This window comes from Thamnophis elegans, chromosome 10, assembly GCF_009769535.1.
Source record: "Thamnophis elegans isolate rThaEle1 chromosome 10, rThaEle1.pri, whole genome shotgun sequence".
Classification (NCBI taxonomy): Eukaryota; Metazoa; Chordata; class Lepidosauria; order Squamata; family Colubridae; genus Thamnophis; species Thamnophis elegans.
Genome location: NC_045550.1, coordinates 37,860,806 through 37,996,564, shown reverse-complemented (window position 1 = coordinate 37,996,564; position 135,759 = coordinate 37,860,806). Strand labels below are relative to the sequence as shown.

At 38.2% G+C, this 135,759-nt stretch overlaps 2 protein-coding genes across 2 annotated transcripts; one reads left to right on the top strand and one right to left on the bottom strand.

Annotated features, from left to right (window-relative positions):
* Positions 1 to 43,369: 43,369 nt before the first annotated feature.
* Positions 43,370 to 80,370, top strand: FARSB (phenylalanyl-tRNA synthetase subunit beta). Its single transcript, XM_032225086.1, has 17 exons — positions 43,370 to 43,475; positions 44,020 to 44,075; positions 45,863 to 46,017; positions 47,445 to 47,517; positions 47,842 to 47,957; positions 48,276 to 48,426; positions 49,687 to 49,795; positions 52,857 to 52,927; positions 53,439 to 53,500; positions 53,587 to 53,638; positions 55,185 to 55,246; positions 60,011 to 60,218; positions 60,612 to 60,692; positions 62,019 to 62,111; positions 62,980 to 63,097; positions 65,842 to 65,994; positions 79,090 to 80,370. Exons 1-17 carry the CDS (start codon positions 43,418 to 43,420, stop codon positions 79,239 to 79,241), a joined length of 1,770 nt encoding a protein of 589 aa, XP_032080977.1. The 5' UTR covers positions 43,370 to 43,417; the 3' UTR covers positions 79,242 to 80,370.
* A 1,606-nt stretch (positions 80,371 to 81,976) lies between these two features.
* Positions 81,977 to 103,348, bottom strand: SGPP2 (sphingosine-1-phosphate phosphatase 2). The gene is made up of 4 exons (XM_032225558.1): positions 103,196 to 103,348; positions 89,707 to 89,886; positions 88,975 to 89,064; positions 81,977 to 82,544 (listed from the first exon to the last, which is right to left on the bottom strand). Exons 1-4 carry the CDS (start codon positions 103,286 to 103,288, stop codon positions 82,002 to 82,004), a joined length of 906 nt encoding a protein of 301 aa, XP_032081449.1. The 5' UTR covers positions 103,289 to 103,348; the 3' UTR covers positions 81,977 to 82,001.
* Positions 103,349 to 135,759: the final 32,411 nt, after the last annotated feature.

The following is a 135,759-nucleotide window of genomic DNA, read 5'->3' as shown; positions in this document are numbered from 1 at the left end:
TCTATTACCTTTGTGTGAACTTTCAAATCCAGATTGCAGCTTTTTAAAGCTACCAAATTCAGAAAAACACTTTTTAAAGGAAAATATATTTTAAAGGAATTGTATTCAGACAACATATTAAGCTAATGTGTTGCTACTCTTGAGTAATCTCTTTTACTTCAACCAGCAAAACCTAAAGAGAAATCCAGTAGCATCTGAAGCACTGATGCCAGAATTCAGAAGTTATTCTGTTATCTAATCAAATAAAAATTCACTGTAAACTAGGTTAACAATGTTAACTGAAGCCCAGAGCAGAATCACTGCTCTGAGCAAATAAAATATATTTTCAGATAAGCTGTGAACTTTTCTTGCAAACAGTGTGCTCAATAGTGCACAACAAACCTTATAAAGCCTACTTTCCTGCAGGCCTGCTTAGCAACCATAATTTATTTAACATTCCCCATTCTTTTAGGTTCTTGTGATATGCTAAACAACCATTAACTAGCCATGCTAGGTAGATCTGCATATGTGCAATGAAGCTTCAAACTATCCAAACTCATTTTAACCTTTCATATCTGGCACATCCAATTAGTGGGTTCTTGTGTTTGCCAGGAGTACCGACAAGGGTAGGTTCAAGACTCAAGAAGGAATATGCAGCCACAGGATGAAATCATTTTGACTAACTTGTGAAGATGCCTGGTTGCTTATCTTCAGTGTGTGTATCAGTCCTTTTATGAGGAAATAGTAGAGAAGCTGCATCAGAGTCTGTCCAGGGGTAAGAAATTCAGGTAATGACAGAATATAGGAAGCAGCTTTTTGCCAATAGATATCCTCCAGATATGTTAGAATCAAGACATTAGAAGAGCTCTGGTATCAATATTGTACATCAGTCTGGAAAATAATATTGCAAAAGCTACCATAGAATGCAAGAGGGTTTAGCTGGTAAGATCATCTGGAAGGTAATACTGATGCATTAGAAAGCCTGATGTTCTGAAAGACATACCCAAGAATAGATCAGAATAATCCACAGCCTTGAGAACAATTCACAGGCACCTTTTTGTTTTCTTTTTGTTGATGAGATCTGAAAGGACATTGAGACTCCTCCTGGATCATACATATTAATTCTTCAGAACAGCTTCCAGATTTTTTGCTTCCTTTGTTTCCATACACAAAACTCTGTGTTTTTAAGCTTGGCATCTTTAAGAGGTGTGGACCAACTCCCAGAATTCCATAGCTAGCTTGGGGCATGCTCTGTCTGCACCCCTTGAAAGTTACCTTTTTTTTTTAAACCCAGTGTTTTAGTTCTTCACCCTGCCAGGTTTCAACACAAAAAGTACAATAATAATTTATTACCAAAATGGATGGAACATAAACCCCAGACACAGTTCTCTGGTTGGAGCATAATCTGTTTTTCCAGGTGCGTTTTCAAATTCTGAATATCAAAAATAAGCCAGGAGCAAGCAAGGGAAAAAAAGATGAAAGCTTTAAATGATTTATAAACTTAATTTCCTTTCCTTCTCTAGGTTTTTAGACTTACAGGCAGACTGCAGATGTTGGATTACACTTAGACAAAAGTAATTTTCCACAAGTCTCATTTGTCAGGCAATGGCTAATTTTAAGAACTGATGGGAAATTATTGTTTCAGAAAGACAAAACTATACTTTTATTACTGACATCCCCTTCATATTTTTCCAATGTCAGTTTACAATAAAGTGTCAAAGTAATAATTACAATGTCAAAATAAACTATGTGAAAATGAATTAGATATCTGCACCTACATATCAAACATAAAAATCAAAACAGTTTACTTACATAGACTAAAAAAAGTCTCATTCCTCAAATCCTAGTACCCTAGTTTACAGAAATATTTTATAATCAACTTGTGTACTAGTTGTATCCCCAAGCCTGTTCAGACTTTCCATTATTGCTATATTAGATCAAAAAATAAGAATCAATGAATAGGTAAAAAACAAATTTAAAAAATCATTTGAATAAGATGAGCCAAATTTGTTTAAGTTTATTAAGTAAAATATTTTATACATGTCTCATTGTGTTGTTTGGGACAAGAATAATTTTTTGCTGTTTTTTCCCCCCATATAGTCTGAAAAATAGGTATTTATAGAGATATTATTTGATTTATATACCATTCTCCTTTATGAGGTCAGGACTTTTTCCCCACATCAACGCTGCTGTGAAGTATGCTGAGGGGGAGAATGAGTACTCAAAGTCATTCCCTGAGCTTCTTTGGCAAAAAGTGAAGTTGAACCTGTCCGGCAAGTTGCTGATCCAATATCTTAATTGCTGTACTTTACTGGCTCCCTCTGTCTCCCTCTTTTAAGAAATATATGAAATCTACTTTCATTTATATTCTCAAAGAGGCCAAAGATGTTCAAAGCATTTTTTCCCAGGCAGTAACTAGAGTCATACTCAGTTTGTATGTCATGCTAAACATCAAACCATAATGTAGTTGATTTCTGGTTTACAATAAGGCACAAACCCAAGTATTATAAAACAGACTAATAATATGACTTCCAAAACAATTCACAAACAGTGCTGCTTTGGTATTATGCATGAGCTCTTAAAGATTAATCGTACCAAGATCATTGTAGCAGATTATCTTAAGACTCAGGGTAGAAGAAAAGTGCAAAAGTAGTTCCATAAAAGGAATATAGAATTAAAATAATTGAAGGTTAGGTTAGGTTAGGCTTATTGGTTTTGTATGCCGCCCACTCCCAAAGGACTCCGGGCGGCTCACAATAAACAGGGGAGGGAATAAATAAGGCAATACAAACAATTTTAAAATCCACAGCAGTCACAGTTAAAACGGGGCTGGGTGCTTTAACAGCCCCCAGCCTGCCGGAGCAGCCAGGACTTAGTAGCTTTACGGAAGGCCGGGAGGATAGTAAGGGTCCAGATCTCCACGGGGAGCTTGTTCCAGAGGGCCAGAGCAGCAACAGAGAAGGCTCTCCCCCAGGGGGTTGCCAGCCGGCATTGGCTGGCAGATGGAACCCGGAGAAGGCCAAGCCTGTGCGATCGAATTGGTCTTTGTAGATGGATGGATGGATGGATGGATGGATGGATGGATGGATGGATGGATAATTGATTCATTAGTCTTATGACCCTATCAAATCAAGGTAAAATGCAACGTCTATGCAATACATCACCGTTAGACAATATCCTGCTCTAATTAATATAGTCAATATATATGTTATCAGTGTGGTGGCTTTTTAAGTCAATTCTTTCACTCTTTTCCTGCCACAAATATATGTATTGATCCATTACTTCAGAGTAAAATATTCAAACTGCTCAGAATACTACCAATGGCTGCGCATTCTATGTTTATTACTGAGAAATCAAGTCTCAACATAAGCGTGCATAGGGTTGAAACTTTCATATAAAGCCTCTGCTCAATTTTATTTAAATCCCAAGCATTATTACTCAAAAGTAAATTACTCTTAAGTACTATAGGCATTAATTGCAATGGAAGAATGTTAGATTAAAAAAAATTGGATTTACACCAGCATAATATAGGCTACAACATATTCTTGGCAGATGATAAAATAATTTTTAACTAGCAAAAGTGAAGAAATATTACTCTCTGCTAACCTGGCAATTATTTTAATAATTCAGTTCCCTGCAGAAGCCAGCAAACTGATTATTAAAAAAATGTGATTAGTTGTTCAGTTTTGTTTAAAATTAGCTTGAGGTTTATTTTGAAGAGCCAATTCCCATGTAATAGAACTTCTCTCTTTTTTTTTGTCCACCTGTTTGACAAGCTAAACTGCCATGCCTACCACAATATAGTTATTGATAGGTCTCTTGCAGAGGGATTTTGTATATACCTTCCTCCCTCAAGAGTGAATGATAACTATTCACTTATACAGGAGAAAACAAGCATGGTGACACATGGTAATATGATTTTGACATGTTAAATAAAATGTCAATACCAAATCAAAACCAGTACATTATGCTCTAACACAAGTTTTTAAGAAGGGACTGGACAACCACTTGTCTAAAATATCATAGGGTTTCCTGACTGAGCAGGTTGGACTAGAAGACCTCCAAGTTCCCTTCCAACTTTATTATTCTCTATATTCTATATGTGTGAGCACTATATGTGATCCAGTCTTTTTTTGAAAAGAATGCTGAACTGAGAAAAAAAAATCATTACTCCAAAGCCTGTTTGCTGGTCTATGATCAAATAAAAATTGATTAATGATTCCAAAGTCTACAATATGAAAAATATGAAACATTTATGTAATCATATATTGCCAGGTTTCTGCTATTGTACATTGTACATTGTAGATAAATAACTGCTGATATACTTAAGTCTTAACAGTGAGGAGGGAGGGAGGGAAGGAAGGAAATAATACTCAAAATAGAACAATAATCAAAATAGCAATATCAATAATGTAATTAAGCAGAATTATTTATTAAAATGCTTATTTTTTTACATAGAGATAAGAAATAAATTTAAAATTATCAAAATTCTCTTTCAGAAAAATGAAAAGACATCAATTAAAACAGTTGCGCCTTTCTCTAATTACTTTCTGATGTTGAAAGAAATGTCCTTCTGGGTTCAGCTCCAAGTGGGGAAGAAGACACTGGAGACGTGGAGGCTGCTTGGAAAGATGGTTTATTGTTGGACAGGGCCTCATGGCTTGAGCCCTGTACAGATGCTTCAATGTTGGTGAAGAAGAAGAGAAAAGGGCTGAGGAAGGGGCTTGCTAGGCTTTTTATACCCTGTTTAGTCCCACCTCTCTTTTTCCTGTTCCTGTGTAAGAAATGTATTCTGATTGGTTGTCAATCTCCCATGGTGCCATGCAGGGGGCTACTCTCTAGGCTGTTTTGAATCCAGGTATAGATGAGTTCTCAGGTGCCATGTGGAGAGTTGAGTAATATCCCTTCCCCCTGCATCTGCAGTGGAGAAGTCTTTATTATGTAAAGTGGGCTAGCCTGGCCATCTCAATAGCCTATTGACAAAGTGTGGATGGGCAGGAAGCTACAGGTTTCTGTCTTTTAAAGCATGTTTCTTTCTTTTTACATCCAGAGAAATATTCTGCCTTTTCAATATTTCCTAGGATATTTCATTTTTTCTGGGAGGGGGCTGGATGATAACTTCCCACACTGATGATCCACATTCCCCTAATATTTTTTTAGGGAAACTTTTTTTGTTACAATTAATATTAAATTTGGGCTAAGTTCAATGTTCTTTTAGATCAGAGTAACATGGCAAATAGATGATAAATTCCAAGCAACTCAATTTAGTGATACGTATTATTTGAAAATATTATTGTGAGCCATTATATATATTCATTTACAATCTCTAATTTTATAAGTTTTTGAAATGAGAACTAATAATCATTAATAGCCTTAATGTCAAATTCAGTTAAATTTAGTATAGTGTAGTACAATTTGCACAATTAAAATTAACCTCCAATTTTTAACCTACATAAAAATCACAATTTAATAATTACAATCCTATTTCAGAAACAATAGCTAAATTTTAAGAACAGAAAGTGAATTAGAATAAGAAAATCATTAATGAGGCCAATAATCTCAGTTCTGTTTTTATCCTTAAAATGCATTGTCAGCACAAGTGCTGCGTAAAGACAGATTTTAATTTGGTGCAAGAAGAATAAGGGAGGAATTCAATGTAAGTATAAAAATTATGCATGGGTGGGGTTTTTTTTTCTCCCTATCTCATAGTACTAGAATCCATGGTTATCCATTGAAGTGACACAATGTGATTTAGAACAGCTACAAATAAACTTAACTTTACATCATACACATTTAAATTACAAAATTTAGTTATATAAACAATTGAAGACAGATTTCAAAAGGGATTTGACCAATGTGAGCATAAGGCCATCAGTATATCTGATATATACAGTATCTCCCCCTAATGGCTATATATTTTAATCTGTTATTAGAAATAGTATGCTTTTAATAGCAGTTTCTGCAAAATGCAAATAGACAATGCCATTGCAATCATGTCCTAGTTGTGGAGTTTTATATAATCCAGATGACCAATAAGAGACCAAGATGGTATCTTTTCACTTGGCTTCATACATTATATTAACAGGTTTCTGAGAAATAAATGAACATTCAAAGTAAATCTGTGATGGACCAGCTGCATGTCTGTTTTCTTTTTTTTTCTTTAGCTATGCTAAGGATCTTACTTTTTACCTGTTAATAGCAGTAGACTTATATACCGCTTCATAGGGCTTTCAGCCCTCTCTAAGCGGTTTACAGAGAGTCAGCATATTGCCCCCAACAATCCGGGTCCTCATTTTACCCACCTCGGATCTTTGGTAGAAAAAAGTATCAAGGATATAAGCATGGGAAAGCCACTTTGATGTAGTGGTTAAAGCATCAGTCTGAATACCAGGAAAACTGGGCTTTCCAGTTATGCCTGAGGTATGAAGCCAGTTGAATGCCCATGGGCCAGTGTCTGTCTGTCTGTCTGTCTCTCTCCCTCTCTCTCTCTGTCCCCCCCCCACTCTCTCTCTCTCTCACACACACACAGAATCCACTTCCAAAAAACAAAAGCACATACACATGCTGAGAATTATTGCCTGCAAGTTAATTTATCAGTGAGATATGAAAGAAAAAGTCATACTGGTCAATCTTTCTCTGAGATATTTGAGCATATTAGTTTGAGCTTTGAATCATAGTCACGCTAACTCACAGAATCCAAAATGTTGTAGACCCCCACTCCCAGAATAAAATATTCTTTTTTTCTTAATATTAAAGAGGCAGAATAGAATATTTCCCTTAAAGGAGAATAAGACATCTTAAAGACAGAAAGCAGTCCCAGGATTCCTGCTATAGGAAAACAGCCTCAAGCAGAAGCAAGAGGAGGCTAGTCTTTAGGAATGGAGATTTTGTATCCATTCAAAAAGCTGGGCTACTCTATTCATAAATAAAAAGCAGCCAGCAACTCAGAATAAGTAACACAATAGGTAAAGAGCGTAAACAAGAAGATTAGCTTCGAGACCGCCTACTGCCACATACCTCCCAGCGGCCAGTAAGATCCCACAGATTGGGCCTCCTTCAGATGCCGTCAGCCAGACAGTGTTGGCTGGCGGGCCCCCAGAGGAGAGCCTTCTCTGTGACTGCTCCGACTCTTTGGAATCAGCTACCCCCAGAGATCCGGACCATACCCACTCTCATGGCCTTCAGGAAAGCTGTAAAAACCTGGCTGTTCCGGCAGGCCTGGGGCTGTTGACCTCATTGTTGAGGTCCAGCCCCAATTAGAATGAATGCATGTGGTTTTGTGATTTTAAACTGTCTTTTTTTCTTGTTTTTTCTTTCTCTTTTTTTTTCTTCTTTTTTGTAAGCCGCCCGGAGTCCTTCGGGATTGGGCGGCATATAAATTTTGATAATAAATAAATAATAAATAAATAGCTCAGACAAACAAAACACCCAGGATTTGCATTTTCCCTTTTGCCAGTAGAATCAACCATGACCCCTATATGACTCCATAGGAATCTGGCAAGAGGCATTAAAATATTAAAGGACATATTCTTGCACAGGAACAGGCATCTCAATCACAAAGCCCCAAAGAATGTATAAAAGCCCACCTATTCTCAACCCCATTTTGTCAGCCACTCCAGAAACATGTTGTGGTCACTGAAGTTTCTGGCTACCAAATAAATGGAGACCTTTTTTCTGCAGCCTGGCTCCATTTTATTTCAGCATCATTCTCCCGGCTTGGAACCTGATTTTTCTTCCAACAATATTATTTAAAACAAATGCCTATCTTATGTAGACACTAGTTTCAAGAAGATTTGCAATCTTTAAGCAGGTGGAAATGAGACTGAATTAAGATCAAGATTAGAAGTCATTACTTTCACACACAGGCACAGACATACACACCTTCTTTTCCTAAAATAAAACTCGCGGAGTCTTCTCCAAAAGATTAGTAACAGCTGTCATGCTTTATATGCAAGCATCAGCTGCCTGATTCTTTCCCCAGACTGTCAGCCCAGTGAATCTTTTAATGTTATGGATTCATAACATTCGGGACATAATTTTCATTCTGTTCAGCCTTGTGAATCAATGTCAAGAATTCTGCCCTCTGAATAATGCATGAGCAATTGCATCACAAGACATCAGAGCAGAATATGTATAGGAAATGATTGTTATTTGGACAGAAATAGGTTATGTTTCTTGCCATAATTTTTAAATATTCTTATGGCATTTTAACCTTTATTATCAGTTTATCGAGAATTAACACATCAGCAATGTCCCATACGATGCTTTTTTATCTCCTCCTATTATCTGTTATCAGTCACTCTTTTCAGAAACAGAAAATTAAGAAGTCATGAAGAAACAAAAGCAAACTAATAAACATAGGTTCAATATGTGATAGCAAGAACCTCTCATGTGTACTATAGACTGTGGCAATCTTCTGTTTAAAAGATTATAAAAATCGTTAGTCAAAGTCCACACAAATTGCGTAGCAGAAAAAAAAGTACTCAGTTGAAATCTTAGCCTTAGTTCAGTGGGTGAAAGTTCACTTGATAAGATGGTGCAAGACAGGCAAAGTGATTCTACTAGGTGTATATATGTACATGTGCACATTAAGATATCATGAACTGCTTTCAAAGCAAGGAGTCCTGAGTCAGAATATGAATTAAATTCTATATGTGGAATTCTGCTTAGAATATCCATCAATGATCTTTTTAGGAAAATCAAGTTGGCAAGTAATTTGTCTTCAGCATTTATGTCAAAGTTGAAGAACTTGTGATCCTTTACATTTTGTTGGACTCCAGTTCTTATCAATCCTACTCAGTATAGACAATCATCAAGAATGATGGAGGTGCAGAGATGTTCTACACAATGTAGAAGATGCTGTTCATCTTTAAGATCTGTACCAGGTAAAGCAATGAGTTTGGCTGCAGCATGTGGTGTTTTTTTATTTCACATTTTACATTATTTAACATGCTGAAACTTTGTGAAGTAGCTTTCAATACAAATAATAGAATACAGTACATTGAAGAATTATGCAAGTGGGAGAAAAAGATCTAACATTCATACTGAATAAGCAGGTACATTTGACATTTTTTTTGACATTTTATTAAGATTTATAGGCCGCCCTTCTCCCTGAGGGGACTCAGGGCGGCTTACAATCACAGGGAAAGGGGTGCAATACCAAAAGACAAACAGTGAGTGAACAAAATAAAATAATAAAACACAACTTGTATTCAACAGTCAACACTCGGGCGGGTAAATTAAGAACCTATCCCCAGGCCTGCTGGGAGAGCCAGATCTTAAGGGCCGTGCGGAAGGTCTGGATGGTGGTGAGGGTACGAATCTCGACGGGGAGATCGTTCCACAGGGTCGGAGCTGCAACAGAAAAGGCTCTCCTCCGTGTAGTCGCCAGTCGACATTGACTGGCAGATGGGATCCGGAGGAGGCCCAGTCTGTGCGATCTAATCAGTCGGAGGGAGGTAATCGGCAGAAGGCGGTCTCTCAAGTACCCAGATCCACTACCATGGAGTGCTTTAAAGGTGGTCATCAATATCCTGAAGCGCACCCGGAGATCGACAGGTAGCCAGTGCAGCTCGCGGAGGATAGGTGTAATGTGGGCGAACCGCGGTGCGCCCACTATCACTCGCGCGGCTGCATTCTGGACTAACTGCAGTCGCCGGATGCACTTCAAGGGCAACCCCATGTAGAGCCCATTGCAGTATTCCAGCCTAGAGATCACAAGGGCTCGAGTGACTGTTGCGAGAGCCTCCCGGTTCAGGTAGGGCCGTAACTGACGGACCAGGCGAACCTGGGCAAATGCCCCCCTGGTCACAGCCGACAACTGATGGTCAAAAGTCAGCTGTGGATCCAGGAGGACTCCTAGGTTACGGACCCTATCTGAGGGGTATAAAATTTGACCCCCCAGCCTGAGTGTTGGAATATCGGCCAAATTTTTGGGAGGGAAACACAACAGCCACTCGGTCTTGTCCGGGTTGAGCACCAGTTTGTTAGCGCTCATCCAGTTCTTAACGGCCTCAAGACCCTGGTTCATCACGTCCACCGCTTCATTGAGTTGGCACGGGGCGGACAGATACAGTTGCGTATCATCCGCGTATTGATGGTATTTTAAAAATTTTCAAAATGAATGTAAAATGTTAAATGATGTGCATTTTCCAGAGAACATTCCAGAGTGTGAGCACTTAGGTAGACAAGACCCATCTGTAAGCAGCTATGGCATATACCAGTCGTATCTGAATAAAATAACTGTTTGCTTAGTTCTTTATATATGAAGTGGGAATTTCCCAATTATTTGGTTGTAAGCAGCCTAAGTCACCTCTAATAAATAAATAAATGTTTTAATGACTACCCGTCATTAATAAATAAATGTTTTAATGACTACCCAAGTCTTTAATGGTAAAGGAGGTTTTATTCGAGTCCCAAGTTGTTTAGATCTTGTATATCTTATCCTACCCCCTTAACTCACAGGTGTTAAACTTGATCGTATTACGTGACATCATGTGACATAGCAAAACATTTTTTGCATTTGCGGAGCCAGGATGGGCATGACCTGCGCATGATGCATCCAGTTTGTGGGCTACCAGTTTGACACACCTGCCTTAGTCTTCTTGGAGGAGGATAAATTCCTGGCTCTTCACCCAAGTACTCAGCTGGAATGGAAGTGAACCCAACTGGTTAGAATTGATTGGAAGTTGTGGCACTATGGTGGGATTAAATAGACCAACACTTTAACTTTAGCAGCCAACTGTCAGTTATATGTGGCTGCTTCAAAAAAACCACTTACTACTTACTGCTTACTACTCTGTTAAAAGACACTTTGAAGTTTCTTTTCTTGTCTCATTTTCACTTCCCTAACTCAATGTGTGCTCACTACAGTATTATTTTTAAGATTCATTACATCATAATTAAAGTATCTATGGAAGTTCCATACATGGCTAAGGAGCTTTATGTAAGTTAAGTATTGATCCTAGTTAGTTCTAGATAATGAAGAGTGATCTACACATATTATCAGATAGTAGAGAGACAATTTGATGTAATGGTTAAAGTACTGGTGGGAAACTAGGACTGTGAAAGCCAGTAGGTTGACTTTGGGCGAGTAACTCTAAGATACCCCAAACCACCTCGCACAACTGTTGTTATGAGGAAAATTGGAGTCAGGTGTAGTGTACACTGTCTTGAGTTTATCATAATAATGCTCCATTCAATGAGTTATAAATCAGTCTTAAAATTAAGGCTGTCAGAACAATAACTGACAGCCTAATGAGGCTGAAAATGAAACTATCTACAACAGTTGATGATGAACTATAACTAAAATTGGCAAATTCATGCAAGAGCATGTATATAAGGAAAATACAAAATACAGAAAGGCAGACAGAAGATGTCTAGCAGCTCTAGAAGTAAAACATGTTGCCAGCAATTGTATATTATGCTGAGCCATAATGTGATTTCTGTAGTACAGTATGTGAACCCCTTATCAAGCAGTACAGTTGGAGCATATGATTCCATTTATTATGGAAGACTCTTCTAAATAATGGTTCCAAATTGAAACTATGTCAGAGCCAAATAAGTTTATAAATCAGTGTTTTTTTCATCCAAAATGTTTTTCTAGAATAGAACAAATTGAAAATGTTTTACTGAAACAATTGTAGATTTCTTTTGTAATTTCTCTTGTATTAATTTTGATATTAATGCAGCTACCTGATATAATGAAAAATATTTAAGAAAAACTAATAATAATAACATAGGGTTATATACTATTTCTTCCACTCCCTCTTAATTTGCATGTGAGCCTTCTTTATGCTGTCTACTATGCTATGGTATACATGTTCTAACCTGAACCTCATGGCTGTTATATAAAGATTCCAGAAGAAAGTGCTATATCTCATCTTTGGTACTTTAATAAACACTGAGGAAGGTTATGTTTAGAACAGGTTCCTTTTGAAACTGATTAGGCCACTAATCAGGAATTAGGAACTTTCTCCTTAGTTGGATCTCTCTTTAATGAGCTTACACCCATTGATTCTTCTCCTATCCCCAGGAGCTTTGGAGAATAAGTTGATGCCCACCTCTGTGTGGTAACCCCTCATGTATTGGAAAACAGCTATCATTCACCTAATTCTTCTCTTCATTAAGAAGACTAGACAAACCTAGTTTCCTTGACCATTCCCATCATCTTTAGGCTATCCATCTGTTAATGCAATCTAGGACTACATTGGCTTTTTTGGCAGCACACTGTTGGCTCACATTTGTGGTGGTCCATTAGAACACCTAAGTCCTAATTTCAGAATCAATGGGTTAAAACTACAAGGAAGAATATTCCATATAACATGAGTGATCTGGCATGGAACTCACAATGTGGCAGACTCTCTTGCCAGAGATCTTAGGGATTTGATAGTTTTTGTCAGACATTCTAAGTGGAGGGATTGGAGTTTATGATCTCTCCTAATTTTGTAATTCTATTATTTTTCTGTCGTGCATTTCCATGAATCATTTCTTTGAATTGCATTTTGCAGTGAATACTGCCCTTTCCCCACCTTAAATTCACAATTTCTGAAGTTAATGCAGTAACTTTGAAAGACTTCATGGAATTCTTTTTTTTTTATTCCCCACCTATTCTTCTAGTCATTCCCATTTTATATTACTAGAAGCATTATCTTTTGAATCCAATTAAGGGCAAGGCAATCAGATACTTAAATTTAAAACTTGGCCTTCAATCTGCAGTTGAAAGATAGCTATTCTGTATCAAGAATTTTAGGAAATTATTCTTTAGTTGAGCAGTGATCAAATGCAGAGTGGAGAGATTTCCGAGTAAGCCTAGCTGTCTTTAGTAAATTTCTGCTGCTTGCAACATAAGATAGAAATCAGGAATATGTTGTACCTAGAGAGTTCTTAATGATAAAAATAAGCCAAAAGGAGAGATAAAGGATTTTCTCTCCCCCCTCACCCCCAAAATGGTTGCAGTGTTGCAATGGGCTTGTGCAATTATGTATGTTTAAGATGGCTGGAATTTAATAATACTGCCACCCAGGAATAAGTTTTCTTTAACAAATTTTGTCTCAAACCTGAATTTTAGCATTGTAGTGTACAGGTAGCAATTTATCCAAATATTCTATACAAAAAGTTTTTCAGTATATGTTTTTTTATTGATTAGAAAAAAGGGTGGCATAACTTGTGGCAAATATATTGTTTAACTCTATGTGAGATAGTTGTAATCCAATACAGACGTATGTCAGAAAAAGGCCTAGCAAATCTAAGGTGACTCATGTTTATGGAGAGAAACAACTTTTTCAATCTGAAAATTTCAGTTTCTAGGTAGATATGCATATCTAGGTAGATATGCAGAGTGACAAATACTGTACTACATTAAGGTGACCAGACGTCCCGCTTTTGGCGGGACACACACGCTTTCCAATGCATTTTCCCGCGTCCCGCCCGCCTTTTTAAAAGGCACGCTTTTTTTGGCGCTCGCAGCTCCCGCCCATCAGCTGCTAGCTTGCTGGGCTGGCTCATCGTTCTGTTCTCTATCCTACCAGATGAGCCAGCCCAGCAAGCTAGCAGCTGATGGGCGGGAGCTGCGAGCGCCAAAAAAAGCGTGCTTTTAGCCTTTTACCTACTACCTACAAATTTAAGCCAGCCCAGCCTGCCGCTCACTGATTGGATTGGCCTGGACTCCAGCCAATCAGTGAGCTGGCTGGGATGGGAAATTTTCAGCACGCTTGCGCGTCTCCATTTCCTTTCGACAAAAGACGAAAGAGGTTGCAGCTGCGCTGACTGGTGAGTAATCTAATTCTAATCGAATTTTCCGCTCGCCACGGCAGGAGGAGAGGGTGGGGGCAGCTGCAGCCGCCCGCGGCAGAGAAGTTCCACGCGGTTCAGGGGCTCCCGCCGCCCGGCAGAAGCCCCTGAACCGCGTGCGGGCGGCTGCCCCCTCCTCCTCCCTGTCCTCCTGCGGCCGCGAGGAGTAGTCCGTTCATGCAGAAATTGCCCGCCCCGGCTGAATGAATTGGGATCGCCTGCGGCCGTGAGGAGTCCTCGCGGCCGCAGGCGATCCCAATTGAATTCACTCAGCCGGGCGGGCAATTTCTGCACGAACGGACTATTCCTCGTGGCCGCAGGCGATCCCAATTCACTCAGCCGGGGCGGGCAATTCGTGCAGAAATTGCCCGCCCTGGCTGAGTGAATTGGGATCGCCTGCGGCCGGGAGGAATACTCTGTTTGTGTAGGAGTCCTCGCGGCCGCAGGCGATCCCAATTGAATTCACTCTGTGCGGGCGACTCGGCTGCCCCCTCCTCCTCCCTCTCCTGCGGCCGCGAGGAGTAGTCCGTTCGTGCAGGAGTCCTCGCAGCCGCAGGCGATCCCAATTGAATTCACTCTGTGCGGGCGGCTCGGCTGCCCCCTCCTCCTCCCTCTCCTGCGGCCGCGAGGAGTAGTCCGTTCGTGCAGGAGTCCTCGCGGCCGCAGGCGATCCCAATTGAATTCACTCTGTGCGGGCGGCTCGGCTGCCCCCTCCTCCTCCCTCTCCTCCTGCGGCCGCGAGGAGTAGTCCGTTCGTGCAGAAATTGCCCGCCCCGGCTGAGTGAATTGGGATCGCCTGCGGCCGCGAGGAATCCATTTGTGCAGGTGTCCTCGCGGCCGCAGGCGATCCCAATTGAATTCACTCAGCCGGGGCGGGCAATTCGTGCAGAAATTGCCCGCCCTGGCTGAGTGAATTGGGATCGCCTGCGGCCGCGAGGAATACTCCGTTTGTGCAGGAGTCCTCGCGGCCGCAGGCGATCCCAATTGAATTCACTCTGTGCGGGCGGCAGCCGCTGCGCCCACGAAGAGCTGCCTCTTCGTGAATGGGATCGCCGTCTCCGAGAGCATGGGCGCAGCGGCTGCCGCCCGCACAGAACATCCTCTCGCTTCCGGGGGTCCCGCCGCCCGGAAAGTTATGGAAAGTTATCTGCGGGCGGCGTCCGTTTGTGATTGGGATCGATCGCCGGGGCAGCCTCTCGCTTCCGGAACTTCCTCTCTCACTTCCGGGGGTCCCGCCGCCCGGCAGAAGCCCCTGAACCGCCGCGGAATCCGTTTGTGAATCAAAATGGATCCGCCCGGCAGGAGGAGAGGTTGGGGCGCTGCCAGCCGCTCGCAGACAATTTCCTCTCGCTTTCGGGGGTCCCGCCACCTGGCAAAAGCCCCTAAATCGCGTGGAAGTTATCTGCTGGCGGCGTCCATTCGTGATTGGGATCCATCGCCGCCTCCGAGAGGGTATACAGAACACTATTTACCTAAATGTGCATATATACAGTTTAGTATTTTAGCATTTATTTTTGAAAAAAATCAAACTCCTAAATCATGGTGTATAGCTTATTGCTCCTATCTTGGACATATTTTTTCTGATCAAACATTTGTGTTTACTGGGGTGGTGCATAAAGCTGAAAAGAGTTATTGTTTGTAATTTTTCTACATTATTTTGCTGTTAAAGAAGAGTTTTCTTCTTGGGGATAGATATTGATGGAGATTTCTTGTGCCATTAGGAATTGTTGCAAAGAAAAGATAAAGAATCTTATGGTGTGATATTGGTGATTTTTTTAAAAAAATAGTCTGTGTTGTCTTTCTGTCCCAAATAGTTAAATATAATTTCATTATGAACATCTGCAGGGTTTATGGGATTCCCATAATATGGGAGATTCATGCCTTTGTAGGTCATATTTGCCCATTTGTGGTTTTCTGTCTCATCTGTGAAATTCACAACCTTTTATTTGTTATGTTCTGAATTTTTCTCTTTTTAGAAAGTGATAAGAAATCTACCTGCAATTTAATCTTGACCAGGCATCCTGACTTTTAAGAAGTCACTGACATGCCAGTTTTAAAATTGTTTTTTTTCTTGATAGTTAAGGTCAAAAATTTAAACTTGCTGTCACAACTTTGAGCAGGGTGTGAGATTGTTGATGTCCATTTTACTGTCTTTCAATAACTGTATAATGTTCCAATCAAGCCTCAAATTAAGATGTTACCAACTAGTATGTGAACTACTGGAAAGATTGTGTGCCTATAGAGTTAAGAGTAAGAGTTTCATTTCATGCATCAGAAGGCTGTATAGTGTAGAGAGAAAAATATGTTCAAAACATTACAGTTGTATGTGTTAGCCGCCTGAATCTATATTACTGTCTTTGTTTTAAAAATTTTCTCTCAGGATCCCAAAATGGTATTTGTTTGTATGGGTTATATTTATCAATATGTATTGCATTAAATATTGAAATCTAAGTATTCACTGCTACTGTGGATTCTCACAATTGTTTGATGGGATTTCAACATAGGCTGGCAAATTTGAATTTTGAGTACCCTTGATTGGGTCTGACCCTCTGGACTCCAAGGAGAGATTTTAAGAAACACTGATTTCTTTTGCCAGGTAATATGTAATAGGTTGCCACTGCAAGTGTATTTGAAAAAGATAGCTTACTCTATGGTGTTGTTTTTTTATTTTTATACTGGAATTCTTCATGAAAAAATCCAAAAGGATTTACAAAAGAATAATAAAATATCTCTTCAAGAAAACAATAAAACTAACAGTGTCAGTGAAGATAATATAGAAAAGCAAGGCATAATTCATTTTTAAAAAGCAGTCTAAGAGGGAGGTTGTCCTGAAGCACATGTTACTCTAGAATTGCCTTGGGTGAACAGGCTTGATTTCAGCTGTTCAAACAAACCAATGTGTAGAAAACAGCTACACATTTCCTAATTTATTATTAAATAATTTGTATTCTATCAGGGGCTTTCAGCAGTTTACAGCAACAAAAATGCCAAATAAAATTATATTATTATAAAATCATTGTAACAATTCCACAAAAACAATAAAAAGAAAATCCAGTGATAAAACCATATTAAATCCCAATGGCTCTAGATTCTAGAAGACAGAATAATTTGTACAGCCTTCCTGAATGGACAGCAGGTTAGGGCTCCCTGCTCTGGAGGAGGTTTCCAAAGGATGGGCACCAGCTGAGACCTTCCTCCTGAGAAAGCCCTACCTTTGTCATGAATGGGATTACTAGCAGGGCCTCCCCAGAAGATATTTAAAGCTCTGGTAAGATAGCTTTGAGGGGGGTGGTCTTTAAATATTTGGACTTAAGCTGATTTTGGAAAATCTGTAAATTTTAAAGCACAAAACTGCTATTGGCTTGTTTCCAGATGAGTCATTTACTGTAAGGAGTATAGGCTCAATGTATTTTAAAATAATATTTTATTTATTGTGCATATGATTTTTTAAAATAGTGGTATTCTGTGTTGATTCTTTTTTTAAATTGTCTTAGACTATTTAAAAAAAGATTCTATCCAAAATAAATTGAAACAAGCCATTTTAAAAATTTCTATGCACAATACTTTGAAATGGACTCAGGAGTCATGATTGACACTGAGTGAATTTGCACTTTTAATAATCAGGAAGATACAATGGCATTGAAAAAAGTGACTGATGACCATTTTTCACACTTAGCGACCATTTTCACACTTAGCGACCGTTGTGGCATCCTCATGGTTACGCGATCAAAATGTTGATGTTTGGCAACAGATTCGTATTTCTGATGGTCGCTAAGTGAGGAGTCTCGAGGAGGGGGAAAACATTTAGTGACCAAAGTTACAATGGCATTGAAAAAAGTGACTGATGACCATTTTTCACACTTAGCGACCGTTGCGACCATTTTTCACACTTAGCGACCGTTGCAGCATCCTCATGGTCACGTGATCAAAATTTTGTTTGGCAACAGATTCGTATTTATGCTGGTTTCAGTGTCCTGGGGTGACCTTTTGACAAAAAAATTTTTTTTAATCAAGCCCCCCCCCCCCCCCCCCCCCCCCCGGTCAAGGGTGTCCCTCTTTTCCAATCTGAAAATCTGGTCACCTTATACTACATGCAATTTTTTACTTTATGTTAGTAAACTTTGTGATTGTACATCTACTTTATCTTTGGCTGTAATAAATGAAATATGAAGGTTTTCTTGGAATTGTGATGAAAAACCTTCTCTATCCTTGGGGTAAAAATGAAATAAATGTAAACCTGATCTACCCTATTCCATCCACACACTTGATTGGTTGGAATATCATTTAGAGCTCCAGAAAGAGAAGAGTACCAGAGAAGCAGAGAGGACAAGACTGAAAATAATGCTGTGCGTTGGTGCTATGCGCAAGACACATTGAAATAAACTTGTCCCTCTTTCTGATTCTAAAATGTTGACAGGCATAGCATGTTGTGAGAAACCATATTAATTTTTCCATGACCCATCACTGTTCAGCAGCTACATCTCATTTGTCTACTTCCTCCCTTCTTGCTTACTTAGAAAGTGTTTTAACATTTCAGGCTAATAAATATTTATCCAAAATAAGATTTACCTAGTGCAATAAATTTTACTCTTAGAGGAGCACAGGGTTACAATTTTAGGCTTGTTTCTCACATTCCAAAACTGGATACTTCTCTCCATTAACTTATCTTACAATAGGTCAGGGGTGAGCAGTGGCTTCTAGCACCCTTAGATCATGCCAACTAAATTTGGTGATCAATGGCTAATTTTCAGTGGCACTATTTGGAGAGCCTCCTAATAAACAAGTAGCATCCATTTTGGTCATTTCTCTCCATCTTCCTTCTGCTAATAGTCCAAAGTCATGCCACTGAAATCTGATTATCTTGCAGCTGACTTCTGGTAGCATGATTCAGGTCTTTTTACAGAAAAGGGGAAGTCAAGGGCTTTAAAAGATAGAAATGGGATTGTTTTTCCTTCCTGAGGCTTTCTACTCCAATTTCCACTTTAAACAAAACTCTCTTCTAAACAATTGGCCCAGTCCCTTCTTATAGCATTACAAACATCTGATGATGCCACTTGCAGAGATGAAGAATTCTGGCGAACAAAAAGAAAATAAAAAGGAAAGGTGACATCTAGTGGATTAAAATAAACAGTCAGCAGGTGTGCTTTTTATCCAATGTAATTATAGAACAATAATGTTTCCAGTATTGTTAAACATAGCAAAGTGCACCTGGTCCATGGAACAAGGAAGCTATAGCTCAGTTGTAGAGTACAGATGGTTCTAGGATCAATCACCAGTGCCTTCAATAGGACTGGAAAAAATATTCCTGCCTGATACTCTGCAGATATTCAGACAATTAACAATCAGTGTTGCTATACTCATCTAGCCATAGTTTATCCAGAAGCCATGATGGTGTGGTGGTTAGAATGCAGTATTGCAGGCTAACTCTGCCCACAGCCTGGAGTTGGATCCTGAGAAGCTCAAGGTTGACTCAGCCTTCTATCCCTCCAAGGTTGGTAAATGAAAGTCCAGATTGTTGGGGGCAATATGCTGGCATTGTAAGCAATTCAGAGAGTGCTGTAAAACACTATAGGGCGTTATGTTAGTCTAAACACTGTTGTGTTTATGTAGTCAGGAGGTAGTTTCCCAGGAGGGAGGGGTACATTTCAGAGAACTGACAAATGAGTTCAGATATTATCTATAACAGAGGATAAAGACAGCTCCTCCATATTAGTTCACATAGATCATTACAGCTGCAGATAGTAGAGTCTGCCAAGATTTTGTCTATATGTAGATGTCAAAATCAGCTTGGAAGAATAACCACATGTCATTCTTGGTTTTGGGCGTAACTGGCTGGTATTGCCAATGCTAAGTTATGTCAAGTATAGACAGCTTCTTATGTACCACATACAGAGACCTACATTTTCTTCACCTAATCAGACATCTGTTACCGCCTTCAATTGTTGGTGCTCTATTTCCACATAAATACCGGTATATTTATTATTAATATCTGCTGCAGTCAATGTTTATAGATTAAAAATAAGAAATGTCTGCTAAGTACAGTACATAGTTAAGTGAAACAAGCAAAGTCTCTTTCAAGACTAGTGATTCATGGACCTATCTATTGGGATCAGTCCATGGAATTGGTTTGCAATTACCTTACTCTGTGATTTTCAACATGCTAGTCTAATAAAGGAAGTTGAAGATCGCCTTTCTTCTAAGAGTAACCTACGAATTGCCTTTCTCTGATCAATATTTAAAATGCAATAGGATATGATAATTTATGAGAGCCAGTTTGAACTAGTGATTAAGGCACCAAGACTGTGAGTTCAAGTCCCACTTTAGCCATGAAACCAGCTAGGTGACTTTGGGCCAGTCACTCTCTCTCAGCTCAATCCACCTCACAGGATTGTTATTATGGGGAAAATATGAGTAGGAGATCAATTGGATATGTTCACTGAGGGACATATTACTAAAACAGAATACCAGCAAATAGCCCAAATCGGGAAAGATGAAGTCAAGAAAGCTAATGCTCAAAATGATTAAGCCTTGCAATAAATGCCAATAATAATAATAAAATGTTTCTTTCAACATGTGAAAAACAAGAAAAACATCAAGAAAACGATCAGTCCACTAATGGGAGAAGATGGCAAAGAGGAGACAGGTATGGGGAGAAACTGGAACTGATTCATTCATTCATTCATTCATTCATTCATTCATTCATTCTGTCTTTACGCAAAAGGGAAATAAAAAATAAAAAAAACTACTGTAGAAGGCAGAATAGGAATACAAGTCAAAATTGGCAAGAAAATGATAAGAGAACATCTATCTACTCTAGACAAGTTCAAATCACCAGGACCATATGGATTACTTCCCATTGCTTCTACATTCTGAAGGACCTAGCAGATGTGATCTCAGAACCATTGAACAAAATCTTTCAAAGTTCCTGGAGCCTTGGGGAAATTCCAGATGACTGGAAAAGTGCTGGTGTGGCTTGAATCTTCAAAAAGGGGGAAATGAACCTAGGAAATTACAGATCAATCAGCTTGATATAATACCTGGGGAAATTCTGCAAAAGATAATATAGCAATGGATTTTTAAGTACCTAGAATTTAGCAAAGCTATTATAAAAATCAATATGGTTTTGTTAAAAACAGATCACAACAGACAAACCTTATTTTATTGCCTTCTTTGATAAAGTGACTAAATTAGTGGATCAGGGAAATACTGTGGGTATAATTTACTTAGACTTCAGGAAGGCATTTCAAAAACAATAGCCTACTTCTTGGTAAAATAGAACAATGTGGGATAGATAGCATCACCACCAGATGGTTTCACAAGTGGCTGACCAAATTCAATGGAACTTCATCTAAATGGAGAGGGATGCTTCAAAGTTCCGTCTTAGGCCCAGTACTTTTCATCAGCTTCATAAAAGATTTATATGAGGGGATAGAAGGGAAACTCATCAAATTTGCAGACAACACCAAGCTGGGGATGGGGGGAGGGAATAGCCAACATTTTGAAAGGTAAACTCAAGATTCAGAAGGATTTTGAATTACACAAAATAGGTTGAGATTGTAGAAAGAGTGCAGAGAGTAGCACCAAAGATAATAAGGAGTCTGGAAGCTGAATGGGTATGGGAATTAGTTATGTCTAATATAACAAAGAGAAGGGGGTGTGGTGATTTGATAGCTGTCTTCCAATATTTAAGGAACTGCACAGAGAAGATGGGGTGGACCTATTTTTCAAAGCACCTGAGGGGAGGAAAACAATTAAAGGATCTGAGATAATTTAAGAAAAATCCAACCTAGAACTTTAGAGACGTTTCCTGGCCATGAGATCAAGCAATCAATCAATCAATCAATTAATTAATTGAATGGCTTGCCTCCAGAAGTTGTGGATACTTTATTACTGGAGGTTTTCATGAAGAGATTGGACAACCATTTGTCCAGAATGGTATAGGGCAGGGGTGTCAAACTCATGTCATCACGACGGTGTCATGTGACATATCAGGACTCTTCTCCTTTGCTAAACCGGGTGTGAGCATGACCAGCAGGTGATGCATCTGGCCCACAGGCTATGAGTTTGACAGCCTTGGTATAGATTCTCCTGTTTGAGCAGGGGATTGGACTAGAAGAAGTACCTTCCAACTCTGTTATTCTATGTTCTATGTGCATATTATTCCCCTCTTATTTCCCCCCCCCACAAAAAACACCTATGAGTAGTTGGACTGAGTGTGTGTCTCTGGAACAAAGTCATCTGTAAGTTTTTATGATAATGGGTAACTAGCACCTGCCTCCTCTTGTATTCAGGGTATCATATTTCTATAGTAGTTGGGCTCATACAAATGTTGAGCTAAAGGTCTCACCTTTTTAAATCACTGGTTATGCTGGCTGCAATTGGTGGGATTTAAAATGCAACAAAATGTCATTTTTGCTTTATTTTCTTATAGCTGAAATGAATAATGGTATAAATATTAAGAATTATTTTCTTATACTGGATCAAATCTATAATATTAGATCCATTTCATTTTTATTAACTATCTTAGTGAATGAAGTGGTCAGTAGGCTTTAGTTAACTTGCATTCATCTCAGGAAAACAATCTGCTTTAATACGACAATCTTATGTTCAGTAGCTAAGTTCCTTTGAAAAATACACAATGTCCATAACAATGTTCATCACCTCATTTTCCAAATGACAATTCACTCCCTCTGTTTCCATAGTAACAAACTACAATGTTGACCTTTCTTTATTAAATCTGATAATGCCATATCATGAACAGCTGCTACTTCCATTCATACTAAGTATAATGAGATAATACTTCACTAAGATATTTAATCAAGCCTTATTCCTGTCTTTATATTATATTGCAATATGCTGCTTTATTTTCCTAGTGAAATGACAAGTACCGAACATCTCTTATCTGGGACTGAACTGAATACTATATTTTTAATTAGTTCATGGCTGCTAGTATAAACATCATTTCACATGGAAATGTTATATACATTTTTCTTCCAACTTAGTTTATTGCTTCTTGTCTTCCATTTATCAAAAATATAAATTTAATTATTATAATAATTACTTTAATTAGTATTGTATTATCTATAACTGTTAAAGCCAGAAATATTGCCACTAATCATAGCAAATCATAGGAATTTTGAAATAATTTCAAGTACTGTATGTTTAATAGTTACAATGATCCCTGGTGGATTATACTAATCATTCCTATAAATACAGTTTGGGAAGCATTATTCTCACTGTGAATGACCTTCATTCAGGTAGTCCTCAAATTAAATTCATTCATTCAGCAACTGTCCCAATAGATGGTTGTATTGCTTGGTGATGTAAATCCTGATCTCAATTGCCATTATAACCAGAGGATTACCAGTATGTATCTCTATACTACTACCAAGGTAGCAGCAGTTCTTCAGGGTTTTGTACATAATTCTTTCTCAGCCCATCTAGAGATGACAAGGATAGGGTGATCAGACGTCCCGCATCTGGCGGGACAGGCATGCCTTCTCATAATTTTTCCCGCGTCCCGGGCCATTCTCAAAAACCCCCGCTTTATTTTGGTGCTCGCAGCTCGCTCGCTCCCCCGCCCATCAGCTGCTAGCTCGCTCGTTCTGTTCTACACTAAAAATCTAAGCCAGCCCAGCCTGCCGCTCACTGATTGCCCTGGACTCCAGCCAATCAGTGAGCTGGCTGGGATGGAAAACTTTAAGCACCCGGCGTGCTTAAAATTTTCATCCCAGCCAGCTCACTGATTGGCTGGAGTCCGCTTAGCTTAGCACGCTCCATTTCATTTCGTCTTTTGCTTGCTGCTTAACTGGTGAGTAACGTTACCAGTGGGAATCGGGAGGCGCTGGAGGGAGGAGACGGACCTCTTCTCCTTCTCCCCCTTTGCGGAGTTTCCCTGTGTCTTCCAGGTCGTGCCCAGCCATCACCTCTCAAAAGGATTCGTCCCGCTTCCTTCTCTTCTTCTTCCTCCACCTCCTCCTCCTCCCCGTCCATGGTGGCAGTCACAGGATGGGGTGGCGGCGAGAGAGAGAGAGAGAGACAGGTTTCTGTCCCGCGAGGAGACGCCCACTGAGCTGCAGGTCCCCCCGCCGCCTTCTTTCCCTCGTGGTTGCTTCCCACCGCTGGCGGCGCCTCACTTCCCGCCATCGCCCAGCCGCCGCTGCCGCCTCCCCTTCCTCCCTCCCTCCCCCTCGGACTCCTCTTCCCACCCCCGCCACCTCGGCTTGGAAGGGCCGGGAGAGCGAGAGAAAGAGAGAACGGGGGAATCTCTCGGGGCTCGCCGGAGCGCTGCTCCTTTCCCAGAGAGAGGGCGGTGCGAGGAAGACGATCCACTGGAGGAACCTTCCAAAGTGGAGGCGGCAGCGGCGGCTGGACACGCGCTGCTCTTTCCCTCTGCGCCCGGGTCGTCTCCGTTCCCAAGCAGCCCTGTCCTCTCCTCCTCCCTCGGTCCTTCCTGCGGCCGCCTCACCAAAACCTCGCTCTCCGTCCCTCCGCTTCGGCCGCCGCTGGCCATCGCTCAGCCGCCGTCGCAGCCTCTCCTTCCTCCCTCCCTCCCCCTTGGACTCCTCTTCCCACCCCCGCCGCCTCGGCTTGGAAGGGCCGGGAGAGAGAGAGAGAGAGAGAGAGAATGGGGGAATCTCTCGGGGCTCGCCGGAGCGCTGCTCCTTTCCCAGAACGAGGGTGGTGCGGGGAAGACAATCTGCCGGAGGAACCTTCCAAAGTGGAGGCGGCGGCGGCGGCTGGGCGTGCGCTGCTCTTTCCCTCCACGCCCGGGTCCTCTCCGTTCCCAAGCAGCCCCGTCCTCTCCTCCTCCCTCGGTCCTTCCCGCGGCGGCCTCGTCAAAACCTCGCTCTCCCTCCCCCGCTTCGGCCGCTGCTGGCCATCGCTCAGCCGCCGCCGCAGCCTCCCCTTCCTCCCTCCCTCCCCCACGGTGGCTCTTGGCAGGGCGCGGCGCTGCTCTGGCCAGGAGAGAGGCAGGAGACTGCGTGAAGGGAGGGAGGAGCAGGAGCAGCCGCCGCTGGGAAGAGCAGGCTGGATGGCCGCCTTCCCACCATTCGCGTCGCCCCGCTGGCACCGGCAGCTGCTCCGGCCCTTCTCCGGCCGCGCATCCAGTCCGGCCGCCAGCCGACCTCCCTGCAGACTCCTCGCCCGGCAAGGGGGAATGTTTGGAGCATGAAGCTGACCGACGGTGGCTCTTGGCAGGGCGCGGCGCTGCTCTGGCCAGGAGAGAGGCAGGAGGCTGCGTGAAGGGAGGGAGGAGCAGGAGCAGCCGCCGCTGGGAAGAGCAGACTGGACAGCTGCCTTCCCACCACGCGTGTTGCCCCGCTGGCACCGGCGGCTGCTCCGGCCCTTCTCCGGCCGCTAGGTGACCTCCCTGCAGCCTCCTTGCCCAGCAAGGGGGAAGGTTTGGGGTGAGGGGTCCTCCGCTTCCCCCGTCCCAGCAGTGGAGCGCGGGCGCCTGGTTGCAAATCCATCTCTCTCGCCTGTGCTTGAGACCCACAGCCAAGGCAGCGCCGACGTCAGAGGAGGGGAGGGAGCCAGCTGAGGAAAAAAGACCCCCACCCTCTTCCCCTTCAGGGGGGTCTCCCCACTTACCCTCGGAACAGAGGGGCAGGGAGAGATCAGATCCAGCCCCCTCCCCTGCCTGGGCAGGCGGGAGGCGCGGAGGAAGGCGAGCAAGAGGAGGCTCCCAGGTTGCTGCGCCTGTCGCCACCCCGCGGCCGTCTCGGTGCCCGCCTGTCAAAGCGGTGACGCAGAGCAGCCAAGCGCCGATTGGGGGGGACGCTGGGCAAGGGAAGGCGGGGGTGGAGGAGCCGTCTCTAGCTCCACTGGTGCCAACCCGGCCCTCCCCACTTCAGAGAGAGAGAGGGACACCCACTGCCCAGTGCCCATCCCGGTGGAGAAGGCACGTGGGGCTTTGGGCTGGCGGGCACCATGCAACAAAACCTCCCCCCTCCCCCATCAGGTGGCAGGTTTTGTTGATTGCGGGTCAGTTTTGCCAAGGTGGTTGTGAGAACGGCATTCATAGGGAAAGCTGGCTTCACCTGTTACAGCAGTGATGGGGAAATCTTTTGGGCTCAAACATTCAGAAAATGTTTAATTTCACTCTCCTGGTGCATGTGTGTCTGTGTGTGTGTGTGTGTGTTTGTGTGTGTGTGTATGTGTTGCACACATACAGACATCCTTGACCAAAGAGAAACATTTATTTTTCAAATTCATTCATTAAAAAAGAATACACTTCAATCATACGTGGTGTTAAGTGTTGCACAAAGAAACAACACAGGAAAGGAAAGAAGGGAGGGAGGGAGGAAAGAGGAAGACAGGGAAAGAGCAGAAAGACAGAGAAGGTGAAGGTAGATAGGCAGAAGGAAGGAAGAAGGAAGAAATAGGAAGGAGGGAAGGTGAAAGGATGGAAGGAGGAAGGAACAGAAGCGAAGAGGAAGAGAGAAATGGAAAGAGCAGAAAGACAGAGAAGGTAGATAGGCAAAAGAAATGAAGCTGAAAGAATGGAAGGAGGAAGGAAGAGAAAAGGAGGAAGGGAGTGAGTGAGGAAAGAAGAGAGGATGGAAGGAGAAAGGAAGGAAGAGAGGGAAAGAGCAGAAGACGGATAAGGTGAAGGTAGATAAGCAAGAGGAATGAAGGAAGAAGTGAGGTGTCTCGAGGAGGGGGAAAACATTTAGTGACCAAAGTTACAACGGCATTCAAAAAAGTGACTGATGACCATTTTTCACACTTAGCGACCGTTGCAGCATCCTCATGGTCACGTGATCAAAATTTTGTTTGGCAACAGATTCGTATTTATGCTGGTTTCAGTGTCCTGGGGTGACCTTTTGACAAAATATAAAATTTTTAATCAACCCCCCCCCCCTTCCTGGTCAATGGTGTCCCTCTTTACCAATCTGAAAATCTGGTCACCTTAGACAAGGACTATGTTTGTGACCTGCTGTTTTGCAAAGCATGTGAGCTATTATTGACTCACATTCTTTCCTCTATTTGCCCTTAACAGTTATTGACTGTCTGCTGTAATAACATCACATTCAGTACATGCAGTCTATAATCCATACTTGGCTAGAATAATTTATGCAGGAATAGGAGAAAGAAAAATGTCTGCCAAAACAACTATATGGATAGGAAATTTTCCAAGAATTAAACTAGGGTAAAGTTGAAAGTGAAACTAAAGAATACTCAGTTCAGCTATAATGGAACTGGGTAAAAGGCAACAGCAATTGCTCAAATTTGCAACCATAAGGATGCCAATGAATGCATTATGTGTGTCTAAAATTCACATTTATTCTTTAATATGCAGTTTGGCTTTTTAAAAATTACATGTGGATGGATTCATTGTTATAAAGCTAATAAAGGATAAAGCTAAATCATAATAAAATAGCAGCTGTTTAGATGGCATTTTTACATCATTTATAATTTTGATTTGTTTACATGGATGAAATCATGACTTCTCCCACAAGTCCTGATAGTCTACCTCATCAGTAGAGTGTGCTGGGGAGCAATGAGGGGAAAATGCTTGGACTGGATCCCAAGAGTATATAATTCCAATGGGGTCACCCAAAACGTGAAGGACATCCCAGCTGCCCATGTAAAATAAACAGGGACCAGTGATTCAGAAATATACAAGTGGCAGATGAACACTTTAGACATATATTTTAGTTTTAAATGACATGCATATATGCCCATAATGTCATGACCAGTTCTAAATATTAATATTATATGTTATCCAAACATATTGTTCTCCATCATCAGACAACAATCATGTGCTATAAACCTTAACTGAATGCCAAATTAAATCAAAATATTGATTGTTTGTTAATTATTTGTTGTGTTTGTATCTTATATCTTGTAAGTGTTGGTTTTCTAAAACATAATTTACTGAATGATCACATCTAATCGAATTCATTCAATTGATGGTTTCTCATTTGAATAAATTCCATCAGATGTGATTATTCAGTAAATTATGTTTTAGAAAACCATTGCTAAATGAGGTTCATTTGCTACAAGATTGGCAGCAAATAAATTAAATAAATAAATAAAAGCATCTGTATTAATTTATCAGCTTGGGTTCATGATAGAATCTTCAGTTAATTTATTTCACAAAATTATTCAGTTATATATATTTATACATTCTCAGAGCATTTAAAAGATGCAGACAAAGAGAGGGCTGTTGTGAAAAAATCAGATAGAATTTTGTAGTTGGTTGCCTCTTTACCCACCTTTTTTGAAATAGAAAGTTACATTAAACAATGCAATACATTTGGAAATTGAAAGCAATGCCCATGAGATGTGAAAAGTCTACAGGGCTGCAATTTGCCAATAGCATATTTAGAAATAATCATAAACATTCTTCCCAATATAGGAAATTACTACATTTGTGATTTCTAAACTATGTACCATCAGGAAAGAGTGTATACAGTCCAACATCTGTGTAAGGTTGCAAACCAGAGCTATCTTACCCAGGAATAAATCTGGCTATATTCAGTGGAGTTGTATAAGCTTATAGTCATACATAATCTTGCTTACTCTGATTCCAGAAGATTCTAGGTTAAGCATATTCTATAACGTAGAAGTAGACAAGAAGTAGATCAGGATATCAAGATAAATCTGGGGATGATCAATAATATGCATTTGTTTTCACAATATGTACTTAAAACAGGGACATGCAGTCGGGAGGCATGGGAGGCAGAGCCTCACCACTGTCATCATGAAAAGAAAAAAAATGTAAACGGAAAAAGGCAAGAGCTGAGGTCAGGTTGAGCTAGTTGCTGCCAGAGTCACTATGGATGACTCTGCTTAATGCTTAACTGTTTAAAAAAGCTTCTAAAAAAGCACCCTCTTCAGGAGGCGGCAGGAAAACGATGTGCCTCATCTAGTCTGACTTTTTATGATCACTCGAGCAGAGTTAAGCAAGGGTTAAAAGCCAAAACATTCCTGACATAGATGAGGCACGTTGTTCTCCTGCCTCTTTCAGTAGAGGGTGCTTTTTAGAGGCTTTTTTAAACAGTTAAGCAGAGTCATCCACAGTGACTCTGTCAGCAACTAGCTCAGCTTGACCTCAGCTCTTGCCTTTTTCCTTTTACATTTTTTTTTCTTTTCATGATGACAGGCAAGAGCAGAGTTGAAATCCTCTCTGAAACAGCTGGAAGAAGTATGTGTGGGTCGGAGGGAGGGGGAGGAATTCAAATTTCATCCTCCTGGTACAACTTTGTGTGTGTGTGTGTGTGTGTGTGTGTGTTTGAGAGAGGGGAAGGAGGGAGGGAGGAGGGGAAGGGAGAAGTAAAAGAAAAAGAAAGAAGGAAATTTATTTGCAAAGGAGAAAACAAATGCTGTCGCTTTCAATCGGAACTGAGCATGCCCGGCTGTGGAATTCTGGGAGTTGAAGTCCACAAGTCTAAAAAAAATGTTGCCTCACCAGCCATAAACCCCACCGCCAGTCACTGACTTAAAACATCTTATAGAATAGAGATAGACAGAGAGAATAGTTTCTACCTAATAGTAGCAATAGATGACAAGGCATACTTTCACCCCAAATTAGACTTTACTTATGATGAAAAATGATTAGGGGAAACTAGTTATAATTCTCATAATTCTCCTTCCTTCACCAGCACGCTTGGGCATCCCCGGCTGCTCCTCCTCCTCCTCAGCCGGGAAACACTGCTGTTGCCATTGCCGCCGAGGCTGGGCCCGCCCTGCGGAAGGAGGCGGACCTGGCGGCGAGCATCTCCATGGTCAAATAATTTGGAGTTTGGAGAGGAGTCTGAGGAAGAGAAGGAGCAGATTTTTGAGGCTGTGAGATATACTTCAGAATTACATGGCATAGTGGTTTTGAGAGCTTCGTGATAATCTCTACTACTCCAAATGATGATCAGCTACTCAGATTTCCACAAAAGATTTTGAATAAATCACCGACTGATCAACAGATTAGCAAACTTGCTCTGAGACTTGGACCTGAATGGGAGTGCATTGTATTGTCTCTTGGCTTGAGCCAAAATGATATCTACTGTTGTAAAGTCAACCACCCATACAGTATCAGATCACAGATTGAGCCCCTCAATCCAGGAAGGAATGGAAGCGGCGATAGACAAGCCAAATGGAGGCGAATGGCAGCAGGAGCAGCAGCGACTTGGCGCCCGATTGCTGGGACCAGGTGGACCTCGAGCCCGGGATTGCCGCCTTAGCCGCCGCCGGGGACGAGGAAGCCACGGGGCGCCCGGCTCAGCCCCGCTGGAGTCGGAGGAGTCGGAGGAGAAGCAGCTGCTGGGCACGGCCTTCAGCCGGCACCTCAACATCAACGCCAAGCCCTTCGTGCCCAACATCCACGCCGCCGAGTTCGTGCCGGCTTTCCTGAGGGGAGGCCCAGGACAGCTCGCCACGCCAACGGCCCCATCACCCCCACCGGGCTTGCCCACGCTGACGGCCCCATCGTTGACACATGGCCTCCGCAGAGAGGGAGGACGAGGACAACGAGGAGCCTGCCCCCCCAACTATCGCCAGCTGCCCCAGCTGCCTCAGACTTCCTGTGCCGCTTCCAGGCCCCCGAAGGACAGCTTAGACAGTCCATCCTTAACCCTGGGGGGTGAAAATTTATGCCCCTCAGAGATGGTCCGCAATTTTGGGGTCCTCCTGGATTCGCAGCTGAAACTGGAACATCATCTATCGGCTGTGACCATGGGGGCCTTTGCCCAGGTTCGTCTGGTGCACCAATTGCGGCCCTATTTGGATCAGGAGGCACTTCAAATGGTTACTCACGCCCTTGTCACCTCGAGGCTGGATTATTGCAAAGCGCTCTACATGGGGCTACCCTTGAAAAGCGTTCGGAGACTGCAGTTAGTCCAGAATGCGGCCGCACGAGTGATATTGGGTGCACCGAGGTACATCCACGTTACACCTGTCCTCCATGAGCTGCACTGGCTACCAATTGGTCTCCGGACGCAATTCAAGGTGTTGGTTATTACCTTTAAAGCCCTACATGACTTAGGGCCAGCGTACCTTCGAGACCGCCTACTGCCACATACCTCTCAGCAGCCAGTAAGATCCCACAGATTGGGCCTCCTTCAGATGCTGTCAGTCAGACAGTGTCGGCTGGCGGGGCCCTGGAGGAGAGCCTTCTCTGTGGCTGCTCCGACTCTTTGGAATCAGCTACCCCCAGAGATCCAGACCATACCCACTCTCATGGCCTTCAGGAAAGCTGTAAAAACTTAGCTGTTCTGGCAGGCCTGGGGCTGTTGACCTCATTGTTGAGGTCCAGCCCCGATTAGAATGAATGTATGAGGTGTTGCTATTTTAAACCGATTTTTTTCCGTTATGTGTTCGTTATGTGTCTTTTTTTCTCTCTCTCTCTTTTTTGTAAGGCGCCTGGAGTCCTCCGGGATTGGGCGGCATATAAATAAATAAATAAATAAATAAATAAATAAATAAATAAATAAATAAATAAATAAATAAATAAATAAATAAATAAATAAATAAATAAAGCAATGTATGAAATAATCTGGATCCCCGAGAAGCAAGTACAGTTTGCAAAGCTGGAATTGTATGGAGAAGAGCAGCAAATGATATCGGCATAAACACAGTTTAATTTACTTTGTTTTGCTTTCCATTTGATCACACACTCTGTTACATTAAAAGAATCTAACAATTATGTTTAAATTATCTTCCAAAAGGCCAGAATGAAATATATAATGTGATGGGATGCATCCTGCCTTGATTGATGATTCAATACAGTGGTTTGGCACAATGGCTTGGCTAGGCTTGCTACAACTGCCTTCCTTTCACCTAAAAAAAAAGGATTTCATGTTGCTTAACATGAAGATTATCTAAAATATGAAAAACATATTAAGTATGAGCTAACTATGTCAATTGAGGCACTTCAGAAAACTCCTGTCATTACTGCAACTGTGAAGCTAATCCGTTCAAAACTTTTAAGCCTCAAGCAAATTCATAATCATCTCTAATTTTCATGTGTTCTTTTTAATGAGCTATTACACAAAATTATTACACAAACTCATGATTCAGAGTTCAATTGAAGACATTTCTTAAAAGGATTAGTTAAACCTAAACTAATAAACCAACTGATAACAAACTTAGGTACAGCAGATTTTTTAAATCCTGCTTTTATTACTCTATAATTAACTCAAGGTTGTGAACATACCTAATTCTCCTTCCTCCTCCTATTTTCCCCACAACAACAACCCCGTGAGGTAAGGTGAGCTGAGAGAGGATGACTGGCCCAAAGTAACGCATCCAGTTTTTCATGCCTAAGGTGGTACTAGAATTCCAAGTCTTCTGGTTTCTAATGTGGAGCCTTAACCAATAGACCAAACTGGTTTATGAGAAAAATGATTGGCAGTAGCATTGTCTCTATGTTAGAGAAAGCAGAAAGAAGTCAAATGAATAAGTAATAAATCGTCTGTATCTGGCAGCCCAGAAGTCCAGAGTATGTCTAGGCAAGCCTTCTGAACCTCGTGTTTTCCACCTGGGTTGAATTACAGTGACTGGGAGTGACTATTGTTTGGAGTTATAGTCAACCACATACATTAATTAGGGAAAAATAATCTCAAATATCTTTTTTGTTATATTTCAGTTTTGCCTCTGACTAACAAAAACAAAAGTTTTCTGTCTTCTACAAATATTAGTCCTTTCCAATAATTCAGGAATGGCTTTTCCTAGCCTTGGTTCGAATATTACACTTACCAATCATTGGGATAACCATCATGAATAGCACATTGAACTATAAACCTGTGTGTTGATTGGGTTCATACATTGTACTAATCTAATCCAATCTACAGTACTCCATTGGACTAGCTGTCTTTCATTTGAAGGATACAATTAAAGGAATGAATTGTTTTCTTCTGTCCCACATTGAGAAAGACTTACTACTTTTCTGCAAAGATCAAAGACCTTTTTTTCCCCTGGAAATGAATGTTTCTTGAGCTATGTAAAAAAAAAAAGCCTGCTTACTGTTTGCTACCAATTTTGGCTGCGTTACTCTTATTTATACATAGGATAGCCTTTATCCCCAAAAGGGGATAAGGCATTTTAATCCAATCAACAAGAAAGGTAGTAGGAATGATCCATCAAATGATAGGCTTCTTAACTTATTCAGTAGTATAAAAATAAAGTATGCTACACACCTAGGCCTTAAGACATAAGGAAGAGATTATCCAAGAGTAAAAAATTATCCAGGAAGAAATAATTATTCAAGAGCAAAGAGCAACTTTTAGACACACAAAAATAATTTAATATTAGCTTTTGAAAATCTTCAAATGTTTTTCAAAGGAACGTTAATCCTTTCTCTTTATACACTGATTCAATCATTTGGCATTTATAAAGACATACAGCATATTAACTGCTTTCAACTGTATATTTACAGGGCAGATATACTCAAATTCCTGCAGTGCATTTCTTGTGCCACATGGCACAGAGGAGGTTTTATCTGGATTTGCAGCACAAGCTAATTTTCTCTTTTTTCAGCTGGAATTCTGATTAGACTTAAGATTTTGATGAAGGTTTTGGTTAATAAGGATTGCTATTTTATATACAATGGTGCCAAAGTTGTTACTTTAGCCTTCAGCTATCAACAAATTATGAGTTCTATAGCATAAAAGTAAGAATCTTAAATAGTATTCATAGTCATTGATTGTATATCTTAATTTTTAGACACATAGGTTCAGATGTTTTGTTTTTAAAGAATAGTTTTAAGTGTACAGACGTCAGGCCATAATTAATAACATTCAGTTTTATTTGATTCCCCCCCCCTTCCTTTTTAGAAAGGTATATATTTTGGGATAGCTTCTGTAATAAATTCCCGGCAAATTTTTGAATTTTGCAAAGATTTCTTTGAAAATCCTTCCACAAGAAATATTTCAGAAATGGACTAGTGCTCACCTAAGTGCAAGTATAATTGAATCTTTTATTCTTGTTGTTGCCAACTAGTCAGTGTTTTACTCTGGCAACTGCCTGGACAAGTCCTTGCAGCTTTCTTGGCAAGGTTTTTCAGAAGTTGTTTGCAGTTACCTCTTTCCCAGGGTTAACAGAGAATGGCCAGCCCAAGGTTACCCAGCTGGCTTTGTGACTAAAAAAGGATTAGAACTCCCAGTCTCCCAGTTTATAACCTGACTCCTTGATCATTATTCCACACTGACTCACCATAGAAACTATTGTACAGTAGTTGCCTACACATAGATTATGATTCTGTATATGCATCAATCAATTAATCAACTGTTTTTTAATAATAAAATCCATGGTAAAATTACTACTGCATCTTTTTTGCATCATCAAAAATTTAATGCTTTTTATTTCTTGATAACAGTATATAAAGTCACATATTATTTTTCAAAGTTTTAAAATAAATTATTTTGATTTGTTTTAGTTGTTTTTCAGAATGAATGCAGACATGTACTGTATGTTTTATGCTTTCAACACACTGTATGTAAGAGCAGTTTAGAAGGAAATGGGTATTAATCAGTACTCTTATTTTCATCCATGTAGTATTTCAAACAGCAGGATGTGCATTAAGTATCAACTGGTTGTACTTTCTGGAAGCCAGACTGCAGGCTGTGATCTTTTATCTGAGCAAATCTAATACCTAAATACTGTAGCTCAAATATTAAGCTATATTCTGGCAGATATTATATGAATAAATAGGCTATCCTCCACTTAAAATTATTTCATCAAAGCAAGTTAGCCACTTTTGATACAATTTACATGACTGTTTGTATGTACTAACTTTTTTTTTACACTAAATAGATTATACTGGGAACATTTCTCAGTTGCTGTGGCTTTAGCGTCTTATAGTTTACTGAATAGTACAAGACATTGTTCTCCAATCTGGTGTTTTAGCTGGGAATTTGAAGAATCAAAGTTCAACAACACTGGAGAGTATTGGTTTGGTGAAACTTGGTGCAACAGGTCACAAAATCCCTCTTCACTAATTCTTCACAACACTTCATTCTTTATTTTGCTGTATTAGCTGCATTAATCTTAGAAACGCCATTCAGCAAGGTGGTATCTATATTCAGAAACCTTTGCTTTACTAAATCTGAAAAACAGTAATAGGGGACCTTATTCTGTCACCTGTTTTCCTGGGCCTTGGGTTAACATTCCTTAAAGTTCCACTCTTCTTTATGTGTAACACTATGCCCTTGATCTGTACAGATGATTAATATGGGAACAACTGTTTATAGTTGTCTGGTGTTCTTTTTTGAATGATGACCTGTAGCATAAAAACAAAGACAAATGAACTGCAAGACAGACGCTTAAGGAACAGTGGTCTGGTAAATTGAGACAAAGGGCTCTGAGTTGGTATTAATCCCGAAGAAGCAAAAATATTGCTTAACCATTATGCAAGATATGCTTATGACCCCTATTAATGCCCATAATGGGGGGAAAGGGGAAAAGGAGATTCTTCTTACATTTTCATTTATATGAAGCCTTTGTTCATTTACCCAATGGCTGGAATCACACACTGTACTAAGATGTTAGTGCCTCAGTCCGTCCCTGGAGGAAACGGCTTCTCCAGGGCGGCACCTGGGCACAACAATATCACGTGGGGTCACCCACGAAGCTAATCCTAGAAAGAACTTGAGGGCACGATCTCTCTGGGTGAATGACAACTTTATTATGTAGCAAAGCTGAATATATAAACTTTCATACGCAAATTAGGTTTTCAAACATTGCAAATGTCATTGGTTACAAATTATGCATCTGGACCAATAATAGAATTGATAACTGCGTGCTTCCTAAGTTTCATGTGTGTGCCCTAGTTTAGCTGTTTTCAAGCAAGTACAAAACAAGCAAATTCTACAGGTGTCAAGAACAATTTGTGGTCGGCTATATCCGTCCTGTGTAAACCATTTCCTATAGAAGAAGGCATGCAAAGCATTAGGACAAATTACAGTGCTTACTCTTATCAGACTATGGTGATTCTTAGAAATAAATGCCACTAAATTAAATGGATGACCAAGTAAATGTTATTAGTAACTCTTAAATATTTGGGCCACTTACTAATCTTTTCCAAAGAAAGACATTCTCAGAGAAATAGGATAGCAACATCTCCTCCTTTTCTTTTTATTATCTTTTTGTCAAAGAGACTCTTCCTCTTCATCTACCAGGGCTAATCACAGCATTCTACACATAAACCAATAAAAAATCACATCATGGCAAAGGGGGAATAGACAGTTACAGCACAGCATAGGGGAGAGAAGGGCATGTGTGGGAGTTGCTGGCTCATATAATTCATGTTACATGAGGCTGCATAATGAGTCCTGGCCGTTTAGGCTGGAAGGATGTTTCTGGTGCGATGTTTTTGCATCCCTGTGTATGTGTGTTTCAGACAGCAAAAACTGCCCTGCACACACACACCCGGAATGAATTCCAACACTGTTTTTGTTAAAAGGCAGCGTCTCCCTCTTCATCTCTGGGCATGCGGAAGGGATCTTTCCCCATGAAGGGGTTGACTGTTCATGTAACTCCATGTGGTTGACAGTGTGAATGTTCTTCTGTGGAGCCAAGCTAGAGAGTATTCTTACACATAGTGAATAAAGAGGGTGCACATTGAATACAGCAACACAACAGTATCAGCAAAGCAACAAGGGTTATAACGGTCTTGGCAGTATTTCCCAACCAGCTAAAATTAGGTAACCAAGAGGTCATCCAATCCCACCAGGAGTCCAAGGCTTTGTATGTTTGTCCAACTGTTTGAACGGTATCATGTAATTTTTCCACACTGGTTTCAATTTGTCCGGACTGGTTCAAATAATGACAACAGGTAGCATTCAACCAAACACATAGCAGGGGGATCTGCGGCGAAAGACAGGACAGCCGGTCGGGGGAGTGGAGGGTGCTCTGCTCTGTGTTCCAGGTCAGAGACAGAGACAGCCTCAAGCTGTGGTTCCTGTTGGTTGGTCATGGTCAGGCTGCTTCTGTGTTTGTGTAGGTGGTTGTATAGGTGGTTTTGGCAAATATGGTCTTACGTGCCATCCTGGGATCCAAAGAACTTTGTCTTTTAATTGGATTGCAGCGTAGTTCCTTTCCCATGTCAGCAGGTCAGCAGGTCCTCGCCACGTCAAGTCAGGCAAGCAGCGATAGTAGACAGGTGGATGGGAGGTGTCTGCAGTAGGTGGAGCTGCAAAATGACGAGTCGCTGCCGAGGATGGTGGACTGCCGGTGTGTTGCACTGCTGGGAGGCCAGGGGGCATTTTCCCCTATTGCCAATATATCTGTCCAGGGCATGTTTTAATGTCTGGTTGGCGCGCTCAGCCAACGCCTGACCCTGGCTGTTATAAGGAATGCCAAATTTCTCTTTTGGGCGTCCCAGCGATGCAAAGGTCCGAATCGAATGATTAATAACATGTTTGGTGGCTTCACCCCTTTGGGGGGATGCCATAATGTAGCCTGAACATGTATAACATGCATTTGCCAAATTTGGCAACACTCTGTCCCTCAGGGATTAACTCCCATAGGGAGAGGGTTTGCCTGCTGGCTACAGGTGGGGCATAGTTGAATAATTGCTGATGCCTCATTTGCAGTAATGCCAAATGGTTTTATGAGCGCTTTTTTATTCTGGTGAAAGTAAGAGTGGCTATCCCAAGGTGTGATAGCAGAACAAACATTGACATGGGGTGGGGGGGCTGATGCCGCAGCGTCAGCAACATCATTGCCCTCCTGGAGAGGCCCAGGGAAAGGCTGATGACTTCAGATATGGGAGACATGGAAAAAATAACAGCGAGAGGAGACAAGACCTTGTAAAGTGAGAAACAGAGACAAAAGTTGTGAATCAACAGAAGAAGAGAGATAAGACTCACACAAAGAAGTTATAATCTGAGTCACATAAAGACTAGCAAGAATTAAGTTAAATGGTTGTTTGTCAAATAACTGAAAGGCCAAGAAGGAAGCGGCCAATTCATCTCTTTGAGCAGATTTTTGTGGCTCTGTGAGCTGGGTGTGCCATGTACCATCCTCCTGCCAGGCACATGCTCCCATCGGCAAAGACAGTAATAGCGTCTTTGATAGAAAAAAGCTGTTGAAGGAGGCTTCCACTGGAGTGGAAGGGCTTTTGTAATTAGGGCTGCAAAAAGGGTGGGTATCTGAGAAATAGTGGACAAGTGTCTGAGATTTTTCAGCACTCTAAAAGGGAGGGCTTCATAGACGGGAGCAGCGCCCGTTATGTCAACGGGAAAAGCAGAAAGAAGTTCCAGATCATCTGGGGTAAGAGAAGGATCGGCTCGGGCAGAAGCCAAACCACGAGCCACAGCACTGCCAGCTATGGTAGGGAGAGAGAGAGAGGAAGCAAAATAAACGCTGGCAGGACCAGAAGAAGGAGGGGGAGGTGATGTGAGTGAAATGTCAGAAACAGAAGGAGAGGGAGGGGGGGAAACAGAGGGAGAGGAGACAGACGGGGCAAAACTTGAAGGGCGATCTAAATAAGGAGGTGGGGGAGTAAGATCAGGGGGTTCTATGGGAAAAACAGGAGAAGGATCAGAATAATGGAGTCTAAGAGCAGCAAGTGTGACTTTCCAAGTCAGGAGCATCGGAGTAGGAGCACGAGGTTCCTGATGGAGATAGGTGCCTATTTTCACCCATGGTCCAGGTTTAAGGGAGCCATGGTGAGGATAGGAGGGGCAGTTTTGCCAAATGTGCATTAACAGTTGGCGTAATTCAGATTTGGTAGGAAAGACAAATTTCTTTGTTAATTGACTTTTAGAAGCTCTGAGAATCTGGCCAAGTTCTGAGTTCCCTGCTCCTTGGACAGATCCGCCCCCATACTTACGAAAGATCAGTCGTTTCCACGAACGACGACGAGTGCGCGGGTAAGCGATGGGGTCTCAGGCACGCAGCGGCAAGGCTGCGTCGGTCCGGCGGAAAAAATCACGTCGGGGTCACCACTTGTTAGTGCCTCAGTCCGTCCCTGGAGGAAACGGCTTCTCCAGGGCGGCACCTGGGCACAACAATATCACGTGGGGTCACCCACGAAGCTAATCCTAGAAAGAACTTGAGGGCACGATCTCTCTGGGTGAATGACAACTTTATTATGTAGCAAAGCTGAATATATAAACTTTCATACGCAAATTAGGTTTTCAAACATTGCAAATGTCATTGGTTACAAATTATGCATCTGGACCAATAATAGAATTGATAACTGCGTGCTTCCTAAGTTTCATGTGTGTGCCCTAGTTTAGCTGTTTTCAAGCAAGTACAAAACAAGCAAATTCTACAGGTGTCAAGAACAATTTGTGGTCGGCTATATCCGTCCTGTGTAAACCATTTCCTATAGAAGAAGGCATGCAAAGCATTAGGACAAATTACAGTGCTTACTCTTATCAGACTATGGTGATTCTTAGAAATAAATGCCACTAAATTAAATGGATGACCAAGTAAATGTTATTAGTAACTCTTAAATATTTGGGCCACTTACTAATCTTTTCCAAAGAAAGACATTCTCAGAGAAATAGGATAGCAACACTAAGATATAAAGCAATTTGTTTACTTTTGTTTAAGAAAGATTCATAATTTGTGGCTCCTGAAATTGATTCCATTGATAGAATTGATGGAATCTATCTGAAGCCCTACTATCTAGACCAGTGTTCCTTAAAGTCTGGTCCTGGGGGTCTTGTATAGCCTCTCTTCTTATAACAAATAGCAATAGCAATAGCAATAGCAGTTAGACTTATATACCGCTTAATAGGGCTTTTAGCCCTCTCTAAGCAGTTTACAGAGTCAGCAATCCGGGTCCTCATTTTACCCACCTTGGAAGGATGGAAGGCTGAGTCAACCTTGAACCGGTGAGATTTGAACAGAACTGCAGTCAGCTGAAGTAGCCTGCAGTGCTGCACTGTAACCACTGCGCCACCTTGACTCCCAATCCAAAATTAAATCAACATAAAAATCATATTGAAACTACAAAACTAAACATATTGAACACAAAAACCTGGTACCAAATCAAGATTCCTATATGCAGTCATCTCATCCTATTGCAGCACTTGGGCGGGGGGGGGGGGAGCCAACTTGTCTTCAGTGTTTTACAGAAGGCTAGGAGGGTTAGAGACTTTGCAGAACTTCAGGGGGAAAAGTGTTCCATAGGACAAGGGTTGCCATGGAAAATGTACACTTCTTAGATCCCATAAGATGGCAATGCTTAAGTGAAGGGACTAGCAGAAGGTTAAGAAACCTTCTCTGAATCCAGCTATTCTTAATAACTATCGTCCAGTCTCCAACCTACCCTTTGTTGGGAAGGTTGTTGAGAAGGTGGTGGCCTTTCAACTCCGACGGTCCTTGGATGAAGCTGAATATCTTGATCCCTTCCAGTCGGGTTTCAGGCCTGGTCACTCTACCAAAAGTGCTTTGGTCGCGCTGACCGATGATCTCTGGCGGGCCAGGGATAGAGGATTTTCCTCTATCCTGGTGCTTCTTGATCTCTCAGCGGCCTTCAATACCATCAACCATGGTAACCTTCTGCGAAGACTGGGGAAGGTGGGAGTGGGAGGCACCGTTTTACGGTGGTTCTCCTCTTATCTCTCTGACAAGTCGCAGTCGGTGTTGGTTGGACGACAGAGGTCGACCCCTAAGCCCCTCAAATATGGGGTGCTGCAGGGTTCGGTCCTGTCCCCCCTCCTATTTAACATCTACATGAAGCTGCTGGGTGAGATCATTCGCCAGCACGGGATCAAGTACCACCAATATGCGGACGATACTCAACTGTATCTGTCCGCCCCGTGCCAACTCAGCGAAGCAGTGGAAGTGATGTGCCAGTGCCTGGAGGCTGTTAGGGTCTGGATGGGAGTAAACAAGTTGGCACTCAATCCAGACCAGACCGAGTGGCTTTTGATGTTTCCTCCCAAGGATAGTCTGGATTTTCCATCTATTAGCCTGGGGGGTGAAAGCTTACACCCCTCAGAGAGGGCCCGCAACTTGGGTGTCCTCCTGGATCCGCAGCTGACTTTAGAACATCATTTGTCGGCTGTGACCAGGGGCGCTTTTGCCCAGGTTCGCCTGGTGCACCAGTTGCGACCCTATCTGGACCGGGAGGCACTTCAAATGGTCACTCATGCCCTCATCACCTCAAGGCTCGATTACTGCAACACACTCTACATGGGGCTGCCCTTGAAGAGTGTTCGGAGACTGTAGTTGGTCCAGAATGCAGCCGCGCGAGCGATATCGGGTGTACCTCAGTACACCCATGTTACACCTATCCTCCGCGAGCTGCACTGGATCCCTATTAGTCTCCGGATGCACTACAAAGTGCTGGTGGTTGCCTTTAAATCCCTACATGGCATTGGACCTGGATATCTGAGAGACTGTCTCCTGCTACACACCTCCCAACGTCCAATAAGAACCCGCAGGCTAGGCCTCCTTCGGGTGCCGTCGACCGGACAATGCCGACTGGCGACCACTTGGGGGAGACCCTTTTCTGTAGCTGCTCCGGCTCTGTGGAACGAACTACCAGCAGAGATCCGGACCTTTCCCACCCTCGTGGCCTTCCAAAAAGCCACCAAAACCTGGCTGTTCCGGCAGGCCTGGAGTTGCTGATTTTCAAATCAGGTTCAACCCCCAGTTAAACCAAATGTATGTTGTATTTTTTAAATTGTTTGTATTGTTTGTATTCTCCCCCTGTGTGTTATTTTATTTCATTTCATAACTGTAAGCCGCCCGGAGTCCCCCGGGATTGCGTGGCATATAAACTCATTAAATTGCGAATTGCGAATTCCATCTTATTATAAACTGGTAGGGTAGATGTTTTTAGGAAAAAATAATATATATAAATATTAAATAATATATAAAAATAATGAAGGGTTTCCCATGAAAAAAATGTAATTATGCCAATATCTAATGAGCTTAATACTATATTATTGTTACATGATTCAATAAATAAATATTATATAAGCCCTACAAATCTTGGTTCCAAAGTATATTCAAGACTTCTTCAACTGGTCTAGAATCAAATAGCTGTCCTGGCAGAATCTATTTTCTTGTCTCCCATTTTCATGAAGAAGACTTACATACTACTACTCTGCTACTGTGCTGTACAGCGGGCTACCCTTTCCCTTGAAGTATGAGGGAAATTTATTAGCACTTTTTAATACTCATGGACAAATTATTTAGGAAAAAAACACTTGAAATGTGATTGCTGCATATATTTATTTATTTGTTTTTTTTAATCTTTGGGTAATCATTTATGTGCTTTTATATGTATATTTTCAAATTTTAGTCATATGCCAAATCAGGACCAACTCTTAGCAAGCAGGTGGATAGATTTTCTCCAGGATATTATTCATATTATACCTTGAACATGTTAATGAATTGAATTATCTGAGAAATGTTTAATCTCTCTAATAAAGGTAATAAATCTATCAACTAAAGTCGCAAGGCAAATTGTTTCATTGTTGAACAGTCCACACTGTTAAGAAATTTTCCCTATGTCCAACTATTTTACTTCTTCTTAATTTTATTTAATTGTTATTTGTCCTGCTTTTGGAATAACTTTGAATAAATGTATCCATTTTTCTGTATGACAGTTTTTAGATCTATTATGCCTCCCCTTATTGCAAAAAAATCCACTATTGGGCTTTGTAAAGCAAAGCTTCTCCGCCCAAAACATCCTGTACATTTTTTATCTGCCCTCTCTCTATATATACTATGAGATTTCTCAATAATTGAAATAGAAGAGGGGCTAGAGAGATTTACATCCAAGCGTTGTAAGTCCTTTCGAGACTGCAATGCCTGAATGTATCCAAATAAGACTTACTTAACAAACCGTGGCTAACAATATCATGAGTTTATGTAATGTGCAAACCCGAGCATTAATACATGTGAATCAATAAGCGTACCTAGGTTCTAAGGCAGCAATTCTATTTCTCTGGAAGCCAAATTTACTGAACAACGGTGTGTGTGTGTGTGTGTTTGAAGATACACATTTTTAAGATTTTTAAGATGTGTGAACTTCAATTCTCGAAATTCTGCTGAGTGGGAATTCTACAATTGAAGTCCACACGTTTCAAAATTGTCAGTTTGAAAAACTGCTATAAAATTATCATGTACGATTTTACTGTATGCTGAAAGCAAATAGGAGTATAATTTAAATAAACACAATCCCATTCATAAACTCATTTGAAATTGCGGAGAAAAAAAACGTTCTATTTAAATTGATTTACACATCTGTACCTACCTATCTCAGAGCCAGTATTCAATTTAATGCCAATATGTTAGATTGCACTAACTTACACGCAAGGAACTTATACGTTGTTTCTTGTTACCAAGTTGACACACGGTGCTAGGGCGAAGCCCGTTCTACACCATTTAGCGTTCGTAAATCTATAAACCAAAACGTCTCCCTTTTTCCCCGACTGATAGAGTGGAACTGTTAGCTGTCCGCGACAAGCCTGATCAATGCAAAACAAACTTTATACGAGCTTCTCTCTGCCGGGTTATTCACCACTTTAAGAACACAGGATTTGGATGGACTTTATAATGTTTTGATTGTTCTGAACGAAGAGGTAGCCAAAAAAGCAGCATTTGGATCAGGCAGAAACTTAGGCACCAGTCCTTAACGTCAGGGAGTTGAAGTCCTGGGGCCTTCCTTAGTGACAATGAACCTAGCGCATGCGCCGCGAAGGGAAGTAATTGGCAGGAATTGCTATAGTGAGCCATGCCGACTGTCGGCGTGAAGCGAGATCTGCTTTTTCAAGCCTTGGGAAGGAGTTACAGTAAGGAAAAGCTTGGGGGCTTGTAGTGAGCGTGTCTTTTGGTCAGAAAGTATCATTGCGATGATACTTTGCACTAGATGTGGGGTAGTTCGGTTAAGAGTAAGAAAGGGGCACCTTAGTAGATTCGGAGCATAATGGAGCTTTCATAAAATTCTTGGAGCTCGGGCGAAAAAGCACATTATCCTGCCCTGATTTGGTGCTTAAGTTGGGACTGCAGCCTCCGCTGCTTTCGACCAAGTCCCAGCCAGGTTGGAGATAGATTAAGTAACAAAGTGTAAAGGGGAGGAAGGGGCTTTTATTTTCCAGCGGGAAGCCAGACAAAAACAACCTTACTTATTGATTAATACAGATTATTAGCCCACGATAGCTATGAAAATGGAAGGATATTACATTGGTTGCTTATCAAAATTGCATCATTTCCTGTTGCTTTGTGGCCACCTCTGAAATCCTTCTGGATGATATTTAACTAAATATTAAGATGACATCAGTTACCTTTTTCCAAAAGTTGCATTTATTCCATTTTAAAAACAATATTTTTTTGCAGCTGATGAAGAATTTGATGAACTGTGTTTTGAATTTGGTTTGGAACTTGATGAAATTGTAAGTATTTTTACTGTTATATTTATTGCAGACTCACTGCAGATGGGATAGGTGTGGTGTAATGCAAGAGTCATATAAAGCATTGTCCCCTAATTCTTCTGGATTCTGTTTTGTAAAAAAAAAACCTTACTTAACAATGAAAACAGAGTGGTTCTAATTATGCTATTACTTCCTTCTTTTTCAATAATATGTTGAGTATCTAGAAATGAATAACATGATTACTGGAAGCTGGCATGGGATTATTAAAAATAGATTATGCCAGGCAAACTTTATTGTCTTCTTTTATAAAGTGATTAAATTAGTGGATCAGGGAAATGCTGTGGATTAGCTGCATTTCTGTGTAGCCCTCAATGGAGCTACATCTACGCGGAGGGAAGCAAGGAGTGCTCAAAGTTCTGTCTTGGGCCTGGGGCTTTTCAACATCTTCATAAATGATCTAGATGAGGAGATAATTTGAAACAACACCAGACTGGGAGAAATTGCCAACACTTTGGAAGATAGACTCAAGATTCAGAAGGATTTTGACAGATTTGAGCATTGGGCTCTATCTAACAAGATGCACTTCTGTGATGTGAAAAATAAGGTCCTGCACTTAGCCAGGAAATGATAATGCCATAGGTATAAAATAGGAAGTACCTAGCTCAGCAGTAGTATCTGTGACAGCATCTAGGTATTTTATTGGATTACTGCTTAAATAAGGGTCAGCAATGTGCTGCACCTGCCAAAAAAGACAAATTAGTTGTAGGTTGCATCAACAGAGGGATAGAATCTAGAACAGAGAAGTGACCATTATATTGCATTGATGAGGCCATACTTGGAATATGACACTGGGCAGTGTATAATTAAAAATGATTATTATAGATTTTTATTCTGCTTTTATTATTTTATAGTAATTCAAGGCAGTAAACATACATAATACTCTTTCTTCCTATTATCTTCAAAAGAACAACCCTGTGAGGTGGGTTTCTATTGTATTTTTGTGATACTGTAAAGGTTTTTTTTAAAGAAGGCTCCCATTTTTTTAAGGGGTTTCATTTGTTTGCGGGGTTTATGAAGTCTCCCTAAAATTGTGGTCCCTACAGGTTCATGAGAATAATATCTGTTTTGTCAGGAGGCTAGCCCTGATCCTTTATCAGGTTAGGTGCCTCTCTCAGAAGCTGGAAAAATCAGAAAAGTAAATTGGATGTTGCTAGGCTCTGGAATAGGCTGAATATTGCAAGTCCTTGGAAGAGAAGAAAGCTGGATGCTTGCAGGCTTTGGCTGGCCTGATCTCCCCTTTCTTGCTGGATAGGAAGGAAATTAGAGGCTTGCATATTCCAGCTGATTTGCTCCCACCTGATCTCCTTTAGTGGATGAGTGGCTGCAGAGATTCAGTGATGTATTGAGCACATCACTGGGCATTTGGATAGTAGTTTGTCATAAGGAGTAATGACTGCAGGGGTGCTGCCACTGCCCTAACTTTGAAACCAGGTCATAAATAGTTTTCGGAGAATCTGTCATAACGTTGAATGGTTGCTGAGTGACCAGTCATAAATTGAGAACTACATGTATTCTGTTTTTACTGCCTTCACGACTTCAAACAAGAAATTTAGGTTTCTTTTTTCTCTCTTCAAGCTTCCATGAACCTCACATCGTCTCAAAAGGATTTCGAAGCTTTCAAAAGCAACATTGGTAGACCTATATAGGAGGAGTTAAAAGATATATTGCAAAAGACTTGTGCTGCTTGACATTGATGTCTGCCCATAAGTTTTTATTTGTATGCTTTATACATGTTTTTTTAATTTTAGACTTCCGAGAAGGACATAATAAGCAAAGAAAAAGGTGATGGAAAAGCAGAGGGTGCATCAGAAACTATTCTGTATAAAATTGATGTTCCTGCTAATCGATATGATCTCCTTTGTTTGGAAGGCCTAGTCAGAGGTCTTCAGATTTTTAAAGAGAGGTAATACTCTATGACATTTGGGACTAATATTGTTAAATGCTGTATTAGGCTTATAAGTAAGCAGTCAGATGAAACATCTCAACTCCTGAATAGTTTTTATGTGTTTGTGTTTCAGCAATAAATCCTACCTAATAATTCAAACTTTACACTTCATAGATAGTCTTCACTTTATCAACCACTTAGTTCAGCAACCGTTTGAAGTTGCGATGGTACTGAACAAGTGGTACTTACAATTGATGATTGATATTTCGGCTGGCACAGTGCCCCCAGTCACATGATCATGATTTGGTTGCTTGGAATCTGGCTTGTACTTACAATGGTTGTGATATTCCAAGTCACATAATTGCCATTTGCAACCTTCCCTTTTGACTTCGCACAAGCAAAGTCAATGGGAAGCTTGTAGAAAAGGTTACAACTCACACAGATAAATCTCTCTGGCTTTCTTGTATTTGTGCAATGCAATGTCATGCCATCAACCTCCAGCCTTCCCGTGCTTTTGCCTGTCACTCCATCCTCTCCACTAGCCTTTCTACAGTCATATTACATACACTGTGCCATTCATCCCTAGGCTTTCCTTCACTTACATGTGGCCTACAGCAGGTCTTCCAAGCCTTATCCCATCTCATATGCAGCCTGCACTGGTGATCCCTGGGCCTCCTTTTCTGTGCCACACCAATCTTCTTACCTTGGACTGCTGTTACTTCCTGACCAATAATCTGGGATTTTTATCACTAAGTGATGTGATCATGTTGAAATCACACTCTAAAATCATATTGCTTAATCATGGCAATCCTTATCCCAGTTGCTGTTGTAACTCAAGGTCTATCTGTATCCTTTCCAGATCGGTAAAATGAGGACCCAGAATGGTGAGGGCAATATGCTGACAGTAAAGCTTTAGGGCTATAAAGCATTGTGAAGTGGTATATGTCTAAGTGCTAGCAAAGGATAGATTCAGAAATAATTGAACTCCAGGTTGCTTGAACTGATTTGGGCCCATGTAATTTATGTTTGCCTACTGTTTAAGCAATATTTTATATTACATTGAATTATAAACATTTCATGTTTATGAAACAAATTGAAACAAATTTCATTCAAAACTCATTGAAACAAATTGAATGATTTGAACAGAATGATTTAATGGCAAATTATTTCCATTTTGTTGCTATTTAATAGCATTTAAAATATTTAAAACACAATTCTTTATATATGATTAAGAATCTGATAATAATCACAGAATTATCTGCTAGTGATAGGCACAATATTTCAATTTTGTTTAACTCAAAACAGCTTTTTGAATCATGCTGGATGTATTTGTATGTTGCTGTGTGCTAGCTGAGTATTGGTTGGATGGGGAAGAAGCATTAATATGGAGACTATTTTTTATGCCTCTAAAACTGATCTTTAATATTAAAATCTTATTATTTTAGAATAAGGGCTCCACGGTATAAAAAAATTACCCCACCCAATGGTGAAATTCAGAAACTTACCATTAATGAGGAGGTAAGTAAAGTTGAATCCTCATCTTGATGCCTAAATTGTAAATACATGTTTTTCAAATTTAAGTCAATTTTTGTAGAGGTTAGCTAAGAGTCAACAAGCATAAATTTTTTGTTATATTGATCAACTGTACTGCTGTTCTTTTCCTTTGAATACAGACATTTAGAGAATACAATTAATGCTAATTTTTAAAGTCTATAGAATTAGTTATTTTAAATGTTTTGGTTTAAGATGAAGGCTTTTATTAAATAATGCATTGCTTTATGGCATTCATAATATTTTCACCAAAATTGTCTGTTACTAATAATTATATCTATTTTATGGCAGACAGCCCAAGTCCGTCCTTATGCAGTGGCTGCAGTACTTCGTAATATAACTTTTGTCAAAGACCGCTATGATAGTTTCATTGACCTACAGGAAAAATTACATCAAAATATATGCAGGTTAGTTGTATTCTGAAAAAGAATTATTTTTAGTGAAATATTAAAAGTATTGAATTAGAATGTGTTTAAGTTTAAAAGAAAATGCTAAAGAACACTGTTTTATGTGGTATTTTAAAAATCAGATGTAAATAAAAAGGGAAGGAAACTTGTACATATAATGTGTGTATTCATTTTTCAGGTGCAAGTTACAGTGTAATAGTCAAAGTTTATTATATAAGAATATAACAACTGTCACTTTATCCCTATCTGTATTGGTACCCTGTTTAATTGGAATTTAGTATGTAGTAGAGATGTTAATTCATTTTGTTTTCTTTTTAGGAAGAGATCATTAGTTGCAATTGGTACCCATGATCTAGATACAATCTCTGGCCCATTTATATATACAGCTAAACCACCACCTGAAATTAAATTCAAACCATTGAATCAGGATAAAGAATACAGTGCTCCTGAAATCATGGAAATGTACAGGGTAGGTTGCTTTAAAACAACTGGATATTTTTCCATTTATTTGTGATTTGATACAATTTATATGGCTACTTATCTCAATATAGTGACTTTGATTAATACAATTATAAATACATGCAAACAGCATCACATGAAAGTATAGACAAGAACTTGAATGTCTATAACCTGGAAAAAAATAAACACACATAAACAATTCACTGTAACTAAGACTCCTAGTGAACTCATGGATTTGGAAAAACTGTAAGCAGAATTATACACTGGACTGAGCTTTTATATCCAGCTTTTATAGCTAGGAATGTTCCAAAACACTTGGCCAATAATAGTAGAAAAACTTAGCTAATCCAGTAAACTTTTGGGCATTGCTAAAATAGGTTTTATCTTTTTTGTAAATTCATTTCTGACCTCATAGTACTGTTGCTCCTTGAAACAGAGTGCTTGCCCTAACTATGATTTGTTTATTTAGATGTCATAGCATAGAACTGAGCTTGCAGGCCCACTTTGTGACTTAGTAGACATTAGATAATAGTTCTATCTGAAAGCCTTTAATGTAGCAATCTTGCTAAAGCTAAGTAGTGTTGCTTATATTGCTGTTTGGATTAGAACCCGTTGATTGCTCTTCATGTATCTTCTTATGCTTCATAGAATCAGAGCTGGAAAGAATCTTGGAGGTCTTCTTTTCCAACTTCCTGCCCAAATAAATAATCCTTCATGTATTTCTCTATACTTTCCCTGCCAAATTTACTTTACTGGTTCCATTTCCCCAAAAATTTTGGGTCATTGGCCTGAAAGCTAATGTCCAGTAAGACAAAATCTGCTTTTAATGTTTTTCTCCCATAATGGATAACATTAGAAATTTCTCTTATGATGACACTGTAAAATTATTGAACTATGGTCACAGTGTAGTGTGTATTATATTCTGTTATGAATTTGTCAACATCCAAACTCCTTGATAGTTTGCTTGTTTTATACAGATTAGTTATAAATTGAAAGCCAGTTAAGTTTTTACAGATAGTTCTATTTCTAATTTCATATCTGCTCATAGACTTTTGAATAAAGAATGTGCCATAAGGAATAAACTGAGAAATAAGTGAATTGCCGATCACCTTTATAGTATATAGTGACTTTTTCCAATGAAAAAAATCATTCATATATAACATCTACACATCTGTTCTAGAGCTTAATGTATATTATAGAGATATTATAAGATAATACTGTGTAGTGGTTTCTGAAAAAAGATATAAACATTAACTTTTGTTTGTTTTAGATGGATAGCCATCTTAGACACTATCTACATATTATTGAAAATGAATCACTTTATCCAGTTATCTATGATAGCAATGGTGTTGTTCTCTCAATGCCACCAATAATTAATGGTAAGACATTTTTTAGCAACATTCGTTTTAACCTCAGTTAAATGAGAGAAATAGGGAATGCCACACTGTTATAGTCTGATTTGTTGTATTTATTTCAGGACATGCTCCTCAATATAAGATTTTTTTTCTGTTTCTAAGAACCTTTTAATGCTTTTCAAATATATTCTCAAGATATGATTGTTTCAACTCTTTATCAGAAATGGAATACAAACTTTTGTTAAAATTCTAAATTGGCTGAAGTTCTCATATGTACTAACAAAGGAGAATGTTTGTAGCTCAGGGTTGTCACGAGGGATCCTTGGTGTTCTCTGAGCTTGCTTGTTTTCTTGCACATGTTTCATTACTCAAACTAGCACTGAGGATGTTAGCTAGCTTGGATAATGAAACGTTTGCAAGAAAACAAGCAAGCTCAGAAAGCACCAAGGTTTCATATGTGCATTTAGGTATAATCTAGTCAGCAAATTGGATTCCTCTTCTCTCTACATCCTTCCCATATACCAGCGGTTCACAACCTGTGGGTCGCGACCCCTTTGGGGTTCGAAGACCTTTTCACAGGGATCGCTAAGACCATTGGAACTCTAAACTTTAAACTCCACCTCATGTTACTCGAACCCCCCCCCCCCCGCAGATGGGCTCCGGAGTCATTGCCAGCCACGCAGAGCATAGGTGTGCGCGCACACCCCATACAATTACAGCCTCGGAGACTTCGTAATGCCGGGAAAGTGTTCTCACTCTGACAAAGCACTGCCTTGTCTTTCACAGCCCCCTCATTTCCAATTTGCGGGAGGGAGGAAGAAATCCTCTGCATTGATCCCCCCAATTGGAAATGAAGTGGCTGTGAAAGATGTGTGGGGTCCAGAGCCCATCCGTGCTGCCAAGGACGGGCACCAGACGGAATGCTGGCAGTGCTGGGAGCCGGGATACGTGCAGAGGAGCCAGCGGTCTGGGCGCCTTGAAGCAGCGCCAGCCAGCATGTCCCTCAAGAAGAGCCCGAGAGGCAAGGGCGGCAGCGCCATGCCCTGCTCCGCCCTGCCTATCGCCCAGCAACACGCTGACACTGCCGCTTTGTCAGGCGGGCAGGGGGGGGTGCGGCCTCATTTCCAATTGGGGGGGGGGGAAATCACAGCTTTCACGGCTGTGAAAGATGTGTGGGGTCCAGAGGCCATCCGCGGGGAGAGGTCCCCTCACATTCCTCGTCTTCCCGGATGGGCTCCGGAATCATCGCCAGCTACGTAGAACCTTGCCATGGCTCCACGCCATTGAAAACATAGGCGCGAGGCGTGCGCACACCCCATAAATTACAGCCTCAGAGACTTTCCCCCAGGGAAAAACGCTGCTGCCAGGTACTTTTAACCTGTGATTAAAAGTGACCACAGTATGTGTGTCTGTGTGCGAGAGACAGACACACACACACAGAGTGACAGAGATGGGGAAGGGAGGGGAGAGACAGAGAGAGGCAGAGAGAGAGAGAGAGAGACAGGCAGACAGACACACAGACACAGAGTGACAGAACGGGGAGGGAGGAAGGGAGGGAGAAACAGACAGACACAGAGAGAGAGAGAGAGAGAACTGGAACCGGTTCTAAACGGCATGGTAGATTTGTGGAACCTCCTCTATAGAAGAGGTTAGAACTGGCAGGGACCCACCCCTGGTTGGGGATCACCACAATATGAGGAACTGTATTAAAGGGTTGCGGCATTAGGAAGAACCATTGCCATATACTGTACATCTGGAACATATTTGGGAAAAGTTCCCAAGATAAGAAAATAGGGAAAACATCATAGATAACTAGAAGCTCACTTTTGATGTTGGATATGACTTACTGTTATGAAATGCATTTCTATATATCATTTAAAAAAGCTCTAAGGTTACAGATTTGTCAAGAATTTAATTTTAGAATGAGACTGAGTATCTTTCTGTAAAGTAAGGAATAAGAACACAAAAATCCATTATGGGAACAGATTGAGGCTCCTAGTGAACCCTCTTGGGAAGTTCATTTGTACTTCATAGGAAACCAGAATTTCAGAATGTTTGCTTACAGATGGGGAAGTGAAACTGCTACGACATACTGCCCAGATTATTGACATTCATTCCTATTATGAAGCAACATAATAGCTGAAAGAGCCGAGGTGGCACAGTGGTTAAATGCAGCACTGCAGGTGACTTCAGCTGACTGCAGGTCTGCAGTTCGGCTGTTCAAATCTCACTGGCTTAGGGTTGACTCAGCCTTCCATCCTTCTGAGATGGGTAAAATGAGGACCCGGATTGTTGGGGGCAATATGCTGACTCTGTAAACCGCTTAGAGAGGGCTGAAAGCCCTATGAAGCGGTATATAAGTCTAACTGCTATTGCTATTGCTAACATAGTTAAGGAATTCTGGATAGCAGTAAGTAGCAGTTTGTTTCTCGTGACATAGGAACTGGGGATTCTGGTCTGCGAAAACATATAACTGACTGGGATTACACTTAATATATACCTCCCTGTTCTTTCAATAAAAACTGCAACATGTTTCAAAGAAATATAAATAATCTATCCATAGATGCACCATGTTGTCTTTAGTTGTAGGCGGTATTGCTTCATTTTTCAAAGAATAGCCTTTGCAATTTATTGCACTTCAAATGACATTACTTTCTTAGGAAAGCCGTGATACTGTAATCACAATTATCACCATAATATTAGTATAAAATTATGGCAAATGTAGAACTGACTAAATTGTACCCTTCACTAGTCATTTCAGCTCCAGGGTCTCTGTCCCCAAAATAATGTAGGTGTAATCATGTCTATACATCTGGATTTCAAAGTCTTCTCAAATATCCTGGTACAAAGCTATGAACAGCTATAAACAAGGAGAAACAAGAACCTTCAGCACCTGCAAGCTCTTGTTCATTTAAAGAAAGATCACTTGGATCTCAGCATGCATATTTATTCTGCTGGTTGTTAGGTTTTCTAGTACTATAGTTCTAATGCCAGTATTCAATAGAAAGATCTGTAAACCTCAGTCTTTTAAATTCAAGAACACAAACAATTGCATCTTCAATTCCAGTGTATTTCTGTTTTTTAGGAGAACATTCAAAAATTAGCCTCAACACTAGAAATGTGTTCATTGAGTGTACAGCCACAGATCTTACCAAGGTAAATACCCTTGACCAGCAAACTGTGGAGCAAAATTAATCTTGATCTACAAAATAAAAGAAGAATAATGTCCCTTTGAAATTGACTTTAAGTGCTGACCAATGTTTGTTTTTAGAAATGATACCTTCTTCACAGTTAATATAAGGAAGACATTTGATGCTTTATAAAATAATTTTAAAATGTTAGATCATAGCAATCAATTGTTGGCTTTATTTTTACTTCTCTAGAAATTAAAAGGGATATAAATGTATATAATGTAATCCAATACTCAAGAGTTTGGATCTTTTGTCAGCTTCATAGACATGCAGGCACTTCATTTGTTAATTGGTTTAGTTAATAATTTAGTTGCTTGGTTTTTCATGACGTTTTTGGAAAACTAATAAAGTTTTTATGAACTGATATTGTAATTTTGTATTTAAAACATTGATTAATTTAATACAGTTACTTACATTATAGTATTTAATAATTAAAATCTTTAATGTAAGAAATAGGTCTGCTTTTTGTCTTTCAGGCAAAAACTGTACTCGATATCCTGGTTACAATGTTTAGTGAATATTGCAATAAACCATTCACGTGAGTTAGTCTGACTTTTCCTTTTATAACAGTATGCATGTTTGTTGTAACCTCTGCTTTAGTTCTGTGTGTTTGCTCTCTTTAAGGGTTGAAGCAGTAGAAGTAACTTATCCTAATGGAAAAAGCTACATCTTTCCAGTAAGTATTACAAAAGCTAACGCTAAAAAGCTAGAGTTTGTATATATTTAAGAATCAGAACACTTTTGGAAAGGAAAGCCAGTATATGTAATTTTTTCCAGATATTTTGTCTTCTGAAAGTAATTCTGGACATTTGTCTTTATTACTCCTTCCATAGATCTTCCTTACTGAATGGTATTATTATTACTATTTCGCACACTGCTCTATTTAATATAGTAAAATATACTGATTGCCCAAGGTATATTTTAAAGTGTTGCTGTACCAAATGGGTAGCACTTTCCACTGCAGTGCATTTTCAAACTTCATATTCTATCTGAACGAAATTGCTTCACTCATGATTTACCAAAGCATGGGCATTGTCCTCAGGATGTTGAACCTATAGAATATAATTAAGTTGGGTTTTTTTAATCAGAAGTAAATGATAGTGGTAAAGATAATCCCGGTGAAATAAAAAGTTATGTGGAAAGAAACTCAGTTTGTCTTCTGGTAAATGAATGTTCTGTTTGGATTTCAAATTTGAATAATTTTTAATTTTGAATGTTCCATGTATTGACGTGTAAATCAGTTGTGAGTGTTGCAAGCTAGGCTACATTTTGAAAATGTTTTGAACTAAAAAAATGAAGTGTTCAAGAGAGCAGTTTTACCTTTAAAAATGCTGTTTGGCACGCCAAACAGTTTATTTCAAATTCCAAATAGTTTTAATTCAAAAAAATTTCTTTGATACCTATTGTTTTGTGATCTTCTCCATCCACTGGAAGTCATTTAATAAAGAACTAAGTTCCCTATTGCATGCTATTATAGTGGTAATATTTATATTTTCCCAGGTTCAAAATATTTGTTTATGTCTAACCCATGTATAAATTCAGTAAGAGTTTTTTTGTCTATATGTTAAAATATATGATTACAATGCAAATCATAGTTGAAATCTCAGATTTCTTAAATTTTAACTATATAAGGAAGCAGACATTTTTCCTTCTCAGAGAGCTTCTAATAGAGATACTCTTCTGATCTTTTGGAGAAGATCTTCCTGCAAAAAAAGAGCGGAAAAACAGAACACTATGGATCTTGCATATATTGAAAAATAACACAATTCTTAGCCAATGCAAAATATATAACATATAATATACTAACAAAGTAGAGGTCGCACATATATTTAGTAACAGCAGGTCCCACAACATAATGACTGAGTACTGCTCCAAATATCAGAAGATGATTCACTTGTCTATAACAAGTAGTTAGTTATATGGAGGAAGATGTTGCTAAGTTCTTGACATTTCTCTGCCTGATAATGCAACCTGGAGAAGCTTTTTAAAACCTGGGATAGTTCATATTTATGTATAGCTTTTGTTTTATACACATCTGATGCCAATGTTGTGTTAAATCGTTGTTCATATGATGGATGGTTATGAAAAGTACTGCTATCATATGTTCAATCAGGAAGATTGATTACATTGTTTAATAATGATTACTAATAATATTTTAAAATAGTAAAACTCTGACTAGCAATATTTATAAGAACAATGATTCTTGTGTCATCATTTTCTAGGAGCTGCCCTATCGTCGTGAAAAGATAAAGCCTGAAATAATTAATAAGAAGATAGGAATTAGGTATGTTCTTTTTCTTCAGAAAATGCATATAGAATGCTATTTACTGCATCTTTGATAAGATTTCAGTGTGATTGGTTTAAGCCAATGGTAATTTTTATAAAAGTAGGCAGGACTGATCATAATTCATTAGAAGTATATTATTTAACCAGACTTCTTGGTTTGTTCTACAAACTGTAATGCTATTAAATCACAACTTAGTAAATGGGATAGCTTGCAAAGTAGTCTCTAGATTTGAGATCCTAGCTTGAATAGGATACTGTGAGCATGCTCAGAGTAAAACTGGTGGCAACTCTAACGACGTTCTAAGATGGCTCCAAGGTTGATACTGTTACTTGGAACTCTGACAACTGGCTTTGGTTGTGCATGTGGCATACTGAGCAAAATGAAGTTCTCACTATGAGCAGAGAATGCTGCTTGTGGTATAAGTACAATTTAGGTTTGTGACACCTAATCTATAATTTATCTACTTTAAAAAAATCCATGACAAATCCAGATTGCCAAAAGCATGATGGATAGCAAAGGCCCATCTAAGAGGCCCATCCGGCAATGATCTCGGTGTATAGAAGATTGCAGCTAGGACTATAAGGCAGGTAAATGATAAACAGCATGAATGAAATGAAAAAAGATTGATACATTGTGTATCTGCAACTGTGAGCAAAACAAAAAAAATGTGAATTTGGAAACTGATTTATTAATGATAGTTGTATGTTATATACTCCACTAAATGGTGACAAGAATGGAATCAGGTTTTTGAGGAAAAAAATGCACAATATTCTGAAAGAATATAATCCTGGGAACAAAGTGATTAAATTAGATGACATGAATATGTGACTGAAACAAGAGACCTAAATAAATGTTGGGATACTTGGTGAATGTTTATTTAGAAAAGATCAATTTTGAATACATGATTTAAGCATCGTTTTATTCATTTGTACACATGGCAAAGGAAAGAAACTAAATCTAACCCTAACCCTAAATTTAAATGTATGATTGGTTTGTTTCTAATAAAATATGCAAAGAATTAGTGAGAGATAAAAGGTGCACATAAGATCTAACATAGGAAAAACTAATCCTGAAGGGGGAAAGAATGGACGTTTTCTGGAAGAAAAGGAAGAAAATGTGAAACTTGTGAAAGTAAAAATAGAACAGTTACTGAAGAGAAAATGTGAAAGACAAAGAGAAGGTAAGAATTCTCTGTCAAAATAAATGAGAATATAGATTAACCAGAATATAAAAATGGCAGAATATAAAAATGTATAAATGTAAATATAAGAATTCTAGCAGACCACAAGATGTCACAAATCTCCTGCTGGTAAAGGCTAACGGGATTTTAAGGCTTAGCCCAGGATCTTTGAAAGTTTGGTTCAAATTGACAAGAATGTCAAGGCCCTTAAATTGTGCAGAGATATAAAAATGATAGCACACAAACAAAAATTAAACCTGGTGTGTGGTTCCAATGAGATAATTGTCTAGTCTTTGCCAAATAACAGTCTTTAATCAGATTTTCCTTCTGATTTCAATTTTCCTAGAATGTGCTTTTTTGTTTTTATGGAAGTTTCAAACTTTAATTTCGGACTGAGAGAGAATGATCTCAGCTTTCTCCTTCTCTCCTTCCTGGCACACAGCTGCTTGATCTTCTCCCATCCTTTGGAGATCTGCTTGTTGTCTTGCACAAGCACAAAGACTCTCCCTTTTAAAGAGGGAGGGGTGTGAGTTTTTGCTTTCTATGTGATAAAGACCATGCCTCATTCTTAGTCTATTGGAACTAGTTGCTGCTAGTGAATGTGGACAAGATTTTCCAACATGTCCATTCATTAATATGATAAAATGAATAGGCCTGAATTGTCTGAACACAGATTTCAGTACAGTTTTTCAGGCACTCTGTTATCAGATCTAATCTGGTAAACCTATTCTTTATCTTCATCACATATTTATTTACTGATCGATTGAATAGTCAGAGACCAAAAGAAAACATAAACAAAAGATAAACCATCATTGAAGTTTAAGCATTAAAACCCAGCATTTTCTAGCAGCGATCATAATTGAGCATATTCTGGAAACTTTCACAGGAGTTTTGGTAGATTGATTTGCTGCTAAAAAGTGTTTAACCTATATTTAAGGCCAATCTATATATTAAATGAAGTAGAGGAAAATATTAACTCAGGGCCAAATGTGAGACAATGGAAAACTTTGCAAGATTGAAAAACTGTCACAATGGTTTCATTTAACCATGGACAGAGAGACTGAGTATGGGATGTTACTGAATTTCAATACCTCTGAGAATTAGATGTTAAATTCATTAATATAAATTCTCTTGTGTGTAAAATGGAAAGAAAGTATACCATTAATGGATCCTTAACAGTAGCTAAAGCTTTATTCTGTAGTCCAAGTCCAATTTCTCAGTGAAGATAACCTGGACCAAGCATTCATCCCCCAAGTAGTTTTAGTACTATTTCAAGCAACTAATTATCATATGGACCTTACCGAAACATATCTTCATTAATGAAATCCACGTGGCATAGTTCTTACAAATTTCAACCGAATTGTTTATAAAATCAGGGTTTCTTTGTAGATGAAAAGTTGAGCACTATATAGCAAAAGCTTTAGCATCTTGAAATGAAACAATTTAATGGCGGCAGTATCAGAATTATCATTAAAAAATAATGAATTTCAGTATACATTGGAGGCCTTTTGGACAAGTATTTTAATTACTCATACCTGCTCTCCTTAATGTGCATTCAAAGAGCTATTAAAAGACAGTTCTTTAAGAGAGCATTTGGACAAAATTTAATTGATTGTCGTCCTGTTCCAAACATAACTCTTGTTGTTATTTAGGTATGTTAAGTTGTTGTGAGGATTGGTAATTGTTTTCCTTTCTCCTGACTTTAATCTTATACCTTGGTTTATTGTGAGATGCTTGGATCCTTTGGGAATTGAATGGAATAGAAATTAAAGTAAATAAATAAAGCATTATAAATATTTAATAAATCATAAATCACAGCCAGAATAAATGGTGATCTATACCTGTGGTTGCCAGTTTCTTCCATAAACTCTCTTTAGAAATGGAATGAACAATTACCTAAAGAATAATTCTTTGGCAGCTGAACTATTTTCCTGCCAGAAGATTTAAAATGATACATTGCTTAAAAGTTGATTGATCTGGTTTAAAGCTATTTTACTTCTTAGCCAGCAACTTCACTTGGATCATTTCTTCAACACATTTATTATAACGGGATTTGGCAGAGAGGATTTATTGTTAATATTTAATAAGCTAATTGGTTGTAAATTAACCAGCTTGGTCTTCCCTCTCTTTGGTAAATATTAAAATAGTTATAGATTGACTTCATTGAGAATTCATTGCCAGAATTTTTGTCAACTTTTACATCATCTAAATTCCTAAAGGGGTGTACTATATAGTAAAAAAAACAAATTTTATCAAGAAGATTTTAAGGACTAAAACAACCAGTTGTTTCACTTGATATGTTTTTTTTTAAAAAAAAAACTTTTTTTTTGCAGTAAGTTTTTTTATTTTATTCACTGTTAAAATATAAAGTCTAAAAAAGAAAAAAAATACAAGAACAAAGCAAAACTAAGACATAAAAAAGAATGTAGGAAAAAGTAACGGGGGGGGGGGGGATAGATAAATTGTTCCTCCTAGTTGAATACCGATAAATATATTTCAACAATAATAGTTTCTTCCCTTGCGACCCAACCAATTTGACCAGACATCTGTCTAATATACTGTATATAAACTTCAAAGCTCTCTGTTAACAACAAAAGTTCAAGTCCCTGTCCAGCACCCATATGTCCATCACATGATCCAATCAGGCACCATCCAAAATTGGAGATGCTTCCCAGTCACACCATTGCAGCTGCAGGGCAAGATGTCCTTGACTTTCTGAAAAAGGAATGTTATTTTGAGTATATATCACCTATACTCCATATAATCCCCCCTCCCATTTTCCCACAGCAGATAATGTGGCAGGCCTGAAGGCCCAATGCAAAAGATGGTTTCTAGGTCTGACAGCTAGCTTGTTTGACCAAAGTTAAAATAAGACATGCTTCTATGAAACTGGGAATCCTGTATATACATTTTGTTAGCAGTAAGACTACAATATTCATGATTTATTGATTTGCATATGAAGAAGGATGAGTTGTGAAAGGAAGAGATTCGTACATGTAACTTTATATACAGTGAAAAGTCACTACGTTTGTACTTGTTAGGATAAAGACTGGAAATCACTTTAAATTTTTTCTTTCTCTTATTTTTTCTCTTCTTTTCATTCTTACACTTTCTATTCTCTCTTTTTCTTTCTGGGTTGAATTTGTAATTGTATTATCTTCTATCTTCTTTTTAAAAAACAATTATTTAAAAAAAACAATTTCTAGAACATATTATATAGTTTGGATTCATAGGGAAAAAACCAAACCATTTATGCATCTATTGGTGATTTTCTATTAGCTGTATATTAAGGTATAAATGGTAACTTGATTGGGAAGTGGAAAGCACTTTGTATATACTGAAAATGCCAGCGTTCGAAAGTGACAGGGCAGTATATTTGCTATTAAAAAGTCTAATGAACTTATACCTTCTCAGCTTTATCAGGATTAGTATTATACCTCTGAAAATAATTTTTTCATGTCCAGGCTTGATTTATGCGGGTATCTAGCTATTTTGAACTACAATGCTTCAAAGTTACTGATGAAAGTACGTAATTTTTTTTCAAAACATTCCTTAAAAATTACTTTTGTGTTTTGTTTTAGTGAGACACCATCAAGCCTTGCAAAGCTGCTGACTAGAATGTGTTTGAAGTCACACGTCATAGGAAATGGGAACAATATAGAGGTTGAAATCCCACCTACAAGAGCTGATATTATCCATGCATGTGATATCATAGAAGATGCAGCAATAGCGTATGGCTATAATAACATTCAGATGACGATTCCAAAAACGTACACCATAGCTAATCAAGTAAGATTGCACCCTTAAAGTAAACAGTCTGTATTGTCAATTAAAAGGCTAGAAGTTTGCCAGAAGAGTTTGTAGAAGGAAACTGTGTCTAAGAATTAAAACATTTTCTGTCCTGTCTTGTAGCAAGGGGAGTTTACCATAGCAAGGATACAAAACAGATGCCTAACTGATCTGAGAAATTCAAAAGATCTGCAATGGATGGGCTTCCAGCAAGGCAAGGTTTAAACCTGGAGGCCGTGTATTCAATCTCTAATTGGGAAATGCATTTCCTCTGCAGAGACCAGATGTAACTGTTTGGTGTTATTTCATTCTTTTTTTAAGGGTAAACTAACAATGATTTCCATAAATATGTGATCTTCATTGAGCAGAAAGAACTTTTATTTTCTCTTCTAGTTTCCTCTCAATAAACTCACAGAACTTCTGAGGCAAGATTTGGCCGCAGCAGGATTTACCGAAGCCCTCACTTTTGCTCTGGTATGTGTGTAATAGATTCTGTTTCTTGAAAATAAGATTTCATTAGAGGGTACTGCATCCTAAAAAGAGACAGACTGCAGAAGCATTCCCCAATTGTGAAGCCTTGTTTTCTTAACATCTCCAGTACATATTTCATATATGATGCTATATTAATAGTAAAATGTGATTGTTGCAGTGATTTATTTTGTCTTCTCTAATTAGAGCACAAGATGGAATCATAATAATATTCTGATGCTGTTGATAAAGTTGCAAACTAGCTTCAGCATACTCAAAGAATGAGAGTTAGTTTTCTTGCACTATTTTCAAATCTGAAAATTTAAACTACGGTGACTGTTCATTTGTCACCTTTATAGAAAAAAAAAGAGGTTTCAAACCACATTCAGTGTCTTTATTTGTAATGCAAATACTAATATTTATGTCAGCAGACATCAGTAGATTAAAGCAGGGATCCCCTATGTTGGCAACTTTAAGACTTGTGGATTTCAAGTTCCAGAATTCCCCAGCCAGCCATGCTGGCTGGAGAATTCTGGGAGTTGAAGTTCAAGTTGCCAAGGTTGGAGACCGTTGGATTAAATGATTCACTTGCTGAGTATTCAGAATGATGAAATCCTCTTTGCAAGAGCTAGCAACCTCACCTGCTTTGAATAAAGCATGTGGCTTTTTTGAAGAAACGTCAAGAAGACTATAGTAATAAACTACTCAGTTTAAATTAAGTTTCAGCACTGAAATAGCTACAGTTGTCCGATAGACTTCTCTGTGCTTATTGACAGTAACACATTTCCAGATAATTCATCTAGGGATAAGAAATGGAAGATAAAGTTTTACAACTCCTTTCAGATAGGTATTTTGCAGCATGTGATGTGCGCATAATATAGCTCTCTTCAACTTATTAAAGCCTATCATTTTACATGACTGCTAAGTTGTTTTATAAGCTGATTCTGGTAGTCTCTGCATGCATGTACATGCACAATCCTAATGGAGGTTTGAGGTTCCAATTTTTAGTGGCTTTGCTCTTACTTGAATGGTGCTGAAAGCGTTTTGTAATAGCCCAGCGGCACTGGTAATGTGGGTCCCCAATCTTTTCAGCAAGGTTTCAGATTAAGGTTTTTTTTTTTAATCTAAGTGTTATAAAAACTGATATTCCTTAATGATAATTAAAATCCTCAAGGGCATCATTATAACAATAAAATATTACTAAATTAGGTGTTACCGTAACATGAAAATTAACTCATTGTTGGGAATTGGGCCTTCTTTCTTTTCTTCTTCTTGCAGTTAAGTTGTAATTTAACATGATTAAATACATTGACTTCCTATATCTATATACAGTGTTCCCAAGAAGACATCGCTAGTAAGTTGGGGATTGATATTTCTGCAACAAAAGCTGCACATATAGCCAATCCCAAAACAGCTGAATTTCAGGTGAGGACTACAAGAGTTTCAGTATGAATCTGAAAAAAAATGTTGCAAGCCTATCCATAAAATAGCTTGCTGGATTTAGACCTCCAAGGAGTCATACCTGTCTGGGAGAGTACATCTGTTACATTACTGCAGCTTTTTTCTCCTTTTGTGAAGTTCCAAAGTTAGGAAATTACTATCAGCAATGTTTGTGTCAGCAATTGTAGATTCTCAAAATGGGACTATTTTGAGGAAAGTTCCAGTTTTAGAACCAAAATTCCTCTAAATCTCAGGAACATTTAGCTTTATCAGGATGGGTCTTTCCTAAAGCCAGCATAGCAAAAGCCATCTTGAAAAGCCATCAAATTATATTAGCCTGCTAATCGTATGCCTGGCCAGCAGGCAAGGTTGTGAATGACACAACACATTCACCTTCATATTTTTCCCAACCTTACGTATTGATTTTCTAAAGTAGAAGCTAATTAACATGCTTACTTTTGTTCAGTACTTTTATAGATCTCACTTTTGAAGGCAAAAATATTTTATAATATTTAATTTTATCCATTTTCCACATTATTTAATATGTATTAATATGCAAATTAATATTTTTCCACGAGCCAATGTTGTTAATACTGAGCTTTGTTGACAGATAATAAAAGAATGAGAATTACTGCTGAATCAGGGAGAAATATGGATTAAGCATTTATGGTCAATTATGTAGATATTTGTTTATTAAATTATTAGTCTGCTTTTAACTTAACCATAATACTGAAAAGCAGCTTATTTACTTGATACTCTTTCCTAATAACAACCATGTGAAAACCCATTTTATGCTAGCGGCTTTTCGTTTCAGGGAAGTATAATTTATCAAGCACCTTATGTGTCCTCATAGGTAGCACGGACTACATTGTTGCCTGGACTCTTGAAAACTATTGCAGCTAATAAAAAGATGCCTTTACCTCTGAAACTCTTTGAAATTTCTGATATTATAGTGAAAGATTCCACCATGGGTAAGAAAATGCTCATTCATTTAGTGTAAATGTCCTGGATGTAAGTCAGTTCACCATAACTGTAGCATCCATAATAGAAGATTATGGTATCCTTATTAGACCTGTTCCTTCTTTTTCTATGCTCACATATGATTATGTTCAGTTTTTATGTGCAATCTCCCAGCAAGAGGAATGCATAATTTTGGCATGTTTGCCATGGTCTCAACCTGCACTACTTGTTGTAATCCCTGTATTTTCCTAAATCTCTACATATGCTTAGCCTTCCTAAAGAAATGTAGCTTTTTTTAAGCAACTGATGCAAAGTGAATAGCCCTGGTGGATCTTAAAACATCCTTGCCAGTTTTGGATCCAAAAACTATACCTCTAATTTCTGTTAAAATATATTCCTTTAAACATTTTATCTTTTTTCCCATTTCAAGAAACTCAGACCATGTAGGATTTTTAGCCTGGATTATGTTATGCTAAATAGCAATAGCACTTAGACTTATATACCGCTTCACGGTGCTTTAAAGCCTTCTCTAAGCCATTTACAGTGGCATGCTTTACTGAACAAACCTCAGCTGTCTGGATTCACGCAAACTAAGCTGGGTTACTAAAATATTAATTTGTGGAAATATGTTAAAGAGCCAAGAATGCAGTACTGCAAGCTACTTCTGCTGACTGCCGGCTGCAACGGTTTCAGCAGTGAATCTCACTAGGCTCAAGGTTGGCTAAGCCTTCCATCCTTCCGACATGGGTAAAATGACGACAAGATGCTGACTCTGTAAACCACTTAGAGAGGGCTGTAAAGCACTGTGAAGCTGTATATAAATCTAAGTGCTATTGTTATTGTATTAATTGATTGCTTTGAGATCCTTTGTTACAAAACTGTATTATGAAAAAGCTTGTTTTTAAATGTATGTTCTAAAATCCTCTAAAGCCATTGCTTCTGCTTTTGAAAATGATAAAGCTAAGACATTTGTTAGCCATCACAGTTTTATTAATTAGCATACTTAATAGAATCCAAACTATGTTGCCAAATGTTTTCACCAATGCTTACTGTTGGTTAAATTGATTTATTGGCTATTGTATTTGGTCAATACTGTTTAACATTGTGTAAACATTTGTCAGTTAGAGTATAAATATTTTCCATTAATAGATAAGTTCTAAACACACTGCAGTAATATGCGTAATTCAGGTGTGTGTCCATTGCATAGTAACAATGGAGTAGAATGTTCAGCTTGAATTACAGTACAATACATGAATATATGATAGTGAACCATCTCCTGATGATATCACTATTGAAATGGACATTTTGGAAAACAAGCACCAGGCAACAGAAACATTGAACAGAGAAATGTTTTTGTAGGCATTTATTAGTTGTTTTATGAGTTATAGGTATTGCTGCTAAAGTACTGATAACAATACTGTATGAAAGATACATTTTCTAAAATATGTTCTAAAATATATTTTGTTTGCTGCCAGGGGGCAGCATATACTAGTATTTCTTGTTACATTTTCTTGGCTTCTTCCAAAGAGCTCCCACTAATTACCTTCCTTGTATATTGTGCGGAATGGGTTTTTCAGACAGCACTTTGAACTCTCTACAATAGATCTGTAATTTTTCCTAACATCTGGCTTCTTCACTTTAAAACAGAAACGAAAGCAGGAAAATTGTTTTATTGAATGATGCAATAAGTTTCTTTCTATTTTGCAAACTTTTACCTGTATTTGGCAACAATTTTTAATATGATCTGTAGTAAATGAATTTCATATTGCTATTTTTATTTCTAATTTCATTTTTTGACCATATTTTCCAAATAAAAGAATTCAACATATAAACCATATTGGACCATAGTTTATCACAGTGGTGAAAAATGTTTATTTGCCCATAACCATATTTAGCTTTTTAGTAATATATTAGATTGCCAAACAGTTGTGGAAGCACGAACCCCCTCCCCCAATTATATGATATAGTTGAATATGATTACATTTAAATCTAATAAAAACAATATTAGTAAATTCATTATAAATTTTCACTCAAAGTAAAATTACAATTTAATGATAAATTTTGGAAGTCTTTGGATGTTTGACGACTGCAGAAGCCCCGGAACTTCAGGTTGTTTATCTCTGATTTATTGCAGTGTGAATAAAGAAGAATAAGTTATATCAAGCTTTCCCCTCCCATCTCTTCTTGCATGGCATGGGAAATCCAGGCAAACAGAATGTGTCTGAGCCTAAAACTGCAACTTTTCCACATATGTTTAACTCTGATTTGGTGTATTAGGATAAGACATTCAGCTTTTAAAAATTAATGTGTCAGCAAGATGACTTTGCTAAAACCTAGCTGTTGGGGGGGGGGGATATTAATCATGTGATCCTCTGAATTAATACCAAACAGTTACAAGTTTACGTTGTAATAAGGTTAGTTTCTGAAAAAATATATCTGAAAAAATATATCTGTTGCACATTCTTCTTTACTCACCATTGAACCCCCGAGCAAGTCATTGATGGCTAAATGCTGGACATAACGTCTATGTTATGCTGGGAAAGATGATAAGGCATGTTACCAAGCAGCTGGGCATATTTATTGGTAGGTAGCTATCAGGAAGGATAAGCCAAATAGTCACCCATCAAAGCTATGAATTTCTACCCATGGTTTTGTTAAGCACTGATACCTGATAGGATCAGAACAAATATGGTCTTTAAAGTGCAGTTTTTACAGAGTAGTTGATTTTTTGTTTACTTTCATTTTCCATCTTTAGATGTGGGTGCAAAAAACCACAGGCATCTTTGTGCTATCTATTATAACAGAAACCCTGGGTTTGAGATAATTCATGGGTTGCTGGATAGAATCATGCAGCTCCTGGAAATCCCTCCAAGTAAAGAGAATGGATATTATATTAAAGCAGCTGAAGGTAAGCCAACATTTGAAAGTACATTTGGATGTTCTTGTATATCTGTGTTAAATAAAATGCCCATCTTTTAATGACTTACAATTCAAATCCATTGTTCTGCGCCTTAGGGTTGTTAATTGCTTAAGTTTCACTGTCTTCACAAATACTGTAACTAGTTTCTTTATTCTAAATACTAGGTTATTATATAATTGTAATAGTGCTATTGCTCACTATGATACTTTGTTAACAATAGTTATTTTAAAATTCTGTTCTGCACATATGGAAGGTAGTATCTAGCTTCAACAGCAACTATTTGGAAATAATCAAAGCACAACAAGAAGGAAGCTTGTATAAGTATTTCCTACACCATTTAGCTCTCTTCATTCTCATAAAATCTTCAGCTTGAAGACATGACATAATAAAATATAGTGGTGTTCTGTAGAAAGAGGGGGCATTTTAGGAAGGTCTTTTATGCTTTTGCATAGCTGAGAGGCAAGCCAATATGCAGATTTACTATTTCAATGAATAACCATGCTAAAAATATAGCTTTCTTGTATTTTATTTTGTGCTGCATCTGTGACCATTATTTTCAACAAAAGTTATATAAGTTTGGAGAATGCATGATTATGCTTTAAATGTGCATAACGTAACTGAACAATTCTGTAATTCAGGCAGATTATGTATTACATCACATTACAGGCTTTAGTTTAAGAAGCCATGAAACATTGTCCATCTTGAATGAACAATTATCTTCTTAAGATCTATATAATTTACTTCCCATAATTAGATAGAGAAACAAAATTACTTTTATTGTATACGTTCATTCAGTCTCCATATAGTTTGATTATGGCTTGCCATTAGTTTCACTAATACTTAAATATTAATAATGTTAATGTTCATAAATTGTTTTGTCTTTAAATATAGCAGTTTCCTCAGAACAATAGCAGGTGCTTAAAAATATAGGTGAAATGTTGATATCCTTAAAATTAAATTAAAAAGTAAATAAAAAATTTATAGCTCTGATATTCAGGCATAATTCAAGGCAGAACATTGCTTGTTCCAAATATCTAGGGCAATGGGTTAAATATATTTCTCCAATAAAGCTTTCCTTATAGAAACACATAATTTATTTCTATTTCTTTCATTTACCACTGTATTTCTGCTTTCAAGATACTAAAATATTAATTGAACAACATTTATTTTTATGGGAGCAGGAAAGCATTTAACTACTGATTTAAAATGTTTTCTGTGAAATACAGATTCTTCTCATGCTTCAGTGCAGAAAATATCAGTGTTGACTGCCCCACAGTTTTTTAATAAAATGCTTATTTTGAAAGACATATTTAAATATAGAGGTTTTGATAATGACCATGTATAGTTTACGCATAGTAAAAACAATAGAAACTGTTTACAGGTTTTCAGCATAATATGTATTATGCATATTATTTACATATTTTTCTGCCTTTATATGTGATATCCTAGGTTTTTTTAAAGGAAAATATGATTAAATTAATTTAATAAAAATAATATTCTTGAATTCCTTTAGATATATCCAGGAAGGTATTATTATATTTTCTGATTAACTTTGCATTAAATTCAACAAGTATTGCCCCGTGTAAACAGTCATTTTGCGGGGGGTGGGCATGTTTAATCTACAGGTAATGTACTTGTAAATTAATTGAGATGAAAATACCTGTTTCAAATCTTAAGTTTGCTTTCTTTGTGGAGAAATGGCTTAAAATGCTGTTGCTGCTTTTTTGCTCTTTATGGCCTCTATTAATCTAAAGTCTAGTGTGTGTATTATCATGAATGAAAAACAGCTCTCAAGGAGGCTGCAAGATACATTTTACAGTAATGTAATGAGATTTTCAATGTCATTTGGGACAGCCCACTAGTCAGAGTGACTGATGAATTTCCTCAGAGTTCTTTATAAAGGTGATGAAAAGTATACCCAGGAGCAGCCATTCTTAGTGCTACCTGAGTGATTTCTTAGGCTAATAAATCATCAGTTTGATCCATTGTTTTGAGATAATGAAGATTCAACCAAGGCTTGGCTTTTTGAATTATTGTATCTTTACAACAGCCTCCCCAAGCTGCATTTGTCATGTCTGTTAGGGCATACACATTATGGTGTCAATAGTTCTTTAAATAGAACTACTTATGATATATTTCCAGGAAATGGTAGATTTTAAATTGGCAGGTCCATGCTTAATTTTAGATTGCAAATTCTGGTATTGTTGACATGATCAGTTGCTGACAATAGTTGCATTCTGCCATTTTCCTTTTGAAATATTTGGAAAGGAAAAATTATTAAAGTATGTCAAATGTGAAACTATATATATTTTAAAAAATAAATAAATCATGCTATAGTTATAAAAACGAGGGAAGAAAGAAACCAAAATTTGAAACATTTGTATTTCATTTGTCACACTCTAATCTACAGTAAGTAATGCTTTTTGTGTTACAGATGTGCTGCAGACTGTTTTGGTCAGGCTTTGTACAACCTAAATAAGTTCATATTTTTTAAAACTCAATTGCAGAATAATATCTAATATTTTTAAAGTTTCAGGAATGAATTACTGAAGTTTCATTCTTTCTTCAGACAAGGTAGCTTGAGTTACAGGAATAATTGTCCAGAATTGAACTGATATAAGTTAAAAGTTTAAATGTAATGTTGGGAGTGTTACCTTCCCATTGATTCCTATTTTCTCTCCTATAACCAGAAATCTATTTAAGATATAATACTGATTAGGTAATTAGTATTAACTAGTTACTGGAATTACATGCTTAGTGCATCAAGTCTGATTACTATAAATATTTCTATGTTGGTCTAATCAGTACCAAAATAGTAACCACCTAAAAATCTTAAATATGCCAGTATTGAGTCATATCCTTGGAAGAAAGTTGGGGTAGAAATATATTATTAATCCATGGAAAGGATGCAATAAAGATTTGTTTAAAATATTAGCATGCTAAGCTTTGTATGAAAATGTGCAGGTATGGAAAGGTTCAAGTATGTTTCTTACTGGATTTATTTAATACCATGTTTTATTTAATTCCCTCATTAAAAATAACTCAAATTATTTCATAAAAAATAGAACATGCTCAACATTACATTGCATCAAAAATTTTACTGTGGTGTTTTAGATGTTAACTCATTTTAACATGTCACTCTAATACCTCCCATTTGAAGGTAAAAGTACAAGTAAAAGTGTGAAAATTAATAATAACTTTAAAAAATTGTCCTCCTTTTGTTATTCTCTAGTGACAAGCAATCACTGGAAATCTGACACGGTATCTGTGAAACCTCTTTTGGCCTTTATGTCACTGGAAATCTTGGTATAGCTACTGTTTCATAATTACTTCATACAGACCTTTACAGTAGCATAATGTTGAATCTTTTGGGAAAATTCCATAATTGTTTGAGACTTTTTCCTTATATAGGTTACATTGAGATATATTTGATTGTGAGAGCATATTTACTTGTTCATAATTCCCTCTGTTTTTCCAACATTAAAAACAACATTATTAAATTATAATTATTAAGCCTCCAACTCCTAGAACTCTAGAAATCCAGAAAATACACTAATGATGGTTATGATTTACTAAAGTTAATAGTCCAAATAAAGCTACTAGTTTTATTTTTATTTTTATTATTCTGTTAGTGGTTAGTTCCATTAACTAACTTTCAAACAATAAGGGTAAAGGATCTATTTCCAGAGCTAATGTTTCTCATTGTATGTGGTCTTTTGCCTACATAAAAATACCAGCTATCTTTTTGATGAAGAAATGTTGATAAATATGTGTTTTTTTAAAAAATTGATACTTATCATGTCACTTCCTAATTGACCAGATTATTGCCAAGCATGAGTAAGTCGGCTACCAGGTGTTTCTGCATTCTGCATTCATAGAACTCAAGTAAGAGCTTAGACTACCATAAGAATTGGCAGACTACAGTGCTAAAATATCTTCCTTCTTCCCTCTCTTCCTTTTTCTATTTCCATGCTGAGAAATGGGCTTTTTTATAAGAACAGAAAAGAGCTCCAAAAACTGTGGAGAATTATTTATAGAAATAGAGATACTTTCTGTTCTTTGCCTCTGCCATATGTGGATTGCACAGAGTTTTGATTTGTAGAGTGAAATGGATTATTCATCATATAAACTCTCACAAATGAATAAAGGAATGTGAACATATCCTGTTTTTCAAAAAGCAACTCTGAATTGGTTCCAATTCCACTTTTTGGACACTAACACATTGTATTACTATATAGATAATATAGAGTTGTCCATTGTATAAATACTTTATTGTAAAACATATCCTTTACCAAGTCTTCTGCCATCCATAATCCACGTTAAATAGGTCACAACTTATTGGCTGTATAGTGTTTCAGACTCAAGACAGAAGAGGTGCTACTTCAGAAGGTTTGTAGGTATGCATGCTCTACTTCTCGGCACTTTCATTACAATTTTGCATTTCCCTAGGCCCATAAGACAGGGACGCAGTGGCTTAGATGCTGAACTTGTCAATTGAAAGATCGGCAGTTTGGTGGTTCGAATCCCTAGTGCGGCATAACGGGGTGAACTCCTGTTACTTCTAGCTTCTGCCAACCTAGCAGTTCAAAAGCATGTTAAAAATACAAGTAGACTGTGGCTCACGAATAGACCCTAGCCTACAGAGCTACTCCCTGCCCCTTTCTTAGCCAAAAAGGGGTGCTATCTATGATCTTATTTAGATATACAGACCAGATCTCTGAGGAGCTCGGTGGAGCCCTCCTCGGCAACAGGCCACGCCCCCAGGAAGTTTTTCTTTTTTTGGCTGTGGATAGAGATTAGATCCAGCCGGAGCGGAGCTTTTATCTCCAGCCAGTTCTTCTCAGCTGCCTTTTTTTTTTGGCAGCCCCAGACAGGCTAGCCCCCCCCAGGACAAAACAAAGTTTTTTTCAAGCTAGAATTGATACGGGCGGGTCCCACCCCTGTGAGATTTATGTTTTTTATTACTATCTTAAATACCAGCACCATTTGTCTTAGAGACTTCTTTGTCTAAATGGATTTCAAAATGGCAATTTCTCTCCGTGGATGATTGATAGTGGATATACTTAGCCGGTTTTACCTTCCTGCAGACCGCTCCTTAACAAAATAAACTCTTCTTCTTTGGAAACAGAGGGGAGCAAAGCGCTGCTTACTTGTTTATTTATTATGGCACCCAGGTCAAAGAAGCGCCTTGCTACAAATGTGTCTAAAGAATTTAAAGAATTTTTACTGGAACCACAGCCTTTGTCTCCTACGCCCTCTACTGGAGAACTTTTAACACAGGAATATTTCTTTAAAATGTTTAATGATTTTAAACAAGAAATTAAGGAATTTGTATTGGAACTATATGATGATTTAAAGTCTAAAGTTAATCAAATGAAGGCGAATACGTTTGCAGCCGTGTCTGCCCTGTCAGATTATTCTGCTGAAATAGAGAACAAATTGGAAAGTTTGGAGAAGGCTAATTTTAATTTGACTACCAATATTCAAATTTTACAACAAAAAATTAGAGACACTGAACAACAGCTTATGATGATAAATTTTAATAGGAAGGCATTTGCAATAAGAGTCAGAGGATTCCGTGAAAAGGAGCAAGAGAATCTGAAACAGACCTTTGCTGAAGCCTTCAGCCATGCGGTGGGAAGCCCGGGACTTAATTTTGATTGGCAGATTCGGAAAATCTATCGCCAGAACTCATTGATAGCGGAACAGCGACAGCTCCCGAGGGACATAATTATACATTTCTCTACAAAAGAAGCTAGAAACGCGATTGTGCAAAAGTTTCATAACAACAGTCTCCGAGTTGATGACCAGGACCTGATTGTCTTCAAAGATATACCTTTCCAGATGTTGAAAGCAAGAAGGGACTACACCTTTTTAACTAAAGAGCTTAGGAGTCAACAGATTCGATACAGATGGGAGGCCCCTGCCGGCATCACGGTTACATTTAAGAATCAAAGATTTCGTCTTAACTCTGTTTCGGAGGCTCAAGATTTCTACTGTAGGACTTTGAAGGCGGGACTTCCTGACTCACTTGGAAGAGAGGAGAGACAAGCGGAAGGAGAAGGCAAACGGCAGGCCATGTGGCTGCAAGATGGAGGGGGTAGCCTTTCCTCCCTCGGAGAAGCAGAAAAACGGAGATCGAGAATTTAGACATTTCAAAATATTCGCCAAAGTTAAGGACTGAATGGGGGTTTGAGACCTCTCTCCGGTAGAAAAAGCGGACTAATTCTTATCAGAAGGGAAAGCTGGGTGAAACTACTTTGAGCTAGATTTTAAATTAACGTTAGCATAAATTTGATAGTGGTAAACATTAGACAAGCAAGGGATGAGGGTAAAATATATGTGGAATGATTTACGTTGTTTAAAGCTTATTAGAACAGAAAGCCGGTTGGGATTATCTTAAGATAGGTGTAAAAAGAATGCGGAATGATTTATGTTGTTTAAACTTTGTTAGAAGGGACTATTTTAAAACAGAAGGTTAACTGACTCTTGCTGAAAGTATTATTTGAATATGTGGAATGATTCATGCTATTTAACTTTTATTAGAAGGGAAAGTTGGTTGAAATTGCTTTGAGTTAGATCTCAAACAAATGTTAGCATAAATTTGATAGTGGTAAATATCAGACAAGTAAGGGATGAGGGTAAAATGCATGGGGAATGAACTACGTTATTTAAATCCTATTAGAAGAGAAAGTCGGTTGGAATTATCTTAAGATAGAAGTTGATTTCTGTGTAAAGTAATATTTGATCTACGCTGCTTAACTTTACTAAGAAGGGGAAGCTTGGCTAGATTATTTTGAATTACTGTTTGAAAAGGAGGTTAAGAAAGATCATTTACGCTGTTTAAATTTTACTAGAAGGGAAAGCTTGATTACTCTTCTGCAAAGTAAATTGAATATGTGGCATGAACCACGTTGCTTAAATTTTATCGGAAGGGATCATAAGGTTTAGGAAGAGGAACGGGAGAGTCTACAGAAGGTTGGGGTAAATAGCAAAGAAGTAAGAGACGAGAATAAAATATAGATAGAATGATTTATACTATTTAAGCATAGATAAAGATGGGGGGCTGAGATCAACACAAAGAGTGCTTTCTTTTTTTTCTTTTTTTCTTTTCTCTTTTCTTTTCTCTCTTCTTTTTTTTCTGTTTTTCTTTTTTTTGACATATTACTTTTATTTTTTTAATCCATATGTATACAAGATATTTTAGACAGAAGGTAGTGCCAGGTGTGGGCCCTGGGAAGTCGGGAGGATTAGGGATGGGGATTTGGGGGTGGGGGGTGGGGGGTGTTAACATAGTCTTAATAAGAACAAGAATGTATTTATATACGGTGGTTCTTTTTTTTCTTTTACTTTTTTTTTTTCCCTTGGTTCATTTTACTTTTATCAGATCAAACAACACTCGAATAAAGGCATACACCAAGGAGGGAGGTAGAGGGAAAGAAGAGGGAGGAGTAAGGAAGGAGTAAGGGGAATGTAAGGAGGGTGTGTGGGGAGTAAGGGGAGAAGGAAGGCTTGAGGGGAAAGGGAAGTAGGAGGGGAGTGTTAGAGGGAGAAAGGAAAGTTGGAGGGGGTAGATGGGGTGTATGGAGGATGTAAGGGTTAGGTGGGGTTGTGAATGATGAGTTGTGTTTCCTTTTTTTGTTCGTTTTATCTCCTTTTTTTTTTCTTTTCTTATAGTAAATACCCTGTATATAAGTGATTGCAAATGGAATGTGAAAAATGAATAAAATATATTTTAAAAAAAAAATACAAGTAGAAAAATAGGGACCACCTTTGGTGGGAAGGTAGCAGCGTTCCGGGCGCCTTCAGCATTTAGTCATGCCGGCCACATGACCACATAGATACCTTTGGACAGCACTGGCACTTCGGCTTTGAAACAGATGAGCACTGCCCCCTAGAGTCGAGCACGACTAGTACATATGTGTGAGGGGAACCTTTACCTTAACCTTTAGGCCATAAGGTGGTGGTGTGATCCCTGAGGAGAGGAATATTTGAGGTAAAGTTATGCTAACAGTGGAAAGCTTTGGAGTTAGGTGGGTTTGTTGATGGTGCCTCCTTACCTCAATCATATATTTTCCTGGGATTGCAAGCACAACCTCTCTCAAACCCCCTTTTTTGCTTTAAATCCAAACCATCGCATGCACAGTCTAAGATGAGTAACTGATTCCCCCACCCCCATCCCATTTGTGTCGATGACACTGTTTAAGATGCTTCCAAGGTGAAAGGATTAGCTGGGGACATCACCATTGTCCTGTACTGCTCTCATGTTCCCATCAAGGACCTGGAATGAACAACCGGAGCTCACTCTGCCACACAGCAGCACTCCAGTCTCAAGTCATGGGCTTGCTAACCGCCAAACCAGTGTCCTAACCATGTGAGCCACAGTTACTCCTTGTAAATGATTTGGACTATAAATATTTATATTGTCCGTTTAAAATTTATATTTCTGTCTATGTATTCTTTTGCATAAAGCAAAGATACAGTATAGAAGTTGTGGCTCTGTATTATATACAATTAGCTATGCTAGCAAGAACTGTTGGGACTCCAGCAGCAGATGGAAGCTAAGTTAGTTTTTGCCCTGATTGCATGACCTAGAATGAAAAAGGACACTACTGGCAGATGATAGGGCATCACATTGGAAGACCAGTCTTTGAGGGAGATGGGCGGTTTAGAAATAAGAAATAGAAATAAACGAAAATAAATAGTCTGGAAAACCAGATTCCGAGTTTAGTCTCTGGTCTGTTTCTGTTATATTTTACAGTGTTTTGTAACTGTTGTGTGATCTGCTTTACATTTTGCATGAAATTACAACTGGAAAATTTTATCCTGCTGTAGAAAGATATTAGCCAGCTGATGTAAACACTAATGTGTATTAAGCTTTATTTTATTAATAAAATATTTCATTACAAAGTTATGAAAACGAAATGTTTCCTCTTAATGGAAATTCAGACCCCCTGATTCTGAAGTGGACTAGCTAGGTAATTATACCTTTTCATCTGCATACCTATCCAGAATCCACACCTGTTCCCACTGATTTCAAATATACAGTAAAAGAAAGTTTTCTTTTTGATCTTCAGAAAAAGGAATGAGAGGCACTTGTTGAATTAGGGGATTAGTTTACATGTATTAAGAACTTTAGTGGCTGTTAACTGTTTCTCTTCCAGTAGTTTCCTTACACAGATCAGTTTACTTGTTTGCGTTTGTTATGTAAACAGTAAACTTCTTTTTCTTCTTATCCTTTCATATGAGATGTGGGTTACAGATGTTAGGGAATAGTAGAGAATAGATTATTATTTGAAATGCAAAATCCCATTTCTTCATGGGAAATGATCTGCAGCAGAGAAAAGCTTAACATTGCAAAGTGGAGAAATAACAACTGTATTTTGTTATATTTTACAAATTTTAAAATGTTGTTTAATTGCAAAGTTTAGTAAATCGCGGCCTTTGATTATAAATATATAATTAATGAGGATTCAGAAATAAGATACCTTTTCTGTGGTTGTCGTGTTCTCTGGAGTGACTCCTGCTTGTCCAGTATATGACATGCCCCAACTTTTTGGAAATCTGCTAAGACCTGGCTCTTCCTCCAGGCATTAGAACCCAATTAAGTGGAAGTGCCTTTAGCTTGCTCTCCTATATTGCTTGGTCACATTTTATATTTGTATATTTTATATGTTTAATATATATGATTGGATTGGTTTTTTTCTGTTTTGTTTTAGTTTATTGTTCATTTTTTTATGCTATATGCTACCCAGAAAGGTCAGCCTTATAAATTTAAACAATAAATAACATAGTATATCTGGCATTTAAAAGTTGTCTTTTCATACATTTGCAAACGTTCCTTGATTCTGTGCTCCAGTTTCTACATATTGATAACCTCAGCAGTTAGATTACATTAACCTTCCATAAGCTCAGAAAAATAATTCTTTAGACTGCCTAGAAAAGATGTTAATTTTTTCAGGCCTGGTGAAATCAGTCCTGATGTAATTTACGAATGCATCATGTTTCTGATCAAATCATATTGTACTATTTTTTCCATTTCACGCTAAGATAATAAACATTAATTCTTGGAATATTTGGACTGAGCCTTTAATAATCATGCTGGATAGCATAATTCCTTCCTCTTAATTATTGAAGCCTGACATCTAATTTTTGTTTACTTATTGTTTTGAAGCTATGAGTTGAATCAGTATAGTCTTTAAAGTTGATGCTAACTCTGATCCTATATCATTTCCTTAATCTTTTCACTCCAAATATGGAAAGGAGATTGATAGAGAAAAGAAGCTATGTATAGGCTATTTGACAATAAAGCACACTGAGAATTCAACAAGCTCTTTGAAGGTCAATTAACCAGAAAATAGGCTAAAGACCAGGTTTTCCATTGGATTAGTGACCAAAGAGGATGCCCTGAATAATCAAAGCAGTCTTGGTGTTAGAACACAAAGACAATTATCAGTTCTTAGGGACATAAGTTTAATAACAGAATTCTTTGAACCTCAAAGCATTTCAGAAATCTTTTTTTCTTACTATGGATCATTGATTTTAGTTTATTTGGATGTTATAGGGTTTAAAAAGTTTTAGAGTGTCATTTTCAGAAGACAAGTATGTTTATCTAAAGACTTTGGAGTTTATGCTTTATCTTTCTTAATTATCTTTTACAGCACTCATATACTTTCAAATTCAGTCTCCTTTTGGATTCCTTGAGGCATTTGAGTTTAAAAGCATGTAATAAGATCTTTATGTTATAGGTTTTCAAGTAGAGGTTTAACGTGTGTTTTTATATGATTCCATCTTTTTCTGCATCATATAATACAATTTTGATCTATTAGATATGCTTGCCAATACATCTTACTCTGTAGTTTGGTGATTCCCAGCCTAAGGCTCCCAGATTTGACTATTAGGACAGAACCCCTATGAACTAGTAGTTAGCAGGAAAAGACGATATAGTTTGCATTTTTTTTTTTACCATGGAAAATAACATTTTATGTGTACTAATTCACAGGAAGTCTCTTTGCACTTTTTTTTACTGTGGAAAATAACAATTTATATATGCCAGGGGAACTTTCTTATAACAGGAACTGACATATTTGCTGACCCTAACTACAAAATTGGACTTGAATCTAATATGCATTCACACAGGATTAAATTCCAATTAATATATTGAAAACATGTATGGCCAGATGTCTGCTACGACCTAGTTAAGAGGCAGATGCCATTGGGCTAAAGATTTTCTTTCACATAAGCTATTTTTATGTTTGCATTTGAAAATGAAATCTTTCAAGATTAATAAAATCTAGTTTCATTAAGGAAGATTCTTTAATGCAGTGGGATTTTTACTTCATATAATTTTAACAGAAATTGTATGCACATTATTGGTCCTTAAAATAACTCAGGCATATTGCTATCATAATACAGATGTGGCAACTATAATATGCCAATGCATTCTGAGTGTCATGCATTTTTTACTTGTAAATGATAAATTAATAAATAAGAAAATTGTGAGAAATAACTGCATACCCATTTTGATTAATTCCTATTTGCATATTAATTTTTAGGTCAGTCTATTAGTATATATCTTCTGTTATGAACAGAGGGGTACTTTTGCTGAGAAATTAGCCTTCCATGGTAGTTTAGTTCATACAAAACTAATTGTTTTGTTATTTGTAGATTTTATTGTCCATTGCAAAGTGGTGGAGACCTAAGAAGATACTGCAATCTTTTAAATAATTGTAGCTAGGGTACGAAAAGAGATTTTTCTGGCCTGCATTGTCCAGTATAAGTACTTTTAAAATAATATTTTTCCAACTCTGTACATGGGCATGTTTGCAAGCGAACAAGTGATTTAATAGTGACCATTATAATATTATATATTAACATTATTTCTTTCAGTTCTGTATTGTCTTTTCTTGTGGCAGAATCCATAAATCTAAATAAAGCAGTGTTGCTGTAATTCAGCTTCTCACATCATCCTGTTTTCACAGGTACACATTTGCAAGACAACTGAAGACACTATGAGATTAGCTTGAGATAATTTATGGAAATGTTTTCTAATATAGTATCTGATTCTTTTTTTAAAATGCTTCTTAGAGCACTTGCATTTATTAACTATATTTAATATTAATGATTTTAGAACTACTTCCAATGAAGTTTTGAGGATTATTTTATAGTTCTCCCCACCTTTGCCTTGTGCATAATTTTATAATGTATAAAACTGAAAAATCTCAGATGTGGCAATATGAGTCTAGTAATAAAAATTTTCACAAATGCAACGTGAGATAGTTACAAACAGACATATAATTTTTGAAATAGAATCGTATGGACATTTTCTCAGAAGATTATTTGCTTTATTACTTTAAAAATTTATATCAGCATTAAATTATGAAATTCTATTGAGATTACTGTGGGGGGGAAATGCAGACCGGGTTATAATACAGGTACTTCAGTTGTAATTATTGAATCTGTAGACTAATTTTATCTAGTAATTCAAAGTTTTAATTCTTTAATTAACTACTTGGACACCTTGTGTTGAAAATGTAGATTTGAATTTTAAATTGGTTTTGTCTCCTGCAAAACTTTTCCCAAGTTTTCTAAAATGTGTATATGTGTGTGTGTGTGTGTATACATACACACATACATACATACATATACACATATATATATGTGTGTGTGTGTGTTTAGTGTCATATATATATATATATATATATATATATATATATATATATATATATATATATATATATATATATATGCTGATAAATAAATAAAGGGAGACTAGTATAGATCTATTTCAAGCTATTTAGCTCTCATCAGCTAGCCATACCCAAGTGTTTTTTTTGGGGGTATATATATATATATATATATATATATATATATATATATATATATATATATATAAATAAAAAAAAGGCTTGACTTTTCAAATGCTTTTTTTTCTCTCGATTGTGTTAACTCTCTAAAATGAGAAGCCATTTTTGTTGATTTGCAACCATTCCAACTGAATCTTACGTGTCCTTGAGAGTTTTTCCTCTGATTTCTGTTTATTCCTAGACATACTAACGCCATTGTTCCTTTATTTGCTTTCAGACTCTGCTTTCTTCCCTGGTCGATGTGCTGAGATCTTTGCCAAAGGACAGAGCATTGGTAACTTGGGAGTTCTTCATCCTGATGTTGTCACCAAATTTGAGCTCACCATGCCCTGTTCTGCCCTAGAAATCACAATTGAGCCTTTCCAGTAAGAAGAACATCATCCTTTGGCCCAACTTCATTCTCCATTTTATTTTGTACGTCAAAGTATTAGACCAATGTTACAGTAGGCTTTATTGGGATTTAATATCGTATTACTGTAATAAGAAAAGTTTTTTTTAACCAGTTAAAGGCTCTTTTTAACAGTTAAGGACATCAATCTTTTAAAAAAACAAGGCAAAGTTCAGTCAAGTATCATAAATATGTATTGGCTAAATATTTTTTTGTTTCCTCAAATAGTTTAGTGATTGAAATATAGACTGTTAACTTATTATAGCTGCTCCAAATAGAGTGCTAATTTATAAAAACATATATGAACTAAATTGAGAGGTTAAATTTGTCCTGATAATAAACATACATGTTTCTTGTAAGCTAAAACAAACTTGTTTTTCCACCCATGGTAGCTACACCATAATTTTTTATTCTATTATGAAGGGGGTCAAAATACACTTATTTGCCTACTCACTCACCCTTAGTTGTAGTAGAAACAATTGTAAGCAGGTGTGTTTTAGAGTAAATTATCCATTGACTCTCTTTCCTATACTAGAAATAGAATTGGGAAGCTTTTTCATTTGTATGTAGTTGCAAATGCCTAAATATCTTTTTGTCTCTTAGACATGATGTTTTCTTGCAAATTTTCATATTGAGTAAATAAGTCTTCTGATGGGGAAAAAAAATCCCCAACTAATGATCTTAGGTGATCTCCATTTTGGTTTAGTTGTGGTAGTTATGAGATTACAGGGAATTGAACCAAAATTTTGGACACTAGTGATATATGCTGAAAATCTCAATTGTTAAGTAAATTCCCAATAAATACCTTTAACACATAGACCACTAGGATGGAGTGATCAAATTAATGGAGGAAAGGCTATAGAATGTCTGTTTTAAATGTTAATCATGTGCCCATTACCTAGTGTCCATATCTAGTTCTGTATGTTTGCAGTCTTATTTAACATTTTAATTCAGATTCTACATGAACTAAAAGTGTAATCAGAAAATACTGTATATTTGTTAGCGCTTCCTTGCTAAGAGTATTTGATATTTATACTTTGAAATAATATAGAAATATATAAAAAAATAGAAACACATAATTTGAATAGTAATTTATGGTATTACAGTAAAATGATACAAAAATAGAAATTGTATACTTTATAAATAAGAACATATACATGCAGTCTTGTTGAACAGCATAGACCAGGTGTTCATAAAAACAGTTATGTAAACAAACCCCAAACTGTTGGGAAGACAACATACATTCAAAAATCTATTTTAAATAGAATTGTCCTACAATTATTTATATATATATATGACACACAGTATATATGTCATTACAGTAAAACCATGATTTAGCATATCCTTTAGATGTCTCTTAAATTCCAATTTATATAGTTTACCTCATTTATGTAATTATATCACATTAATGATGTAAGTGAATAGAGGTGAAGGCCAAACAAAAACATTTTATATATAAAATCTGTTGAATTAAAATCTATGATATGGAGGTTTTACTATTTTCTGCTCCCGCTATAATGTGAATACAAAGAATAATTGACTAGTAGCACTAATGAACTATTCTAGTCTCCATACGTTCTTTCGTATAACCAATCACCTCATCCATCCATGCTCATCTCTAATGTTTAGAATGTGAATGAGGAAGAAAAAGACTTGGAAGCAACTTAGCACTTTTCTCTTGTATTAGCATTAGAATACAAAATGCTGCTTCCTTTATGCTGTCAGTGCTAAATTCCTGAGAAACGTCTGCAGTATTTTGATATAAGAATATTATGTCTTCATACAATCAATACCTTTCAGACCCCTTATTCAAAATACAAATCAGAGAAAAATGAAAATTCAGGCCTGTATTCTTATGATATGTAAGATAAAATATTAGGTTGGGGACTGGGAGTGTCATTTAAACCCTAGAGGAATAGTGCAGCATCTCCATTCCGAGGAAGATCATAGAATGCATTTATTCCGAGTCACATATGTTTACAAATAGAATTAAATGTCATTCCTGATTATTTTAGTTTTTTGGTCTGTGACCATCTCTCTCACGCTGAATACTAGAATAACTAAATACTATCTTTAGTCTCCAGTATTAGCAATCCTAAAGAGTTTATGCAAAAGGCACGTTCCATTCTCTCATCACCTCAGCCCCCCAACTACTGCAAATCATTTTAATCTTCAGTTCATAATCTGGACAATAAAAAAACCTGAACACATAGTACCATATTTTTCATAGTATAAGTCGCACCGGAGTACAAGATGCAGCAAGGTTTTGAAGAAGAAATTTTTTTAAAAAAGTTTTTACATTCTGCAAACCTCCCCAAAACGGCCCGTTTTTTGTGAAAACAGGCCTGGTTTTTTTTTAAAAAAGGGGTGGGGCTGAATAGCCCTTAGGAGGCTTGTAGAGTGTTCCTGGTGGGGGGGGGGGATAAGCAAAAAACAGCCCATTTTTGCGAACAACCGGCCCGTTTTTTGTTAAAGGGGGGGGGCATGGATAGCCTTTAGGAAGCTTATAGAGTGCTGCTGGGGGCAGGGAGGGCAAAAAATGTGTTGTTTTTTGCTCATTTCTGCCCTCTCCAGCCCCCAGGAGCTCTCTGAAAACCTTCTAAAAGCTATGCCCGGCCATTTTGGTGAAGGGGTGGAGTTTCAGGAGGTAAGAAATGCTATATTCAGTGTATAAGATGCACTCGGATTTCAGCCTCTTTTTTGAGGGAAAAGGGTGTCTTATATTCCGAAAAATACGGTATTTAATTTAAACCAAAAAATGTATATATTAGTGGCACAAACATTGTAGCACTTAGACCAATAGAAGAATAGGTGATAAATTTATAGGGCACTTCAATTTTTATTTGCTGCATAGCTACAACATCACTGTTAGAAACCTTGTGCCAAGAACATAATGATTTAAGAACAATAGTTTTGGCAATCTGCCGTGTCATCATTAAAACACCAATCCCCACTACAAATTTTGCAAGCACTAACAAGATAATTTCACTAGTGATGGAAGAAACACTGTAAGTGACATCTTTAGATGCAGCATTTGAACCATAGTGATTATTTGCCCAAAACCCGATAATGGCTCCTGCAGAAGCTCCTAGAATAGTGGTAGTATCTGCTCTAGTTGGACTGTAATAATCTAGTTTAGGATAATTGTAGCACAAGAAGAGGGGCACAATGATGCAGAATGCTGGACAGAAAGGGCTGGTGAGCATCAAGTGATCCACAGTATCCCAGGTAGGACAGGCAATAGCAGTCAAAAATAAGGAAATTAGACTGCCGACAATGACGTCCTGGAAAAACACATAAATACATTAATGACACAAGTTGCCATTTGTCTCAGAATGCAATCCCTAGCTTGAATTGAAAAACAGGTTTAGAACATTACAAGTCTAGTAGACGTAAGAAATACCTTAAGAATAAATGTCAAAGAGTAACATAACTAAAATGCAAAAGCTTGGTATGATGTATGTCTTTCAACTCCTAATATTTCACTGGAGCAAAATATAACTGAGGAATCTTCATCACTTTTATACTCTTCATGGGGGTGGAGGACAGGAGAGGATTACTGCAAGAGCAGTAAAGATGTTACATTTGCAGAATTAAGGTAAGATTGATAGGCAGAGTATGTATTCATATATCACTGTACGCAAACCCATAATTTAGATTTGGAACTTCTTGCTGAAAGGCAATGAAGTAATGCTTCTTAAATTAAGATTTCTGACAGTTTTTTTTCTTTCTAGTCACTAGCCTTTCCCTCCCATAGTCTCTCAGTTTAATAACTTCCTGGATGATTGAGAATCTCCATAGGCACTTAATTTATAAATTTGTAATTTTTCTGCAAAGAATTAATGTTCCTTCCTTAGTTTACTTTTTTTAGGGCCAAACAATTTATTTGACCCCACTCCCTGGTGTCTGTTATTTTATTTAATGAAACCTGAATTATTAGTGACTATCAATTATCTTTTTTTTTTGGTCTATTTTTCATATTTTTGAACTAGCCATTTCTCTCAAAGAGGGACTCTGGAGACTGTTCAGATAAGAACACTGGATGATCAAGGTTACTTGAATGACTACATTTATTAAGAAAAACAAAAGACCAGTTTTTGAATGCTTCATTACTGCTTCTATAATCTACGCTAAAGAACTTTAAAACATCAGTAATGCTACTACATATCTCAAATTAATTCCATTCCACACAAGAGAAACAATACCATCACAGTTTTTTAAACAAAAGTTTTATCTTATCTCTCTCATACAGACATTCACGCATATGCACGGTCATTACACAAATTATATTCTACACATATTTCCCTAGTCTGCTATCCTTCAGGGATATTGAATTACAGCTACTATTGCTAGCAGGGATGGTGTAGTCCAAATCTTTGAACAGCATCATTCTGTGGGTGTTAGTAGAACTTTCTCCACAGAAAATCCCATGATTCTATATATTCCTTTAAATTATGATTCATTTTAGATACTAAATCCTTAATTTGGAGCTCGCTGCTCCTGTATCCTGGAAGAAACTGAAGTGGTTCATCATAATCTTCCTGCATTAAATGCCAAGGGTTATATTAGTTCAGACATTATGGTGCTCCTTATGGTTTTATGAAGGCCTAGAGGCACTGGTATTTTGTTTTCATCTTCCACTATTACAATAGAATATACAGCAAAATGTAGACAACTGATTGTAATTAGGTATACTATAGTATAGCTAGGTTTAACCCTGTGTATCTGTATGTATTTACAGCTGTGTGAAAAAGTCCTGCACACTTTGTTTTAAGCTGTGTTTACATGTTTTATCAACTTTTCACTCATAGAAACCATGCAAAATTAGTACTTAGATGAAATTTCTGTAGTCGGATTGAGATGCATAATTTTTATTAATATAGCCAAAGTCTTTTTAAGGTTTTGAGTGAGTTTATGTGCTAAAACAAACACAACTTGAATTTTCAAGAATGCTAGGATCGAAAGTAGCCAATCAGCAGTGAGCTTTGGCTGACCAATCAAAATGCACAGAGGCTAAATCTATGAGCCAATCAATGTTATCATACTCTCTGACTATAAATAGGCATGAAAAGCATTGAAAAATTTAATTTAGCTCTGGCTGCAGGCAAGGATAAAGGCCTTTGCTTTCACCAGTACTAAGCAGCAGCATTACATCATTGTGCTTTATGAAGATGGTTACTCCTGTACAGAAATAGCCAAAATAGTGAAATGCCATTGCACCACAGGAAGCAGAGTGGTTGAAAAATACCAAATAACTGGTTCAGTTGATGACAGCTCTGCTCTAGAAGACCAAGAAAGTCGACAAAACAGCAAGATTGGGCTCTGCAGCGCATTTTGATGGCTGACAGGAAGCTCACCTCACCTCAGATTAAAAGAATTTGGGGTGAAACATGTGATGTAAAAGTGTGCACAAGCACAGTTCATTACAGACTGCCAGAGGGCTCAAAGGCTGCAGGGCTCGAAGTAAACCTTTGCTCACAGACGCTCATCACTCTCGTCAACGTGCTTGGACCAAAAAGTATGCCAAGTGGACCAACGAACAGTGGGCCATGGTCATCTTCTGTGATGAGAACAATTTCTACTTGATTGGGAATCAGTGCAATAAGCATGTCAGAAGATTTCCAGCTGAAGAATTTACGCCGTACTTCCTGAATCTATCTGTGAAGCACCCATTGCACATAATGATCTGGGTCTGTATCACTGCTTCTGGTATTGGTTGGTCACAAATCGTGCAGGGAATCATGAATTCTAAGCAGTATGTTGAAGTCCTAGAAAAGACCATGCTTCCTTCAGCTCAGCAACTTGTAGGGAAGGACTTTCACTTCCAGGATGACAACGCTCCTTGTCATCAAGTCAAGCCCATCCAGCAGTGGATGAAGAAGCATGGTGCTCGACTCCTGGATTGGCCAGCTCAGAGCCCGCATTTGAACCCAATTGAGAACTTGTGGGCCAAAATTGATTACGAAATAAGCAAGAAGCATCCGAAGACCAAGCAGGAACTGATTGAATCTATTATTGCAGCCTGGCACCACATTGTCACCAAAGATCACGTGCAAAGGATTATACAGTCTATGCCAAAGTGATGCCGCCTAAGCAATAAGGGCTGGCCAATATCATATTAGTAACCATGTTTGGTTACCTAAACTGGTTACCACAAACAATAAAAATGTTAACAAAACACTAGCATCGGCCTTAGTGCAACACGTATGCCACTGGGTATGCATCAGTTAATCTGTTTTCATAGTTGTTGTAAGCATGCATTATAAGCATGCAAGAAAGTTCACAATCCCCATCCAAATAGGACCAAATTGCAAAAAGCTTATGCTTTTCACTTAAAAACCACCAGTATACATTTAAATATAACAATATTTGCAAAGCAATTAGCATAAAATATCATAAAATCAATGGCCTATCCAAAAAATGTTATAAACTAAACCATAAACCGTAAAGCATGCAGGACTTTTTCACACAGCTGTACATAAGTTATTACTATTGGATTTAATAGATTTCTTCAAAGAATTGCTTTTGGAACTATTCCCATAAGGGATTATGTCAGAAATGGAAACAATATGAGATTTACAAGAAGAGGTTGGAGACGAGCTAGCAAGAATCTAATAACCTGATCTTTCTTGGAAAGTGCCATATAATTTAGCTGTAATAAACAAAGGATGTGTGAAGCAAAAAGTGTAGTCTTCAAGCAAAAGGATATAATATTTCTGGGGATTAAAGGTTCATTGGCACCAGGATTTGTGAACAAAAGTATGCAATATTTGTAATCTATGTGCATAAAAATGACATTAAAAAAGAAACAGCCAATGTCAAACATCAATACATTTTTCCTGCTATGTAAAGTAGCATCATCTTATATTATCCTTTTAAATGTTTAGCTTTGGGGAGAACAATGTATTAGATGAAGTCTAAGCATAAGAAATACTTCCATATATAGGCGTATCAATCTAGCCAACAATCCCTTCCATCACTTTCTTCAGATTTGCCCCAAGTATATGATAAAAATTGGCCTAAAAGCTTCAATATAATATTTTAGTCACTCTGTCTTCCTCCACTTTTCAGTCTGAATTGTGTGTGTGTGTAATGAAAACATCTTTGGAGGTGTGTTGCCAAGAGATTATTTGTGTTGTAGCACGCACACTTATCTTAACTCGCGTTTCAAACACAAAGTCTGTTTGTCCTGCTCTACCCAGTGTGAAGAGGAAACATGCCAGCAGTTTGGGGAGTGGCATCAAGATGGCCATGCCCACCCAGTCGGCCACGCCCACTCGCACACACAACCCAGGTCAACTACAGCATTGATGCGGCCATCAATGAAATTGAGTTTGACATCCCTGCCTTAACTGATCTTTAAAACAAACTAAGCTGAATTGAACTGGGTTACTACTTGAATGGTAGATCAAGAGGAAATCCCAGTTATACTGTTAGACTAGGAAATTGAAAAATATCCTACAAAAAAGTGATAGAAAGTCATTTACATACTGATGCTAGGAAAACCTCATGAATATGTTTGTGTAAAAATCAGGAGTCATTTAGGAGGACTTACTCTATTTATGTGCGTAAACCAGAGGTGGTATTCTGTTGGTTTGCACTGGTTCGGGCAAACCGGTAGTGGTGGCGATGTGAGACTCTCTGTTCTAAACTAAATGTCTTGATCTAGTAAGGGTTTCCATCAAAATTCATAGTGATGAATACAAATGTAGCCATTAGCAGCTATGATTATTTAAGATGCTTATATGAGTAAGCTGAAATTATCATTAAAATGTCTTATTTGATCTTCCCATCCCGTAAGTAACATTAAATCTGACTCTCAGTAAATGCACTCAATGATAGCTGCACTATGTAGCAAACAAGCTGTTTTAAAATAATGGAGTTTTACTTCATACTTTCTTCCAGTTTGATTAGATCACACATCAAGAAAAGTAAAAGTGTAAATGGCAGTGTTAGATTACCTAAGCAGGGATGTCAAACTCACATCATCATAGTGTCGTCACATGACGTATTGTGACACCCCCCCCCCTTTTGCTAAACCGGGCATGGACGTGGCCACTATGTGATGCATCTGGCCCGCGAGCCGCAGGTTTGACAGCTCTGACCTAAAGGTACCATATATAAAGATATATCTCCTCAGTGAACAAAGTCTTGAATTATGAAGAAACATTTTTTTTAAAATTTAGGTTCAGATTCTACCGATTCTTTGAGCTTCTGTTAGAAACAAAATTAACTTAATGCTTTGTATTTAACTTTGCTGTTATATTGCTATATCCTATCTTTTCTTCAGCTCAAGTCAGAATACATAGCCCTTCTATTCTTAATGTCTCCCCCAACCCTTCAGAGTGGTATGATGGATTGAGAGGGAGTTCCTGGTCCAGAATTATCTAATGAGCATTCCTGGCTAAGAGGTGATGTGCCTAGATTGCACCAGTTATAAGCCAACATCTTTACAATGTAGAAAAGAGGTGGAGACTCTAGAAAGAGTGCAGAGAAGAGCAACAAAGATGATTAGGGGACTAGAGACAAACATATGAAGAACAGTTGCAGGAACGGGGTATCTAGTTTAATGAAAATAAGGACTAGGGGAAACATGATAGCAGTGTTCCAATATCTCAGGGGTTGCCACAAAGAAGAGGGAGTCAAACTATTCTCCAAGGCACTTGAGGGTAGAACAAGGAACAATGGGTGGAAACTAATCAAGGAGAGAAGCAACTTATAACTGAGGAGAAATTTCCTGACAGTTAGAACAATTAATCAGTGGAACAGCTTGCCTCCAGAAGTTGTGAATTACCCAACACTGGAAGTCTTTAAGAAGATGTTGGATAGCCATTTGTCTGAAACGGTATAGGGTTTCCTGCCTAGGCAGGGGGTTGGACTAGAAGACCTCCAAGGTCCCTTCCCACTCTGCTATTGTATTGTATTGTATTGTATTGACCATGATGCCATATTCGCTGGCTGGCTGCTTCTACAATACAGAACAAAAAATGACATTTCTTGAAATACAAATTGTAATGATATTATCCTACCTGTAAAATAATCAACATCAAAATTTCCTACCACATAAATTTTAGAAGAGAAATAGATTTATTAATTTTCAGAATAATTATTCATTAAAGCAATAGTCATTTTCAGTATATTTCAGGTCTCCAGAGAAATTTCCATGCAGTGGTTTGCTTGGTGGTCTGACTACAAAACAATCCTTGCAAAATTGCTTAGAGGAGCTTTCTCCAGATGTCAAACTGACGGTGGGAGCTGTAGCATAACAAGCTGGGAATTTTGGCTTATTGCTCCTTTAAAAAACAGAACAGCAAATCATTGTTCTTGATTTTCAAATCCTGATTTATAAAAACATCAAGCCAGAATTCTGTGGGCTTGTTTAAGTTGAAAGCTTAAGAGAGGCAGAAGAGGAAAATCACAAAAAATAAGTTGCTTCTGAAAATTTAATTACATATTCTTTTCAAGGAGGAAAATCTATATCTTAGAAAGTATTTTTATTAATCATTTATTATATCATATCATAAGGAGTAACATTTGATGCAAACTCTAATAATTCCTAAATGATGACATACACATAGCAATGTCATTAAATAACTGCACCATTATGGACGCATCAAAATTCTGTAATTTAATTAATGATGGCACCATAAGCATTTCATGATTTGTTTTCCTTGCCTCTCATCGTCCCAGCAGTTACCCTCAGTAAAAACTTACGAGCACTGTGTGCATTCCTGTGTAAATTCTGCTGAGGCCTACCAGAGATGAAAATAAGAAGGCTCCCAACAGTCCAAGTTCAAGTGGATACTAAAAATATAAAGGGAAAGAATGTTAATAAAATCTTTATTCATCACTTAACCGAAAACAATCCATCCACAATTTAGTTTGAGGATACCATACATAAATCTAAAGAATTAGAATCTCCCTTTCCTAAATCGAAGATGAAACAATTCAGACAATGAGAAGGGAAGTTATGACTTCCCAAGAGCCTTACTTGGATGAGTTCCCTGAAGATCATAGATGGTGAATTTTTTTGTAGATAACATCAAGTGATTCCATTCTTTAAAAAGCCTTCAAAGTGTTCCAAGCTAAATGAAGAACTATGAAGAAGTATCTCCACAATTGAAAGACTAACCAAGTAGGTCCAAAAGTGAATTTGTGTACATCCCCCCAAAAATCCCACTGGGACAAAAGATCCTAATTTTACAGAAATGTGATTGAGGATGTGAAACAGTCCCATATTCCTAGGAATGACTTTTCTCAGTGAAGTTTGTTAATACTGTCTGATGAAGACCAATACACAAGAAGGAAGAGGATGAAACAGAAATGGACTGTAATGCCACTGAAATACTTGAGACTTAAGATGGAGGGACTGATATTTGACCAAATAAGGCAATGAAACTTGGTCATGCAACTTGACTAGATTAAATCAGAATTGCTGCTTCCTACCTTGTACTGGTTTGCAGTCACAGATACAAAAGTGAAAGAGATGACAGTGGCTGCCATTGCATGTGTGGATGGCATTCCATATTCTGCATTAGTCTTCTTTTCTAGCTTGACAACAGGTGGTGACCGAGGACGAGGCCACTTCAGAAGGTCTTTCATGACTTGACCAATATACATGACTACCTGGGGATAGCAAAGAGACATTTGCCTGCTTGTTTATTTGTGTAGTAAACAAATTTACACGGCTGCCCAATTCATACAACAGTGACTTTGGGTGGCTTACAACATTAAAAACTACAACATAAAAATCATAGCCCCTTCCCTCACAAGATCATTGGATCAGCCACTTGATCAGCTCCATCTCTATTTGGGATCTCCAGGCCTGCTGAATAGCCAAGTCTTTGATGTTTTTGAAAAAAAGCAACAGGAGAGGGGCAATCATACCTTCATGGGGATTATGCCCCCTAGGAAAGGAGCCACCACCGACAAGACACTTTTCATGCTCCCATCAATGAAGATCCCGAATAGTTGGGACCCACACCACATCCTGAATTCTTGTCCTGGTGAATTGGGTAGATGTAATGGAGGAAAGGTGGTCCTTCAAATAGCCTGGTTCCAAACCATTGTTTAAAGTTTAAAATGAGAGATAGAGATTTGCCCAAGGATTTAAGATAAGTAGTTGGGGGAACCTACCCCAACCCGATCAGCTCCAGATGTCATAATTCCTAGACATACAGAGAAAGGTGTACTTGGAATTATAAGAATTAAAAGTCTAATTCATCTGTAATTCATTTGCTGGTAAAGACTGATTTTTTAAATCTCTGACTAAATAATTTTACAAGGCCCAGAGTAGGAAGCTTGAGGTCAGGTAGAAAGTCTTTTCCCCGTGGCCCTAAAACAGAAGAACCAAACTGTTCTATACACCATCAAAGACCCTTCTAGGAGTAATAAGATTGTAATCTAAAAACACAAAATATCAATAATGGCAGGAACATTAAGCAGTGACATTATACATTTAAAAATAACAAAGCAAGTCAATGTAATGCTAAAGCAGTGCATCATAAATGTAGGAGGTAAAATGTTTGAAAGTCACAACAGAGAACACCATAACTTCAAACATTACAAGTTACACCTAAAGAGAAAATGTGTTTCCACTTTTGGGGAATGTAGTTTTCTTAGTGCATCCTTGAGCAAAGGTAACACAAACTATGTTGAGCTGAAATACTAACAATACAGTAATGTTTGTTCACTTCTCCATTTTGCATACTGATTTAATCACATAACAGACTCCGGAGGGATGACAGTATAGAACATAGAAGTATAATAAACATATCAATCAAAGCAGAAAACATTTAAAGCCTAATCCAGAAGCTAAGAGTTTCCACTCCATCATTCCCTAGGAGCTCTCTAGGGGAGTTTTATGCCAACTTGACTTCTGGGATAGGCCAGTCCATGGACACAAACCATCACAGGACATATTGCTGTATTACTCCCATCTGCCCCCCCCCCTGGTTTCCCCAAAAGAAAGATTAAAAACTTCTACAGAGAGTAGATTGGACAACTTAGTGCCCCATCCTATTGCAAGGTGATGCTTTGTATTCCAGAAAATCTGTATTGATTATAACTTTGTTTCTCTACCAAAGATTGTTGCACATGTATCTCTCTCACTCTCTTTCACCTTTATTTCTTTTTACTTTCTTTCCTTTTATATAAAACTCTTCTGGGTGTTCAACTCTAGTAGAATTTACTTAGTGGTTTTAAAATGGTAGGAGAAAATAAATAAAGTAGAATGCACTTGTGGAGAAAGTAGATATAGTTTGGACTGTAGGTATGTCCACTCTTTTAGTTGATGTAAGCAAGTTTCCCCTTTGCCCTGCAGCATTTAGTGAAAAAGAGGTATTACCGCAATTAAATGTTATCCTATTTCCAGCTTTAATATCAATATTTTTTCTGTTCCTTTAGTATACCTTCCTTCATGAAATGTTCACAAGTTAAATACAATTCCTTTTTAAGTTCAAAGAGGAACTAAAGTACATGAGTGACCTGGAGGCATCAAGAACATCATGTCATCAAGCCTGATTGTCAGCAATAACTTCAAAATTCTACCACTCCTAATCCCATGAGAAAAAAAATATATAAAACTGTTTCAGATGCCTTGAAAATGTAAGACGGGAGATGTATGGATTGTAATTTTCATCTTCAATATCTGCATAAATCACTTGCTTCAGGTGTGTTACAATTCTTTCCATGACCATGGAACATATAAAATGACAGATAAGTATTTAGGTCTCAAGATCATGGCTCTTTTTTATCAACAGTATACATCTGGAGATTTGGGGGGAAATGGCTTTTAAAAAAATGCTTATCATTTTATACGTTTACAAATGACTTTCATGGAACAGAAATGACTATTTCTGTCAAAATAGGCATTTGCAAATAAGCCATTGAAAATCAAAATGAAACTGAAAGGCTAAGAAGCAGAGAAACAGCTAATGCCATATGTGTAATATAACGGTGACTTCGAAATGCATTTTCATTCTATATTTGGGATCAATAGCAGACTTCATCAGTTAAACTTTCACCAGACTGAAATTAGCATACAATGAAATATTTTGATTTTTCAAGTCTGCTAGTTCCTAGCCATCTCGTCAAATAAAACATTTAACCATAAAATTAAAAAAACTTTCATCACTACATCAATTCCCCTAATGTTGCCTGCTATATGAAGTTTGTTGTCTTACTTTAATGAATGAGACGTTTTTGCTGATTTGATGTTGGGGTAGGAGATTCAAATGAACATCTTGTATATTTCAGACAGATATGGGAATTTTAGAAAGCTACATGGGCCCTGTTGCCAATATATTGGCATGTTCAGTAGATGGGTGAAATATTCTTCCAGCAAAGCTGAAATGATCCTGGCAAAATCAGCATCTTGAATACTAGATGCTCTGCAGGTTATAGCAGACTGCTGAATCTGCAGGGCAGGAGGCTTAAATATTTCATCCCAGAAGGTCTGACCTTATTTTCTGCTTTGGCAAAACAGCTTCTTACTAGCTTAGTAGTTCTGACTGCAACCACTTATTTTCCAGGCACCACCTGGCATCCACCTAAACATGGCATATGAGACACTGGATTTCACAACTTGTGCTGCTTTCTGGCAATCAAAATGTAAAATATAAGAGTTCAAATAATTTCTGTATTACTAACAAAGGGCAGAATAATATGGTGGCTGCAGGATTTGGCCATACTTTGGGAGATACACTAATTATACAAGAGGTAAATAACATAAACTATTTAAATATTATTGGTAAACTCAGATCAGTCCATAATCAAATCAAATCAAATTATACAGCGATGGACAAATGAACTTTTGTGTGTTGCTATAGAGAGCCTTAGAGATAAGCTTGGAGAACAGCCAAGCTCAAACAGCACTGAAGACCCCACAATTCAACCCTGATGTTTTAAGCTTGGAAAGTATTAAAAAATGAAACAAAACCAACTGGCTCTACTCTAACTTGCTAGAGTATAAGAGAGTGAAGAGGAAAGTAAAATGACTATCAGGCTTTCAAGTTTCTATTAATGTAACTTATATCAGTAAAATGTAATTCCAGTCAAACTTACAGAACTTGACTTCATTACAATTGAAATCATATTTCTCTACTAGTCGAAATCTCTAAACTACATGTTAATCAATAGGGCATCGACATTGCTAATGTGCAGAAGAACACTGAAAGCTGGCATGCAGTTGAAATTTTAAGTGGGTTTGATAGCAAAGAATTTCATAATTCAGAAAAATTAGGACTTTCAAAAATGATAAATCGGATAAATGGACTAGGTCGGAAGTCTCCTTAAATCAGTGTAGCATCACTCTGATTTTTCCAATCATACCTGGAAAATATTGTGACTCGAGATATAATGATGAGAACATCCATACAACTTCCTCAGATGACACTAATAGCAGTAGCATATGTTTTCTCAAAACAGAATGACGTAGGTACAGAGATAGAAGTAGGTGAGGGGGAATGCTCTCCTAGAAACTCTCTTGCTTTTGTTTTTTTTAGAGTAGAGGATAGATGGTGAAAAGAAGCATGTAGGGTGCCCGAGTCTTGTAGATTCCCAAAGGAGTAGATGGATTAGTTTTATGATGCCGCATAAAAACAAAGACACCTTGTACCTAGAAGATGAGCATATTTCTTGTAGCAGATGTGTTAAGGGGTATCTCCCGTTGGGAGACAGAAAGTAGTGCAGCGAACTGTACAGTCGGAGAGAAGGAACGTTGCTAGTAGAAGAAACACACAAATAGAGTCTCAGACACTGCTAGTAAAAACAAGTAGCTTTACTACTAATAATAGCTCCACAAGCAGTGATAGTAGATATGTGTCCAAACACAATTCAAAGAATAAACAATTGCTTACAGTCGCAGTTCACATTCCAGTCATCAAGCAAGCAAGTAGTTATCAAGCATAAGACAAGCAGAGAGAGTGAGTGAGCTTTCCTGACTCCCTCTTATTATAACGTTAATTACAGCTGATTGTAAAGTTAATTACAGCTGATAAGTACAGTCACCCATTTAAAGCAACAATGACCATTTGTTATTGTATATGAATCTATATTGCCTACTCAACACTAGGAGTATACTCCCAACAAGATGTATGAATGTATTCCCACATGAATGAATCTACTTGAATCAATGAAGTAAGTCAAGTCAAGAAATACTTATGCCAAAATAAATTGGCCTTAAGGTGCTATAAAACATTAGTGTTTGTTGCTTAATATAGTGCACATTGCATGTATGCTCCAGCCTTATAAATATCTATATCCAGATCAAAAAAAGAAAAGAAAAAGGAATAGCAAATGCTGTAACACCAGACCAATCAACCTGGGAAAACACATTTCCTTAAATATTGGTTGATAATATTTTCAGCAACCAGAGGCTACAAGAAGTAGGGTAGTGATGTAGCAATATCATGAAATTTGGATAGAAGTTATCGTTGAAATATCAAACCTAACTGAAGATTAGCTTATTGTGCTTCCTGCCTAGCTTTGAATCTATTGCTTATAATTTATAATTTCTTGTGGCGTGATTATGAATGTAAAAAAGGAGTTTCAGGTTGTTTATAAACTATAGTCCTCCCACCTCTGCTCTGATGCAAGGCAGAGTAAAATACTTGTGCAGAGGTGTTACTTCAATTAGGTAAAATCCAGTTCAGCTATATCCTAAGTTACTTATTAGTACTGTCAACTATCTTCTTGCCAACCTTTCTCCTCAATTTTATCTATTACAATAATTGAAAATATAATGTTTTATTCAGTGTAAGGTAGAATGAGTTATATCATAAAAGATGAGGTTCCAGTAGATCTTTGAACAAATGTAAATAGTACTTGCAAAGTAAACCGAACAGGCTAGATTTTAAGCATGAGTACCTGAATGATCCTCAGCATTCTTTATTTGTCAAAAGCTGATGAAGCAGAGAGATTTTATCTCCTTTCTACTACCGAATATCTAATGAGCATTAACGGGAAAGTTTGAGCTGAGCACAAAAGCAATCTCTCAGTTTTATTCCTTCAAAAATAAGGCCATTGGGAATATGGCATTTATACCCTCGCATTTTCTGCCTACTGTATTATTTAGTAATAATCTATGCAAGAACTTTGTTTCATATTTCAGACTGAAACAATTAAATAGATTCAATCACATTTTCTCTCCCAATAGTCTATCATGGGGGCTATTAGTTTAACTCTAAATGCAACCTCCAATATAAAGGCTTTTCAGTTTGGAAGCAGGCCTAATTTTAGAGTGAAACGTTGACTGTAAGAGAAGAGAGTGGCAGCTAGCTACTTACTTAGGCAATTTAGAGTACACAGAGTGGTGCAAAACCACCAAGACTCATTTAAAATCATTTGAATTTCTTTAATAATACAGCAACAGACAAAACACAAAAGTAATGCCTGTTATTCAGGTTTTAAGAAGGCAGAAAGATTAATTGGTTGGACGGATCTGTTTTTACTCCTGCTACTTGCAATAGGCTACCTTTCTTCTCTGATGCGATAGTTACATACAGGGTTACATACTACATACCTACATATACTACACATATACAAACACATACCTAAACATATATACCTTTACACTACTGCCTTCTGGGGAAAATAACATTAAGCAAAGCACAGAAAATGAGTAATAAAATAGTAGAAAATAAATTAAAGGCTTGAGATAAGAAAAGGAAATGCAGTGAAATATAGTTTATACCAATGCTATTTACTATAGTTTTCCTTATATTTCTCTTTGAAAACCATCCCTGCCTTCTGTTATATCCCTAATTTACTTCATACATTCATTTCTTTTCAATTAATCTTCCAATCTCTCTTTTTCGAAGATCTCCATCCAGCCATAATTTTCTCATTATTCCCCTGCCTCTCCATTGATTCAATTTTCCAATGAGAGAATAAATTATCAAATTTATTTAGTTATCTGACTCTCACTGATTCATTATATATGACCAAACAATCTTAATATAGTTCTTTCATTTTAAGAGTCAGGTGGCATGCAATTTTAATAGAATAGAATAGAATAGAATAGAATAGAATAGAATAGAATTCTTTATTGGACACACAAGGAATTTGTCTTTGATGCATATGCTCTGAGAGTACATAAAAAGACAAGATACATTCATCAAGAATCATAAGGTACAACACTTAATGATAGTTATAGGGTACAAATAAGCAACCAGGAAACAATCAATATCAATATAAATCGTAAGGATACAAGCAACAAAATTACAGTCATGTAGCCATAAGTGGGAGGAGATGGTTGATAGGAACTATGAGAAGACTAATAGTAATAGTAATGCAGCCTTAGTGAATAGTTTTGACAGTTTTGAGGGAATTATTTGTTTAGCAGAGTGATGGCGTTCAGGAAAAAAATGGTTCTTGTGTCTAGTTGTCTTGGTGTGCAGTGCTCTGTAGCATCATTTTGAGGATAGGAAACAATTTATGTCCAGGATGTGAGGGGTCTGTAGATATTTTCTTCCTCTTTTTGTTCGTGCAGTATACATGTCCCCAATGGAAGGCAGGTTGGTAGCAATTGTTTTTTTCTGCAGTTATAATTATCCTCTGAAGTCTGTGTCTGTCTTGTTGGGTTGCAGAACCAAACCAGACAGTTATAGAGGTGCAGATGATAGACTCAATAATTCCTCTGTAGAACTGTATCAGCAGCTCCTTGGGCAGCTTCAGCTTCCTGACATGGCACAGAAAGAACATTCTTTGTTGTGCTTTTTTGATGATGTTTTTGATATTACATAGGTGTCTGTTGTGACTCAGCAGCAGTCTTCTGTGAGTCTTTTCGGAATGCAAGATTAACGATGCAGCTGGGGCTCGTTAGTGGGGTTTTGGAGATAAAAGGACGGATGCTGCCACGCCCTAGTCGCAGGAGTCAACGTTCCTTCATGCGTTCCTTGGTTAGTACAACATTGCTGGATCATCAGTCGTGGTTTATGTAAGATACACTTGGATAAGTGCTTTGTGTTTCCTGTAACCCTGATTCAAGGCTATACTTGGAGAAGTGCATTGCTTGTAAGAGTTGTTTTGTTTTTTTATTCTGTTATCTGCTTGAAAGAGACTGTATTTATGTTATTTTTGGGCTCGCAGCTAGTTTGAGTCGAGAACTGATAAAGAGAGTCCTTTTAAGTTTGTCTGCCTGCCGTCTGTTAACAAGCGGAGAAGGGGGGACAGAACAGGTGTCCATTTTAGTTCTTGAGATATGATAGAACCTAGAAATTTGAAGGTGTCTACTGTTGATACTGTGTTGTTTATTATTGTAAGAGGTGGTAGTATGGGAGGGTTTCTCCTAAAGTCTACCATTCTTTCTACAATTTTGAGTGTGGTTCAGTTCCAGATTGTTCTGGTTGCACAGAACATCGCTAAAATGTTATATTGGCCACTCACTTTTGTATTCAGTCATCACGCACTCATTCTTGACCTGATTTCTTTGGTTTTATTACACACTTTTTAAAGCATTCCATTCTTACTGCATTCAGCTAAACTTTTATGGTATCCTAATTGGACAACTTTCAGTTCTCCAAAACAAAGTGGCAGAAACTTGCTCATAAAAACTAGGAGTACTGCATATTCCTTTTTACAATCATACAACGGGGCTTATACTATCTTCAATAGCCATGTGTCATTTAAAAAATCCTTTCACCAATAGTTGTGGCCTCTTGTCTGCATCAATAGCTTAGGTTTTGGAGTAGAATCTCTCATGAAGGTACTGTACATGTAGCTATTGTGACTATAAGCTTCCTTAGCAACCATCAGGACCTCAAGCAGTGAAACATACTGTAGTTCCATTTTCAAGCCTGGTGAATGTCCCTTCTCTGCCATCCCCCCAGCATTGTGGGTCTTTATTTGTAGTAATTCTTAAATTGTTTTCCTCATGCAAGGAGCAGGGCTTCATGTTTGACAATCTTCTTCATCTTTATGCCCTCCAAAGATACCAGATTTTAAGACAGCTGTCACAGGACTGGGAGTTATGCATGTTGAGGAAGGCTGGCTTAAAATTTGGCATCTCAAATGAAAATGAAATCTGCAAACAGTAGCCATCTTAGCCTTCATTAACTCCTACAACCTTTAAGTACCAGTATGTATTTTGCAGAAATCATATTATCCTAGGATGTATCTAGGCATTTTGAGATCCTGTACCATGATTAATAACAATGATGCACACCATTTTAGCTTCTTTTATTTTTAAAATGTGAGTATTTTAATTTTATATCTGACTTTGTAGTACTTTGCACACTTTGTAGTACGTGTTTCTCTGCTGTTTTATAAGCAGCCTTATGTCAAGACCGATATCAAGACACTAAGCCAAAAGCAATAAAGCTCAAACTTTAAAAGTTAAATACAAATAGCCACTAATTTGGATTGTGAAATCTTGAGGAATCAACAGATGCAATTACTATAATGAAAAGCTTGGAAATATGTAGCTAAAGATGTGTTCTAGCACATACAGAACATCGTGTCTCAGACAACGTATTTCTGAAAATGCCAAATCATTTCCAGAACATTCAAATCAACTTCATTAAAGAAGAAAAAAGAAATGTTTTGAAGTCAGTCCAGTCCAATTTGTACTCTCCTATTGGTGAGACTCCAGATATTGCTGAATTGCAATTCCCAATATCCTCCCAACATTGTCCTTGTTACAGTAGGTATACTGGTTAAATAGTATGCAGAAAACTACAGGTTCCCTATCAAAATGAGATTATGAAAATGCTGGGATAATTCTTATCTAAGTACTGACAATTTTGGCTATCATCATTGCCATCAGTGTTCAAATCATTAAAGTTTTGGAGATGTCCAACATGAGGAATTCTTCTTTTCTAAAACTTATTAGTGTGCATTAAATACTCTCCAGGTGACGTATTGCCGATTCAGGCTCTGCTCTTCCACATATTTACTGTGGGTGTTATTCATGCCTGAATATATTAGCAAGGTAATATTTTTAAAATGTTTTGCTAAATCACATTGCAAGGTGTAAAGAGTTTTAGTCAAACACATACATCTTGTTAAATAGTTTCATTAAACAACACAAATATATAAGAAGCCTTCAATTAAAGCAAGACAAAAAGCCTTTCTGTTCATAATTTAGAGATCTGTTTTGAGTATGAAATACTGATCTTCCCAATATCATTGGTGATCTCCAATAAAAGCAACTACCCTAGGTATGTAGCTCTCTTTGACCCAATCCATAAATGGATGAGTGAAGTCAGGGAACACAGACTGAACCAATTTGTATGGCCTTAAGATGTGTTGATTCAGCTTAGTTTTAAATTTTCCCACATCTTTGCCCCTTTATAATCAGCTAACATTTTCACCAAATTATAAGGAATAATGGTATACAAACTGAACTGGATCAAGGGAAAATAGAGGCATTATTCACAAATAAAAAACTGGATTCAGGATGATGGTGGTGGATAGTTCTTGCTTTCCTCAAAATGAAAAAAACCAGCAACACTATGTTATTTATTTATTTGATTTTTATCATTCAATAAATATTTCAAAATGGAGAACATCCATAATATTTCCTCCTTCTATCTTCCCCGTAACAACAATCCTGTCTGGTGATTGGGCTGAGAGTCAGTGATTTGCCCAAGGTCATCCCGCCAGCTTTCATGCTCAGTTTCTAGGCCAGTACCTTAATCATTAGACCTGTGATGGCTAACCTATGGTATGCGTGCCAGAGGTGACACGCAGCATCCTCTCTGTGGGCCTGCGTGCCGTCACCCCAGTTCAGCTCTATCAGGCATGTGTACATGCCTCCGACCAGCCAGCTGGTCTTTGGGTCTCTGCTGCACATGCACGGGCGCAGGATGTGTGTGAGAGCTGCACACACATGTGTGAGGGCCGCATGCACATGTGGGGGGTTGGGGGGTGTGGGGGAGAGTGTGTGTGGGTGTGTGCATGGATATGCAAGATGCATGTGTGGGGCATATGAATGGGGGGTGCACATGCATTGTATTTTGGGGGTTCAGGCGCATGCACAAGCATTTGCGTGTGCGCACTTTGGGCACTCAGTCCAGAAAAGGTTAGCCATCATTGCACTATATCATATTGGCTCTTCAGGTTATAATACAAGCTCTATTCCTTTAGAGGTATGTAATATCAACAGATATTACACTCATGATACTCTAATGCCACTTTTCTCCTCCTGCTGTCCCTTGATGCCACTGACTCAGGAACAGAAATTCAATCTATTTTAACTGAATAGACTGTACTCCCTCTGAAGAAGATATCTCTGATGTCTGAAAATACTTTGGCCCTTAGCTGTCACTGGAATTTGTAGGTTCTGGCTGTGGCAAGAAGCACTTTTGCAAAATTAAGGCTAATCTTGGTGGTATTAATCTATCCCTTGATTAAATTCATTAAATTGTTATGACCAGCTGCTTGTAGAGCACACACTATTTTTGTAAGTACAATATAAAGAACTTAGGAAAAGGGATATATTGGAACACAAAGTAAACAAGAGAAAAAAACAATAATGAAAAAAGAAACACTACTAGGTTTAAATTAAAAAGTAAACTGCATCTCCCCTTCTCTCCCATGTGTATCATCATATACCCATAGTTAAATACTTGAATTTAACATTAGTTCATGGAGAAAATCTATCTATCTCATTAGGAGTCAAAAACAACTTGATGGCACATAATCAATTATTGTTACAATTAATTATAATATATGTGCAATAGTTATTACTAGTTCTTACTTGAGCCCTAAAATTATATTCTACATATGTAAATTGGGCACATCCCTGAGAAATTCTTTAGTGTTATAATTGGTGCAGAAGGGCTGCTGGTTGATACCAAATACAAGGAACCTCATGAAAATTGTTCTGCCCAGTTGGCAGCTCCCTGCTGGATACAGTTAAGGCATTTTATTTACCTTTAAGGACAACCTGAGAGATCTTATCTCCTGTTGTGCACCTGTCCAGCTTGTAAGGTCTACATAAACCCTTTCAAAGAAGTTCCTGTTGCCAGAATGTTGCTTATCAACATTGGAAGAAGGTTGGTGGAAATGCATGGAATTCATCCTTTCAGAAGTTATGTTTTTAGCCACTAACTCTCTTAGCAGTGGGGAAAAAAATCTGCAAAGAACCTTCTCTTTTGCTGGGGTTTAATTGGTTATTGATTTTAGCATCCATTTCCATTTTTAAAAGAAATCTTTCAAGTTTTTAACATGCTAGTTTTCTTAAGTGCTCATTTGTGCAGAATGGTAGGGTATAAATAAATCAAACAATCAAATAAGAAAGAGGAAGCACTTAGATTGTAACAATTTGGATACTCAGAAATGTTTTAAAGCAATAAAATAAGCCTGAAAGCCTATTTCTACAACAATCTAACTAAGTTCAGTTTTCTGAAAATGGGTTTGGTATCTACATCCAGCAAAATCAATGCATTCAGAGAACTATAGTATGAAATACCAAGACAATAGCTGGAAAAGGACAACATAATTGTTACGTGAGCATTTTTGCTTAGGCCTTTTTGTAAATAAAACTGGCTATATTCACTCAGAATACCAGTGTAGAACATAAGGCCTATGATACTGTCAACGCATACCTGAAACAGAGAGCAGAGGTTGGTCCTGGATAGGAAGTGGATCCAGTGGAAGGTGTGCTGTATGGTCTGGCCCAGTGGTGGTTCACTCATGCTCGCACGCAATGCTTCTGCACATGCGCAGAAGTGTCCGGGTGAGTGGGCGGAGCCTCCCACCGCAGCCACTACCAGGTCAGCCGAATCAGGCCAAACCTGGAGCAACCCACCTTTGGTCTAGCCTCTTTAAATGACACTTATTCTTTTAATACATCCACTGGTGGAGACTGTGGAATTACTTTAGGAGTTCCAGAGATGTTGGATTATTAAAAGCATCATGTCACGCACAATAAAATTATGTTCTCCTGTGCCAAGGATCTTCATTTTTATACATAAACTCTAAACTTAAAACACAATTTCGAGACATGATTTTGTGTGAGAGTACTGGTAAGGCTTGCTCCATGGGCATAGGCAAGTTCCACAGTTTACAGCATGCCTATATGAATCCATCCCATTCATTCATTCATTCATTCATTCATTCATTCATTCATTCATTCATTCATTCTGACAAACCAGGTAGTCCGAAAAGCAGAGCTGCAATGGCTTCTCTCAACTCAGAAAACCAAGGTATCAAATGCATTTTGTTTATTTAAAAAAATGTTCTACCATCCTTGCCACCATCTGCCAAGAATGGGGAAGGCTACACAGCCAAAGAATTTGTGCATGTATGTCGAGGCATTCCTATCCATTCTCTCATTTCTGGTATCACTACTGATTTTATATATAGATTCATTGCAGAACATAGAATGCCTTTGTCCTTCTCCAAGTAAGCTATCTTAAGTTGATGGGATACAAAATGCTTAACAGAAGTCACCAATTCAGCCCTATTAACCATTTGAGTCCAGCAGAGGGCACCACTACATTCAGAGATATAAAAATGAAAAATCCGATACTGTGAATCACAAATAACACAGCAAAGATCACCACTGTTCTTGATCAGCTATTCTAATCCTCCGGAGAATTCCTACAATGAAAAGGAACTGTAGGACTAATATTCTCCCTAGATGTAAAGGCTGGATTGATTCAATTCTAGCAGTCTCATATATTTGAAAACCAGTTTCAACAGTATGTGGCTATTCATCTGAATATTCTTCCCATGAAGTGTCCATTTGTAAGCATGTCGAACAGACCATCTCAGGAGACATGCAAGTTTCATGAACCCTTCCAAAAATCAACTGTTTATATAATTGTTCGGGAGTTCCACACCAAAAATCTTATTGTCTCCATCCAACTGGGGAGAAATGAGCATAGAAGTAGTTAGTGGGGCTTTTACATGGTTTAATTTACAACCAGTTAGCTAGAGAAAATTAGCAACAACATATTAAACTGTGAATAATGTGAATAATACTTACCGACCACATAATTATCAGTCTCCGTGCAACGTAGGCATTTATGATCCAGTAAGTGCATGGAAGAAACGTGATGTAGAAAACTTCCTGGCCCATTGCAGCAGAAATTTTGAACAGGTAGTAGTAGAAATAATTTGTTACAACATAATCTTGTGAACAGTCCTGCAAGGAAATTGTAAGCATTTTAGTACATTTATAAAGGGAATCCAAATGATATTCAGTTTCAACAATCTTGGTTTTCCTAAAACTGGAACATACAAACAAAAACTCAACTTCGGCTTCTCTCTCTCTCTTTTTTAACCGGCAGGAAGTTACCATAGTTTTCCTGATTCTGTTGCTGCAGTAGGGATTTACTGAACTGATAAGAAGCCCTGGAAGCAAGGTAGCATATTTCAATTTCCATTATGCTATGATGGTATGAGAAGCCCAGCAAAATTCACTGATATTCTTTCCACATTCACTGGTACTATTAAGGATACTTCTTGAAGTTCACCAGTGCCCAAAGACATACAACTAACCATTCTTTTATCACAACAAAATGATGTTAGTGTTCAGGATACATTCTAAGCTTTTTCTACATTGTCCCCAAAGCTAAGGGTTTAACGACTTCCAAATGTTTCTAATTGGAGGAGGAAAAGCAGAAATTGAATAACCAGAGAATGAATAAAGAAAATAAAGGGGGGGGGGGCGGGAAAGAATAAGGAAAATAAAAGGGGGAAGAGGGAAAGTTTGTAGGAAATGAATAATAGGAAATTTAAGAGAAAGGAAAAGGGTTTTGACAGTAGATAATGTTTTTTTCCTAAATGACATTTACTTCACCATAGAAAAGTGAAATAATTTCTCCACTGTGGAATGTTCTACATTCAGATATTTGCCTAACAAAGTATGTTGGAGGTTCTTGAAGTTTTTAAGAGTTCTTGGAATGAAGGTATCAATGAAAACATTGGAGAATAAATCCATCATGAAACGGTGGCGAATCTCTCAAGCCCACTGGATTTGAAAGCAAGGAAATGCTAACAACTGAACAAACTTTGTCATGGGAGCCAAACAGAATGAGACAGATCATCTGCAGGATTATAAGCACCACATGCAACAATGAGAATTCCAATGGAAGAATTTTAAATTTATTCCATATATCAGAGAAAACTATTACAAGATGTCTTATTGTTGGAACACCACTCCAATCCTGACTACTAAAAATGGACACTTCTTTCTCTAAACTTTGCTAGAAATGTAATCAAGAGAGCAAATCTCTTTTTCCGTAATGGGTTGCAGTGTTGTAAAGCTCAATTCTGGGAAATGATTAATACTAACATTTAAAAAGATCTTAAAAGCTGAATTCCCATTTCAGCCTCAATTTTCTTATTAAACCATGTATCCCTTCAAAGTGTATTTAATTAGCATTACATATGGTAGCTGCTGCAAGATTTTATGCCTTTCACTGAAAAGGTTCTTTGTCCATGGAAAAATGTCTAACCAAATTTGAGAGTATGCTTCAATGTTTAGAATATAATTGTACCTTAAAAGTAAATTTGACATAGAATTCAACTCAATCCATCCACAGATTTCAATTTAATGCATGGGTTTGTACCATATGCATAATTTGAATTTCTCCAGGTATGGAACCTATACTCCAATTGCACAGGATATTTCATCAGAAGAGTTTCTAAAATAATGTGGATTGAATGTCTTTTAATTGATAATTCTACATAGTGATTTATACTGTGTTGACAGAGATTCTTGAGATGGATTCCTAAGCTGTAGTTTAGAGCTTAATTGTGACTTTTTGTTTTTAAAAACTGTGTAACTCGGCTAACTCTGCTTACTGTCAGGAATTCGATTTTGACCGGCTCAAGATTGAGCCAGCCTTCCATCCTTCTGAGGTCGGTAAAATGAGGATCCAGATTGTGTAAACTGACTCTGTAAACCACTGAACTGTAGTACTATAAAACACTATGAAGTAGTATATACCGTAAATCTTAGTGTTATTACTATAGTACACTGTTATTTATATCGAATTAATGAAAAATACAAGCTCCACTATACTTTAAAATGTCTTCTTTATTCACCTATAGTTTAGTTTTTATCCCTTGTTCTCATCTTTTTAATAGTAGTCTACATATTTTAATCAAAATTTAAAAAATGAAACTATTTTACAGATAGATGGAACAGTGAGTGACAAATCCAAAGGATGTTAACTCATTCAAGGAATCCTAGAAGTAATTTACAAGATGCTAGGAAGAGTATTGATTTAACAGAACTGTCTTCTCAATGAAACCTGCATAATGACATTATGGTTTATTTTCTTGAATAATGAATACAGAAATGACACAATATAACAACATGTCTCTTTACAGTCAACTTCATAATACAGATGTTGAATGTCATATTGCAACAAAATCCATAAATAGAAAGGTGTTTCAGTTTAGCTAGAAGGCTAATATTTGAGTAGTTATCAAAATATGCTGCCCTGCTCTAGATGAGATTCTAGGATCTTCATATCTTATGCGTAACTAAATAAGGCTCCAGATACAAGAACAGCAAGAACAGATATAGTTGAAACAGATTTTCTCAAGGTTTGCAACACCAGTGTTTCTCCCACCCTGTTCTGGATGTTGATGAGCCAACCATCTTGAAACAAAAGAAATGTTGATGTCTTCAGTATACAGCAAGGCACAACATATGTTGTATAATTGAGCTTTGTTTTATTTGGCATATGGTGCTATAATGAAGATTTGTTTACTGTTATATAATTCGTTATATATCTATTTCTAAGGTTTATATACAATTCAAACAGTTAACAAATACTTTTGTTTAATCAACTAGTTGTTCCTAGTAATATAAAATTACAAAGAAACAATCTTACATTTCTATTTTTTCATTTGTTTTTATATAGTTATTTTAAATTCCTTATTCCCTGGAGCACAGAACATAGTTCTCACAGCAGACTTTTTTCTACTTCTAAAAATAAAACTCACTCAGCTATATATTAAAATAAACTCTGTTCTTGTTCAAAGGGTATTGACAATGATGTTCATATAACATAATGCTAGACAACCACTACCGAGCAGATCTCCCTTTTATTGTCCACAAGGTTCTCTGATCCACTTAATTTTATTTCTATTATTTCCAATCCAACAGAATGATGGAAAAAATTAAGGAATTCAGGACTTTCTGTTTATCCACTAGAAGGTCTTTAAGTCTTTAAAACTGAACAGAATGAGACCAAATCTGGTATTGGAGAAGAAACGGGGGGGGGGGGGGAGTCTAAAAGAGAATCAGGTTCAGATCTCCCACTGAGTGGAGGGAAAAAAAATTGGTGAGCAGCTCCAAATGTTCCTGACTCCTCCCCTGTAAACCTCTGCTTTCTGCCGCTGAGGCCCAGAATAGAAATGACAAGCCCATTGTGTGCTTCTTGTGTGCATATACTCAGAAACATAAAGAAACGCCATACAAGGGGAGATCATAAACATAAACATATCTGCTGTTTTTTCACATGGAAGAAAATATAGACCATACTGTTAAAAAGATGGGAAGAGATGGGAAGCCTTGTCCCTATTTCATTTTCATGGCCATTGTTATGAATGAGAAGAGATCCAACTTGACCAACAAAAAGTTATTATTTGTATTTGTATTTATTAGTTTGTCAAACATGTACAAGATAGCAGGTATTATTATAAACATGGACATGAACAAAACAAATGAATACAAATAAATGGAGACAGTAGGTCAGGGATGGTAGGCATTCTAGTGCCTAATGCATAACCCCTTTATGGACCTCTTAGGAATGGGGTGAGGTCCACGGTAGACAGTTTAAGGTTGAAGCCGTGAGGGTTAGAGGATGTAACAACAGAATCAGGTAGAGCATTCTAGGTATTGACCATTCTGTTGCTGAAGTTGTATTTTCTACAATTGAATTTGGAACAGTTTACGTTGAGTTTGTAATGATTGTTTGCCCTTGTATTATTGAGGATGAAGCTGAAGAAGTCATTGACAGGTAAGACATTATAGCAGACAATTTTGTGTACTGTGCTTAGATCATACTGCAGGGATTGCAGTTCCAGATTGTCCATGCTCAAAATTTCAAGCCTGGTGGTATAGGGAATTCGATTGTGAGTAGAGGAGTGGAGTACTCTCCTCATAAAGTACGTCTGCACCCTCTCAATCATATTAATGTCTGATATACAGTGTGGATTCCAGGCAGAGCTATATTCAAGAATTGGTCTGGCAAAGGTTTTGTATGCCCTAGTTAGCAATCCAATGTAAACGGAGAAGAAGCTTCTCAAAATTAGGTTAACAACTCTTAATGCGTTTTTGGCAATGCTGTTTACAGTGCACAAGGCACATATGAAGCTTTGTAAGGAAGCCCAAATGGATACAAAGCAAATTCATATGTTGCCTTTCCAATGATTGAGCTAAGAAGCATAGCAACTCCAACTGGCAGCATTACTTTGTTAGGGCAGTTGACAGGGAATTGTGTAGATCACCTGCAGGGCATCTGAGATTTGCCAGGCATTTGGCAAGCAATTTCTGAGAACAGGAAACTAGTTCAGAAGTAGAGCAAATCAATAAGCTCTCAGGACTAAACTAGAGACAAATGTAACTGTATAAAAGCAGTAAGTGTGCATGGTAAGCTGCTACAATGCTTTGCTTAAGATTAATCACATGGAAACCTGGATGACCTCAGAATTTGGGGCAAGAAAGAAGGTTGCCATTTTCTTGCTAGGACTTTGCCGAAAGTGGCATTTCTTAGAGCTGCTGTTTGCATTTCAGCAGACATTTCCATCAGATTCACAGAGGCTTCACTTGGAATGCAAAAGGGAGTTTAATTTTGTCAGGAATTGAAAAGAAGAGGGAATTTTTTTTCCCCATCAACAGCTGTACTTATAATCTAATTTTTTCTCACGATTGCAATTTAAGTAAATAAAAGACACTAATTGCAATTTGCAGGATGCAAAATGTCCACTTTAGAGCCACAGAAATCACATTCCTAAAACATTCTGTGGCAAATAACTGTGACCAATTACATGCTCACAGTGTCATCATGCTGCAAACCACTACATCACATGATGTCACTAATTTCTTGCAATAGATCATGTAAAACAGGGCTGTGAAACTCCCAGCCTGAGGGCTGGATGCATTACGTGCTGACCACGCCCATGACCGGTTTAGCGAAGGGTGAAGGGAAAGTCCTGATACGTCACGTGACACCACCATGACAATGCGAGTTTGACATCCCTGATTTAAAATGTTATTTCAGGAGAAAAGGAAAGATACTTGCTCCAAGGGGCTGTGTAATCAAATGCTGGACATAACAACTGCAAACACTTTCCAAGGAAACCCTCCTCACAGATGTATGAATGAAAATATATGAATGGAGAATAAAGTATGCAGGACATAAATTGCAAATTGTGGAAATTATTTCTCCATTCTGCTCTGATCAGGTGAGATCTTATATGGAATACAATGCCAGGTTTTGAGCACCATAGTTCAAAATGGACATGACAAATTAGATCAAATTCACTGCAAGGGTAGTGGTCTGGAAACTAAAGGCCTATAGGAAATGCTTATAGCCTATGGGAGTATTTAGATTACATAAAAATCAATTAAAGGGGAATATGATGATGGTTTTTAATAAGGATTCTTGGGGGGAAAAGGGAATTGACTTTTTCCTCTGTTGCCCCAGAAGGAAGAGTTGTAATCAGTGGTCTAAATTGTAAGGACTAGTTTTAAGATTGGATATCAAGAGAAACTTCTTGACTGTACAAGCTGTTAGCCAGTGGAACAGGCTGCCACAGGGCATAATGAGTCTGCCTTCATTAGAGGGCTTGAAACAAAGACCGAATGGTAATCTGCCAGAGGACTTTTCATTCAGAATGAAATTAAATCAGGTGACTTCTGTGGTCCCTTCCAACTCTGTTAATCTGTATAAATCTGTAGAACTCAATTATTGTATGATTTGATCAAAGATAATGATTTATTTTTTCCATCTTTCTAGATAGAATGACTCTCTTTGAATCACTCTGGATTTGAGGGTGTTGTAGTAGTTGTATTTATTGTTACAGAGTTGCTCAACCATAGTGAGCCTTTATTGCTATGAATTTATGTCTATGCTTTTGTATGGATATAACTTTGTTAGTTTGGCATAATAATCCATGTTGTTCTCTACTTCCTTAAATTGAAGTGCATTATTCTGCTGAATGTGTATTCCTCATTCTAGAGGCTTTTCAAATATATATATATAAATGCAAGTATATGTGAACAGAGAACTCATAATTACATTGTTCTTCCCTAGCAATTATATTCTTTCATCATAATGTTCATGTCAACAATTCATTACAATGTTCAATTCTTCAACATTTCATCACATTCAATTCAAGACTAGTTATTCTGCACAAGCAAGGTGGAATAAGCAATTAAAAACCACACACACTATTGGGACAGAAAAATGGTAAATGAAACAGAACTGATCCAATAGCCACAGGCAAAAGCAGGTTAGACAACAAAATGATCAGCTCTGGTATGATTTCTCTTCCCAAATGATGAAATGAAGCATTACATTCTATTCTTTATTTATTAAATTTACATTCTGCCTGTCACTAAACTTTTTTCCTATGAGAAAAACCCATAAATTTATAGTTAGAGAGAAAAACTTTCCTAAAGTTGCATGTTGAGCTTCCATAGCTAAAGGAAACCTCACCACTCCTATCATAGTCTTCTTTTATTCCCTTGAAATCTGTAAACCAACTTGCATACTGTTGGTACTATAAAAGCATAAGGAAATTCTTGCTAGAAATGAATAATCGATCATCTATGTTCTTTCAGTGGTTAATTAATAGAAATTCTAAGTAAGATATAGGTGAAGGGCTTCTTTCCAATGATGTTCTCTGTTGTCTCCATTTAGCAAGTTTTACTTTGATGTAAAATTCCTTGAAGCTGTTATGTAACATAGCTTCTAAAATTTTTGTGTTAATTTTTTTTATATTTACCGACAAACAAATAGAGGTAAATATTTTAAAAAATTAACACAACAATAGTTTGTCGTGAAAGTGACTGCCTGCGAAGGCTCCTGGATTGGGGGTGAAAGGTAAAAGTGGAAGTAGTATGCTCCATCCCATATTTGGGTAGACCAGATTGTCCTCATAAAAAAATACTTATAGCTTCTAAAAGCAAATCAAATCAAACATATTGCTTCACCTTGCCTGCCTCTATCAACAGTTCCAGTGATCAGCAAGAAAATTCTGTACATTGCCAGTACATGCTCCAAAGTTTTTTCTGCCACTCCCTGTCAATCTTTAGAATCGCCAAGACAAATATGTATGTGCGTGTGTATGTGTGTGCCTGTGTGGTTTTCTGGTTGTTGGAACTGCCTTTCAAGGCTTCAAGCTGCATCAAATAGAATTGCATTGCCTCTTCACCTTGACAAAAATTACTGCATCCCTACGCAGAATGCATTTTGTTGACAGACCTAATTCACCAATGTGATGTAATGTGCACCTGGAAAATCAGTGCAGAGGAGTTTGGGCAACCCAGAGTTTTCCCAGAAAGTAAATCTCAACAGAGAGAAGCCCAGATTAAGAAATAGCCCAGACATAAACTGGAGAGAGGAGGAGGTTCAGGGTAACCACACCCAAGAATCTCTCAGGATATATTTAGTAGGTTAGAAGGTTATAGCTTTAGTCTGTCCATTAGGTGTAAGTAAGTAAAGAACTAGGCTCAATTGGATTTTGCTGTGTTGTCTTTGGGCTAGAGCTTGACAGTCAATAAATTTATCATTCAAAAATTTGTCTAATTATCCTTTAAAACAAAGGAATTGATTGTCAACATTTAATCCCAATTCTACAACAATGATTATTGTAAAGGAAGTATGTTTTTTCAGAACTCATAGTTGTTGTTTCTGCTGTTCAGTTGTTCCTCTTTCAACACATTGCATTTTACATCCTAAGTATCTGGAAGCAAGGATGCTTGGTTAGGTTAGAATACTGTTTAGAAAGGCGTTACACTAGCACACACCACATTTCCCTTTTTCTTTCCTCATGCTTTCTATTTCCTTGGCTTGTGATTCTTTAATGTTTGAATAAGTTGCTCATCCTGAAAGAATATAATATGGTGTATGTTTGTGTTTTCCCAGATCACAGTGAAGTGGTTAGCTATATAGTAGTTGAATCTAGAAATTTAATTAACTATAATTCTTTTAGACATATAAAATCTGATTAGTCTTTACTTTTTTGTAATGTTAACTGAAAATAATCTAGGCCAGAGTGCGTTAAATACCAAGCCCAAGATGATTATCTGAATTCTTAACACTTTCTTAAAATTATCCACAACCACTTGGGTACAAGTAGAGAGCCATCTTCTTTTACAGGTAAGAGCAGGTAATACACAGCTAATGACCACAATTGAGCCTGTATTTTTTGTTGCTATCTGAGACATTTGCTAAGTGAGTTTTGCCCCATTTTATGACTTTTCTTGCCACAGTTGTTAAGTGAATCACTGGAGTGTTAAATTAGTACTACGGTGGTTATGTGAGTCTGGACTTTCCACTGACTTCCCTTGTCATAAGGTGGCAAAAGATGATCACATAACCCCAGGGAACTTCAACCGTGATAAATATGAGTCAGTTGCCAGGCATCTGAATTTCGATCACATGCTCATGGGAATGTGGGAACGGTTGTGTCAAAAATGGTCATAAGTCACTGCCGTTGTAACTTTGAACGGTCACTAAATGAACTGCTATAAGTTAAGGACTATCTGTGAAGGATATTTTTGTTCTGAGGAAGTAAATTAGCAATTGTTTCAGAAGAAACAATGCTTCAGGACTGTTATAGAATTATTTGAGAGCCCTGCTTAGAAAAAAAGTCCTTATAGTTACTCCTTATTTGAAGCATTGAAAAATGAAACCCTGCCCATATGAGTAAGCTCACTGCGAGAAAATGGATGCCATGCATCACGTAGCGTAACAGCAAGCTGTGCCTTATCATACCTTATTAAGTCTTATGAAACAGCCAAATTTGATCCACAAAATTTCATGAAAGGTTGGTTTGTTATTGCCATGAATTGTGTTATGGTTCGACCATATGGGGGAAAATGAACGCTTACCAATTTTTAACACAGAAGTATCCTTCTTGGGAACACACTAGGGGAGAAAAAAACTGTGTCAATTGTTAGAAGCATCTCATGTCAAACAGCTGGTTGATATTTGTGAACACAAGAAGCAAGATCCAGCAGATTTTATGCCTGTTGGCTTCCAATTCACTCTCCCAAACAGCTTTGCTGTTTTTGAATGCAGGCGGCTTCAAAACTGGCCACAGCCCCTGGTGCCTGCCTGTCTACATAGCATATGGTACTGGGCACTGACTGGAAAAATTGCCTGAAACACAAAGGCAGAAACATGGGTCCTATGTCTCTTAAGACTTTTATCAAAGACAATTAGTAGAGTTTAGTAACAAGGTTATAAACCAGTCAGCATAAGAACAGAAAGGGTTCAGTTTATTATCATGACCTGTCCAAATTCCTTCAAGGAAGGTTATTAGTGCAATAAACATAAAAGTTATTTTGAAATGGACCGGAATTACAATTACAAACCCAACTGAAAGAAAGTTGTTTACAAATGCTCGAACTCTTTTAAAAGGTAAGGAAGATCAAGAAAAGGAACCAAGGCAGGGGTGAAATGCTCTGAAGCCTGCTACCGGTTCTGAAGGCGCACTGCAGGCACTAAGAAGCCTTTTCTGAGTCTGCAAAGGTAAGTAAAACAGGGGAGGGGAGGGGACAGCTGTGCTGCGTGATTTAGATTTGCTAGAAAGCAGAATATAAATCGTGCGGCACAGTTGATTGTCGCACAGCTGATGGTCTGAACTTTAAAAAAAAGTTTTTTAGCATTTTTTACTACCGGCCTGAACTGGTAGCATTTCATCCCTGAACCAAGAAAAAAAAAAAATCAGGAATTAGGATGGAGTTATATAACTGTCTACAGTTAATACAGGTAGTCCTTGACATTTATTAGTGACAGTTCAAAATTACAGCAGCACTGAAAAAAGAGAGACTTACAACTGTTTTTGGGATCATTGCAGTATCCCCATGATCATGTGACCAAAATTCAGATGCTTGGCAACTGACTCATGATGTATGATGGTTGCAGGGTCCCAAGGTCAAGTGATCACCTTTTACGACCTTCTGACAAGCAAAGTCAAGGGGGGAATCTGGATTCACTTAACAATCATGTTACTAACTTAGCAACTGAAGTGATTCACTTAACAACTGTGACAAGAAAGGTTGTAAAAGGGGGCGGAACTCACGTCACAACTGTCTCGCTTAGTAACATAAATTTTGGGGTCAGTTATGACTAAGTTGAGGACTACCAATAACTGAAAATCATACAGATTTTTTTTCTGTCCCATACGTTCTCCAATAGGCTGCAGTCAAGCATCTCATAATACCCCACATTGCCCTATTTGGCAATTTCCTAGACTATCTATCTAGGATTCCATCAGTCAATTTGGTGATAGGAAAAAAAAACGAAGAGAAGATATTTTTGGTTCTCGTGCGAGAGCCAACAATGCAAAACAAACGCCGTGTCAATCTGAAGCAAAAGCAATTCAATTGTGCATGCAGAGAAATATAATGAGAAACACTTTGTTAAGCTACCCAGTACAAATCTTTAAATGTATAAAAAGTTTATTCCACTTTGGAAAAAGTGAAAGAAAGAGAAGGCAGTGATCACAACCACTAAATTCCAACTAAAATCAATACAGCTTAGTTAAATTGGTTAATTATTATCTACTGAAGAAACGTTTGAGTTTCAGCACATGTTAATGGTTCAACATAAAGAGTACAGTTGGAAAAAGATATTATGGGTGTGTTATTTGGATGCCCTTAGGCAGGGCCTCCTTGCTGCTGCTATTACTTCTTCCTTTTCCCAACTTCTATTTTTCTTCCAAGCACTCTTCTCAGCCAGTGAAAACAAAGACCAACTGTTGCTTTGCCAAACCAAACAAAATGTTCACTAATAGGCTGGATATAGTCAGCAAATCAGAAAATGATGGAGTTGTTGAACCCATCCTAGATAAAGACTCTGACTGGTCTTCAGCAACCAACACACCATAGTATAATATTATACTGAAGTTTTTTTGAAAAGCAGAAGATAAATTCCATCTGTTCTGGCTGCTCAACATGGGATCAACTTGCTAGATGCTTATGGAGAACTGCTGTGTCATATTAAAGCTAAGGTATTTAATAAACTATGATCAATTCTAGACTTTCCTCAGGGAGAAAAAGAACAAATTATGGAAGTTTTGATGCCAGAAACACCAGGGTTAGATGGTATGAATTAGTAATGAAATCACCATTTTAACAATGGCAACATTAAGGATGTATAGCATGTCACAGGGGAAATGATGGCAAACACTACAGAAAGGGCACATTCTAGATGGACATCTTCCACCATTTTCTCTCATCTTCTAGGATCTTTCAGACCAAGTCACTGCAGTAAAATCCCTGCTGCAATTTACCATATAGTTCTAGCTGAAGAGGCCTAATGTAAAAGGGGATAGACTCCTGGAATTGGGGGGCAGTGCACATAAGCAATAGCACTTAGACTTAAATACCGTCTTCTCTAAGCGGTTTACAGAGTCAGCATCTTATCCCCAACAACCTGGGAACCTTGGAAGGATGAAAGGCTGAGTCAACCTTGAGCCTGGTAAGATTCGATCTGCCAAATTGCAGTCAGTTGACAGTCAGCAGGCATAGCCTGTACTACTGCATTCTAACCACTGCACCACCGTGGCTATAAATTGGCTATAGATCTGGAACATCTGGGGTTCAAGTCAGCTCTATTTATAAAGTTCAGGAGATGACTTGATACCAATTGTTTCTCTACTAAGTACAGATAGTTCTTGATTTATGACCACAATTGACCCCCAAATTCCAGTTGCTAAGTGAGACAGTTGTTAAATGAATTTTGCCTCATTTTATGACCTTTCTTGCCACAGTTATAAAGTGAGTCCCTGCAATTAAGTAAGTAACAAAGTTGTTAAGTGAATCTGGCTTCCCCATTGACTTCGTTTGTCAGAAGGTTACAAAAGATAACTACATGATCCCAGGACACTGCAACCATCACAATTATCCAAACGCAAACATCCAAATTTTGATCCCGTGAGCTTGGGGATGCTGCAACACACAAGCGTGAAAAACGGCCATGTCACTTTTTTTCAGTGACGATGTAACATCAAATGGTCACTAACTGAAATGTTCTAAGCTGAGGACTATCTGTAATTGCAAGGATAATATCTCAGATACCCATTACACTATTCCATACCAAATGCACATACTTTTCTTGATGGAAGACCATGGTCAACAGGTGATAAATAAAAAACTAAACCAAGTGCAGAGTTGGAAGAACATTAGGCTGCCACAAGCAACTACAGAAAAAACAGATGGGAGGAACAGGGAGAAGAGAAAAGGCAGAGAAAAGGAAAGGCAGAAACATAACTGAAAGTAAAGAAACTATCTGTTATTAGAACAGTGACTGAGAAGGAGGATATGCTGGAAGGCAATGCAAAGGGACTTTAATGTATTTTTGAAGCAGAGGTGGTATTCAGCCAGTTCTGACAGGTTCTGCAGAACTGATAGCGGAAATTTTAAGGAGTTTGGAGAACCACTAAATAGGCTGGCCCTGCCCCTGCTGCCTCCCAGCCTCCCAGATGATCTTTTGTTGCTCTGAACAGGAGAGCGAGCTGGAAAACAGGTTAGCAGGGTGGGGAGGGAATGGGATTTTGTAGTAAACTTCACCCAGGAGTGGGGAGGGAATGGGGATTTTGCAGTTTTCTTCCTCTGCCACACCCACAAAGCCACACCACGCCCACAAGTATATGTCTGTTATTCTGAGAAGTTACATTGATCTGGAAGCAATTATAATTTAATTACTGATGGGCAAAGAGATATACGTAGTGCTCTTTGCACTTGATTGTTTGCTTAGTTTGTTTGGTTTGTAGCCATTATCCACATCTGCAAGCAAACGAAACTCAGAACACACAGTGCAACCTTGATCGAAAGAGAGATATTGTTTCAAAGCTTATACCAGTGGTGGGATACGACCGGTACACCATTCCAGTACTGTGCTCTGGAGGGCCCACCCACCCATCTGTCCTTTGAGCCGATTGGGGCTTTCGCCCACGCACATAGAGCATATGGCACCTGTGCAACATTCTGCAGAGCATCGCGGGTGGTAAGTATGCATGTGCGTGCTGCGCGCGTGCATGTGGTAGATGCCCGGTCCCGTTGCACCGTACCGGTTGCAATGGGATCCGGAACCCACCACTAGCTTATACCCAGATAGTTTCAAATGCAACTAGCCATACAAATACTAGAATTCATGCTCTCCATTGTTACTGTAATCAACCAATCACTACTCTTTAAGATGATGGTACTAGAAAGCACAGTGATAGTATTTATGTGGGTCAGTGAAACAGATTATTTTCCTAGTAGGAAAAAAAACTTAAGGATGTGGAAAGTGCTCTACCTAATACCATGCTTAAATTATTTAGACACCTGTCTTCATATGGTCAAAGAAAGATCACCCATGCACAAGAATGTTACTTAGAGAAAATCCAGAAATATAAGGCCTGGTTCAGAGAAAATGAATCAGTTATGCCTTCCTTCCTTCCTTCCTTCCTTCCTTCCTTCCTTCTCTCTCACTCACTCCTTCTCTTCTTTCCTCCCTCCTTCTTTTTAAATTAACTATAAAGGAATGTGTTTCAAATAAATACTCAAGATAAACTGCTGGAGGCAATAATAACAGAATGTTATATGATTAAAGTGGGATTCTATTTATTTTTCAGGTTTGTGTGTAGTCATTTATTGCAATTTGATGTGTAGTGGTTAGAGTGCTGCCCTCTCATATGGTACACCAGGCTTCAAATCCCTGCTGGTACCTACCTTATCAGTAGGGATCCTTGGAAAAAGACAAACCCCACCCCCACCCCAATTATCACTTGCCTCCTTCCAATATGAGAACGACATGAACTAAGAGACTCAGCTCAGTCATCACATCACCTGGATTAGAAAGGTTCGGGCCAAAGAATAGAAAACCAGGACAATCTGGTGATATGTGGGCTATTGAAACAAACCACGTACGGACAAGATAAGGGAACCTGAAATTGATAGAATGCTATTGCAACAGCAGATCTAATGAGATATGAGATATGAAATGTGTCCAGAAACCAAGAATGCACAGAAAATAGAAAAAACAGCTACTTACACAACACTTCAACATAGTGAAGAGGGAGCTGTATTCATAACTTGAAATAGGTCAACTTCACATTATACCCCAGACTCAAGAAAACCTGAATGAACAACTGGAAGCATAGCCAATACCTGCAGCTGGAACATCATTGCCATCTCCTCCGTTAGAGAACACAGCAAATGATATGAGATGTAAGATGATGGATAAATGTAAAGGAATGTATGGATAATCTTGGGGGAAGAGATAAAAAGATGCTGCCTAAGAAATGATCAGACAAGAGGGGCCCACAAGGACTTAACAGTCAGTCGAAGAAACCTAGGAAGGAAGGATTTGCCCTCATAGATCAAACAGTTAAAAGTGGTAGCAGGAAGTTTGTAACTTCTGATCTGCAAGCTTCTGCTAAAGTACCCTTACAATAAAGTAGATTTAACTCATGTAAACACTATATTTCCTGTCTGGTTTACCTGGGAGGCCTGACACACCCATAGGGGTGAAAAGAAGATTTAAAAAAATATTTACGATTTTTGAAAATAAAGGCTTCACTTCTTTTCTTTAAAGTGCCGAGGGCATTGTTAGGACCCTTTCAGGAAAATATACAGGTAAGTGTGAAACATTGGATATAGCAACAATCAGGTGAGCTAAAAAATCTAGATGAGCTTAATAACCAGTATCTGTCATAGTTCAAATGGAATAGTAGCTTTCTAGAATAACTAACTACAGCAGGAGCATCTACACTCTTGTCTCTGTCCATCCATAGATTTAACAAATGGGTCAAGTGCGGGGCCAGATTTTATCAATATTTCAATGTTCAAATTTACAATGCAATACAATAGCAGAGTTGGAAGGGACCTTGGAGGTCTTCTAGTCCAACCCCCTGCCTAGGCAGGAAACCCTATACCATTCCAGACAAATGGCTATCCAACATCTTCTTAAAGACTTCCAGTGTTGGGTAATTCACAACTTCTTGAGGCAAGCTGTTCCACTGATTAATTGTTCTGTGAGGAAATTTCTCCTCAATTCTAAGTTGCTTCTCTCCTTGATTAGTTTCCACCCACTGCTTCTTGTTCTACCATCAGGTGTCTTGGAGAATAGTTTGACTCCCTCTTCTTTGTGGCAACCCCTGAGATATTGGGACACTGCTATCATGTCTCCCCTAGTCCTTCTTTTCATTAAATTAGACATACCCAGTTCCTGCAACCGTTCTTCATATGTTTTTGTCTCCAGTTCCCTAATTATCTTTGTTGCTCTTCTCTGCACGCTTTCTAGAGTCTCCACATCTTTACTACATCATGGCAACCAAAACTGAATGCAGTATTCCAAGTGTGGCCTTACCAAGGCATAAAGTGGTATTAACACTTCACGTGATCTTGATTCTATCTCTCTGTTTATGTAGCCTAGAACTGTGTTGGCTTTTTTGGCAGCTGCTGCACACTGCTGGCTCATATTTAAATGGTTGTCCACTAGGACTCCAAGATCCCTCTCACAGTTACTACTATTGAGCAAGGTACCACCTATACTGTACCTGTGCATTTTGTTTTTCTTGCCTAAATGTAGCACCTTACTCTTTTCACCATTGAATTTCATTTTATTAGATAGTGCCCAATGTTCAAGTTTGTCAAGATCCTTCTGTATCTTAAGCCTGTCTTCTGTAGTGTTGGCTATTCCTGCCAGCTTGGTGTCATCTGCAAATTTGATGAATTTCCCATTTATTTCCTCATCCAAATCATTGATGAAGAGGCCCAGAGTACTGGGCCTAAAACAGAGCCTTGGGGTACTCCACTGCATACTTCCCTCCATGTAGATGCAGTTCCATTGAGGACTACACATTGAATGCGGTTGGTCAGCCAGTTACGAATCCATCTGGTGGTGATTCTGTCCAACCCACATTCTTCTACTTTATCTAGTAGTAGGCTATGGTCTACCTTATCAAATGAAGTCCAACTGAAGTCCAAGTAAACTATATCGACTGCATTCTTCTGGTCCACTAATTTTATCACTTTGTCAAAGAATGCAATAAGATTAGTCTGACATGATCTGTTTTTGGCAAACCCATGTTGGCTTTTGGCTATTACTTTGTTTACTTCTAGGTGTTCGCTCATTTGTTGCTTGATTATCTTTTCCAGAATCTTTCCTGGTATTGAGGTCAAGCTGATAGGTCTATAGTTTCCTGGATCTATTTTTTTCCTTTTTTTTTTTTTTTTGAAGATCTGCTCTTTTCCAGTCCTCTGGCAGTTCCCCGGTGCTCCAGGATCTCTGAAAGATATAGTTCAGTGGTTCTGAGATCCCATCTGCCAGTTCCTTCACAACCCTGCATTGTAATCTGTCCGGTCCTGGTGATTTATTTTCTTCATTTCCAGTTTTAATACCAGAACTCCTTTTATATGACAGTATTACCATTATCTGTTTAAATGCACTCACCTATTTATTTATGTTTATTTACATTTATTAGCCCGCCAATTACAACAGATTCTAGAGATAGGGAAGAGACAGGAATGCATGTGACTGACAAAAGTGGTCAAACCTTAGAAATATATCCAAATAGGTCTGGCGGAAAATGGAAACTACAAACATATTACATACATTTTCATGTACAGATGGTCCTCGACTTATGACCACAATTGAACCCAAAATTTCTATTGCTGGGACAGTCGTTAAGTGAATTTTGTCCCATTTTGCAACTTTTCTTGCCACATTTGTTAAGTGAATCACTGGAGCTGTTATCTTAGTAACAAAGTTCTTAAGTGAATCTGGGTTCCCCACTGACTTTGCTTGTTGGAAGAATGTGCCTAAGAATGTTGGAGACATACAAGTTACATAGTAAAAAGATTATGAATTGTATATTCTCTCCATTTGATCCATTGTACAAAATTTTCAAAATAATTCCAATGAGTGAACTTTGCAAAGGATAAATTAAGTGTACTCTGCCTGTCTACAAAAAGTTTGCTGTTTGGATTTGCCATTTACTGGTCTAAACAAACATACTGACTGAGAAGAGAAAAATGTCATATTCTGGAAGAAAGAGGAGGAGAAATGAAAGATGAAAACCAGCATATACAGTATGTATAAAAAGTGGGCATTAAGGATGGAACACAAGATTGCCACAAAGTTCTATGGGCTGTTATAACTAAGTAGAGTAATGGTAGAATGTCAGTGCTACTAAATTTTAGGCAACATTAACAAACTGTCCATTTCTTTAACTGGAAGCTAGCTCTATCCTAGCCCAATTCAGTGCCAAGTCCCATACCTGAGAGTGGAGGTGGTGAATCCACCAGACAGCTCAGGAGTTTTCTCCTGGACTCCCCTCTGTCTTGCCTCCTCAGATCTCCCAAAGTTCTTTCCCCAAGTGTGATAGCTTTCTACTGGATTCCCTTGTGTCCTGCCTCCACCAATCTCCCAAAGTTCTTTCCCCAAGTGTGATATCTTTCTACTGGATTCCCCCCTGTCTTCCCTCCTCAGATCTCCCAAAGTTCTTTCCCCAGGGTGTGATAGCTTTCTACTGGATTCCCCTCTGTCTTGCCTCCTCAGATCTCCCAAAGTTCTTTCCTCAAGTGTGATAGCTTTCTACTGGATTCCCCTCTGTCTTTCCTCCTCAGATCTTCCAAAGTTCTTTCCCCAGGGTGTGATAGCTTTCTACTGGATTCCCCTCTGTCTTGCCCCCTCTGATCTCCCAAAGTTATTTCCCCAGGGTCCAGGATTCCTTCTGTCTTGCCTGCTCTGATCTCCCAAAGTTCTTTCCCCAGGGTGTGATAGCTTTCTACTGGATTCCCCTCTGTCTTGCCCCCTCTGATCTCCCAAAGTTATTTCCCCAGGGTCCAGGATTCCCTCTGTCTTGCCTGCTCTGATCTCCCAAAGTTCTTTCCCCAGGGTGTGATAGCTTTCTACTGGATTCCCCTCTGTCTTGCCTCCTCAGATCTCCCAAAGTTCTTTCCTCAAGTGTGATAGCTTTCTACTGGATTCCCCTCTGTCTTTCCTCCTCAGATCTTCCAAAGTTCTTTCCCCAGGGTGTGATAGCTTTCTACTGGATTCCCCTCTGTCTTGCCCCCTCTGATCTCCCAAAGTTATTTCCCCAGGGTCCAGGATTCCCTCTGTCTTGCCTGCTCTGATCTCCCAAAGTTCTTTCCCCAGGGTGTGATAGCTTTCTACGGGATTCCCCTGTCTTGCCTCCTCCGATCTCCCAAAGTTCTTTCCCCAGCGTCCAGGATTCCCCTCTGTCTTGCCTGCTCTGATCTCCCAAAGTTTTTTCCCCAAAGTGTGATACCTTTCTACTGGATTCCCTTGTGTCCTGCCTCCACCGATCTCCCAAAGTTCTTTCCCCAAGTGTGATAGCTTTCTACTGGATTCCCCCGTCTTGCCTCCTCCGATCTCCCAAAGTTCTTTCCCCATCGTCTAGGATTCCCCTCTGTCTTGCCTGCTCTGATCTCCCAAAGTTCTTTCCCCAAGTGTGATAGCTTTCTACTGGATTCTCCTCTGCCTTCCCTCCTCCGATAAGGTGTGATAGCTTGTGTGATTTGTGTATGTTTGTAAGTGCAGGCAAGGTTTTTAGTCCAGAAGTCTTAACCCCAAAAGTCAACCATTCAAAGAGGGAGGTGGGGGAGAACCAAGGTTGTACTCCAAGTAGCAAAGCCTTGAAGTGTGTAGTACTTATAGCTTTTCAGATTTGTGTCCCTAAAGTAGGTTTGCAATTTTGTTGGTATCTCTCAGAAGCCCTTTCAGTAACAGGAAGTCAGGAGGGAAGCATGGCTCAGAAAAAGACTTTTTATGTTTCCTGCTCGCCTTCCGATCACTGACCTGGTGTCCCACCCACCCCTCCCGCAAGTCCCAAGAGAAGGTTACACAGTATACATCTAGGACAGAAGGAGGCTATGCTCCGACTCCTCTCGCACTCCCCCCCCCCCTTGAACGTGGTACCTTCCAGCCGTCCCTGGGGCTGCCGTTGCAGGTGGCGCAGTCAGCCGGCAGACTGAAGCCCGGGCGCTGCCCGTTGTGAACATCCCGCAGAGTTGGGGGCCGGCTGCCGTTCCCCACCGCTTGGTGGTCCTTCTCGCCTCGCAGGAAGAGCCCGCAGTGGCGCTGGAACCGAGCCACGAGTTGAGAGCCCAAGAGGCTGCCTTTCAGCCCGGCCATCCTCCCTCCGGATCGTAAGCAAAAGCCAGGTGCAGCTCTGCAGAGGAGAGGGAAGCTCTGCAGAGGAGCCGAAGAGAAGGGCCGGGCTTGGGACAGGTGCAGCCGCGCCCCGAAGCCGGTGCTGCGCCTGAGTCGCTCCTCGACTCGGGTGGCTGCCTTCACTGCGGGGCTGGCGCTGCTCCTCTGGACGTCGGTGCTTTGTAATTAAGCAGGCTCTTCTCGCCTCCAGGAAAGGAAGGAGCCCGTCCTGGGGTCGGATCGGACCGCCACACCCTTGGGGCGATGGGGGACCCTTTATCTAAATTAGCCTGGCCATTTCGGCAATTTTTATTTTTCCCGTCCGAGTTCTTCCAACTCGTCTGGATATCTCTGGCGTTTACGGAACCTGCATTCAGCCCAGCCCAGGTCCACAGCCCGGAAGTTCATTGCGGAATCCTAGCCGAGCCATTAGTTTTCAGCCGACCTCCGGAGTTGCGGGGGGGGTGGGGTAGTTGAACCCTGTATGTGACCTCCACTAAACAGCCCCAAGACCAAAGGATGTCCTGGTTTAGCCCAACGTTACACCAATCTATTTTTCTAGTTGCATTTTTTACATGCTTTCAAGCTGCTAGGTTGGCAGAAGGTGGGACAAGTAACGGGAGCTCACGTTACACGGAACTAGGGACTTGAACCCCCGACCTTCAAGCTTAGCGTCTTAGGCACTGAGCTGAGGCAGGACATAAAATGAATCAGGATATAAAAGTGAGACAAGAGAGAAAAAAGGAATGAAGACTTGTTTTTAAGATGTGTAAAAGAACAGGAAATGTTAAAAGCCAAACCTAAACCCCAAATTCAGTTAAAGTTGACACATATGAATCAAGGTTGCTGGAAAGTTAGGCAAGATATTTAGTAACAGGAACTATGAACCAATCAACGCTAATATGTTACATTTCCATGTTCTGCTGCTTTTGAAAGATATATAAGATCTGTCTTTTCTATACGTTTTTGTTGAGATGTTTAGATGTCTGCTTTCGCTATCTTGCTCTGAATCGTTGCGCAAATAAAAACTACTTTTGATTCCGAAATCCGAGTCCCTTAATTTTCTGCAAAAGAGCCACCGCGTCCCTACACATACCATTGTACCCTCGCTTTAATGTAACAAGGGCCATTTTCTGCAAAGATTTTAAACCTCTGTTCATTCGTCTTTATTTCAGGGGAAATATTGGTATCATTAATCTGGTTGTCCACACCACCAGCCGCATCTTTACTCTGTAGCAACAATGCCAGATTGTGCTTCACCCATTATCCCCTTGTCGTCCTGGTGTTGGCATCTCCCCCCCCCCACTTTTTTTAAAACATTGCCTCTTGGCAGAAAAGCTGCACAAATCAGAATATTGCAACAAAAATGTCATTTCTGATCTGTCCCTGTTCAGCTTTGATCAAATATTCAACTGTTCACCCTCTGATCTCCTCTTTTTATTTTATTTCTAGGATGGGTGATATTTTCTCTGACACCAAAAGATTATTTCTTATCCAATAAGATGGGAAGATAATATGATCTTGTTTTGCAGGAACAAAAACCCATTGAAATTGAGAAGGGAATTTGCAGCCTTTGAAAATATTTCTGGAAGGGAGGGAGGGTCTTCTGGTAGACAAGTGTTGTGCTTGTGTGGTGTTGGGGAAGAAAAGGGGTTTTTGTTTTGTTTTTTTAAAAAGTTTTAAAGGATTTAAAAGTTAGCCCAATGTTAGTTTTAGAGCCTGGGGAGAAGCAGGGGAGAGATGATGGGAATCCATTATTACTGAAAGGACAAACACCAGAAGACAAATGGTAGGTGTGGATGCCACTTTTCTGTGAGCAGAAAAAAATAGGGATTGTGTTGGAATTCAGTTTTGTGTTGTGGTGTCTAAAATACTTACTCTGCATGTCCCAGTGTAAATGCTTCCTGTTGGTGGACAGAAAGAACTTCTTTCATTTTCAGTTCAGTTCTTGTTCTTCTTTTGAATCCCTCATGTAATCCCTCTCTCCATAATGGTGGAAAGAGGTTATTATAGTCTTAGTAACTCAGACTGTCCAACCACCATGCTATTTTCCAAATAAATTTTATTATTATTTTATTTCACATAAACAGTAGTTTAAGAATACTTTCTTAGAAATCTTATACTTCTATAGTCAGGGTTTCTCTCTCCATGCATTCATAATGCTGTATAAAGATATCCATTTTCCAATAGCATGACCATCAGAAGCAAGTGAAATCTCTTGAGCTAGTTACCCCTGCAAAATAGTTGCAAAGTGAAATAAATCTTACATGTTATTGCTTCAGTAATATCATATCCACATAAGTAGTGAAGATAACTGTTAATCCAGAATGTAAGATAAAGAAAGGAGACTGGGAAGGAAACTAATCAAAAGGCAATCTTGGGACTGCGGAGTGACTTTGCTGTCAATTTAAACTCCAAGTGTTATTCCGTGGCTACTAGGTATGCTTTGCTCTCTGTGGGCAAAAGGTATAATTTTGGACTTTTAATGTTCAACACTCAGGAGAAAAAGCAATAATAATTTGATTACAAGTGATTCTCTGTCATCAATGTGCTTATTGGACTAACCAGTTGTCCTCCACATTAAAAGTACCGGCTTTTAACATTCAGGTGTATTAAACGAGAAACTCAATAGCTAGTTTGGGAAGAGTATGAGCTAAAGTTATATCTCACTAATCTATACTCCCCCCTTCCCTCTGGAATAACCTGGAGCATGCTTCAAAGAGACCCATTCTACCATTGTAACTGTAGAACCCATGCTCTATCTTGTTTCTGTGCAGTCTGCAGCTGATAAAAGATATACCGTATTTTTTGAAGTATAAGAGGCACCTCCCCCCACCTCAAAAGAGGGTGAAAATCTGGGTGCATCTTATACACTGAATACAGCATTTTTGGTCTCCCGAAGCACCACCCATGCACATCCCATTTTTTCTTTTGCAAAAATTGATGCACAGAGGGTTTGGTAGGCCTACAAAGTGCTCCTGGGGGCTGGGAAGAGTACAAATGAGTGGAAAATGGGCCTTTTTTGCTCACACACACACACACACCCCGGCAGCCCCAAGAGCACTTTGCAGGTCTCTCAAATTCTTTGAATCCCCCGTTTTTCACAAAAAATGAAGTGTGCAGAGGGTTTGGGAGGCCTGCAGAGTGCAAAAACTTTTTTTTAATTTACCTCTTCAAAATCTTGGTGCATCTTATACCCTGAAAAAATACAGTATGTAGCATTAATGCTCAGATTCTTTGAACACATAAAGGTCAGAGAGAAATATAAGCAAAATAAATGGTTAATTAAAAGTTATTGAATATTTGTAAGAGCAGTTCTATGTTTAGTATAAGTACATTCAGAAATATATTTCTTTTTTAAAAAAAAAATCTCCAAGAGAATTGAAGACAAACTGGGAAGTTAATACAGATGTTATGTTAAATGTGTTGTTTCTCTCAGTCATTAAATGATTTCTGTATTTTTATGGTCCTTTCAAAATAAGAATAGCACTACCTTTGATTTGTATTGGCTAATTAAGTAATATATATGGCTGAGTAAGCAGCAGTAGCAGTTCTTTCATTTTATTGCTGATATCCAGGAAATGCTATTTCTATTAGAAATATATGTAATGTTTTACTTTCATATCAGACTGCAATGCAGAGGCGCTGGTGTGCAAAATGGAGTTATCAGCCCAGCCCTATTACTCTAATTTAAGCAAGGCTTTCAATTTGCTTTACAGTGTACCCTTCATTGTGATCCAGAATTCTGTCCTTCATAGCATGTAGGATCATCAGCCTGCAGGGTGCTTAAGGTCATCTACTACAGCCTCACAATATGTCTATCCTGGAGCAATCTAAATTACATGTCATTTGCTGTTGATTAAGCTATATGAGCAAATGTAAAGTGTATTAGCATTCAAGTGAGCGCCACACCAAGAAGATATTTCCAATTAATTGAGAATGGGAGAGGATAATAAATACAGAAATTGCTATGAAATTAATTCTACTGTCAAAACTTAGCAGCTTTAACTGGAATGGAGACTTCAGTTCATACCGTAATTTTTTTTTTTTGAAGAAGTAAAGTGTCTGGTTTATTTCTAATACTATGGTATAAATCATAGGTACTACCTGAGGGGGAAGGTACAGTAGGTAGAAATTGGTTGGATATGCCTTTACTTCCCTAGGGTATTCAAGACCAGTCTTGGCAGAGTAAATCAAAACATTAGCTTTGGCTTGGCATTAGGTAAACCCAACCACCTGACCTACAAACAATGGTAAAAACAACTTGCTTTGGGTAGTAGATGACTTAGTCATGACCTCTTGGCCATCGTGCCTTGGAGATAACAGTGAGAGAGATCCTCATTTGTTTGAACTTGAATTTTCAAAGACAAGACAGGGGCTATAAATGTAATAAGCAAATAACTAATGTCCATGTTTTAGCCTTTTATTTTGTCTGCTGGATTTGGTCATGATTTCTCACTAGTCTTTTGTTATGTAAAATGTTGATGGAACAATGCATTTAGTAATTATATACGGTTGCATAATAAGCGTAATAGGCCATTTGCAATGTACCTTAAATTATTTCAAACATACCTTTTTGCATTTTTAACTTGTTTGCACTCAGTCACAAGCATGAGTAAATTATTCCAAAGTTCTTCTCAAGAATTAACTGGCATCAATATTAAAACAGTATCTTTAAAACAAAGCATTTCATTTGTACCTTTTAAGATAGGTGAAACAAGTCATTTTAGCTTGGGGCATTCATCACAAAATTGCCACATCTACATTCATAAATCAAAAGAATATATAAATCAAATAGATATGTAGGTAGGTAGAGATATATTAAAATCAAAAGAATGCACACACATACACACACACCCAAATAAATCAAGAGTGGAATTAAATATTGTAAAGAACATTTCGTTGACTCTACTCTGTTATCTATAGTAAAACACAATAAATTATTTGGCATTATTACATTGTGGTTTCCTCACTGCTGCCAGATGGTAGGGTTGAAATATGCACACACTAATTTCATGTCATGTTCCTACTTGACAGAAATGGAGAGAAAAAGATACACAGTAGTGTCAACAGTTTGATATGTTCTATAATGTTCACTTTTGTTTTATCTTAAATTAGCCACCAATGCAAGCAAATTTCAGTTACTACAATCGATGCAATTGCTATATTAAGAGTTCCAAATTCCAGCTTCCATAAGATTTATGGAAGGGATTTATTTTGGTTTTTGAATTATTTGCTAAATCAAAACTAGCCCATATGCAGAATCCTGATTTGAGATGGAAGGTGAATTGAATCCTAATTTTAAAAGTCTGAGTCCATCTGTGATGTGGATAATTTCTTTGGACAATAAAGGTGACCCTTTAAAATTATAATTTAGTGCTCAAAATAATCACATGGATCAATATTTTTTCTTTCAAGGCAATACAATCATTTAGCTAAAATATAATGGCAATGCTATTTCAGTTTATCCCATATTCTGTCAATTACAACAGGGAAAATTAGAGTGAAGTAAGATGCTGTGAGATGGCAGAAGAATTTAAATGAATAAATATTCTCTCCCTCCTCAGAATCTTAAGAATGCCCTGGTCGTAATTTTGAATCCAGTATTTTGAATTACATGTATAAGTATTAACCTATATCTGACAAACTCTCATTAGCACCTTCTCAATCAATTGACATTCATATATAGATGAATTCTGAGGTTGAAAGGTATAACTACTACAAAACAATCATTCATCTTTAATTTTATTACTCTTGACTACTCAGAAAAACTAGGAATCTAGTATTAAGTAGCATAAGAACAGCTCTGCTGGAGCAGACAAATGGCTCATGGAGTTTAGCATTCCTGGAGAACCAGATGCATTCAGGATCTCACTTTCATGGACAAGACTGTGTAGGTGTGTATGTAGGCGAGAGAAGGAGAGAAAGAGGGATTGTTAAATTCCATTGTTACTCCCTAGCAACTGGAATTCAACTATGCAACCTATCAGAGCCCTCAAGACTAGCATTCTTTGAAAGCTGCATTGTCCAGGAATTGATTCTCTTTTAAAATAATCTAAATGGGTGGCAGTCACTACATTTGATGACAGTGAATATTGGTCCTTCTCACCATGATCTGCAGGGTAACTCTATATCCAAAAGTGTGAGTGTTGCACTGTAATTAATTTAAATGTCATTTACAAAAAAGTTGTGAGTATATATGGAATAGGTTCTCTCCAACATCTGGGATCAGTAAGACAAACAGAATTCAGAATTCTCAATCTTACCAAGTTGACCAACTGCCAGATTTTTGTGTGCTCTATGTATGATATAGCAGCTAAAGTAACGAACCAGGACTGGAGAAATCCAGATTCCAGATAAGTCATATTTATGGAAACATTCCAGGTGACTTTGTGTCTGCTGTTTTATTTCAGCCGCTTTAATTCCTAAGTTTTATTGTTATGGGGTTAAAATGAAAACTATAAGCTGCCTCGAGTTCCGTGATAAAAGACATGATGTGTGTCAAACACAAATATGATTACCTGAAATATACTTAATTATTTTTACAGGAGACTGTTATCGGACACTTTATGACACAATAGTTTTCTAGCTACAAAATCCATGAACATATTTTATAAACTATTTCCAGAGGGTTTAGGCAACTCCCAAAAAAGAGTTTGTATATATGTGACATTATATGATCTGTGTCTTCCACATGATCTTCACATTTGTAACCTTTTTCTTCTTCGGTCTTATAGCTGAGATATGAATTTGGATATGGGAGGGAAGAATAGATAGTCTCCAATGTATATAATGGAAGTTTGGGTAGCTACAGAAGCCTGGTATAGCTCTTATTCAAAGTATAAACAATAATGGGGAGACCATATGTATCATAAACTGGAATGTGGGAGGAAAATCTCATTGGATTCTTAATACAAAACAATATAAACTTCCAAATGTATATTTCATAATACTCGGTCCTACTTAGACCTTTATATATAGAGATTACCCCATTTGAGGTTATTAACTATATACTCTTATTGTGCTAACCATTGAGGTTCAAATTTTGATCGACACTACTTGAACATTTATTTCCAATGTAAAAGTTTTGAAAATAACCTTTAATTTAAATTGTGTTAACATTATTTCTTGAATTTAAGTACATTTGTGCATATCTATACATACACATATTTTAGGCACCTTGTATCAAAATGTTTTAACATTTTTATATTCTTTTAATCTTGAATAATAAAGTTGTTCAACTGTTCGTTTCATTTCATTTCGAACCAAATGTTCTCTATTTAGATATTTTTCAAACTAGCTTGTTCATTTCATTTTGACATTTATGCTTAATCAGTTGTGAACATGGTTCTTACTTTCTGCATATTATCTTTACTCCAATCACCTACTGTATATGCATTCATTGCTCCCAATAGGGCAGAGGTACCAATTACTCTTGTAAAATCTATTCTGATGATGATGCCAAATGGTATTTTTTTTTCCACTGTAGAAAGCTTGGCTCTTAAGAACTATTGCTGATGCCACCAACTGTACAATCATCAATTATGGTTAGCAATCTGCAGCTTATACTGTATATCTGACAGAATCTTCTTCCCAATAGTTTGGATGCATTTTTGTATTTATATTTCAATTTTTGTTACTCTAATCCCCAACTTGCTAATCAACCTTTCATGCATGTTTGTAATATAAAATCAGCATCAGTTTGAGTTGAACTACTGTATGTTGAGAAATAATCACCTAGCAAAAATGTAAAAAGTAACTTTTTTATTTGGCAAAGGAGTACAAACTCTTCATAAGTTTAGGTAATAAGAATGATTTTATCTAGTGCATTAGACTGATTCTTATTTTTGCCAGCACACCAGCCAGCAGTGAGGCAATCTCCACCCATTCCGAGCTGTATGACTGAGGGAAAAATTCATTTATTACTGAGGCTGCCCTTTCACCTTTTTCTCCTGCACAAGGTAAAGGCTTGTTTTTTTTAAGAGAGCTACCTTGTGCCTAGTTACCGGCATGTGGAGCAATTTATTGTTGAATCCTGCATGTAACCAGCAAAACCACATTCTCTTGTACCATAACTGAGATTTCTTTTTTTAAGTCAGGTGATTTAGTAATTGAAAGATAAGGAATTCTTTTGAATAATCAAAATAAATAACCACAGTAGTTTACGATAAAACTTGATATTACCTAGGACTCACATACGTATACAGATTAAAAAATACTATTATGCATGGGGAAAAGTGCTACTTACTGATATGTGGCAAGGTCATTTTTCAGCACCAACAGCTACCGGTAATAGTACTCGTCATTGTGTAGGAGCACCCCCTACCCCAATAATTCAATAGCTATATATGGAAATCTGGAAAATGTGTAAACATCTTTTGTGAATCAGCCTTTCTAGGGTCCACTAATCAGATGAATTGGTCTTCAACTCCATGGTTTCCATTCAGTTTGGTTTTAGGCTGGCTGGGAATTATGGGACTTGATATCCTATGTATCTGGATGAGACCAGTCTCAGCAAAATGATATAAAGGTCCTGCTGGAGGTAAGGGGCTTGCATAGTGTTGTGTTTATTCTGTTTTTCAGTGCTGCTCAGTCTCTCGTGGAATAGTGATTTTTAGTTGGCGGTATATCTAACAGATGAGAGATTCAAAAGAATTCAAGATTAAGTTATGAATGGGTGATTCAATTTGACGAAGCTTTGCTAGAAACATCCTTTCAAAGCAGATTTGTGAATTGAAGTAGGGGCTTGCTTCAAAGCAATGAATTGAATCTGGTGGCTCCGGAGTATTTAAGAGATCTGAAAGCTGCTCTACTTATTATTACTTTAGGCATTCTTATATTCAATTCTTATATCCAATATAGCAAATTGTTAATTCAGAATATTGCCAGCAAACTACAATACTGGGGTATTTTTACACTACAGAGATTTGTAGTTGCGACATTTTCCTAGCCATTCCCTAAGGAATTGTGCTTAACAATTTTAAGAAGGTATGCTTAGTACAACCACAAAAGTATCACAGCTAAACTTCACAATTATCTATAAAATCTTCATTTTGGAAACCCTGGAAATTTCATTTTCCTGAGCCGGCCAAACAAACCTGTGTGCAAATCATTAATCTTGAAGGCACCAGCTCAGGATTTACAACATTAACGATCTAGGGAACACTTAAAACTCAAATCCACAAGAACCAAAAGAATAGTCACATAAGCCTACTGTAACAATATAGCTTTTTCTCAAATGAGCATGGGCATGGGGCTAGAGCTACAAGTGGCTCCAATTGATGGAATGGTTGATTATTCATTGATTTTTTAACAAGTTGTTTTATTGCTTAGGCACCAAAGGTCTATTGCCTCTGTGTGTTGATACACAAGGATGCACATGAGATGGCAACCAAACACTGCCTGATCCATTGACTTTCTCCATTTTTAACTTCTTTAATGTGGCCAGTCGTAAACCTTTAACCCAGTGTTTCTCAACCTTGTCAACTTGAAGATGTCTGGACTTCAACTCCCAGAATTCCCCAGCCACCATTCGCTGGCTGGGGAATTCTGGGAGTTGAAGTCCAGACATCTTCAAGTTGACAAGGTTGAGAAACACTGCTTTAACCTGTTTCTCTCTTGTGCTAGCAACAAGCTACTTTTCAGTAATTCTAGACTCAATTCAAATTAAGTTTGAATGCAACTGAATCTGGAATCAAAAACTTACATCCACTCAACCTTCAGTTCAGATTAAAACAGGATTGATTCATACAAGCCTAATCAAACTGCGACACAAGGTTAAGTTATTAAAACGTTGTGGACTTAATTTACTGTCAATAATAAATATGACAAAATGTTTGTAAACATATACTGTTCTTCGAAAAAGTAGGCTTTTAGTTATTATACCCTGTTTCCCCGAAAATAAGAACTCCCTGGATAATAAGTCCAATTGGGCTTTTGAGTGCATGTGCTAAAATAAGTCCTCCCCACAAACTAAGCCCTTCCTGAAAATATTGCAACCCAGCAGCAGCCATGAGGTGACCATGCTCACTGCCTCCTGCACCTCAAAAATATAAGACTTCCCCGACAATAAGGCCAAGTGCTTATTTCGGGTGTCAAAAGAAAAGAAGACCCTGTCTTTTTTTCGGGGAAACACGGTATATTGAGATCCACTTGCTTTGACAGCAAGATTCAAAATATTATCTAATAGTTAACTGGGATTTTTCACTTTTGATCCTTAGTATGCTCAGTTTGTCCTTTTTATAAATATTGATAGGTTCCATAAAAATAAATGAAATAAAACCATAGTGTAGGTATAATGGAATTTATGAATGAGGTTGGAGAAGGGATGCTACCTAGGAAACAATCAGACAAGAAAGACCGAAGTCCCCAGTTGTTTATTAACAGTCAAAGGAATAAACTTAATTGATCAGGCAGTTAAAGTGGTGATGAGAAGTTTGTACAGACTTGCAATATTAATGTCAGCCTTATCCGATAAACCACACAAGAAACATGCCAAGATAAACTAATTCTACTTTATTGTAAGGCTATATTAACAGAATGTTGCAGGTTTGATGGTACAACTTCCTACTGTTACTTTAAACTGCCTGATCAATTAGGCCAGTGATGACTAATTGTTTCGTCGCTGTGTGCAGAAAGCATGTACGTGCGTCAGTGGTGGGTTTCAATTTTTTTTAGAACCTCTTCTGTAGGTGTGGCCTGCTTTGTGGGAGTGGCTTGCCGGCCATGTGACTGGGTGGGAGTGGCTTGCCGGCCATGTGACTGGGTGGGCATGGCCAACTTGTAAAATGTGGTGAAACTCACTTAACAATGCTCTTGCTTAGCAACCAAAATGTTGGCTCAGAAACTCTGGCATTTGAAGCACGCAAGTCTTAAAGTTGTCAAGTTACAAGTCCCTTGCACCTTTAGAAAAAAAAAAACCATGGGTGTTCAAACTTGACAGCTTTAAGACTTGTGGACTTCAACTTCCAGAATTCCTCCTCTCGCTCTTCATCTTGATGATATGTGGACAGGCGAGGGGAGGGAGCTGGAACCGGTTCTAAACGGCACTGTAGATTTGTGGAACCTCTTCTATAGAAGAGGTTAGAACTTGCAGGAGCCCATCCCTACGTACATGTCCATAATGCAATGCACCCATGACCCCCCCGTGTGCGCCCCACCCCTGTACATGCTCATGTGACTCCCCTGCGCTCCCCCCATGCATGCCTATGCATCTCCCACATGTGCCAGCCCCCCACACACATGCACGGCAGAGACCCAAAAACCAGCTTGCCGACGGGAAGCATGCGCACATGCATGGCGGAGTTGAGGTTAGACAACAGTTCATGTGTTCACAAAGAGGGCTCTGCATGCCACTTGTGGCACACATGCCATAGGTCCGCCATCATGCAATTAGGCACTCCTTCCTAAGTTTCTTCTTCTGACTGTTAAGTCACTAGGGCTCCTGCCTCTCTCATCTGATTGTTTCTTAATCAGTATCTCATCTCTTTGTTCCCCAAGCTCATCCACACATTCCATTACATCATCGTAAGCAAATTAAATAAACTAAAAGGATTGGATTCTAAAAGAGGATACAAATCAGTACAAAATCAACACACTATTCCTCATATGCTCAAAATAGAACTTCGATTTACCAGACCTTGATACCACACATTTTGCATACACCAAATCTTGGCAGTAATTTAATAATTCGCAATTTAATAAGTTTATATGCCACCCAATCCCGGGGGACTCCGGGCGGCTTACAAATATGAAATGAAATAAAATAACACACAGGGGGAGAATACAAACAATACAAACAATTAAAAAAAACACAACATACATTCGGTTTAACTGGGGGTTGAACCTGATTTGAAAATCAGCAACCCCAGGCCTGCCGGAACAGCCAGGTTTTGGTGGCTTTTTGGAAGGCCATGAGGGTGGGAAGGGTCCGGATCTATGCTGTTAGCTCGTTCCACAGAGCTGGAGCAGCTACAGAAAAGGTTCTTCAAGTGGTCGCCAGTTGGCATTGTCCGGTCAACGGCACCCGGAGGAGGCCTAGCCTGTGGGTTCTTATCGGACATTGGGAGGTGTGTAGCAGGAGACGGTCTCTCAGATATCCAGGTCCAATGCCCTGTAGAGCTTTAAAGGTAATCACCAGCACTTTGTAGCGCGTCCGGAGACTAATAGGGAGCCAGTGCAGCTCCGGGAGGATAGGTGTAACATGGGTGTACCGAGGTACACCCGATATCGCTCGCACGGCTGCATTCTGGACCAACTGCAGTCTCTGAACACTCTTCAAGGGCAGCCCCATGTAGAGTGCATTGCAGTAATCGAGCCTTGAGGTGACGAGGGCATGAGTGACCATTTGAAGTGCCTCCCGGTCCAGATAGGGTTGCAACTGGTGCACCAGGCGAACCTGGGCAAAAGCGCCCCTGGTCACAGCCGACAAATGATGTTCTAAAGTCAGCTGCGGATCCAGGAGGACACCCAAGTTGCAGGCCCTCTCTGAGGGGTGTAAGCTTTCACCCCCCAGGCTAATAGATGGAAAATCCAGACTATCCTTGGGAGGATAACTGATGTCACTTGCTTAATGAAGCAATTACACAAATGATGCAAATTACAACATTAGTATCATTTGTCCAAATTGTTATTTATGTGAATATATGCCATTTACAAATATCTCCATACGTTACATAAACCACTTTAACTTGTTTTCCAATTCAAAAGATCATTACAAGTAACAGACATCCTTCCTACATACTTAATGGATTAACTAACATGAGGTACCAATAAAGGAGAGTATTTGTAGCTCAGGGTTGAAACTGACTCATACCAACTCTTCCTCACTTGAGGGGCATAAAACAACACCTTGATTGATTTTGAGGCTGGTTGTAACCTGAAACTGCTAAACCCCAGCAATCCCTGAAGCTATTATAGTAGCACATGCCCTTCATCTCCCCAGTCCTAAGGAACTCCAGTCATATGACTGCTTCAGCAAATTAAGAGAAGCTGTCCCAAAATCAATTGCCCAGCCTAAAGGACTATTTTGTTGCTGAGACAGAAAGCAAAATGGCACTACCAGCATCTGAAAGCTAGTTGGCTTGGAGGTTTTCCATAGTGATAAGGATAGAGAAGAGGTAGATTTTGTGACAGGTAGTTTTCTCTTCCAATCCTTTGTTGTCTTCTGCCAGCAGGTATGTCCTTT

Bases quoted from the DNA above. Each gene is read 5' to 3' on its own strand.
- FARSB (XM_032225086.1), top strand. From the start codon at position 43,418: ATGCCGACTGTCGGCGTGAAGCGAGATCTGCTTTTTCAAGCCTTGGGA. The intron at 49,796-52,856 runs GTAAGACATTTT...TCTGTTTTTTAG, and splicing joins AATGCCACCAATAATTAATG to GAGAACATTCAAAAATTAGC. The intron at 53,501-53,586 runs GTGAGTTAGTCT...GCTCTCTTTAAG, and splicing joins TATTGCAATAAACCATTCAC to GGTTGAAGCAGTAGAAGTAA.
- SGPP2 (XM_032225558.1), bottom strand. From the start codon at position 103,288: ATGGGCCAGGAAGTTTTCTACATCACGTTTCTTCCATGCACTTACTGG. The intron at 89,887-103,195 runs GTAAGTATTATT...TGCTATCCCCAG, and splicing joins GACTGATAATTATGTGGTCG to GTAGTCATGTATATTGGTCA. The intron at 89,065-89,706 runs GTAGGAAGCAGC...TTATATTTTTAG, and splicing joins TGACTGCAAACCAGTACAAG to TATCCACTTGAACTTGGACT.